Consider the following 143,222-nt stretch of genomic DNA (forward strand, 5'->3'; position numbering starts at 1 on the left):
CTATTCAACCAGTCCCTATACTCCAGGACCTCAACACCCTGCAACATCCTCAAAAATTTTCTCTGTTGGTTTAACAATCCATTACAAAAGCTACTTTACATTTTCCATTTTCCGTTATGATGCAGAAGGCCACTCAGCCCATTGAATCAATGCTATCCCTCAGGGCAATCTCACTGATCTCCCTCTACCCCATTCTCTTTCAGCTCCCCCAGGTTCTCCAATGCTTGCCAGAAAGCCCACCAACATGTTTGGGATGTTTGCAGAAACGACTTTGGTGTATAAAGGTAAAATGCTGGAAATAAACACAAGAGATTATGCAGTTGCTGGAAATCCAGAGCAGCATACAGAAACATGCTGGAGGAACTCAGCAGGTCAGGCAGCATCCACAGAGCGTGAACCTTTCAGGTTCATTGGGTCTCAAAGGGCGCTCACAGAGACACCGTATGTAGCAACAAATAATTTAAGATAAAAAGTACAGTTTTGTTTGGGGTGTTCGTTTTTCTTCTAGAAAGCCCACCTCCATCCCATTCCAAACGCTGAACAGGAAGAATTCTTCCCAACAACTTTGATTTTCTTCTAATGTGAATGCAATCCTTCCCTCCATGGACTCTTTCTACATTTCTTTCTGCCTCAGTAAAGCAGCCAGCATAACCAAATTCTTTCTTTTTAGCCATTTAAAGACTTAATGAATGAATGAATGAATGAAATTTTTATTCCGGCCAGTACAAACGTAACAAAAAGCATAATTTTCAACGATGATTTCATAAGACAAAATTACAACAAAAACTATTCCCTCTTCTCCCCTTTCCCATTAGGCAAAAAATACAAGAAAGTACATAGCACCAGGCTCAAGGAGAGTGTCTATGCCATGGCTATAAAATTATTGAACAAATCTCTTCTACAATAAGATGGACTCTTGACCTCACATCCTACTTTGTCTTATCCTTGTACCTTATTGTCTTCACAGCATGTTCTCTGTAACAGTAACACTTCATTCTGCATTCTCTTATTGTGTTTCCCTTATGCTACCTTGATGTACCGAGGTGGTGAACTGACCTGTATGCACCACGCGCAAACTGCTGGGGGAATTCATAGATCAGGCTCAGGCACTATCCATAGAGAAGAATAAAGAGTTAACATTTCAGGCTGAGGAACCCCCCCCCCCCCAGTCAGGACATTGTACCCTGATACAACAATCAACAATTTACCAAATGGGGCAGATGGAATGTGGAGAGAATGGGGCAGGGGTGTTTTGGGGAGGGTATTCTTGAGCTTAGGGCCTTCACAACTGAAGCCTTGACTACCCATGGTGGAACAATGAAACAGTAGGGGAGGTGTGCGGAGAGGTGCAGGAGGCCAGAAGCTGAGAAGCACAGACATTGGTTGGCAGTAGAGCTGGAAGGGCTTATGGAGTACAGGTAGGGATAGGGTTGGAAGAGACTGGTGATGCATCAGGCAGTGAAGGTCCTAAAATGGGGGGTGGGATGGGTTTCAGCTCCCACTGAACTGCTAGCCTGCTGTGAACATTATTCATCTCTCAGATGGTGAATAGTGAATACCATCCCAAGATGTATGCAACCCAGGGAGGGAATCAGGAAGGAATATAGCCTCTAATAACAGATTGGCATCTGTTGGCAGATACAGCCTCTAATAACAGATTGGCATCCCCTGCCCCTCTGTAACACGAATGTGTACAGTATTTTGTAAATCTTCACCTCACCCAAGATTTTAAAAAGCGCACAATGAAAAATCGACGCTTTTCACTAATATTCACATTCCCAAATGGTTTCAGCCTCCCGTAGGATTCCAGGACCCATTTGAACCCACACCACCCCTTACCCCCGTCACCGCCACCCCATCCCGCTCTGTCACGGTGCCAACTTGTTTACAAACTCTGGAGGGGTGGATTTGCCGGCTGCCTCCTCGCCGCCACGTTAAGAGGCGCGCTCCTCCCTCGGCCACGGTGCATTGCCGTGGTTGCGCGCACAGGCGGCGGAGGTGGGGCAGGTGGAGGGAGATGCTGGCGAGAGAGAGCGACGCAGACTGACCGCCACACACGCAGCTTTCAGACCTCGGCACCAGATACACAGAGTCTTCCTCGCCCAGAAGCAGCGACTCCATCACAGGTATCCTTACCAATATGTTCTAACGGGCGATGGTGGGGGTGGTGGTCACGCAAGTTTAATAGTGAACGGGATCATTAAATACAACATTCCACAAATAAGTGTGCTTCTTGGGAAACGTTCGCATTGGGTGATTCGTAGTTTAAAATCTCAACACATCGCCTGTACGTTTATTTTTTTTTATAGCTGCAGTATTTAATAATGCATCGGTATTCTAGTGCAGAGACTTACCGAATCGCCACAGGAAAACGGTGTGTTTCTCAAGGAGATCAAGAAAGTTTCTGTCCGAGAAACGCGATTTTTAGCTGGGTTTGATTATTGCCCCGTTCGCTTTTATTTGCAATGTAACGGGTTGAGGGGGTTACAGGTAAGAAAGAAGTATCACCTTGCAACGGACGAAGATGTCAGGACATTTAACTTTCACGGCACCAGCCATTAAACAAAATGCCTCTCCGTATTCATTAATGTGTCTTATTTCCCCCTAATAGGGAAACGTGTCCGGGAATGGGGCGCAAGGTTAATTTCTTGAAACTGGTGTCATTTAGAGTAGAAGTCCAGTTGTGCAACAGTTAATCCTCTTTTAAACCGGTATACAGTAAAATAGAAAGGATTTGTTCTGGGTGCGATTTACAGTGACAGAGGACTCGGAACATCCGGGGCAGCCAACCTGAGTTTAACCATTTAGACTCGTTGGGGTATCCCGGGGCAAAACAAAACTGGGTTCAGTATCTCCCCTGATAAATTAGATAATTCTCTCCCAAGCGAAAAGTCTGTTGCTATTTGTTCAGTACATTAAAAATTATTCAATCTGAGCGGAACATGATGAGCAACATTTGGTTACATTGAGGGAAATTTTCTGAATTTGTATTTGAGAGAAATACTCAATTGTTTGTGGAAGATTACCATATTCCATTTGAAGACCTGGAGTTGACTAATTTTTATGAAAAGAGGAAGACATTCAGGCGCTTTGGGAAGGAGGGACACCATAAGGCATAGGAGCAGAGTTGGCCCATTAAGTCTGTTCTGCCATTTCATTACGGCTGATTTACTTTTTTTCTCAACCCTATTCTCTTGCCTTCTCTCTATAACTACTGCCACCCTTACTAATCAAGAACCTATCAACCCCTGCTTTAAATATACCCAATGTCTTGGCCTCCACAGCCATCTTTGGCAATGAATTCCACAGATTCACCACCCTCTGGCTCAGGAAATTCCTCTTCATCTCTGTTCTAAAGGGACGCCCCTCTATTCTGCGGCTGTCCCCTCTGGCCGTAGACTCCCTCACTGTAGGAAACGTGTCCATGACCACTCTGTAAGTCTTCCAATATTTGGTAGGTTTCAATGGGATCCTGAGTTATTCTTCAAAACCCCATTGAGTACAGGTACCGAGAGCCATAAAACACTCCTTATACATTAACCCCTTCATTCCCAGGACCATTCTTGTAAGCCTCATCTAGACCCTCTTCCATGTCAGCCCATCTCTTCGATATGGTGCTGATGACTCTTCACTTGCAGCTCCAGTGGGAATCATCATGTGTTCACGTTTAGGACTCTGCAGCTGAAATCCACAGACACAATCATGGGATCACTGATCATTTTTAAAATGTGTTACTTATTGTAATGTGTGTATTTTATTATGTATTGTAATATACTGCTGCTGGAAGGAACACATTTCAAAACATATGCCAGTGATATTAAACAAAACTGCTCACTATATTCCAAATGTGGTCTGACCAATGTCTTATAAAGTCTCAGCATTACATCTTTGCATTTATATTGCTGTCTTCAGGGAAGGAGGGTTACATATACTGTAAGGGGATACAAAAGGGGAGAAAGACTGTAAACCAATGGATAGATCAGACTTTGGAATCCTGTATTATGGACTTGCTTTCTGAAGGAAAAGTAAGAAATAATCTTTAATCTATTTACTGTATCTGATGAACCATGCTTAAAGATTAACTAAGATGAATGTCCTTTAATAAGATTTACATGACCTAGCCATCAAATTCTGTATTGCTGTAAAAAAAAAGGGGTATAATTCTTCATTCTGGACTATTTTTGGTTTTGCCCTTCTCATTTCAGTCCTGAAGAAGGATCTCGGCCTGAAATGTCGACTGTTTATCCATTCTCATAGATACTGTCTGACCTTCTGAGTTCTTCCAGCATTGTGTGTGTGTGTATTGCTTTGGATTTCCAGTATCTGCAGACTTTCTTGTATTTAGTTTTTGGAGAGTTGTTGTTGGCTTAGCACAAGTGAAATAAGTGGCAGAGTGAAGTTGATGGGATTGAAGAACAGAAGGATGACCCTTTAGAACTGAGATGAGGAGGAATTTAGTTAGCCAGAGGGAGGTGAATCTGTGGAATTCATTGCCAAAGATGGCTATGGAGGCCAAATCAATGGTTATATTTAAAAAAGAGGTTGATAGGTTCTTGATTGGTAAGGGCATCAAACGTTGTGGAAGGAGACAGGAGAATGGGTAAGGAGGAATAATAATTCAGCCATGACAGAATGGCAGAGAAGGCTTGATGGGCCAGAAGATCTAACTCTACTCATGTCTTATGATTGTGAAGGCAGTCAGTGACAGTTTGGGTGCCCTCTTACAGAGATGCTGGTGACCAGCACTCAGAACATAATATTCCACAATTCTAAAAGAGCAGATAAAAATGAAAAGGAGTTTGGGGTAGCTTTGTTAATCAAGAACTATATCAACTCAATCCTGAAAGGGATGTGGAATTGGGTTGGGTGGAAATAATGAACAGAAGGGGAAAGTGTGATTAAACGTGGCACACACTTTTCAAAACATTATTTGTTGCCATTTTCATGTGTATTCATTTCACTCTCAGCAACGAAGCAGTAAAACCTAGCACAATGCATTAATAGTGGAATAAAGTGTAGTATTTCCAAACATTTTAAAGATTATCAATATTTTATGGGAGGAAGACTGTACGTATTATGGAATGGAAAGGAAGAGATGGGGTAAATTTTAAATCACATTTTACATTAAGACAAAGTTCAAAGAAAATTATTATGAAAGTACATACACGTCACCATGTGAAACCCAGAGATTCATTTTCTTATGGGCATACTCAATAAATCCATGATAGAATAATGTTGTGGGAACATTTCAAATATGGTGCAAGTGAAGTTGAGTGAAGTTATCTCCTTTGGTGCAAGAGCCTGATGGCTGAGGGGCAATATCTGTTCCTGAACCTGGTGGTGTGAGTCCTAAGGCTCCTGTACCACCTTCCTGAAGGCAGCATCGAGAAGAGAACATGGCCTGGGTGATGGGAGTCCTTCATAATGGATGCTGCTTTCCTGCGACAACGTTTCATGTAGATGTGCTCAGTGGTGGGGAGAGCTTTACCCGAGATGGATGGTGTGTGCCCACTACCTTTGAATGATTTTCTGTTCAAGAGCACTGGTGCTTCCACACCAGGCTGTGACAGACCATCTATGGAAAAGAATAAACAGTCAGTGTTTTGGGCCAAGACCTGTCATCAGGACTTCTGATTATCTGCCCCCTCCTGCCTCACTTTCTCATTCTGGCTCCTTTCCCCTTCCTTTCCAGTTCTGATAAAGGGTTTTAGTCTGAACCGTCAACTGTTTATTCTTCTCCATAGATGCTGTCAACTTGCTGAGCTCCTCCACCATTTAGTTCGTGTTATTTGCTCCCTTGTCTTTTACAAATATTTCATCCCACTTTTTTTAACATTATAGTAGAAGATGGATGCATTTCTCACAAGTGTTCGTCAATAGTAAAAGTTACATAGTTTAAAGCACCTCCTATTGTTAGATACTGAGAAATCTGGACACAGTGTGGCATCAGTTTGGAGCCTAGCTGATCGGTTGTATGGACTTTGAAGTCATCAACATTCTTTCCTTTCTGCAGAGTAGACTGATCAGCACCCTGTGTCTAATGGCCAAAGCCACGATTGAAATGTGCACAACAGTAGCCCTCAGAATGCCAGCAGCATTGTTTTTTTTTCCGAAAGGGACAATCTGGAAGGCACAAATATTTATTTTATTTATTGAGATGCAGTGTGGAATGGGCCCTTTTGTCCCTTCGAGCCGCGCTGCCCAGCAACTCCTAATTTAATGCTAGCCTAATCTCAGGGCACTTTACAATGACAATGGTGGAAGGAAACCAGAGTACCCAGAGGAAACTCACGTGGTCATGGGGAGAGCATACACACTTCTTGCAGGCAGCTGTGGGAATTGAACCCTGGTCACCAGAACAGTAAAGTGTTGTGCTAACCATAATGAGAGGGTGAGGGGCATAGCATATACCCTTCTACCCCGCCTCTGCATCCTAGCACCTGCTAAAGATGCTGAACTTTTGATATTTATATAACTCTTTATTGACATGAATTTCCAAACTTGGCTTTCAGTACCTCCGGCATTGCAGCCTTTAAAGATACCTGATTCCCTAGTCTGTTAAATGGGTTTAAATATCAGGATCAATTTCAAAATCAGAGTGCCTTGTTACGTCTATCTCCAATTAGTCCTACTTCTCAGTTCTCCCACCAGAACCACAGTCAATTTTTTTTATCCATTTCCTTTTAGAAAGTGACTAGTGAATGTGACTTGTTTAGTTCCATCACAATATTTCAGAGCAATACTGTCCAAGTGCTGGAGGAACTCAGCCGGTGAGGTAGCATCTGTGGAGGGGATTAAACAGGTGACATTTCAGGCCAAGACCTTTCATTGGAACTGAAGAAGAAAGGAAAAGAAATGAGAGTAAGATGGAGAGAGGAGGAGGAGGAGTACAAGGTAATAGGTGAGATCAGGTGGGTGGGGAAGGGGGATAAAGTGAGAAGCCGGGGGGGGGGGAGGGCAGGTGATGAGTGGAAAATGTGAACAGTTGAAGAAGAGGGTATCTAATAGGAGAGTGAGCCATGGGAGGAAGGACACCAGGGAAAGGTGATAGGCAGATGAGGAGAAGAGAAAGGGTAAGAGAAGAGCCAGGATATGAAATGGAAATGGAGAGAAGGGGGAGGAGGGAAAAATTACCAGAAGTTATGGAAATTGATGTTCATATTATCAGGTTGGAGGCTATTCAGATGAAATATGAGAGAAGCAGGGAGATGATGGGTGGGAAAGGTAAAGGGCTGAAGAAATATTTCAGATTACAGTAACAGGCTATGCAAAAATCTTCCCGTTTTCATCAGTTAGCTTGACTATGTCTTCTCTGCTTATCGACCCACTCACAGTAATATGCTGTCTTTGAATCACATGTCTTCTGTAAATACAACCATCTCAAAAATAGTGGCAGTCAAGCTTCTGAAGGAATGAGACTCTGGCAACACAACAAACCAGTTGAATTGTGTAATTGAGTCAGTAGACAATTTGAAAGAAAAACTCTGAAGTTGCTTTGGTTATAAACTCTGGAAGAAGTAGATGTTTTGTTGTATAGGTATCACCAATGCTGTGTTCTTAGTTTGCAAAATATAAAGCAAGCTGTCCAAAAAGTTTGGAAAAGTTGGTGGTAGAAGGCGTTGTAACTATGGTTCCTGTACAGTGCACGTTACACAGTACCCAGCATGATATTTTTATTATTGGCTACTCAGGGTCTTGGAATCTCTGGCAAGGTGAGGGTTTATGGACCTTCCCTAACTGCCTTTGAGAAGGTTATGATGAGTCTCCTTAAACCCCTGTGGTTGTCCTGTTGGAAGTGTTCCCAAAGTTGGGTATGGATTTAGATCCAGCAACAATGAAGGAATGATGACAAATTTCCAAATCCGTATAGTGTGCAACTTGGAGGAGAGCCTGCAGTTGGTGGTTCTCCTATGTGCCTAAGTTCTGTCCTTGTTGGGATTGGCATCAGATGATTCAGAGAGGCTGCCTGTGTGGTTGAGGTTAGTAACTGCCATTAGACATTGTCTATCCATACTGTTCTTTGTCTTAATAGTCACATACTTACAGATTTTACATAACATAAGAACATAAGAAATAGGAGCAGGAGTAGGCCATCCAGCCCATTGAGCCCGCCCTGCCATTCAATAAGATCATGGCTGATCTGTCTGTAAACTCAGCTCCATCTACCTGCCTTTTCCCCCATAACCCTTAATTCCCCTCACTATGTAAAAACCTATCTAACTGTTTCCTAAATATATTTGGTGAAGAAGCCTCAACTGCTTGCAATGCTTCAACATCTTCTCTGACAGGTTTACTGTTAAAATGTTGCAACCAGTACCTGTAAGTATGTGACTGTTAAGGCCAAAGGATAGTATGGATGGATTTGATAACCAGTCACAGAGCTTCCATAGTCAATTAAACATTGCCTCTTGGGGATTTTTTACGCCCATATCTCAATGCAGCAGTTGATGGCTGGGGTAAGCTGGACACTGGTCAGTTTCTGAGAGAGTATAAACACTGGTGTTTACATACAATGAAAGACTGCCTTACTGACTCTGTTTGTATTAGTGGACGGTACAAGGGACATATTTAAAATCTGGGTAGAAATAACAAAAGACTTTTGAGGAAAAATACTTGGACTCAGAGTTGTTAGGATCTAGTACTCATTGCCTGGTGTTGGTGGTTGAAGTAAAATCTACCAGTATCTTCAAAAGGGAATTGAGAAAGAGGAATGATATGGAGAAGGACAGGGGATTACAACAAATTTGTTCAACTGGACTGTGCAGGTTTAATAGACTGGCTTCTTTCTATAATCATATGTGATTTTCTGAAGATCCCAGCCAGAAGCCTGGTCTTTGTTGGCTTAAATCATTGGTAAACCCAGCCACACAGAATATGAGAGCACAGAACATAGTTCAGGCGATTGGCCCCACAATGTCATGACAGCTTTTTAACCTACTTTGAGATCTTTTTAGCACTTACATCCCACGTAATGCTCCATTTTTTTCAATCATCCATGTGTTTATCTAAGAGTTTCTTAAATGTTCCCAATATATCTGCCTCTACCACCACTCCAAGCAGCACATTCCACGCACCCACCACTCTGTGCAAAAAAAGTTACCTCTGGCAAACCCCTATACTTTCCTCCAAATACCTTAAAATTATACCTCCTCATATTAACTATTTTCACCCTAGAGGAAAGAGTCTCTGGCTATCTACTCAACCTACATCTCTTATCGTTTTGTACACCTCTATCAAGTCACCTCTCTTCCTCCTTCCTTACTTTACTCTAAGTCCTAGCTTGCTCAACCTATTCTCATTGTGTTGAATGTTGTATGCTTTAATCTCTAGACTGATCCTAGGGGTGAACCCAGAGGGTGTGAGACTATCAATACCTCTGCCCTTCAGATGTTAAACTGATTGTTCCTCTTTTAAAATGTCCCAATGAGCAATTCTGAATGCAAACAGCAGGCCGCCGCCACTTTAGGAGTCTGTTCACTTGGAACACCAACCATTGCCATAAAATGTCTGGGAAATCTGGAGTTTGAGGAGCTCCCGATATGTTTCAGAAAAAAGATTCCAGGCAGGATTTGTTAAATGTTATTCAGCCACCTGATTCTAAATTGTAAATATTTACCAGTTTTTGATCCTGATAAATGAAATAATTTTATAGCAATATACAAACAACAATTTTGCTGTCGTTAGTGCAATCACTTTACAGTGCCAGCGATTGCCAATCAGGGCTCAATTCCCATCGCTGTCAGTGACAAGTTTATACCATGAGGATTTCCTCCAAATGCTCCTATTTCCTTCCACAGTCCAAAGATGTATGGGTTAGGGTTAGGAAGTTGTGGGCATGCTAATTTAGAGCCAGAAGCAAGGTGACTCTTGAGAGCTGCCCAGCACAATCCTTGCTAATTTGATTTGACACAAAGAATGTATATTTTTTTCACTGTATGTTTTGGTGTACATGTGCCAAATAAAGCTAATTTTTATCATTATATCTTTATAACCCAGATGAATTACAATAACTATTAAAAGTTACGTCAACCTTCTCACAAGAAATGTCAGCAGAGATTTTGTTGTTTTTTTTTTGTGTGGGCAAATACAGGAACAGAGCGCAGCCAATGTGGTGATGAATGACCTATTCAGCCACTGTCTCTGTGGATCAGACAGGATTACAGGGAGAGATTTCCCAGATTTCCTTGAAATAGTGCCAAGACTCTGAATTTTCCAGATGAGCAGAAAGGACCTTGCTCTAGTGTCTTATCTCAAGGATACACTGCAACGTTCCTTCCCTCGCCGAGTTCTTAAGCAACAATTCAAAACATGTTTCTACTTGTGAGCGGGTTGGTGTCTAAAATTAGGAGCAACTGACAAATAGAACAATACTGGAAGGAAGTGTCTGGGGATGGCACTCTTTATTTAGGAAGTAAAAGCAGGGGAAAAATGAGCTAGATAAATCAGCATCGATCATCAAGGACCTGCACCATCCAGGGCTTGCTCACTTCTCACTGCTGCATCAAAAGCGAGGTTGAGAAGCCGTGGGTCCCATACCACAGGTTTAAACAACAGTTGTTACCTTTCAACCAACAGGCTCCTGAACCAGTATAGATAACTTCACTCAACACTGAACTGATTCCACAACCACTTTCAAGGACTCCACAACTCATGCTTTCAGTATTATTTATTTACTTGTGTATTCATTTTTTTTGTACTTGCACAGTTTGTCTTTTGCATGTTGGTTGTTTGTCTTTCTTAGTTTTTGCATGTTGTTCATTAATTCTATTGTGTTTCTTTGTCCTGCTGTAAATGCCCAAAATAAAATTTAAGGCAGTGCTTGATAGGTCCTTGATTGGATGTGGTGCCAAAGGGTATGGGGAGAAGGCCAAGGAATGGGTGTGAGGAGGGGAAAAACTGATCAGCCATGATTGAATGGTGGAGAAGACCCAGTGGGCCATATAGACTAATCCAGCTCCTGTGTCTTCTGGTCTAACTAAATGTGTACTGGTGATGTGTGGACAGAGATCTGAAGACTCAACCACAAAGTGAATGGATTTTCCCAGCCCATCAAAGTTGTCTCTCAGCAGACACCGGTGACAAAATTAACTCTGACTACAGTGTGCATGTAGCCGTTTGTCTCCTAACGAAGGGAGCATTTGGAGACAAAGAAGTTGAACACAGCAGGATGTAAATAGTCAGAACAAGCACCAGCAGCAACCCTTGCCCACCTGTGAAGAGCGTAGGAGCAGAATTAGGCCATTCAGCCCATCGAGTCTAGGAGGAGACAAAAGGTCTCACCACTGCAACACTTCGCAGTGGTATAGTTTCAAAGTAAATTTATCATCAAAGTCACCATATATGTCACCATCTACTACCCTCAGATTCATTTTCTTGTGGGCATTCATAGTAAATAGAGAAAAACAGAATAGAATCAATGAAAAACCACACACGACAGAGACAGACAAACAGTGTGCAAAAGACAAAATAGTGAAAATACAACAAGAAATAAGCAATAAATATAAAGAACATGAGTTGAAGAGCCTGTAAAAGTGAGCCCATAGGTTCTGGAATCAGTTCATGCTGGGGTGGTTGAAGTTGTCCCCTCTAGTCAAGAGCCTGATGGTTGAGGGGTATTAACTGTTCCTGAACCTGGTAGTGAGGGACTTGAGGTTCCTGTACCTCCTTCCTGAAGGCAGCAGCAAGAACAGAACATAGGATGGATGGTGGGGGCCTTTGATCGTGGATGCTGCTTCCCTGTGACAGCACTCCTTGTAAATGTGCTCAGTAGTGGGGAGGGCTTTCCCTGTGAAGCACTGGGCTACATCTTGGAATAAGAGGGTCCAAGCACATTTCACAAGAGGGCCTTTCCTCAGAGTTCACACTATCAATCTGTGCCGGGCCGTAGAATGAAAAATTAACACATTCCGTTGAACGCACGTGGAGAATGGCTGAAATCTATCATACGGGAGATTTTGGAAATACTTGACAAGTCAGGTAGCATATGCGGAGAGGAATGCAGGAGTTAATATTTCTGACATGCTGATACACCTAAACCGCCTACTCTATTTCACTCTACATGGATACCATCTGAGCAGCTGAGTGGTGCTTGCATTTTGTGCTTTAGCTGCTCAAAAAATGTAACCGTGTCTTCTCTTACCTAACGCCCTTTTCCTGGAACTAATGCTGAATTTCAAAGTTCATGCCAGATGAGAGTTATAATAAATAAACGTAGCTGATCCATCCTACTGTGGTGTGGCTTGATCTCCATTGGAAACAAATAAGCTCCAGGACAAGTTAGACGGGGAATGCTTTCTTATCCTTTTGTCATAGCATTGGAATAACATCAACCCTTTCAGTTTATAGCCTCAAGTTTTGAAGTGACCAATATCTGATCCAAAGTTATCACTAATAAAAGTTTTTAAAACTTCCTGATAGAAGATTATAAAACCATGAGAGGTATGGATAGGGTAGACAGAATCTTCCACCCCCCCCCCCACCATTCTCAACCCCCAGGGTGGAAAGGTCAAATACTAGAGGCATGGATAGGGTAGATAGAATCTCCCCCCCACCCCCCAGGGTGGAAATGTCAGATACTAGAGGCATGAATAGGGTAGACAGAATCTCCCCCCCACCCCCCAGGGTGGAAATGTCAGATACTAAAGGACATGCATTTAAGATGCGGAGGGATGTTTCAGGATGTGCAGGGCAAATTTTTAATACAAGAGTGTTGGATGTCTGGAACATGCTTCCAGTGTAGTGGTGGTAGCAGATACCACAGTGGCAATGAAGAGGCTTTTAAATAGAGGGGTCAGGGTTACATCCAAGCAGAAGAAATTTAGTTTAATTTGGTGCAGACATTATGGACCAAAACACCCGTTCCTATACAGTGGCTACTTTATTAGATACAGGAGGTACCTAATTAAGTGGCCATTGAGTGTATTTCTGTATGTTTGTGGTCTTCTGCTGCAGTTCATCCACTTCAAGGTTCAACATGTTGTGCATTCAGAGATGCTCTACTGCACACCACTGTTGTAATGTGCGGTTATTTGAGTTACTGTCACCTTCCTGTCAGCTTGAACCAGTCTGGCCATTTTCCTCGAACACTTCTCATTAACAAGGCATTTTTGCCCTCAGACCTGCTGCTCATTGCATGTTTTTGTGTTTTTTGCATCATTCTCTGTGAACTCTATTTGCGCGTGGAAATCCCAGGAGAACAGCATTTCCTGAGATACTCAAACCTCCCCATCTGGCACCAACAATCATTCCACACTCAGTCACTTAGGTCACATTTCTTCCCTATTCTTATGTTTGGTCTGAACAACTGAACCTCTTGACCATGTCTGAATAATTTTATACATTGATTTGCTGCCACATGATTGGCTGATTAGATATTTGTGTTAACGAGTAAGTGTATCTAATAATGTAGTCACTGAGTGTGTATCCTATACTGTTCCACATTCTACGTTCGCCACCAATTCTGTTCCACCAGTTCATAAAGTGAGAGGCAGCTTTCTCCTTAAATATCTCCAATTTTCTTCTTTTCTCTTCCAGGTTCAAAGGGAGAGGCAAAATGCTGTGGATCGCCATTGTTTTGTTATGCGGGACTGTTAGGCAGCTGGAGGCAACCTGCCTGGCGACTGGGAGCCACAAAGCTTCCCCAAGCCCTGAACCAGATCTTCGCGACTGCCCATTATACTCGAAGAGTAAGTGATTACAGTCTGCATCTAGCATAGAGAGAGACCATGCTTCCTAAATGCTCCATGCCTGTGGTTTAAAGGTGCTTGTTAGCAACCATTCAGGGGGAAAAAAATAGCTCTATTTCATTTCTCCTAGTGAAGTACAATCAAAGCTGAATCATGCTGCAGAGAAAGAGGCCACCAAATCTGTACTGCATCTACTTCCACGAATCTTATTATTATCCCTCTACCATTCCTAGCAACTCCCCTCAAATTCTATCACTCAGGTAAAATAAAGGGGCATTAAACCATCCTACACACATTAGAGTGTTTAGAGCAGGGGTTCCCAAACTGGGGTCCATGGCATAAAAAAGGTTGGGAATTCCTAGTTTAGAGGGATATGGGCCAAACGCAGCTAACGGGACTAGCTCAGGTCGATAACTTAGTTGACATGGTGCTACATAGCTGTGACTTATCCCAAACATGTACTGGTTCGCCCCATAGTGTAGGTAAGTGGCAGAAGTGATGAGCATGGGAGAATTTACAGGATACAATGAAACAGGATTTTTGGAATTGTTCTGCTGAGAACTGGCACACACGCAGTGGGCTAAATAACCTCACCGGGTTATATAAGGAGAGAGCACGGAAACAGGCCCTTTGCCCCACTGAGTCGATGCTGACCATCAAATACCCATTTACACTAATCCCATTTGTTATTCACCTCCCATTCCCAGGAGTTGCATCATACACTAGGGGCAAATTTACAGTGGACACTTAACCAGAAATCTGCACATTTTTAGGTTGTGGAAGGAAGCTAAAGCACCCGGGGATAGGGTGCAAGCACTCACAGGGAGAACTCGCAGTCTTGGCGAAGGTAGCGCTGAGTCCAGTCCTTCCAGCAACTTGGTTCACATTAACATTCTCCTTCATCTCGCTACACTGTGAATAAAGACATCTCTCCTCATTGGTAACTGTGCTATAATTAGTCCTTGAATCTTTTGATCTTTATGTTTGGGTCAGTTCAAGATGTCCTTTTTGGTTTTTAGCAATGATCAGAACATCAGTTATTTCTTGTTATGAAGAAAAACAGTCAAGGCATCAACTTCAGTTGTCTCTCCAAAATTAGTAATAACAATTATGAGCAAGCTTATGATCTATTTTCATTTTTTCCTTCAATAAATGCTTAAGTTCCTTTCATGTGATGGTAAATGAAGCAATAAGCAGGATTTTACAATATAACTGGCCTTTTTATTAACCACAGTAACACGGATTTGCTATTTTGAATGTCCGATGCAGATAAAGCAAAGTGAATAAAAATGTAAATTCTGCAAGGTTGACATTTAACATCATCACTGGGAAATAAATGAACGGACAGCTCTGTAGGGAGGCCTTCAGGGCAACTTAGACCCGACCCAGTATTGGACTGTGACTAAAACTGTCCCTGTCCCTAAAGCCCAAATCTATGCTTCATGATTAGGCAATGCAAGGATGTTACATAAATCAGAGGAATGGATAGAGGTTTTGTTATTTTACAATAATTACATCAGGGTTTTCTATTCGGAAGACCTGCCTACCTTGAGTGCATTAGCCGATCTGTCATTTGCCAGAATTATTGGCTGCCGGCATGGACCTATTCTGTGTCCCTACCCATATTTATCATTGCCATTATTCCTCCTTCCCATACCCAAATTATTCCTCTGCTTTTATTAAAACCATTCATCACAAAAATAAATGCCCATGAAAACAGCACAGGGTAAGATAAAGGTAAATTATATAGGCTATATACTTTACCTAAAGCCTTTGTGTATTGTGTGACGGCTTTGGGAATGGACATGTTCCTGCGATATACGTAAGGAGTTTTTATGTAATGGTGCTCTGGCTTTTCCCCACACTCCAAACTACATACAGGTTAGGGTTAGCAAGTTGTGGGCATGCTGTGTCGGTGCTGGGAGCACTTGCGGGCTGCCCTGGGTCATCCTCGGACTGTGTTGGCCACTCACGCAAACTGTGCATGTCACAAATAAAGATAATCTATTGAGCAAAGTGTCTCTTTAAGACCAAATTTTATTGTTCAAGCATTGAAGTCTGCAAAGTATGAGTTTTCCAGCATAAATGGAGTTGAGACTTTGGTTCTCCTCGGCCAGTTTGTGCTTTGGGTGGGTTGTCAAGCCAAACAACTACTCGGAGGCTCAGTGTGAAAGAATGTAACATGCGTCGGCCGTCAGTGTTTCTGTGCTTCAAGTCTTGTCAAGGATAAATATAAACACTCCTGATGTTTCAAGTTTGTACACAGAACCCGTAAGGTTGCTTCACCAGAACCATGCAGGTCACCACAACCGCTCAGAGTAGCCGACAATTCAGATCATGTTTGCCGTATCCTCATGCTTGCCAAGAAAGATCTAGATAGAGTAGATGTGGAGGGGATATTTCCAACAATGGAAGAGTCGAGGTGCAGGGCACAGTCTCAACTTTGGAATAGAAGGGAGCACCTTCAGAGATGAGGAGAAATTTCTTTAGCCAGAGGGTGATTAACCTGTGGAATTCATGGTCACAAACGACTAAGGGGGCTCACTCATTGGGTATATTTAAAGCAGAGGTTGATAGGTTCTTGATTAGTAAAGGTTAGGGGTAGAAGGCAGGAGAATGGGGTTGAGAGCAAAAATAAATCAGCCACGATCAAATCAACATTAATTCTTTGTATAAAAAAAGAGGGGCATTGCTGAAACCAGTTGCAGTTGATCAAGACAAGTGTGCTTGACCCATGATCAAATGGCGGACAGACTTAATAAGCTGCACATCCTATTTCTGCTCCGATGTCTTGTGGTCAAGGAAACAACCCCGGTGGTCTTGAAGCAACTTAGCATAGCCCACCTCTATGAAAACCCAGCATTAACAGTGACTTTCTTAGTTAAAGCTGGGCAGCACAGTGATACATCAATTCGGGCTACTGCTTCTCTGCTCCAGCAATCCAGGTTCAATCCCGACCTCTGCGCTTGCCCATGTTGGAGTTTGCATATCCTGACTGCGACTGGATGTATTTCCAATGGGTGCTTTGGTTTCCTCCCATATCCTAACGCTAAGCTGGTTAGTAGGTCACTGTAAATTACCCTGGGTATATAAGTGAGTGGTAGAATTGGGGTAAATCGATGGGAGTGAGGGAAGAAAAAAAGATTAGAGTAAACAGGTGCTGGGCGTAGATTGAGTAAATCAAAGGATTTCTTCCCACACTGCATTACTCTAATTAAATAATTCAGATATTTAAATAAATATATCATAGTTTTACATAGATCCAGTGAAAGGGCTAAACAAATGCATTCGAAGCATCTTTATAGGTTAAGTGCACGGAGTCTGGTTCATGTGGTTCTCCTAATGTACAAAGAGATCCTAGTGAAGTTTACATGAGGGATAGAGGCTATGGGGGTAGCACAGTAGCGTGGCAGTTTGCTTAACAGTGGCAGCTGTAAGATCAGGGTTCAATTCCCACTTCTGCCTCAGACCATGTGGGTTTCCACCAGGCGCTTTGGTTTCCTCCCACGTTCCAAAGACGTTCCATTAGGATTAATGGGTTGTGGGCATGCTATGTTGGTGTTGAAAGTACCCAGCACAATCTTCAATGATTTCACTTGATGCAATCAACACATTTCACAAATGAGAAAATCTGCAGATGCTGGAAATCCGAGCAACACACACACACGATGCTGGAGGAACTCAGCAGGCCAGGCAGCGTCTATAGAAAAGAGTACAGTTGACGTTTCAGGCCAAAATCCTCCAGCAGAACACATTCCACCATATGTTTTGATGTACATGTGCAAAATCCTGATGAAGGGTTTCAGCCCGAAACGTCGTCACTACCTCCGCCCATTGATGCTGTCTGGCCTGCTGAGTTCTGCCACCATTTTGTGTTTTTAATCTTTCTCGTTATCTGATGAAGGGTTTTGGCCCAGATAATTGACATTTTATTCCTCTCCATAGACACTGTACGACCAGCTGAGTTTCTCCAGCATTTTGAATGTCTCAATCTGGATCTCCAGCATCTGCAGAATCTCTTGCACTTTCTCTCTTTCTTTCTCACAAAGCAGAAAAAAGGCTGTCATAAATATTGTGCCCTGTCATAGAGTTTCAGGAAGAATTAAAGAGCATTCAGAGACCGCATGATTTGACAGATTTTAGACACATCTGTTTGGAATGCCTTCAAAGTTTTGTTTTTGTGCAGAATTGATTTTTTTTTAGTTCTGAAACAAATTTATCCCGTACATAAAGGAGAAGGACTTTGTTGAAAGCAGCTGCATTTGACTGTATCTGCAACTTGAGAGGCAGCTGCTCCAGACGAGTATGTTTCAGAAGGCTCATGCTTGGGTAACAGGGACAGGCAGTACTCTGGGAATTCTTTTGTCTTCTCTCCTGCATAAGCGTTATCACTTCTTATTATGCGGCCTTAATCTTAATGCTTTGAGAAATGAGGATGTGGGGGGTTAACTCCTGCTCAGAAATGGCTTCATGTCCAAGACTTCAACAACAATCGGACAACTTTCTCTGACTGATGCCTGCAGCCTGAACACGCTTGCACTTTTTACTGCAGAGAACCCTATCACTATGGTAATCTGGTCAGTACACCGAGGATTGTTCAGATCAGATGTTCAGTTGCCAGGGGATAGAATGGACACTGGTGAAGTGCAGGGAGTCTGCCACAACCATCCCTCTCCAACCCCTCTCACCCCCGCCCACACTTTCCCAGCCTTCCCCAATAGATATCTGGCCAAATGTTAGTTCTGTAAAGCAGATTTTGGCACAATTATATTGCCGATGGCTCTTGCCGTGTATGTTACTGCTTTCTATATCACAGCAGTACAATTTAGAAGTACCCCTTGGCCATAAAGTGGCATATCCAGAGGTTGTGAAAGGCTCTACTGAAATGCAAGGCGCAAGATATTGTGCAGATGCTGGAAATCTTGACCAACACACAAAAAAAAAATGCTGGAGGAACTCAGCAGGACAGTCAGCATTTATGGAAAGGAATAAACAGAAGACATTTTGACCCAAGACCGAAACGTTGACTATTTACTCCCCTCCGTAGATGCTGCCTGACTTGCTGAGTTACTCCAGCACTTTGTGTGTGTGTGTTGCACAGAAATGCAAATCATTAATTGAAATCTGCAGTTGCTGCCTTGTGTTGTGAAATGTCAGTTGATAGAACCGTGCAAGGAGGGTCCTTGTCGGACCTGCTCGTTGTGTCCTACCAGCGGTCCAATGCTAGATGGATTGGAGAGGATTCTGCAGGACATTTACTTTGCATTGTTCAGAACACCCCACTTCAAACATTGTATCGGTGGCTGCCCATTACTGACAGATATCCTTCTAAATAGATGCAGTGGGTGAGTTTGATCAGGACGAGAACCAATTTGCAGTTACTGTCCTGATCAGCTGAGAAGAGCAATGGGGGATGCTAAACACGAGATTCGGCAGATGATGAAAATTTTGAGGATACATACAAAATACTGGAGGAAGTCGGGCAGCATCTATGGAATAAATAGTTGACACTTTGGACCAAGACCCTTCATCGGGGCTGGACAAGAAGGGGCAAAGCCAGGATAAGAAGGTGAAGAGAGGGGTAAGAGTACAAACTGGTAGGTGACAGGTGACGGGGAAATTGAGATGAAGTGAGAAGCTGGGAGGTGAAAGAGGAAAAGGGCTGAAGAAGAAGGAATCTGATAGAGAAGGGCAGTGGACCATGGGAGAAAGGGAAGGAGGACAGGTGCGCAGTGAGAAGTGATTGGGCAGGTGAGTAGGTATATCCACCTCTCAAGGACTATGGTGGTACAAGAAGGCAACTCACCACCTTCTCAAGGGCAACTAGGAATGAGAGCCTTTGAAGCCATATCTCTTGAATATTAATCTGAGTTGAATTTATACTGAACATGACCAGACCTTTACAACATGGACAGCTGGGGTACAATTTTCCCATAGTTCATGCTAAGTGGACCTATAACCGAATATAACGGAGCCAGCTATATATGTTGGGTCAGGTGTATCTTTTATTGAAACGTTAGCATTCAGGTCAAGTTGTCCCATGTTTATCTGGAGATACTGGAGCAACACACAAAATGCTGAATTACTAATGACTTGCTAGAACATAATTTTAAGGTGATTAGAGGAAACCATAGAAGATAGAGATTTACCTGACAAATCTGCTGGAATTCTTTGAAGAAATACCAAGCAGGATAGACAAAGGAGAATCAGTAGATGTTGTATACCTGGATTTTCAGAAGGCTTTTGACAAGGTGCCACAAGTGAGGCTGCTTAACACTTTAAGAGCCCATGGTATTACAGGTAAGATACTAGCATGGATAAAGCAGTGGCTGATTGGCAGGAGGCAAAGAGTGGGAATGAAGAAGAGCCTTTTCTGGTTGGCTACCGGTGACTAGTAATGTTCCACAGGGGTATGTATTGGGACCACTTTTTCCATTATCTGCCAATGACTTGGATGACAGAATTCTTGGCTTTGTTGCAAAGTTTGCGGACGATACAAAGGTAAGTGGGGGGGGGGGTACATATAGTTTTGAGGCAGTAGAGAGGCTAAAAAGGAACTTAGATTATGAGAATGGGCAAAGAAATGGCAGATGGAATACAGTGCTGGGAAGTATATGGTCAGGCACTTTGGTAGAAGGAATAAAAGAGAAGACTCTTTTCTAAATGGAGAGAAAATTTAAAAATCTGAACTTGGAGCTTTTATAGGATTCCCTAAAGGTTAATTTGCAGGTTGAGTCAATGGTGAGGAAGGTAAATGTAATGTTAGCATTCATTTCAAGAGGTCTAGAGTATAAAAGCAAGGATGTAGTGTTAAGGCATTATAAAGCACTGGTGAGGCCTCATGGAGTATTGTGCGCAGGTTTGGGCTCCTTATCCAAGAAAAGACATTGGAGAGAGTTCAAAAGAAGTTCACAAAAATTATTCTGGATTGAATGGCTTGTCGTATGAAGAGAATTTTTAAGGCTCTGAGCCTGTATTCATTGGAATACAGAAGAATGAGGGGTGATCTGATTGAAACCTATTGAATGATGAAATGCCTTGATCGAGTGCATGTGGAGAGGATGTTTCCTATGGTGGGAGAGTCTAAGACCAGAGGACACAGCCTCAGAAAAGAGGGCCGTCCTTTTAGAATGGAGATAAGGAGGAATTTCTTTAGCCAGAAAGTGATGAATCTGTGGAATTCATTGCCCCAGATGGCTGTGGAGGCCAAGTATTTAGGTATATTTACTGCAGAGTTTAAGAGATTCTTAATTAATTGGGGCATGAAAGCTTATGGGGAGGAGGCGGGAGAATAGGGCTGAGAGGGAAAATGGATCAACCATAATGAAATGGCAGAGCAAACTCAGTGGTCTAATTATACTCCTCTATCTTATGGTCATACGTTAGAGGGTTTTATTTTAACACTGTGCTAAGTTCATAGAGCACAATATTGGGAATAGTGGTAGAGGCAGATGAATTAGGGGCATTTTAAAAGACTCTTGGATAGGCACATGGATGACAGAAAAAGTGGAAGGCTATGTAGGAGGGAAGAGTTAGGTTGATCTTAAAGCAGATTAAAAAGTCGGTGTAATATTGTGGACCCAAGGGTTTAGACTCTGCTGCAATGCTGTATCTCCTAACCCAGTGGGTCAGACAGCATCTACAGAGGGAAATGTACAGTCAACATTTCAGATGGATCTAACCTATTTCCAGTCTACTGCACACCTGCCTCTTCCAACTTTTGGAAAAGAGACTTGCATTTATAATCACACCTTCAGGATGCAGGGTGATAGAATGGATGCTGCCTCACCATTCCAGTGGCCATGGTTTCATCCTGACTTCTGATGCTATTTGTGTGGAGTTTGCAAGGTTCTTCCTGTGCCTGCATGACTTTTCTCCATGATGTCAGATTTCCTACCACATTTCATATACGCATTACAGAAGAGAAGGTATTTTGCTGGCTTGAGGCACATTAGGGTAGATGAGTCACCAGGTCATGACAAGGTGTCCCATCAGAGCTTATAGGAGACTAGTGCTGGAATTGTAGGGGTTCTGGCAGAGAGAACACCCTTAGCCATGGGTAAGGTGTCGGAGGACTGAAGAATAGTTAATGACGTACAGTTGTTCAAGAAAGCCTCTAAAAATAAGGAAGGATATTATAGGGCCAGTGAGTCTGACATCAGTACAGTAGCTGGTACATTGTTGGATGGTATTCTTAGGGACAGGATGTATAACTGTTTGGCTATACAGAGCTTGATGAGGGATTGTGGTTGTGTCTAATCAATCTTAGAGGTTTTCAAAGAGGTTACAAGGAACGATGATGAAGGAAAGTCAGTGGATGTTGTCTACATGGTCTTCAGCAAGGGCTTTGACAATGGCCCAGTTGGGATGTTGTTCAAAGAGGTTCAGTCACTCGGCATTCAAGATAAGGTAATAAATTGGAGTCAACATTTGCTTCAAGAGAGAAGTCAGAGAATGGCCGTAGATGGTTGCCTCTCTGACTAGAGGCCTGTGACTAGTGGTGTTTCGCAAGGATCGGTGATGGGTCCATTGTTGTTTGCCATCTATAATCAATGATCAGGATGATAATATGGTTAATTGGATCTACGAGTTTGTAGATGACACCAATACTGGGAGCATAGTGAACAGATTATCAAAGTTAGCAGCTGGAAAAATTGCAGATGGAATTTAATGCAGACAAATGTGAGGTGTTGCACTTTGGGAGGACCAACCAGGGTAAGTCTTACACAGTGAGTGGTAGGGCACCGAAGAGTGTAGTAGAACAGATAGATCTGGGAATACAGATAAATAATTTCTTGAAAGTGGCATCACAGGTAGATGAGGTCGAAAGAGAGCTTTAGGCATGTTAGCTTTCATAAATCAAAGTACTGAGTAGAATGTTATGTTGAAGTTGCTTAAGACATTGGTGAGGCCTAATTCAAACTAGGCATGACCTAGCTAAAGAAATGCTTTCCTCTTGCACAGAAGAATAGCTTCTTTTTATACCCTTCAGTACTTTCCCAGATAAATATTGTCAAGGCTGTCGATGCTCTAAGTTTGGCTGTGGACTGGTTCCCTTGTACTTTATCAAAATATTCCCACATCCCAGACTAACGCCATTTTGTCTTACAAACTTCCATTTTGTGTTGCACATTTTACCAAGGAGGAATCAAGTACAACTCTTTACACCCTCAGCCTCTAATCCTAAGTTTATCCACCACAACTATTCTCCCCTCCACCCCCCCCCCCACAGATTCTGCCACTCACACCCGTGCACCAGGGGCAATTAACCATGACTTGTGGATGGTAATGAGAGGACCACTCAAGTTGAATATGCAAACTCCACACAAGTAAAACCCAAGATCAGGATTGAACCTCGTTGTCCAGCACAGTATCAACCATTCTAGTAAACGTAAGGTTTCAGCAAGATAGTATCTGTCAAAAGTGAGTTAAATCAGCATTGTCAGACAAGTAGGAAAGTCATGTCAGTTTAGCCTGAGCCCGGGCATTTTCATGCTTTTAGTTAGAAAAGGAATCTGTTGAAGAGGGGGAGGTTACGGTGTGCAGGTTGACATTAAGTGAGCTAAAACATGGAATAATTGCATGACATGAATGATGGAAGGCTATAATCACAGAATTACCGGGCAGACACGGTGTTAAGTAACTGGAATTAAAGGACTATTTTTATTCAAATCTTTTGCTTCCGTTTGCCCTCCTGGAAGAATTGAACGTTAGGCCACACGCCACTCACTGAGGACTAAACTCATTAACGTGCATAAGCTGCTCTCTTCTGTTCTCGGAGTCATCTGACAGACGCGGAGTTGGAAGGAAAATGTCCTGTTGTTTTATCATTTCAGATATCCAGCATCTGCAGTGTGTTGCTTTTCTGCTTCTGGAACTTTAGTCAGGCATACAAAATTATAAGAGAGACGACACATACAAAATGTTGGAGGAACTCAGCAGGTCAGGCAGCATCTTTCGATGTGAATAAACAGTCGCCATTTCAGGTCGAGACCCTTCATCAGGACTGGGAAGGTTGAGGAGAAAGCAGCCGGAATAAGAAGGTGGAGGGAGGGGAAGGAGAACAATCTAGAAGGTGATAGATAAAGCCAGGTGAGGGGGAGGGAGGGGAGGTTGCAGTGAGAAGCTGGGAGGTGATAGGTGGAAAAGGTAAAGGGTTGAAGAAGAAGGAATCTGATAGGAGAGAAGGAAGAGGGGTGCTAGAGGGCAATGATGGACAGGTGAGGAGAAGGGACAGGGCAAGGAGGGACAGAATGGAAGAGAGAAATGGGGAGGGGGAGAAATTACCGGAAGTTAGTGAAATTAGTCTGGTTAAAGGCTACCTGGGTGGAATATGTGGTGTTACTCCTCCATATTCCTTTTGCAGTGAACAGGAAGAATCTGCAAGGGGTATAACAAGGCAACAAGAAGTTAAAGTTAAGCATTCAACCTCAGTCATGATGCAGTGTTCTAACCTGAACTGTGACAGTTCCTTCCCTCCCACGGGTTGCTGCTCAACCTGCTGTATTCCTCCAGCAGTTTGTTTGTTTCTCCAGGACCTATTAAGATGTTAAGAAAATCTCTCCTCACCCAGAGAGTGGTGAGGGTCTGAAACTCATTGCCTGGAAGGGTGGTGGAGTCAGAAACTTAAGGACAGTTTAATGGGTAGTTGGATGGGCACCGGAAAGGCTGTAACCAATAGAGATACAAGAGATTCTGCAGATGCTGGAAATCTTCAGCAACACATTAAACAAGTTGAGTCGGGAGTCCCGATGAAACGTTGACTGTTTATTTCCCTCCATAGATGCTGCCTGACCTTCTAAGTTTGACTAGATTAGTTTTATTTTTCATATGTCCCTTACATCAAAACATTAAATCATATGTTGTAATGTTGTTTTTGTTGCATTGGTGATCATCACAGTGAGAGATGTGCTGGGACCAGCCCACAAGTCTCACCATGCTTCCAGTGCCAACATAATACACCCACCACTTGCTAACCCTACCTCATACTTCTGTGGAATGTGGGAAGAAACCAGGGAACACGTGCCATCGCAGGCAGAATGTACACACACTCGCAGTCAGGGGCACAGTACACCACCATACTGCAATTTAGTTAAGAAGGAAATCTGTGTGGGGGGGCAGAGTTACAGTATGTGGGTTATATTTAGTAAGCTACAATACCACAGAATAATCACATCAAAAGCTGCAGGGCATCAAAGCTGGTCAGTGGAGGTCATTCAGTCACCTCTGTTATTGGCTGAAAGACACACAGTGAGACCTTGAGCAAGAAGCAAACTGCTGGAGCTCGAGCATCACCTGTGGGAAGGAAAGGAATTGTCAGCATTTTGAGTCGTAACTCAGCGTCTGAGAGGGGAGACGGCCCACATAACGAGGAGTCCAGGTGATTGGTGGACTGAGGAGGGGTGAAGGATGATGGGCTGGTGCAGCCAGCTGTGGGAGGGGAAGGGAGTTGGGAGACAGGCTAAATCAGAATCAGGTTTAATATCGCTGGCATATGTAGTGAAATGTGTTGTTTTACGACAGCAGAACACTGCAATATGTAATTATGAAAAGACTAAATCACAGTAAGACATGTATATGAAATAAGTAGTGCAAAAGGTGAACAAAATTGCAAAGAAAGGGAGGTGGTGTACATGGGTTCATTGTCCATTCAGAACCTGATGGTGGAGGGACAAAACTGCTCCTAAAACACTGAATGTGTATGTTCAGGCTCAAGTAGCAGCTCCTTGATGAAATGAGGACATGTCCTGGGTGATGGGGTGGTTAATGATGTGTGCTGCTTTTTCTGAGGGATTGTCCTTGAAGATATCTTCAGTGCTGGGGAGACTGGTGCCTGTGATGGAGCTGGCTGAGTTTGCAAATTTCTGCCTCTTTTTCTGATCCTGTGCAGAGGCCCCTCCGTACCGAACAGTGATACATTCAGTTAGAATACTCTCCACGGTGCATCTAGAAATTCTCACCGGTCTTTGATGACAGGCCAAGTCTCCTCAGACTCCAAATGAAGTATTGCCTCTGTCATGCTTCTTTGTAATTGCATCAATATGTTGGGCCCAGGATAGATCTTCATAGATGTCGACACCCAGGAATGTGAAACTGCTCACTGTTTTCACTGCTGATGCCTCAATAAGGACTTGTGTAAGGTCCCTTGACCTCCCCTAGCTGAAGTCCGCAATCAATGCTTTGGTCTCTCTGACGTCAAGTGCAACACCGTTCACCATCTGAAACTCTGCTAACAATACCTACATCATCGACAAATTTATAGATTGTGAAGAGTGATAAACAGGAAGGCAAAGTCCACTACCACTGGAATTCTGTAAGGGAGCTAATAATATGTGTAACCAAAATAAGTTCCTAATGAATTTTGAGTCTATGCAGTCTCTTTTAAGCACCACTTTTTGAGTGCATAGAACAAACCCCTCACCTCCATTAAATCAATATCTTCCTAAATCTAGCTCTTCACATGTCAATACAATCATCTTCATTCCCTTGCTTCCCACCTAAATGTTACAAGCTTTACATCAATCATGCACATCTACTTTAAACATATACTCAGTGGCAACATTACTATCTACCTCCTGTACCTAATAAAGTGGCCACTGAGTATATGTTCGCAGTCTTCTGCTGTTGTAGCCCATCCACTTCAAGGTTCAATGTGCGATGCATTCAACGGTGCTCCCTGTACTCCACTGTTGTAACAAGTGGGTATTTGAATTGTGATCACCTTCCTGTCGACATGAACCCGGCTAGCCATTCTCCTTTGACTTCTTTCATTAACAGGACATCTTTGCCCACAGAACTGTCGCTCACCCGGCATGTTATTTTTCACACCATTCTCTGTAAGCTGCCAAGTAAGACTTCCCAATCTGGGGTCACAGACCCCCTTGGTTAATGGTAGGGGTCCATGGCATAAAAAAAGTTGGGAAACCCTGGTCTAGAGACTTGTGTGTGTGAAAATCCCAGGAGATCAGTAGCTTCTGAGATACTCAAATCTCCCTGTCTGGTGCCAACGTGCTCAAAGTCACTTGGATCACATTCCTTCTCCATTCTGATGTTTGGTCTGAACAACAACTGGACTGTTTGACCATGTCTGCATGCCTTTATGCATCGAGTAGCTGCCACATGATTGGCTAATTAGATACTTGCATTAATGAACCGGTGAACAGGTGTATCTAATAAAGTGGCCACTGTGTGCATATGTGGGTCATCAAGGACATTTACTCACTAATTGCTCTTCACCATGTTGCTGAAGCTGTGACCTATTGGGCTGAAAGAAATATTTTATTCTGCGCCTTCGGAGGTACAGAGTTATGAATAAGAAGTAGTTGGCAATACTTCTTATGAATAAGAAGTAGTTTAATGCAGTAAAATCAATACCCATATCCTATTGATGGATGTGAATTGCTCAAGCAATTCCATTAATTTATAACTTCAATGATCCTGTGATCTGTAATCCATTGGTCAGATAGAAATTCTTTATAAACGACCTGCCTTTGTAGGTTATTTTTCAGCATTTGTCCTTTAATGTGCTTGCAAGACTGGTATTCTGCGTAAGAGCTGGAGAGGCAAAGGTCAAAGTAAGTTCATTATCGAGCTACGCATATGTCACCACATACTACCCTGAGATTCATTTCCTTGCAGGAATTTTCAGGAAAATAAAGAAATACTATAGAATTTATGGTTAGCTCTACATAAAAACAAAGGTTCAACATTCAAAGTAAAATTTTCATCAAAGTATGCATACCATATACAACCTTGAAATGGGGGTCAGGTAGCTGTTGGGTGGAATATTTGAATTGCAATACAAGTTAGTGGATAAAATGAGAGAACAACTTGATGCAAATACTCAGTCAATCTCTCTGAATCTCAAGGGGAAGGTCAGCTTGTCACTTAATCTATTTCCTGCCTATTTTGCATGGGCCTCTTCCAATTTCTGGACAAGAGGTCTGTATTTATAATCATAGCTTCAATGATTTCAGGGTATGTGGTGACAGAGGGGCCTCTATCTCACAGATCCAGTGATCCGGCTGGTACATTATTGAAAGGTATTCTTAGGGACAGAATGTATAAGTATTTGGATATACAGGGCCTGATTGGGATTGTTTGTGATCGACCCAATCTTGGAGTTATTTTGAAGAAGTTACAAGGAAAGTTGATGAAAGAAAGGTAGTGGATGTTACCTACATGGCGAAGTCCCACATGGGAGGATGGTCAAGAAGTTTCAGTCACTTCATATTCAGGATGGTTTAGGAAATTGGATTTGCGTTTTGTCACCTAGATTAATGATGACAATGTGGTAAACTGGATCAGCAAATTTGCAGAAGATTAGGGGCACTTCCCGAACATAGGAAACATCCTCTCCACATCCACTCTGTTTAGGCCTTTCAAAATTTAATAGGTTTCAATTAAATCCCTCTCCCACTGTTATTCTAACCTCCAGCGACTATAGGCCTTGAGCAATCAAATTCTTCTTTTTTATTATAACCATTTCATTCTGGGATCATTATGTTCTCTGCTTCCTCAACTACCTGCCCTATCACGAATGTTCCTTCTAATTTTTAAAACAGCTCATTGCTCTGAGAAAGAAATTTTACATGGCCTGAAAACTGCAAGGTATCTTAATTTTTTTTTGGTAATATTCATATCCAACAAGTACAAACCACAACTCACAACTCACAAGTATATTTTTGTCAAGCAGCCAAAACAACTGATAGGCACAATGAAAAAAGTAAAAGTATTTTGACTAGATGTTGTCAGTGTTTATTAACAGTAAGCTACTGACTTCCGTTCTGTGTTTATTGTTTCAATTTGTAGCAGTGTTGCAACTTGAAACTCTGACAATGTAAATACACTGAAGCTCTAAAATGTTTCAAAGTAGAGATTATGTATATCATTTTGAAAATGTTATTGATTATACTGTATTCATTAACATAATTACAGAGTATTTAACAGTTATATTAACATTGATTTCAAAGTTATATTAACACTTATATAAAAGAAAATCCCAGCTATGCATCAAAGGCTGTATGCATGGGAGCAGTTCAGTTACAGAGTGATTGCGTCCCCTGCTCTGCTTAAAAGGAATCGTGCCCCTTCACCTGCCGTTGTATTGTCTGCAAACTTGGCCACTTAGCCATAAGCTCAGTCACATAACGTGAGAAGCGGCAGTCCCAACTAACCCCTTTATTCCCAATCAACAAATCATCTATTCTGAGCTTTGTAATCGAAAGTAATTACCTGAAGGACTGTGATTTTGCAATAGCTCAAATTCTGCTTGAAAAGGAATGCAACCTATTCCCTGGGAATACCCTGCATTGGGACTCTGGGACTCTCGGGAATCTCCAGCCAACAACCAACGTGGAGAAGGAACACATGAGTGGCAAAGGCAGCTGACTCCATTGAACAGGAGCACAGAGAAGCCCTATGTAAACAGTGGGAAGAACAGATCCCCTCACAAACCAGCCCTTCAGGCATGTCCTGCGCCATTGTTGGAACTATCTACATTTATATATTGGCCTTGTTAGCCGCCTTGAAACCCAGTATGCCTCGGCGGGAGAGAGCAGTGATCATATTTCAAAAGTACAAGAATGACACACAGAATTTTGGGATTTTCTGAGTTTCAAAGGATGTTGAGAAATGTCAATTTCACTCCCTTGTATACATATCCCTATGTATACAAATGTATACATATCCCTTGGTGCTTCCACAAATAATCCATACAGTTGGTAATGGATCCTGTACCCAGCACAACCATATAGGATGTACAGTATAGTGCATGCCCTCCGGCCCATGATACTGTGCTGACCTTTTAGCCAACTCCAAGAACAAGCTAATGCTTCCCACTGGCATAACCCTCCATTTTTTCTATCAGCCACGTGTCTATCTAAGAGTCTCCTAAATGTCCCTAATGTGTCTGCTTCTACCACCATCCCTGGCAATGTATTCCACCATCTGTTTAAAAAAAAGACACCTACCTCTGACATCCACGGTATACTTTTCCCCAATCACCTTAAAATTATGCCCCCTCGTATTAGCTCATTTCCAGCCTCGGAAAAAAGTCTCTGGTTCAACTATGCCTCTCAAGTGTGTATGTGTGTATATATATATTTATATACAGCTGTTATGACATGAATAAACAGCCTGTTTTGTGTCTCTCCTGCGGTGTCTCTGTGGTTGCACAGCCTAAGTTGTGAGCGTACTGCTCCAAGAATCATAGGCAAGAGACCAACTCCTGTCAATCAGCCCTGTACTCTTGCTGACCTTCTTGCAGCCAGCTACTGATTGAAGGGCTCGAGAATGGGAAGAGATGAACACAGTAAATCTTCCCTGAAAGGATATTTACTTCTGTTACTGTCCTGCAGCATCTGGCAAATGTGGTGACCCTGTCATCTCTGTCTTAGAGGCCGATGTCAGAACATATTTCATGAGGGGGAACCCTCGCAAGACGTTGGGCCCTGATGGTCTATCTGGGAGAGCACTGAAACCTGTGACAGTATTCATGGACATCTTCAGTCTCTCTCTGTTGTAGACAGAGGTTCCCACCTGCTTCAAGAGGGCAACAATCATAGCAGTGCCCCAGAAGAGCACGGCGAGCTGTCTCAGCTTACGGCCCAGTTGCATTCACATCTACTGTGATGAAGCACTTTAAGAGGCTGATCATAGCCAGAATAAACTCCTGCCTAAGCAAAGACCTGGACCCTCTGCAATTTACCTGTTGCCATGATAGGTCAACAGCGGACGCTATCTCACTGGCTCTCCACTTGGACGTTAGCTATCGTCAGGCTCCTGCTTACGATTTCAGCTCAGCATTCAATACCAGCATACCATCAACAAGCTCCAGAAACCTGGGCCTCTGACCCTCTCGCTGCAATGGAATCCTTGATTTCCTCATCAAGAGATCACAGTCAACGCAGGTTGGAAGTAACATCTCCTCCTCGCTGACAGTCAATTCTGGCACACCTTAAGGATGTGTGTTTTGCCCACGGATCTACTCTTTCTACATCCTTGACTGCCTGGCTAGGCTCAGCTCAAAGATGGTAATCCATGATTAGTGGTCCCCATCACTCAGGACAAGTCTTGTTCTCATTGCTACCATCAAAGAAGAAGCAAAGGAACCTGAAGGTGCCCATTCACCATGTTAGGAACAACTTCTCCCTGAATTGACTATGAACTGTTGTATTTTACCTCACTTTCTTTTTGCTTTCTTTCTGCACTACTTATTTAATTTAGTTTATTGTATATATATTCCTTATTGTATTTTATAGTTCATTATGTATTGCTCCCACAAAACAACATATTTCACAACATGTGATAGTGATATTAAAGCTGCTTTTGATCCTGCCCAACACATGCAGCAGGCTGATAGCATTCTCTGTAACGGCAAGGAGCATCAGGCAAATCCCTCATCTTTAAATGTCTCAATCTAAAAGTTCATCTTTGCTCCTCTCCCTAGATGCTGTCTGACCTGCTGGGGATTCCCAGCATCTGCAGAAACTCATGTATTTTCAATTCTTAATTAAGTGCCCCACCGCTATACTTTGACTTGAATCTCAGATAGGAAGATGCCGTGCCTCTCACAGGACATGCAGCTACCTCCCTGCTAGTGACTATCCCATGTGGAATACAGTTGGGTACCCAGCTACAGAAACAGGACGGGTGGGATTGGTCTGATTTAAGGAGACAGGATTATATGTCATTTGGGTTGCTATCATTTCTATTGATAAACATCTTCTAAGTATGATAAGATTGGGTAGGACAGTGTGTTAGGTGAGGTAGTGATGCTTTACCAAGTCTAAATAATTGGGCATCATTCATGGTCTATAATCACACATGACTTGACCACTGGCGCTCAGTAGCAGAGAATTGACCATCATAGTAATGCCTATCACAGAACAATTCCCTAACTTCATGATGAATGTAGGGGAGAGCAAATGGAAGATAAACTGGTATTTATACCGAGCATATCATAACCTCACAACGTTGCAAAGCACTTCACAGCTATTGAAGTCCAGCCACTATTTAAAACAGGGTGGTCAATTTAAGCACAGTAGGGTCTCTGACGTAAGTGTTCAGGTAATCTCTTTGGTGGTTTGGGTTCTGGAGGAGTTGTGACTACATGTTAGAGGAGCAAGAAAAGGTTACACAAGTCAAAGAAATGCAATAGTTTTTAAAACACAGACAGCACGATAGCACAGATAGGGCACTGAGCTCAATTGCTCTATGACGCCAAGATTTGATTCTCGCTGCTATCAGCAAGGAGTTCTCTCTGTGTCCATTTGGATTTCTTCTGGATCCTCGAGTTACCTCCCACAGTACAAAGACATATGGTTAGAGTTAGTGAGTTGTGGACATGCTTCTGTTGCTGCCAGAAACAGCGGCCCCAGCACAAGTCCTTGGTCTGTGTTGGTTGTTGATGCTAAACGATGAATTTCGCTGTTTCAAATTTGGGTGTACATGTGAAAAATAAAACTAATCTTTAAAGGAAATAACAGGAGCCTATTCTGACATTCAGTACGATTGTGTCTGATCCAGTAGCTCATTTACTTTCCTACTCAAATCTCATGTCATCTCATTATATGAAGGATATGGATGGTGGCTTTAAAGAGAGTGCAGAGGAGATTTGCCAGGGTGCTGCCTGGATTTGAGAGAATGTCTTCCTCAGAAAGGTTGAGCGAGCTACAGCTTTTCTCTTTGGAGCGAAGGAGGATGAGAGGTGACTTGATAGAGGTGTACAAGACAACAGAGGCATAGATGCGATGGATAGCCAGAGACTCCTTCACAAAATGGCAAAGGGTAATACAAGAGGACATACTTCTACAGTGATTGCAGCAAAGTTTGGCGGGGGGGGGCGGGTGGTTTATCTGATGTAGGCTTTTACACAGTGAGTGGCAAGTTGAAGGAATGTATTGACGGAGTGGTGGAAGAGGCAGGTGCATGAGCAACATTTAAGAGTCTTTTAGTTAGGCACATGGAGGGAAGGAAGATACAGGTGTCCCCTGCTTTACAAATGCTCACTTTACACCACTTCACTTTTACAAAAGACCTACATTAGTCATCTGTTTTCACATTACAAAGAGGATTTTCGCTTTTATGAAAATTTTTCCCCATACAAATGAATGGTTCTTCGCTTTATGCCATTTCAGCTTAAGAAAGATTTCATAGGAACACTCTACCTCTGTAAAGGTGGCGGTGGGGGGGAACACCTGTATTGATTTTGTAGGTAAAAACTTTGACAAATCCAAAGGGCTTGTTCTAACTCCCTCAGTTCCCTTAATATTAACAAAAACTTTTGATTTTTGGCCTTGAATATGTAAAATGCCCAACATCCTCAGAGGGGAAAAAGTTCCAAAGATCTGCGATAGTGAAGAAAAACTCTTCTTCAGCCTTAAATGACCAATCCTGATGACCCAGATTCTCAATTCTTGAGCTGAGGAAAGTAGACTCTCTAGTGGCTTTAGGTCAAAGGAAGCACAAAGCACTTGTCACCATATATAAAAACAATTGTAGATGCACGTACGTGTGTGTGTGTGTGTGTGTGTGTGTGTGTGTGTGTGTGTGTGTGTGTGTGTGTGTGTGTGTGTGTGTGTGGAGGGGAGATACAAATAAAATAGAATTGTACAAGAAATACAGTGCAGGGTTCCTGCTATTTAACGTGTAGCCGATATGAATCTAGGAGGCACTCCATCTACTTTTACACTTTGTACTTTGTACGTGTACTTTGAGTTTTAGTTTGAAGGTAAAGAACAAAGACAAGTTTAATCAGCAAAGCAGAGCAAAATTTTTAAATAGTTTTCTCTGTATCCTTTGATTGTCTCATCAGGAAAGGAGTATTTGATGACTCATGCCTTCAGTACCAGCAGCCCACACTCATCAAACCTCTCACCCCCAACCAAAGGGCATTCAGACAACAGCTAAGAGAAACAGCTGAATCTCTTTTCAGAGCATCAATAGTTTATTCCACTTGTTCAGTCCAGTATTTTGTGTGTGTTGCTCTGGATTTCCAGCATCTACACATTCTCTTGTGTTTATGATTTGCTGCCCCAGTGCGAAGCCTCTTCAAGGTATGTCTACCCTGAGGAAGTTTAAATCTTCTTTTTGATGGGAGTTCAGTGAGACTGTCTCTCACTGCTCCCTCTGTGATCTCTGCTGCTCTCCACCTCCTCGACCATGTACTCACCCAGCCTCGCTCCCGTGGCCCACTCTTCGCTTCTGTCAGATTCCTCCTCCTTCAACCCTTCACCTTTTCCATCCATCACCTCCCAGATTCTCACTTCATTTCCCTCCCCACCTGACGTTACCTATCACCTTCCGTTCCCCTGCCCCAACCTTTTCATTCTGGCTCTTTCCTGTCCTGATGAAGAGTCTCGGCCTGAAACATCGATGGTTTATTCCTCACCGTAGATGCTGCCCGACATGCTGAGTTCCTCCAGCATTTTGTGTGTGAGTTACTCTGAATGACGCAGGTTTGTCCAAGGGTTGAGAGTCACTTCATTCTAACTCTGACCAATCCCATTGAGTTTTTCTCTGAATAAATATAGAAATACAGAGCAGAACAGGCCCTTCCAGCCCAACAGGCCAAACCTCCTGTACCTAATAAAGTGACAACTGAGTGTGTTTGTGGTCTTGTGTTGTAGTCCATCCACTTCAAGATGTGACATTCTGTGCATTCAGAGATACTTTTCTGCACACCACTGTGGAACGAGTCAGCTTATAGAGAGGATGTGCAGCAGCTAACGGACCGGTGCAGAGCCAACAACCTGTCTCTGAATGTGAACAAAACAAAAGAGATGGTTGTTGACCAGGCGGGCACGGAGCGACCACTCCCAGCTGAACATCGACGGCTCCTCAGTAGAGATCGTTACGAGTACTAAATTTCTTGGTGTTCACCTGGCGGAGAATCTCACCTGGTCCCTCAACACCAGCTCCATAGCAAAGAAAGCTCAGCAGCGTCTCTACTTTCTGCGAATGCTGAGGAAAGTCCATCTCCCACCCCCCATCCTCATCACATTCTACAGGGGTTGTATTGAGAGCATCCTGAGCAGCTGCATCACTGCCTGGTTCGGAAATTGCACCATCTGGGATCACAAGACCCTACAGCGGATAGTGAGGTCAGCCAAGAAGATCATCGGGGTCTCTCTTCCTGCCATCACGGACATTTACACTACACGCTGCATCCGCAAAGCAAACAGCATTATGAAGGACCCCATGCACCCCTCATACAATCTCTTCTCCCTCCTGCTGTCTGAGAAAAGGCTCAGAAGCATTTGGGCTCTCACGACCAGACTATGTAACAGTCAAACTTCCCCCAAACTATCAGAATCCTCAATACCCAGAGCCTGGACTGACACCTTACTGCCCTATTGTCCCGTTTATTATTTATTGTAATGCCTGCACTGTTTTGTGCACTTTATGCAGTCCTGGGTAGGTCTGTAGTCTAGTGTAGTTGTCTTCTTTTTCTCTGTGTTGTTTTTTACGTAGTTCAGTCTTGTTTTTGTGCTGTGTCATGTAACACCATGGTCCTGAAAAATGTTGTCTCATTTTTACTATGTACTGTACATAGCAGTTAAGGTCAAAATGACAATAAAAGTGACTTGACTAACGTGTGGACGTTTGAGCTACTGTTGCCTTGACTACCGCTCAATCATTCCTACAGCTCTGATCAAAAAGCTCCAAAACCTGGACCTGTACTCTCACTGCAACTGGAACCTCCCTGGAAGAGCACGTACTGTACGGATGGAAATAACATCTCCACCTCGCTGATAATCATCACCGGCGCACCTCAAGGATGTGTGCTTAGCCCACCGCTCTGCTCTCTCTACACCAATGACGGTGTGGCTAGGCACAGCTCAAATACCTGACAACACAACTATTGTTGGCAGAACTTCAGATGGCGACAAAGAGGTGTATAGGAGTGAGATAGATCAGCTGGTTGAGTGGTGTCACAGCAACAACCTTGCACTCAGTGTCGGTAAGACAAAATCGGTTGTATATTTCAGAGAGGGTAAGACGAGGGAACACACAGTAGTCCTCATGGAGGGATCAGAAGTGGAAGGGGTGAGCAACTTCAAGTTACTGGGCATCATCTCTGAGGATCTATCCTGGTCCCAACCTATTGATGCTGCTACAAGCAAGGCGGGACAGCGGCTATATTTCATCAGGAATTGGATGAGATTTGGTATGTCACCATCTCACAAATTTCTACAGATGTGCCCTGGAGAGCAATCTAACTGGCTGCATCGCCAGCAGGTATGGAGGAGACATTGCACAGGATTGAAATGAGCTGCATAAAGTTGTGAACTCAGCCAGCTCCATCGTGGGAACAAGCCTCCCCAGTATGCTGGACATCTTCAACAACGCCTCAAAAATGCAGCATCCATCATTGAGGGCCCCCATCACCCAGGACATGCCCTGTTCTCATCTCTACCATCAGGAAGGAGGTACAGGAGCCTAAAGGCACACACTCAACAATTCTTCCCTTCTGCCATCAGATTTCTGAATGGACACTGAACCCATGAAAATTACCTCTCTACTTTTTGACACTGCTTAATTCAGTTTTAATTATTATGTATTGCAATGCACTGCTGCCACATAACAGCAAATTTCATGACACATGCCAGTGATGTTAATTCTGATTCCGATTCTGTAAGCTTGAAACAGCCTGAACATCATCCTCTAACCTCACTCATTAACAAGACATTTTCGCCCACAAAACTGCTACTCTCTGGATGTTTTTTTTTGTTTTTCTCAGCTTCCTCTGTAAACTCTAGAGACCATTGTTTATGAAAATCCCAGATCAGCAGTTTTTGAGATGCTTAAACCATCCTTTCTAGCACCAGCGATCATTCCATAGTCAAAAGTCTCTTCGATCACATCACCTCCCCTTTCTGTTGCTTAGTCTGAACAATGCCTGAACCACTTGACCACATCGGCATGCTTTTTTGCACTGAGTTGCAGGTACATGATTTGCTAATTAGATATTTGCATTAACGAGCAGGTATACCTAATAAAGTGGCCACTGAGTGTATGCAGAATTAGCTGCCTCGCCAAACCACTTACTGTTGTCGAGCCTAACTGAGAAGTACATATAGTTTTGAATGTGTCCATTAAAGAGTGAATGACAGTGCTCACACGATCTCACCTTTTTTGGCAACTGAAGTAAACACCATTGAAGTACTGCCAGGATTCCATGGAAATTCAGCCTGCCTTCGTTTAGATAAAGACTGACTGATTTTAACTCTTTCAGTTCTGTACGTCTTGATGCACATCCCTTTAAAACAAAAATCTCTTTCATAATTTTCCACTGGACCATACCTTTTTAGCGGCGTGCTGAGTGTGGTGGTTGCAGGGAGCTGAAAACGGAACTTACTCTAAATTTCTGCCGTTTTGTGGATATAGCCCTTCCTCAAACCTGGCACTAAATTCTAATTTTAAGCCATTGTTTTGGGCACTCCCACGAGAGGAAATAAGTTCTCACAATATAAAACGTCTGAGAGCTAATTCATGGAAGGAACTGAATAGTTCCCATCCTTCAGACAATTTTGTGCAATTCAGTTGCTTTTCTAAACTAGTGGGGTCAGACAAGTGTCTGGTTGGGGCCGCTGACGAATATTCAAATGCTGCCATTCCATGCAACCTTCCTGATGAGACCCTCAAAGAAGACAACATAAAAATGACGCCCCTTTTAGCTGATCAGCTTGTCCTTGTTCTTTACCTTCAAACGAGCACCGCCAAATACCAAAATCTGTCAGTAGCTGACTTAAAACAGTTTTGATTTTTCTGCCCGTGGCACAGAAAGATTTCAAGGAAGGAAATGTCAATCTATAAAATTAACTACATGCACCAGCGGTCATAAAAATTCCCTTTGAAAAATCAAGCGGGTACCTGACATGGGTTTGGTCAGAGGCAGAAGCCTCCCTATCCCGAGGACACTGTCTTGGAATGGTGGAAAGTTTTTCTGTCCGATCACAAGAGGATCTAGTCTAGCCAAGAGACCTGGTTTCAACCTAACATTTCAGGGTGTCAGTGTAGAGTTTGGATACATCTCCCTGTGGGTTTCTTCACAGCGCTTCAGTCTCCTCTCTATCTATAGCCCTTATAATTTTGTAAACCTCCAACAAATCTTCCCTCATTTTCCAATGTTCTAGAGAATAAAGTCCTAACCTGATCAATCTGTTTCCCATAGCCCTGGTCCTCAAGTCCTGGCAACATCCTTGTAAATTTTCTCTGTACATTTTCAATCTTACTGATATCTGTACGGTAGATCGGTGACCAGAACCGCACACAATACTCCAAATGCTTGTTGGTGTAATTGGTGCAAATTCAGTGGGCTGAAGAGCCTGTTTCTGTGCTGTATCTCTCCATAAAGTCTCAGCTCTCAAAGCTTGGAAGATTTACCTGATATCCAGGAAGTTTGTCACATGAACCAGCCAGTTATAGAAAAAGACACTAAGCTGAACAGCCAGGCTGCTGTTTGCCTCCTGGGCTCCTCTTGGATTTGTACAGCCTGTCACAACAGATTTAGTCTGCAGCCTCATTAAATCTCAGTGAAACTACACCCCAAGCCAGCCAGGGCCTCGTGAGCAGTGGGCTCTGTGCATCTGACAATCTGAGCCGCTGACAGACCACCTCACCTTCACCCTGAGCAGGAGACATGGGATGGGGGGTACGTCCAATACTCCATTAAACAAACGATGGAGCTGAGCTGGCACCGTTTTTGTATTTCACTGCTGTTCATCTTTGTGTGTATCTTCATCCAATGATAGAGCAGAGAAGGCAGAGCTGATTTTTTTTAAAGATTAGCTTTAATTGGCAAATGTACATCAAAGTAGTGAAATGTGCCATTTGTGTCAGTGACCAACACAATCCTGGGGTGTGCCGGGGCAGTCCACCAGTGTCACCATAGCTTGCTATCCGGAATCCTACTCCGTCAGAATGTATGAGGAAAACGGAGCACCTGGAGGAAACCCATGCAGTCATGGGGAGAATGTACAAATGCCTTACATATAACAGTGTGAACTGAACCCCGAGCAGTGACCTCTGGCACTGTACAGCACTGTGCTAACCAGCTCACTGCTATACGGTTACAAGTAAGGATAAAAGTCTAAACCAATCTAGCTCTGAACTTCAACAAGAGAATAAGCAAAATCAGAATTAGAACCACAATCAAGTTTATTATCACCAGCATATGACGTCAAATTTGTTAACTTCAATCCAATACATAATATAGAAGAGAAAAAAATAATAAAAATAATAATAAGTAAATCAATTACAGTATACATATAATGAATAGATTAAAAATTGTGCAAAAACAGAAATGATATATATTAAAAAAGTGAGGTAGTGTTCATGGGTTCAATGTCCATTTAGGAATCGGATGGCGGAGGGGAAGAAGCTGTTCCTGAATCACTGAGTGTGTGCCTTCTGGCTTCTGTACCTCCTGCCTGATGGTAACAGTGAGAAAAGGACATGCCCTGGGTGCTGGAGGTCCTTAATAATGGACGAGACACCGCTCCTTGAAGATGTCCTGGGTACTTTGTACCCAAGATGGAGCCGACTAAATTTAAGACCTTCTGCAGCTTCTTTCAGTCCTGTGCAGTAGCCCCTCCGTACCAGACAGTGATGCAGCCTGTCAGAATGTTCTCCACAGTATATCTATAGAAGATTTTGAGTGTTTTTGTTGACAAACCAAATCTCTTCAAACTTCTAATGAAGTATAGATGCTGTGTAGCCTTCTTGGTAGCTGTGTCGATGTGTTGGGACCAGGTGAAGTTCTCAGAGGTCATCACATAAAGGTCTTTCAAAAACTCCCAGAGGAGATGCTGACAGGAACCCAGTAGATGCGAATGCTGACCTAGTTTCTTAAAGCAGTGCCAGTATTCCATTTGACACAATCTCTAGGTCCTTCAATACTTCTGTATATTTCCATTGCCATTGAGTTGCATAGCATAGAAACAGACCTTTATGCTGACCATCGTCCAGCCATTTACACTAATCTACATGGATCCCTATTGTTTCCCATTTTCCCCAAGGGAGTGTAGTGGTTAATGCAACGCTATTACAGCTCGGGGGTGTCAGTGTTCAATTCCGGCATCCTCAGTGTGCTAGTTTGTACGTTCCTTCCCGTATGCGCGTGTGGGTTTCCTCTGGTGCTTTGGTGTCCTGCCACAGTCCAAAGATGTAGCGGATTAGTAGGTTAATTGGTCCTAGTAAATTGCCCGGTGATGAGGCGAGTGTTAAATCAGTGGGTTGCTGAGTGGCCCAGCTTGAAGGGCCAGAAGGGCCTCTCCTGGACTGTGTCTCTAAACATTAAAAATAAGTAAATAAATTCTCGTCAGCTCCCGAGATTCTCCTCCTCACCTGCACAATGAGAGGCATTTCACAGTGGTTAATTAATCTAACAACCCACACGTTTTCAAGATGATGGAGGAAAGTGGAGCACCCACAGGTACAGAGAAAGCAATCAGACTCCACGCCCAGAGCACCCAAGGTCAGGATTGAACCTGGCTCTCTGAAACCGTGACGTAGTGGTTCCACTCGCTCGGACACTGGGCTATCCAGTTTCTTTGTCTTTTCTGCCCCATTTCATTGACTTGCCTCTCATTCCACCCAATCCAAATGGAATAACGTACACAAGATGCACAAAGAACTCAACAGGTCAGGCAGCATCTATGGGGAGGAATGCTTCAGGTGGAGATCCTTTATCAGGGCTACCAAATGAACACTTCCTCTTCTATAAAACTAAAGAATATCAACTTACAATTATGTACGTACTTACACCTGTCAACAGCAGCTTGTCCTCTGTCCTGGGCCGGTATTTCAAGTAGTCCCTAGATGTAGCCCAGCTGTGAGGATCCTTCCTGTTTGAGAGATGAAGTCTTTGGAGCTTCTGTAGTTCTGAGTTTCTGTAGGATGGGGATGCTAGCCCCATGCCTTCCCTCCTCCTTTCACAGCCAGGCTCGTGACCATCCATGATGGAGTTATTCGGTTACATGGAGCATCTAAACTGAGTTTTCCGGTGTACCAAACAAATGCTTGACCAAGAAGCTTACGAAGGAAAGGACTGGCTAATTTCTACCCCAGGTTGACAGAACAGTATTCAGCCTCATCTGAGGAAATGAATAAACAGCTGAAGTTTGAGGTCAAGATCCTTCATTTGGACAGGAAAAGGAGGCAGAAGCCAGAGTAGAAAATGGGGGAAGGGAAGGCAGGTGATGGGTGAGACCAGGTGAGGGGAAGGTGGGTGGGATATGTGAGATGCTGAGAGGTGATAGGTAGAAGAGGTAAAGGACTGAAGAAGGGATCAAATAGGAGAGGACTGTTTATTTCCCTCCATAGATGCTGCCTGATCTGCTTACTTTCCCCAGCAGTCTGGGTACGTTGCTCAAGATTTCCAGCATATGTAGAATCTCTTGTGTTTTATAGAGATTCAGAGTATAGAGACACCGACAGAACTGAGCCCTTCACTGCATGGTAATAACATTACTTTAACTGCTACACTATATTGCCACCCCAGCATAGATTTACAGTAGATTTAGACCCATCGACAGCTCCAGGTATGAACCTGACCAGCGGCGGTGGTGGGGGGGTGGGGTGTGTGTGTATGGCGTTTGGGTCCCAAGTTTCCTCCCACCACCCAAAGTAGTTTAATTGACCCCTGTGAATCGTTCCTAGTGTCTAATAAACTCTAGAGGTCCTGCAGATGCTGGAAGAACTCAACGTGTCAGGCAGCATCAATGGAGAGGGATAAAGAGCTGATCCCCAGTATGTAGCTGGATGGTAAAATCTGGGGGGAGGGAGGGAGTTGATGAGGAAGAATAAATGGTTTCCGTGCTGTATCAGTCTATAACTCAATTACAAGTGTATGAACTTCATGCAACCAAGTGTGCAAAAAGAGGATGTTGATGCCTCCCAAGTTCCCTGATAGAGCTCCCACCGATGCCTGCCATAATCTTGTCTGAAGCCCATGTTGGAACAGAGTTCTTCCTTTTGCCTTGCTGCTCTTAAATAGACAGTCATCACACCAGGTGCAAAAAGGGGAAGAAGATTTCTTTTCACTCTAATTGGTGTTAATTTGGGCCCTGAACCTTTGATTGGAACTGATAAAAATGCACATGAGAGGAGGAAGCTTAAAATATTCAGGGTACAAAGCAAACATTCAGAAGAGATTATTTTTAAACACAACTTTCAAAGTCTTGTTTTTAATGCAACTGTGTGGTGACAAGCAGAAATTATAGTTAGCAACGACAGCCAAACAGATTTGGAGGGGACAATGCTGACATTTTGTTATTTGTAACCAGTGATTACTGTAATTAAAAATAATGAGAGAAGACAGTGCACAGGAAACTACTGAAGCAGCATTAACTGCGTTCACGGCAAATGAAGCATGAGTGGATTATTGCCGAAACAAAATGTCCAGGGATCGTAGGTAACACAGGAGATAACGTGATTTCAAGCCTCATAAGATGTGATGATATTTGAACAAGCTATTAGCCTGAGGGCAGTGTTGCTCAAATTCTCAGGGAATTCAAAGGAAAGGATTACGAAACTTTCAATCCAGACAGAAATTTCAAGAGTGTGTGGGCTGCACTAGTATTCATTAGGTAGGTTTGAACTTCCAGGACCAGTGCGATATCACAAAATCTGAATTTGTGTTGTTTCTTCTCTCTACTGTTGGAAATAATGACAAGCAAAAAACCTGGTGGATTGTTACAAAATACCATCCCACAAAAACAGGAGCAGATGCATTGTTCTTGTATTGAGACAGTAGCAGTTCACAGGGCCGAATGCTGTCTTTCTGTGCTGTTACACTGCTCTGATTCAGTTCATGAATTGTGAATGAGATTTTCTTGGTTGCCCTACTTAAATATTTCTCTTCAAAATAATGTCAATTAAAATAGAAATATTATGATCAAATAATGCTGAGACATTGCTGCTGTGGAATCAATGTACAAAATGGCTGCCATATATTCAAACTCTGTATCTCATTTGGAAATGGATATAGAGGATTTAGAGGCAACCTGAGGTTAGGAAAGTTGCTAAAAATTGCAAGCTCTTCTGTAGAAATAGGTGTACTTTCTAGAAACTGAGGAGAAACCCAACATCTGCCCTTGGGACCTGTGCTTGAGCTGGACCTTCCCCTTACTCATGTTTATAAAGATATTGCATGCACTATGCTTAAGCATCCTTACCCCATTCCCTGCTTGCTGTAAAACCTGCGGACAACACAAGGGACTGCAGATGCTGGAGGATCTCAACATGTCAAGCGGCATCTATGGGTGGGGGGTTTGGACAGGGGTTGTCAGAGTTTCAGATTGAAAACATTCATTGGGACCTTCTGCAGGGCTTTGACCCAAAACATTGACGGTTCCTTTCCCCATGCGATTCTGCCCAAACCACTGAGTTCCCCGAGCAGATTGTTTGTTGTGCGCCTTGCCCTTCCTTCGCCTACCAATCACCTTGTGACTCAAAGAAATGACGTTTGGGACCGATCCATTTCCCATGCCATTCTGGCACTAAACAGAGTGGCTTTATTCTGCTGAACTGTGTGGGAGCTTTAGTTGTTGTTCATCCATCTTAAACTGTCTGAGTTTAATCAGGGCAGCCTGACTAGTGAACTGCATCATTATTCCTATGTTCCCAGATGTGTAAAAATGTCCCAGATTTCAGCTTCCTGTTTCTTTTGTTTGAGTTGAAGTTTATTTTCATTCAAAGATATACACCTAAATGAAACGTCAATCCTCTGGGCATAAGGTGTGTATGTATATATAGTCACAGACAACAGATATAGTGACGTTCCAGCACAAAATAATATTAGCACAAGTCCCTGAGTGGCATGGCCTGATGATTGACAGGTTGACGTAAAGTGTGAGGTGCATGATTCTATAAGACATTATAATGATACCGGCGTTTTTATAATAAAACAAGCAGTCGTATGGATATGTGAAACAGCAGCAATGAAAGATGACAAGTGACCAGTGCATGATGAGAGTGTGTCTGTGACGTGGGGAGTGGGTGGGGGTGCAACAGGGCATTCTGTGTGCTGGGTGGCAGCAGGGTGTCAAGAAGTCTACAGCCTAGTGGGGTGGGGTGGGGGGGAGAGAAGCTATTGCCCGACCTGACAGTTCCGGTTCTCATGCTGTGAACCTTCAGCCTGATGGCAGGAGGTCGGGGAAGTTGTGGGAAGGATTGTAGGGGTCTTCCATCCCATTAGGTTTAGGAAGGGAGGAAGTCTTCAATTGGGAAGGACCCAACAGTGACAGTGTGGCTTCTTCTACTGATGTGGCCAACAAATCAGATGTGGTACTCTTGACATCTGATTGCTACTTCACAAACTTTCAGCATGTAACGTGGACCGTTTGTTTGAATTATAGATGCTTGCTGCTCGGCAGATACGTACGACAAGATGAGTACCTCACCAGAGACCCTGTCCTGGAACAGATGTGGACCCTTAAGCACAAAGTGAGTGCACTTAAAAAGAGAAACGGCTTCAAAGGGAACTTGTGAACGAGTTAGCTGAGGTGGATTTAATGAGTTTCTCTTGTGTTGATTAAGGTGAAGAATGTTAACCAGGGGATTGAATCCTTTCCGTCGCACAGAATGCCACTACAAAGTAAAAGCAGGTCGAGAGCAGTAGGATTAATTTCAGAACATTTTCAACTTGGGCTGACAATTCATCAGCTGTCAGATTCTGTGTGGCATGCATTTTTTTAATTAAAAGCTTCTGCCCTTTTATACACAGGACTTTCAAGTAGTAAATCTTACTGCAAAACATTAGGTCATATTTAGAATCATAGAATAATGAAGAACCGGGACCAAGTGACTGAATTTTAGTTCTTTCTTGAAGCGGTGCAACAGTAATTTACGAGCCTAAAAAGGCTAAGCACGGGTTGTACCAAATAAGCTTGTATTCCCTTGAATGTGAAGTAATTTAGGACTCATACTGAAAACGATCAAAGGGTCAAATAAGATAGAAAGTGAAAACTATTTCTTACGAGGTAAACCCAGAGGATGATGGTCTGTTGTAAGATTCAGGGGGCAGTCAGGAAGCACATCTTCATTGGAGCAGCAGCCAAAATCAAGAACTCTGCTCCCAAACACCTGCTGAGGTGGAGTGTAAATTGAAAATTTCAGGGTATTGATGTCCAGTCACGTAAAGGAAAGTAAACGAGGACACGTGAAGGGAGTTAGGGTGGAGATCCAGGCACAATCTCACTGAACGGCGGAAATGTTTGGAACTGGAAATACTCAGCTCCTGTTCTTGTGCTGAAAGCAAGAATGAATTAGTCATGATTCCAGCTTACTAATTTTTTCAACTAATTCTGCTCCTGAAGCCATGAATATCTCATGTTTACAAGTGCCTATGCATTCTGGTACTTTGCCCTAAATTCCAAGTGATACAGTACAGAACCAGGAGGCTCACCCCACTGAGTCTGCACCAACTGCAAGGTGCTCATTTACACTAATCTGACATTAATCCCATTTCTTTTAATTCTCCCCACATTAACCTCAATTTTCAAAGATTCAATCATTCATCTATACACCAGAGGCAATTTACAGTGGCCAATTGATGTATATTATGGCCTCAACTCTTCGGCATCAGTTCCTCAAATTCCGTGATCTTTTGGAGTTTTCTGCCTTTAGATATATCTAATGATCTGGCCTCTACCTCCCTCAGGGCAGAGAATTCCAGGGAACCATTCAATGAGAGAAGAAATTTTATGTACCTCTGCTTTATGACCCCATTATTTTGTAGCTTTGACCCTGTGGTTGTGAGTCTCCCAGCAGTGAAAACATCTCAGCATCTATTGTGTCAATGAGGGGTGATTAGAAGTTCTTGCGTGTTTGAATAAGGTCATCTGAACTCTGATGAATACCAACCCAAACTGTCCAGTGCCTCTTAATAGGACAACCCTCTCATCCCCTGAATTAGCCTGGTGACTCTCCTTTGGACTGCCTCCAGTGCTTCAACATTCCTTTGCAGGTTAATAGAATGAAAATTCAGTATTCCAGACGGGGCTTCACCACCACCCTGTGCAACTTTAATTAAATCCCACTATTCTCACTCTCCAACCTCTGCACAATAAAGGCCAGCGTGCAATTTGTCTTCCTAACTACGTGCTAGACATTTTATGGTTCATGCAAAAGAGCACCTAGATCCAACTTAACTCCACTGATTTGCACTCTCCATTTAGTCAACAATTTCCATTTAGACTGCCTGTACTGAAGTGTATGACCTCGGTTCCACACATTAAGCTCCATTTCCCAGGTTTTTCCAAATCATTCAGACTATCATAAGGATATCTCCACTCCACAATCTGACACTGATCTGCCCCTGCCCCTGCCCCATCTCATATTAAAATGTACGGTACCTCTCATATTCTAATGAGGAATTCTTGTAGGTTATTTATTTATTTACTGCACTGCACTTTCTCTGCAGTTGCTACACAATAATTTGCTTTCAATAGGTTTCAATAGGTACATTTAATGTCATTTAATGTATACAATAATCACCCTGAAATTCTTTTTCTTCATAAATGTTCACAAAAACAGAGGAGTGCCCCAAAGTATGAATGACAGCTAAATATTAGAGCCCCAAAGTACCACCCAGCTCCCCCCTCCCATGCACAAGCAGCAGTGAGGCAACAAACCCTCCCTCCCCCACCAGCAGAAAAGTCTGTACCCTCCACCAAGCATGCAGCAAAGCATCAATAAAGACAGACCCTTGCAGTACCTCAAAGACTACTCCTTCACCCGGTAATATGACATCTCTCTCTCCTCTCTCCTCTCTCCTCTCTCCTCTCTCCTCTCTCCTCTCTCCTCCTCTCTCCTCTCTCCTCTCTCCTCCTCTCTCCTCTCTCCTCTCTCCTCTCTTCTCCTCTCTCTCTCCTCCCTCTCTCCTCCTCTCTCCTCCTCTCTCCTCTCTCCTCCTCCTCTCTCCTCTCTCTCCTCTCTCCTCCTCCTCTCTCCTCCTCTCTCCTCCTCTCTCCTCTCTCTCTCCCCTCCCTCTCTCTCTCTCCTCTCCCCTCCCTCTCCATCTCTCTCCCCCCTCTCTCCCTCTCCCCCTCTCTTTCCCCTCTCTCTCTCCCTCTCCCCTCCCCTCCTCCTCCCCCTCCCTCTCTCTCCCTCTCTCCCTCTCCTCTCTCCCCCTCTCTCCCCCCTCTCTCCCTCTCCCCCTCTCTTTCCCCTCTCTCTCTCCCTCTCCCCTCCCCTCCTCCTCCCCCTCCCTCTCTCTCCCTCTCTCCCTCTCCCTCTCCTCTCTCCCCCTCTCTCTCCCTCTCTCTCTCTCTCTCCCTCTCTCCCCCTCCCCCTCCTCCCCTCCCTCTCTCTCCCTCTCCCCCCCTCCCCTCCTCCTCCTCCTCCCCCTCCCTCCCTCTCTCTCTCCCCCCCCATGAGGAAAAACAAGGTGTCCCCATTTCACAGCGAGAGGGGAGACATAACAAACAACTCGCTGATTTATGATGTTAAAAGTTTGTTGTGTTGCTTTTTCCGAGCTCTGCGCCAGAGAGTCAGCCTCAGAAAGGCTCAGGTCTCTGGACACAGAGCCCACAGCAGCTAACCCTCTGCTCCCAATGTTCCATGTTCTCCTACGACGCCTCAGTCAGGGGTACGAGCCTTGAATCAGCCCGCCTCCAGAGCCACGAAAATCCGGCACCCTGAAGGTGCGCTAGTCTTCCAGGCCCCATCTTTGGGATATCAAAAAGCGGCCGGTCGTGAGGCCCTGAGAGCGGGTCCCGTTCCCGCAAAGAACCACAGTCAGAGCGTAACTCCAGGTCAGGGTTTTCAAAAGGAAAAGGGGAGAAAAAAGATGTATCAAAGATAGAAACAGAGCTGTTTCCAAAGGGGCAAGGAAAGGAGTCACCGTTTAGTGCCATCGTCACTTTGCTGTGTCTATCAATCCACTTTCTTTTACTTCTGAATGATGTACTGAACTTCTAAGTGGCACGGTCTGTCTGGGTGTCTGGAGCAGCTGAATTTAATGTAACCGCTGGCAAAGAATCAATGTTTCCTGATGAGCACTCTGGGACTCTAGATCGATGGTCCATTGTGCCAATGGGAAAGTTTCAGGTGGGATTGCTCTATCAGGGTGAAACCATCTCCGTTAAGTCGGAGCAGAAACTGTTGGGTGGGACACTGTCATTAACGTCAGGGCACATGGAAAACTGCTGTTAGCGTGCCAGGTGGTTACTTCACTATGTTACCGAATCTTCCTTCTCTCTAGATGTGAGCGGTTCTTCAAGCAGCTGTCGTGTTTCTACCACTGCTCCCCGGACACCACAATTTGGGCAAATTCGAATTTTTCCAATCACCTTCTGAACGTACCTCTCTGCCACGGCTTCTGTGGCCAATGGTAAGTAGATCGAGGGTCGTGAAGCTTTTCAGAGACCGAGAAGTTGAGTCCATCATCAATATCTTATGACCAGAATTTCAACACTGTGCTTATGAGAAGTGATCAGAGACTAGGTGTCTTTCACAATGGCCCTCAGCCTGATATCACACTATCCTTGCACAAATTGCAGCGCACACAGAGTCCAGTAAGTCAGCGCTGGCTCTTTGAAAGAATGATTTAATTGTCCATCTCCATCCTGTCCTGTCACTGCAATCCCACCTACTTCCACTGACATGTGTCATGAAATTTGTCCTCTTGCAGCAGCAGTAAAATAAATTACTGTAAGTTACAATAAAAAAATATATAAAAATAAGTTGTGCAAAAAATACCGAGTTAGTCTTCATGGACCATTCAGAAATCTGATGGTAGTAATGAAGATGTGCTTAATTGTGAGGATGATGATGATCATCATTTAATCTACCTAGTTACCTCTTCAAAGTTACTACTGAAGATTCTCTTGCTGCTCCTTCAGGGAACGCATTCCAGATTATTGTAATTTTTGCATTTTCACTTATTTTATTTCTACCAGTTGGCTTAAAATTAACACATGTAGTCACCGATGGGTGAAGTAAAGCCTATCATTAACAATGTGCTCCCAAAAGTCAAGGGGCTTTCCAGCACAAAATCTAAAGGCCACTTGGGAAAGGTTCAGGAGGATAGATAGATCTGAGCCACCCAATTGTGTCAAAGATGTGCAAATAAATTCATTGGTCAGAGAGCATCCACCAGAAAAAGCATTCTTGTAAATTCAGACTCACTAGATCACACCCGAGTCACTGGTCAGTACTTGTGATATTGTTTAACTCATCTTAAAATAACGTTGCTGGAGTGTTGCTTATGGTAAGGCTATAGTGAATGGGCAAGAATGGAATATCGTTGAAAAATGTAAGGTCATCCATTTTGATTGTAAAAGTGAAAATCCAGAGTTTGAAAGGAGTTGGTGTTTAGAGGAACCTGTTTTCTTTGTATACCCCTATCACTGAAACTTAATATGCAGGTAGAGCAAGTCCGGCGTTATGTCGGCCTTTATTACAAGAAGATTTGCGTTCAAGAATAGTGATAACTTTTCTAAATATATAGGGCTTTAGCAAGACCACATGCCATATTTTGTGTACAGTTCAGATCTCCCTACTAAAGCAACTGTCCTCTCCTCCTCCAGGTACAAAGCTTGCAAGAATGATCTGACCTGCACGAGGAACTGGAATTCTGGCTTAAGGTCATCAAATGCCACTGAGACCAACTGTACCTCAGAATGTATTCCTTTTAGTAAGGTAGGAATGATAGAATTCCTGGAAATGCATCAACCATTATCATTAGTACACTTCGTCAGTTTGGCTCCATTAGTGGGATTGAACCCCACTCTATGCCTCACCACATCATCTTGTCATCCTTTACAAAGCTGCATTGCCAGGGCAGGTAGCTCACCTGATGCATCATCCAATATTGCATCTGCAACCAAAGACAACAAACCAAAGGTTGCCTATCTTGTTATGTGATCTGGGTTTTCACAAGATGGCCTCCATAATGGCAAAGACAGACTATGTAATTCATTGAAGAAGCAACAGTTAGCAAAACTTTTCATTGCTTTCTGCACTGGGAAAGGCTTGTCATGTGGGACTTTTGATGCTGCATTAGTTAATGGCTATACTTTCCTATACAGATAAATTTGGAAGTATTTGATGTATTGGGTATTCAAGGATAGCAGGCTATTACCAGACTATTAATTCAGAGACATGAATTCATGCCCCTCCAGATAGATGTTTAATTTAAATTGTGCTAATAAAAAAACTAATAGGTATTTTTGAGGTCATAATTCTGCAAGACCATCATTAAAACCGATTTGATTTTCTACTCTCCTTCAAGGGGTAAATCTGCCCCTTTTCCTCACTCTGGTCTGGGTGTTACTCCACATCCACTGAAGGGGCCAAAATGCCCTACAAGCAACCCTGTTAAACAACAAATTTTAACTACTTTACAAACCATTAGCTAGACTGCACTTGGGAAAATTGAGTGAAGTCCTGGTTTCCACAAAAATGGAAAGAATGAGATTACACTGGAGAGGGTGCAGGGGAGATTCGCCAGGATGATGCCTGGGTTGGAGGACTTCAGTTATGGGAACAAAAGTGGGCTGAGGGGTGACTTGATGGAATCATGTATGATTATGTTTTGCAAAGGCAGGACAGATAGTCAAATAAGTTTTCTTATGGTAAGTGTGTGAAGAACAAGATGGCTTTTAGGTTTAAGGTATCAAGTGGGAGTTTTAAAAGGAGTCTGAGGGTTTTTTTAATAACAGAAAGTGGTTGATATTTAGAAGGCGCAGTGAAGTGAATGGAAATAGTAGAAGTAGATACTTCATTTAAGACTCAAGTTTATTTGTCATGTGTACATCAAAACCTACAGTGGAATGTGTCAGTTGGGTTAACAACCCTTAAGAGCTGTTTAAGTAGACAGAAATAGGCAAGGGATAGAAGACCACTGCCCTAATGTGGGCAGATAGGATTTGTGTATCCGGACAAAAATATTCTTGTGCACATGGTTAGTCCAGAGGCCCCTTTCTGTGCTGCGGAACTTGATGACTTATCAGTGACATGCTGGTGAAAAGAAAAGTAAGCCACTGCAGTAAGCACAAGAGATTCTGCAGATGCTGGAAATCCAGAGTAATGCGTACAAAATGCTGGAGGAACTCAGCAGCTCAAGCAGCACCTATGGAGAGGAATAAATAGTCGACGTTTCAGGCCGAAACCTTTCATCATCTTCATTTTGTGTGTGTCACTCTGAACAAGTTTAATGATTGACCATTGAGGAAATGGTTAACACCAAACCTGTTGAAGGTTCTTTCAGGTCACCGAGGAGCTAAAGGATCACAAGTTGACTCTGCTTTTGCGAGCGTGGAGTTCATGCCATGGAAAGACCAAACAGATAGGGAGAAATGAAAAGAAGTGCCTACATCGTTCATTCACATGCCCTTGAGCTTCAGCATAACGACTTTGAAATTCCAATTCATCTGCAAAGATATGTCAAATCACATTATCTACTAAGAAAGCAACACAAAAGATTTACCCACTGGTAAATTTCACCTTCTAAATATTCATTGCTGCTTTATCTGTACACAGTACAGATAAATGTGGTAGATGTGGGATGTCTGAAATACTCTGCAGGTAAGTGAGTGTCCATGGAGGAATTTAAAGTTTATTATGATCAGGGCTGGTAAAGATTGAGGTAATGGTGCAGAGGAAAGCAGCATCACAGAGAACAAAAGGGAGTATCTGCAATAAGATGAAGAACAGAATAGTGAAAACTGGTAATTTTTCATCATTTCATCTCGCTGCTGTCCACCCTAACACACGTCTTCTCTTTTGTTGTATCCTGCCTTGATTACACAAAGAAATTCTTCCCTGCATTTTTCCTCAGTCATCAGACTGAAATGTTAGCTCCGAGTCTCTGTCCACAAATTTATGCCCATCCTGCTGAGTTTATCCAATATTCCTAGAGACACCAACATGCCAAAATCAAAATTCTCAGAGAAAAATGTTCCCTCATCTCTGCCTTAAATGTGCCCCCTTATTTTTAAACAATAACCTCTTGCATATAAATGTTCATTCCCCATTTTAATAAGACTCTTCAGGAAATTAAATGGTTCCATCCTAACCCCACACTCCCAGTAGATACAAAGCTAGCCTGTTCAACCCTTTTTCATAGGGCAACCTGCCCACTCCATGAATAGTCCAATAAACCTTTCATGAACTGCATCCAAAGCATTTGGAGACCAATACTCTACGCAGTTATTTACATGATGTCCCCACATATTCTGTGTGACCGAATGATACCATTTTCACTTTCGTATTTAATTCCTCAAGAAATTCATGATAACATTTTGCTAGTTTTCTGTTTCTTAATACTATTAATTATGCAAATCATTTATCAGGTTGCTCAGATTCCTCCGCATCTCAGAGCTGCAATCATCTTGTGTGCTTCCTGTCGACTTCCTATTAAGTCTGATCACTCTCTCTCTCTCTCTCTCACTGTATATGTGTGCGTGTGTGTCTCTCTCACTGTCTATGTGTCTCTGTCTCTATCTTTCTGTCTCTCTTGGCTCTGTCTTGCTCTCGCTCTGTCTCTGTCTTCCTCTCTGTGTCTCTGTCTGTCCCACGCTCGCTCTTTGTTTCTGTCTGTCCCGCTCTCTCTCTGTCTCTATCTCTCTCTCTGTGTCTCTGTCTGTCCCGCTCTCTCTCTCTGTGTCTCTGTCTGTCCCGCTCTCTCTCTCTCTCTATCGCTCTCTCTCTGTCTCTCTTGGCTCTGTCCCGCTTTCTCTCTGTGTCTCTGTCTGTCCCGCTCTCTCTCTGTCTCGAATTTTCTTCTGCCCTCATGATTATAACATCTCAAGAATAATGGGATAGCAGAAATAATGTTTTTATGTAGGGTTTTTCACATTCTTTCAGGACGTATTAGGCACTTTATAACCGATAAATTATTCTGAAGTGCAGTGCTCATTTTTGTGATAATGTACTGGCTTTGAAACTACATACAACACACCCAAAACGCTGGAGGAACTCAGCAAGTCAGGCAGCATTGCTGGAGGGGGATAAATGGTTTATTCCCCTCCATTGCTGCAGCTTGAGTTGCTGAGTTCCTCCAGCATCGTGTGTGTGTGTGTGTGTGTGTGTGTGTGTGTGTGTGTGTGTGTGTGTGTGTGTGTCTGTGTGTGTGTGTTGTTCAAGATTTGGAGCATTTGCAGAATATCATGTGTTAATATTTCTAGGACACCTGGCAGAACCCACCTGCATTAGAGTAATAGAACATTATAGCACAGAATTAGGCCCTCTGCTCTGTGCTGAAAACGCAGTGAAATGTGTTATTGGTGCCTTTAACCAGCACAGTCTGAGGATGTGCCAGGAACAGCCTGTTAGTATCGCCATGTTTTCAGCACCCATATAGCTTGCCCACAACTCACCAACCTTAACCCGGATTTGGGATGTGGGAGAAACAGAGAAACTCCACACTCTCAGAGTATTTTCATAAGTATCTTTCTCATCCCATTACAAAGAGGAGAAAGTACCTCGTCTGCAAACTAACGGCACACTGCTCTGACACTGCACTAGGGAGTAGGTCTAGATTAGTAATGCTCAAGTCCTTGGAATGGAATTTGAAGTGCCAAAGACACTTCTGAGCCAGAAAGTTAAGAGGACCAAGATACCTGCAATATCATGGATATGATCATTTTTTTTAACTAATTCAGATCATTTAATAATTTCATTTCACCTTTGCTATTAGATTCCCATTTTGCAGTGTTATTAAGTTCTAATTTTCACTCCAAATAAGGAGCATAGTCAGAACTTTTGGAAGAATTGGATAGATTCTCAAGGGAAAATAATGGACAGAGCTTTGGGGAAAGGGTGGGAGGGAATGGGACTGGACAGATAGTTCAGCTAGGAGCTATCACAGAGTTGATGGGCAAAATGGCCCCCTTCTGTGCCATTACAATTGTACAGTATGATTCCACTATAGTAAAGGATATTGATTTTAAGTTATAGGTAGATTAATCCACCTACTGGAGAACTCAGTAATTCACTGTCCAACATTTGGGGTATCAATGGTTAGGTATAAAATGACATTTCCCTTAGTCCTCTTCTACTCACCATTGCCCTTATATCTGCATTCTCCTTCTTCTTGCTGGGACCCTGGTGCCCGCAATGCCCGCCACCCTCACTGGGACCCCAGCGTCAAATGCCCGCCATCCTCACTGGGACCCCGGCGTCAAATGCCCGCCACCCTCGCTGGGACCCTGGCGTCAGATGCCCGCCACCCTCACTGGGACCCCGGCGTCAAATGCCCGCCATCCTCACTGGGACCCCGGCGTCAAATGCCCGCCACCCTCGCTGGGACCCTGGCGTCAGATGCCCACCACCCTCACTGGGACCCCGGCGTCAGATGCCCGCCATCCTCACTGGGACCCCAGCGTCAAATGCCCGCCACCCTCACTGGGACCCCAGCGTCAAATGCCCACCACCCTCACTGACACCCTGGCATCAGATGCCCGCCACCCTCGCTGGGACCCTGGCGTCAGATGCCCGCCACCCTCACTGGGACCCTGGCATCAAATGTCCGCCACCCTCACTGGGACCCTGGCGTCAGATGCCCGCCACCCTCACTGGGACCCCGGTGTCAAATGTCCGCCACCCTCACTGGGACCCTGGCGTCAGATGCCCGCCACCCTCACTGGGACCCCGGTGTCAAATGTCCGCCACCCTCACTGACACCCTGGCGTCAGATGCCCGCCACCCTCGCTGGGACCCCGGCACCAAATGTCCGCCACCCTCGCTGGGACCCCGGCGTCAGATGCCCACCACCCTCACTGGGACCCCGGTGTCAAATGTCCGCCACCCTCACTGGGACCCTGGCGTCAGATGCCCACCACCCTCACTGGGACCCCGGTGTCAAATGTCCGCCACCCTCACTGGGACCCTGGCGTCAGATGCCCGCCACCCTCAATGGGACCCTGGCGTCAAATGCCCGCCACCCTCACTGGGACCCTGGCGTCAAATGCCCGCCACCCTCAATGGGACCCTGGCGTCAAATGCCCGCCACCCTCACTGGGACCCTGGCGTCAAATGCCCGCCACCCTCACTGGGACCCTGGCGTCAGATGCCCGCCACCCTCACTGGGACCCCGGCATCAAATGTCCGCCACCCTCACTGGGACCCTGGCGTCAGATGCCCGCCACCCTCAATGGGACCCTGGCGTCAGATGCCCGCCACCCTCACTGGGACCCTGGCGTCAAATGCCCGCCACCCTCACTGACACCCTGGCGTCAGATGCCCGCCACCCTCACTGGGACCCTGGCGTCAGATGCCCGCCAGCCTCGCTGGGACCCTGGCGTCAGATGCCCGCCACCCTCACTGACACCCTGGCGTCAGATGCCCGCCACCCCCTCTGGGACCCTGGAGTCAGATGCCCGCCACCCTCACTGACACCCTGGCATCAGATGCCCGCCAGCCTCGCTGGGACCCTGGTGCCCACATTGCCCACCACCCTCACTGGGACCCTGGTGTCAGATGTCCGCCACCCTCACTGACACCCTGGTGTCAGATGTCCGCCACCCTCACTGACACCCTGGCGTCAAATGCCCGCCACCCTCACTGACACCCTGGCATCAGATGCCCGCCAGCCTCGCTGGGACCCTGGTGCCCACATTGCCCACCACCCTCTCTGGGACCCTGGAGTCAGATGCCTGCCACCCTCACTGGGACCCTGGCGTCAAATGCCCGCCACCCTCACTGACACCCTGGCATCAGATGCCCGCCACCCTCAATGGGACCCTGGCGTCAGATGCCCGCCACCCTCAATGGGACCCTGGCGTCAAATGCCCGCCACCCTCACTGACACCCTGGCATCAGATGCCCACCAGCCTCGCTGGGACCCTGGTGCCCACAATGCCCACCACCCTCACTGGGACCCTGGTGTCAGATGTCCGCCACCCTCGCTGGGACCCTGGCGTCAGATGCCCGCCAGCCTTGCCGGGACCCTGGCGTCAGATGCCCGCCAGCCTTGCTGGGACCCTGGCACCCGCAATACCCTCCACCCTTGCTGGGACCCTGGCTCACACATTTCCTTTAATCTCTCTTGGTTACATTGGCTTGTTTTCCTCTAAACCTACTGGATTTTCTGGAGCATTACTGCGGACTACTTAAAAAAGTGATTTGGAATGGTATCGAACAGTCCAGTAAATCTGCAAGTCCAGCATCACCAAGGATCTCCGTGTGCTGTACACAGTTCTGCTGTGCTCTATGCTAGAAAACCCCTCGTTTGTCACCATTACTTGATACAGCAGAAGCAGCCTTTTGTGTACCTTCTATACCTGAGGCTTGAAATGGAACAGCAGCAAAAGGGCGATTTGAGTCACTTACTGGACTAAGGCTCCAGTAAACACATACCCCGTGGGTACACACCATCCCATTTTAGCTAAGTTTTGTCAGAAGTCAGTATACAAGTACCTTCATCTGCCACGTCGTAACGTGTTCCTCTTGATCCCTTTCCATTTGATTTGTTCGGTAGAACCACTCCCCCACCTTTGAGCTGAAAGGGAACCAGAATCAGACTTGTTAATACTGGCATGTTGTGAAATTTATGGTTTGGTGACTAAGACATAAAAATTGCTGCAAGGTAGAAGGAGAGATGGAACGGGTAGAAGAGGAAAAGCAAGGTGGTGACGATGGGCTCAAGAGCCATTCAGACATCTAGCAGAGGGAAAGAAGCATTTGAGTGCAAGTCCTCAGGCTCCTGTAGCTGCCCGCTGTCAAGAAAGAGCTGAGCCCCCTTCCTGGGTGTGAGTGCATGACCTTGTTTGAGTTGTCAACACAGAACAGGCGGTTGCTGCCATTACCATTTCGAGCTTGGTCTATCTCAGGGGCCATACAAGTTCCCATGGAATGATTCACAACAGAATGGGGATATTCTCCCAGTGGCCTGAAAAACATTTTCCCCTTGAATGCTCTTACAAAACAATTTAATTTACCATTCATCTCTCTTCCCTTGCAGCATAAATTGGCCACCGTATTTGCTCACTTGACGACACTGACAACATTCCAAAGTAATTCATTTGCCATGAAGGACATTGGGGGCAGGCTGAGGCCATCCAAGTTCTTTCTTTTAAATAAATAGCAAAGTTGCTGCCAGCAAGCTGAGTTCGGAGAAATGTTTAAATGCTGAACGACAAGCAAACAGATATCATTGGAAACAGGGTTTTTACAAATTACCAGTCTTGAGCAAGTACTGAGACTGATGGGTTTCAAATACCATTGAACTAGAGCATACGATGTTTTCAATGCTTTGGAAAGAATTGCAGTGAGAAGCAACGCATAGAAATGGGCTGTTCACCCCACCAGATCCACGCTACCCCTGGTACCTACTCACAGTAATCCAATTTACTGGTGTCTGTACAAAATTTGCAACATTCTCCCAGTGACTTGCTTAGCTTTCTCCCTGGTGCTCTGGTTCCTTCCCCCATCCCAAAGAGACGTGGCTTTTCTTTATGCTTGATAGAAACTAGGGTAAATTGATTAGGTATGTGAGAGAATAGGTGGATTCAAAATGGGCTCGGAGGTAGGAAGCAAAGGGTAGTGGTTGAAAGGTTTTTCTCGGCAAGGAGACTGATAACTAGTGCTATGTTAGGATCATTCTTATTTTTTATTTATATAAATGATTATGGTTGCCAATGCACAAAAGAAAATCAGTAAGTTTGCAGTAGCCACAAAATTAGGACGTATTGTTGGAAGTGAAGGAGGTTGCTAAAAAGTTACAGAGGGAGCTTTATTAGTTGGGGAAGTGGGCTGAGTGGGCCAGATGGATTTCTATACAGACCAGCGTGAGGCGAATAATTCTGGAAAGTCAATCTAGCATAGGACTTGTATATTTTGCGTGGCACAGTCCGGAGGAGACACCAAAGGGGTAGAGTTTAAAAGAAGCGACTGGGGGCAGTTGGCACTTCTTATGCATCTCAGTTCCTGAGGAGACAGATTAGGCTTTTGGCAAGCACCAATAAAAAGAAGTTAGATTTAAGTGGATCGGCCATAGTTCGAGCGGGCCAGTATTGGAGTGGGGAGTTGGGGCTTTGGCTCATCGAGACTTCAGATTTTTTCTTTTGTTATTTTTTCTTTATTTTTTTCTTATTGCACATTTAAAGCAGTGGGGATGCTAGGCAGGGTACTGGAATGCTCTTGTGGGATGTGGGATTGCAGGGACCAGACCCACAAGGAGTGCATCCTCTTGTGCTGCAGCTTCTAACAGACCATGTTAAGGAGTTGGAGCTGCAACTACATGAACTCTGGATCATTTGGGAGGCTGAGGGAGTGATACGCAGGGAGGCAGTTGCATGCAAGGTGTAGGAAACATCTTGGGTGACCTTCAGGAGGGGGAAAGGGGATAGACAGCCAGTGCAGAGTATCCCTGTGGACGTTCCCTCGATGACAGGTATATCACTCTCGGATACCGTTGGGGTGGATGACCTAGCAGAGAAAAACCATAGCAGTCAGGTCTCTGGCACTGAGTCTGGCTCTGTGCCGCAGAGGGAAGGGGGAGAAGAGGTGAGCTTTATTGATAGGGCATTTGTTGGTTAGGGGAACAGAAAGGAGGTTCTGTGGACGAGAATGAGATTCCTGGATGGTTTGTTGCCCCCCGGGTGCCAGAGTTGGGGACATCTTGGATCGACTCCACAGCATTCTTAATGAGGAGGGAGGGCAGTCAGAGGTCATTATCCACATATTGAGGTGGGGGGGGGGTGGAATTTAAACTAGAGTTGCAGGGGAATGAGAACCAGAGAGCCAGAACAGATAGTGGTGTGACTGGAGAAAGATGTTGTTAGGCCTACCGACAAAGTCATGAATCAAAAGGTCGCGCATGCGGGGGGGGGGGGGGGACTAATGTTCTGAGCCACATATACTTCATTGCAAGGAATATCGTAGGTAAGGAGAGTGAGCTGAGAGCATGGATCAGCAAGTGCAATTATGATGATTTAGCCATCAGTGAGATTTGGTTGCAGGAGGAGGCAGGACTGGAAGCTCGAAGGTCCCAGTGTTTTAGATGTGACAGTGTGACATGACAATGAATAGTAGAGCACTAGGGAGTGTAATGGAACAGAGGGACCAAGGGGTCTAAGTGTATTGTTCACTGAAATCGGTATCCCAGGAAAAAAGGATGATGAAGAATCTGTTTAGCATGCTGGGCTTCATCAGTCAGGGCACTGAATATAGGAACTGGGACATCGTGCTGCAGTTGTACAAGCCATGAGGGGAAAAGTCTTCACTCGGAGTAGTGAGAACGAGGAACAAGCTGCCAGTGCACTTGGAGTACTGTGTACACCTTCCCTGTTATAGGAAAGACAAGGTTAAACTGGAAAGAGTGCAGAAAAGATTTGTCAGGCCTATAGGGCTTGAGAGGTTACCCAGGCTTAGGTATTTAATCCTGAGGGTGTAGGAGATAGTAACAGACTTTTCCCTGGTGTAGGAGAGTACAACACTAGGGAGCATAGATTTAGGGAGAGAGGGGAAAGATTTAAAAGGGACCAGAGGGGCAACATTTTCACACAGAGGTTGAGTATACGAAACAAGCTGCTAGAGGCTATGGCTGATACAATAGTACCATTTAGGAAGCACTTGGGTAAGTACAAGGAGGGGAGGGACCTGAAGCAAATATAGGAAATTGAGACTAGCTTGGTGGACAGTGGGCACTGTGTTGAATGGCCTGTATTTGTGCTGTATTGCACTATGACTCTTAACAAAACAAGAACGTTGTAGGATTAGTACAAGTGAGTGCTTGAAGGTAGTCAAGGGCCTGATGGTGTGTGTTGCTCTGGATCTCTTGTGATTATGAACTAATAAAATTCATCCAGCTGCTTTAGTGGCCCATTGGTAACTTTCTTAAAATTGTGTCCTGTTATTCTATTTTGGAGATGAGAGTCACCACCCACTCAGAGGTGAGTTTCAATAGGGCGACACTGCAGTGGTTTTACAGTGCCAGTGATCACTGATCTTGCCGCTGCCTGCAAGGAGTTTGTATGTTCTCCCCTTGACATTTGGATGCTCCGGGTTCCTCCTACATTGCAAACACCTATGGGTTAGGGTCAGTGGGTTCTGGGCGTGCTGTCATGGCACTAGAAGTGTTGCAACACTTGCGGGATGTCCAGCACAATCCCCACTGATTTGATTTTCACTCTATGGTTCAATGTACAAGTGACAAATAAAGCTAATCTGTATCTTTAATCAAAAGGGTGACATGGAGTGAATCAGGGCGATATCCTCCCATTCGTCAATTCATCGAGTTTTACAGCAATTCGTGAAGTTTTTGTTCATTATGGCCACTACTAGCACAGCATTCACGTCGGTGCGTGGGGAGATCTCATTGCTTTTCTGTATTTGTGGGCCAAGCTCACGTTAAAACAGTGCTCTGCTCCTTCAGCATTAGGGATTCATCTCAGCCCCATTCCTGGCTGACTGAGTGTTGTGCGATCAGCCTGCTGAAGGACTGTGGCATGACACATAGTCACAGATGTCCGTGAATTATGTCACATTAATGAGCTTCAGCTTTTTGAGGACGCTGGGCTTCAGGGAAAAATTCTGCAGCCGGCTGGAAATTTATGGGAACGTGGCTGCAAGTGCAGAGTAGTTGTCAGGAAGATTGAACTCCTCACCGTGATCTGTTGGACAGGTCATCTTGGTAATAAAATCATAAAGGTCAACACATTTTCTTCCCATTTGAACAAATTTGCTATCTTTGTATTTTCTCTGCTGCAGTGATCTTAATATATGTTGGAGTACAAAAATGAAGCCAGCATTGGTTGGAAGTTTATAAATGCAACAGATTCTGGAAATCCAAAGCATACACCACAACATGCGGGAGGAACTCAGGATGAACAATTGACCTTTCAGTCATGGACACTTCCTCAGGAGTCCTCGGAAGGGTCTTGGTCCGACATCTTCATTGCTGTCCGTAGATACTGCCTGATCTGCTGGCTTCTTCTAGCATTTTGTGTGTGTTGCATTAGCCAGAGGTTAATTGACCAGTGAGCCTTATCTGGTCTGTGGTCTTTACACAATTGTCTAACAGGTACTGGATATTGGAGCGTGACCATTGTCGGTAGAGTATCAGCATTGTTGACCAGTTTGAGCTGGCTTGGGGGTTGGCAGTCAATTTTTGTAAAAGAGAAGCCAAAGTAAATTTATTATCAAAGTAGATATATATCACAATAGACAACCCTGAGATTCATTTTCTAGAAGGCTGACAGTAAATACAAGAACCACAATAGAATCATGAAAGACTGCCTCCAACAAGACCCAGAAAAGTAAGCAATGTGAAAAGACAAACTACAAATGCAAAAAAAAAGAAATAATAATGAATAAATAATAAGTATTGAGATGAGATGAAGAATCTTTGAAAGTGAGATCATATAGGTTGCAGGAACAGTTCAGTGATGGAGCAAGGGAAGTTGAGTAAAATCATCCCCTGTGGTTCAAGAGCCTGATGGTCGAGGGATAATAAGTGTTCATCACCCTGGTGATGAGAGTCTGAGGCTCCTGTACATTCTTCCTGAAGGCAGCAACAGAAAGAGAGCATGGCCTGGGTGGTGGGGGTCCCTGATGATGGATGCTGCTTTCCTGCAACAGTGTTACGTGTAGATGTGCTCAATGTTGGAGAGGGCTTTATCTCTGATGGATGGGCCATATCCACAACTTTCTGTTCAAGGGCATTGATGTTTCCATACCAGATCATGATGCAACCAGTCAGTACAGTCTCCACCACACATCTATAGAAGTTTGACGAAGTTTCAGATGACATGCTGATTCTTTGCAAATTTCTAAGCAGAGGTGCTGCTGTGTTTTCCTCCTAATGGCACTTGCGTGCTGGACCAGGACGGATCCTCGGAAATAACAACACTGAGGAATTTAACGTTGCTGGCCGTCTACACCTCTGATTTCCTGATGAGAACTGGCCCATGGACTTCGAGTTCCCTCCTCCTGAGGACAATAATCACCTCCATGGACTTGCTGACATTGAGTGGGAGGTTGTTTTCCTGGCACCACTCGGCCAGATTTTCAATCTCCCTCCTATATACTGATTTGTCAGCACCTTGGATTTAGCCAACACCAGTGGTACCATCAGCAAATTTGAACCGTTTGGTTGAACTGATCCTTTGATCCTTTCTTTATCGGTCAGATCACCTGAAATGTTGGGAAGCCCGTTTGGAGAAGAGGGGTCAGGCATGGGACTTGGCCGGAGCAAATAGTCAAGCTGAAACAGAGGCAACAGAGGCACCAGTGGAGCTCAGTGGATCAGGCCTATCAATGGAGGGACATGTACATTTGACAGTAATGCAGGAGAAGGTGAACTATGATGGGCTTTATTATTGTCACATGCTGAGAAACAAGACAAGCCTTGGTACATGTGACAATAATACGCCGATACCATGGGAAAGCCCAACGTAGTTCACCTTTTCGTGCAATACTCCAATAGTGGATTGAGGGCAAGGGTTTATTTCAATTCGTGGACTGACATCATCTCCTGTGCAGAAGTTTCACTATTGAGGCAGAACTGGAAAGGACCAGTCAAGGTTCCAGGGGGATATGAAGTGAACTGGAAGTGACCATTAACACATTACATCCCAACACAAGACAATAGCTTTCAATTGTTTGATGGCAAAACAGTTCCTTTGTATGATCAAATTTCTAAACACATTTACTTCCGGCCCACTGGAGACTTCTAGTAGATAGCTATAAATAAGGATATGTATGACCTTGCAGGGAAATATTAAGTAGAGTAGGACAAAATATGAGAGTATCAAGCAGGAGCGAGGGAGAGTTAATTGGAAACAACTGGTTTTGGGCAAGACCACATCTGATACATGGAAGGTGTTTGAAGAGCAACTGTATAAGAGTACAGGACAGGTATGTCCCAGTAAGAACAAAGGACAAGGTAAGAGAACCTTGGATGCCAAGAGAGACAGTGAACTTAGTCAAGAAGAAAAAGGAAGCATATGTAGGGGTTAGGAAACTAGTCAAATTGAAGAACAAGTCATATAGGTTAGTACTTAATTCCCTGGAGTGTAGGAGAATGAGAGGAGATTTGATAGAGGTATACAAAATTATGAGGGGAAAATACATGCAGGCATCTACCTGAGGTTGGGTGAGACTAGAACTAAAAGTCATGAGTTAAAGGTGGAAGGTAAAATACTTAGGGGAACATGAGGTGGAATTTCACTCAGAGGTGGTGAGAGTGTGGAATGAGCTGCCTGCAGAACTGGTGGATGTGAATTCGATTTCAATACTTAAGAGAAATTTGGTTAAGTATGTGAATGGGAGGTTTTTTGGAGGGCTGTGGCCCAGGTCCTCAATAATGGTTACAGTTTGGCATGGATTAGTTGGGCTGAAGGATCTGTTTTGTGCTATTGGGCTCTATGACTCTATAGTATGATTATGACTCTAAAGGAACTCAAGAGAATTAGGAAAGCCAGGAGGGGCCATGAAAAGTTGCTCACAAGCAGGATAAAAAAGAATCATAAGACATTGTATATATAAATTGAGAGGACAACTAGGACCACTCAAGGACATGGTGTGTTTGGAGGCAGAGGATGTGGGTGAGGTTGCAAATGAATAATTTGCACCTGCGTATACCAATGAAAAGGGTGTGGATAATAGGGAGATCAGTGTGGCGTGTGTGAATTTGCTAAGGCTTTTCAAGGTAAAGGAGGTGGTGGTACTGGTGGTCACATAAAGAACATCCCCAGGGCCTGAAGGGATATACTACAGGTTACTGAGAGAGACAGGAGAAGATATTGCTTAACCAATTTTTTTTTGTTCTCTCTAGCCACAGTTGAGGTCCTGGAGGACTGGCGAGAAACTAATGTTGTTTCATTCATCAAGAAGTGAAGTAGGGATAATTTTGGAAACTATAGATTGGTATCATGTCAGTGATAATAAATTTGCTGAAGAGGATTTACTAGTAATTGGAAAGGCATGGCCTAATTAGTTAGTGTTAGCATGGCTTTCTGCAGGGCAAGTGATATCTTAATAAATTGAGTTTTCCAAGGAGGTGAAGAAGGTAGAGCTGTGAATGTTGTCTACATGGATTTAAGTAAAGCATTTAACAAGGTCCCTCGTGAGAGGAGGCTCATGGGATCCACGGTGAATTGGTTGGTTGGATTTAGAGTTTCTTCACCCTGGATGTAAACATTGATAGGTAGCTTAGCTGGTGGTGTAGTGGCATCCATACTGAACTCTGTGAGTGGTCCTGGGTTTGATCCTGGCTGAGTCCCGTGCTGGGTTGAGCATCAGGCTAGCAACTTGGCCTCATAAAACAGACAAACGCTAAAGAAACAACAAGGTTGCTGCCCAATACACCAGTGAGGCACGGGGGGGGGGGGGGGGGGATTTTATTATTGTTATAAACATTGATGGGTGGGTTAGTGAGTTGCAGATGACACAAAGAATGGTGGTATTGCAGCAGAAAAGTACAGATGGATATAGATCAGTTGTAGATATGGTTGGAAAATGAAAGATGGAGTTTAACCCAGCCAAATGTGAAGTGTTGTATTATTTTACTTGTATGTTCTTGGAACTCAACGGGTCAGGCAACAATTGTAAGACCATAAGATATAGGAGCAGAAGTAGGCCATTCAGCCCATTGAGTCTGCTCCACCATTCAATCATGGGCTGATCCAGTTCTTCCAGTCATCCCCTCCCCATAGCCTTTGATGCCCTGGCTAATCAAAAACCTATCTATCTCTGCTTAAATGCACTCAATGACTTGGCCTCCACAGCCGTTCATGGCAACTAATTCCACAGATTTACCACCCTCTGACTAAAGTAACTTCTCCACATCTCTGTTCTAAATGGACACCCTTCAATCCTGAAGTCATGCCCTCTTGTCCTAGAATCCTCTACCATGGGAAATAACATTGTCATATCTAATCTGTTCAGGCCTTTTAACATTCAGAATGTTTCTATGAGACTCCCCCTCATACTTCTGAATTCCAGGGAATACAGCCCAAGAGCTGCCAGATATTCCTCAAATGGTAACTCTTTCATTCCTGGAATCATTCTTGTGATTCTTCGCCAAACCATTCTCCAATGTCAGTATATCCTTTCTAAAATAAGGAGCCCAAAACTGCACACAGTACTCCAAGAGTGGTCTCACAAGTGCCTTATAGAGCCGGAACATCACATCCCTGCTCTTATATTCTATAACTCTAGAAACAAATGCTAACATTGCATTCTTCACCACTGACTTAACCTGGAGGTTAACCTTTAGGGTATCCTGCATAAGGACTCCCAAGTCCCTTTGCATCTCTGCATTTTGAATTGTCTCCCCATCTAAATAATAGTCTGCCCGTTTATTTCTTCCACCAAAGTGAATGACCATACACTTTCCAACATTGTATTTCATTTGCCGCTTCTTTGCCCATTCCCTGAAACTATCTAAGTCTCTCTGCAGGCTCTCTGTTTCCTCAACACTACTCACTCCTCTGCCTATCTTTGTATCATTTGCAAATTTAGACACAAATCCATTAATCCCATAGTCTAAATCATTGACATGCATTGTAAAAAGCAGTGGTCCCAACACAGACCCCTGTGGAACTCCTGTGGTAACCAGCAGCCAGCCAGAATAGGATCCCTTTATTCCCACTCTCTGTTTTCTGCCAATCAGCCAATGCTCCACCCATGCTAGTAACTTCCCTGTAATTCCATGGGCTCTTGTCTTGCTAAGCAGCCTCATGTGCGGCACCTTGTCAAAGGCCTTTTGAAAATCCAAGTACACCACATCTACTACATCTCCTTTGTCTATCCTGCTTGTAATTTCCTCAAGGAATTGCAGTAGGTTTGTCAGGCAGGATTTTTCTTTCAGGAAACCATACTGGCTTTGGCCCATCTTGTCATGTGCCTCCAGGTATTCCATAATCTCATCCCTAACAATCGATTCCAACAACTTCCCAACCACTGATGTCAGGCTAACAGGTCTATAGTTTCCTTTCTGCTGCCTCCCACCCTTCTTAAATAGCGGACTAACATTTGTAATTTTCCAGTCATCCAGTACAATGCCAGAATCCATCGATTCTTGAAAAATCATTAATACCTCTGCAATCTCTCCACCTACTTCCTTCAGAACCCAAGGGTGCATTCCATCAGGTCCAGGAGATTTATCCACCCTCAGACCATTAAGCTTCCTGAGCACCTTCTCACTCATAATTTTCACTGCACGTACTTCACTTCCCTGACACTCCTGATCACCGTGGTCGTCCTCTGTCAGATCACCCCCCCCCAACACAAAAGCATCCAAAATGAGATAACAATACTGAGAGGGATGGCCACAGGGGTGCTGTCCACTCTCTGAGCTCTTCCCATCCCTTCCCTGACAGTCACACACTTATGTAACTCCTGCAACCTAGGGCAACTAACTCCTTGTAGCTCCTATTTATCTTCTGCTCACTTTTCCTAATAAACTGTAGGTCACAGCAAAACATACAACAAGCTGGAGGAACTCAGCAGGTCGGACAGCATCTGTGGAAACGGTCATCAAGCTGCAGCTCCAGATCCCTAACACGGTCTCTCAGGAGCTGCATCTTGGTGCACCTGGTACAGATGTGGCCATCTGGGAGACTGGAAGATTCCCAGGATACCCACATCTGACACCCAGAGCAACGTTCTAACCCTACAGACATACTCTTTATTCCTCTAATAGAAAATGGAAAGAAATAAAAAAAACGCAATCCACTCAGCCACTTACCTCGCCGAAGCCTGAATGAGCCAAAGCCCTACCACCCTTCCTCAGATCACTCCACTGATGACCGCTCTGCTCGGCAGTGTCTCCCTTTTATGCCTGAATCTTCCCAGCTGTCTAACTCACGACTGGGTGCAGCGGTTCTAGCTGCTGATGGGCCACAAACAATGGGCGATCTGCGAGAAATTCCTCTTGGCAAAGCTCTGTTGATGCCCCTGATAGGCCATGTTGTAATTTCAGATTTCACCAAATTGTCTGCCCATTTTCCTCCGCAGATGTTGTGTGACTTGCTGAGTTCCTCTAGCAGTTTGTTTTTTGGTTCAAGTGCATTGTTCATAGAATCGTAGGGAAAAACAGCATGGAAACAGGCTCTTCAGCCAAACTTGCCCATGCCACCTATGATGCCCACCAAGCTAGCCCCATTCACCTGCATTTGACCATATCCCCCTCAACAACTTCAATCCTGTCTTATGCCTTATGGACAGCTTGCATGCTAGAGATCACAGTAAAACAAAATGACCTTTAACTAATTACCCTTACATTAAATGTGCCACCACACACACTCACACTTGAACCTTTTTTTCTCACCCTTGTCACTCAGGTTGTAGGGGCTAGGGCTGTTCTCTTTAGAGTGGAGGAGGAAGAGAAGACTTGATAGAAGGGTAGAAAAGGCATAGTTAGAGGGAATAGCAACAAATATTTTCCAAGGGCAGAAGTGACAGAAGAGGAAGTAATTTTAAGGTGATTGGAGGAAAGTATGGGGGAATGTCAGAGGTAGGTTTTTTACACAAAGAATCGTGGGTATGTGGAACACTCTGCCAGGAGCGATGGCACAGTAAGATACATTGGAGGGCATTCAGGAAATTTTTAGGCTACATCCACACTAGGCCGGATAATTTTGAAAACACCAGTTTTGCATAAAAACGATAGGTGTCCACAGCAGGCGTTTTTGAAAATACCATCATCCACATTAAAACGGGTATTTGGGCGAATCTCCTCCTACTGGACATGCACAGAACACACCTACAGAAAACAAGCAAAGAGTGAACAATATACTATTTCTGTTTCCGTGGCGATGTTGTGCTATTTCCATTGGTCAAAAACTAGAGTACCTACAACAAGAGCGAAAGAAAATTTTCAACAATGTCTTCAAGGAATACAAAGAAAGCGGAGTAGTGAAAAACCATATCAAGGTGGGCAGCATTTATGAGCAGTAAAACTGAGTTAACATTTCAAGATGACAACATTGTTTTTATATGAAAATTGTGAAGTCTACTTGTCTAAAATTGTTCAATTCAGTGATGGCTGTAGAATACTCATAGAAAATGCGATGCTGTTCTTTGAGCTTTGCTGGAGCAGGGAAAGGTCAAATGGGACGTAAATAGGTTGGTATCTGCTGCATGTCATGACAGTGGTTTTAAAAAGCTCCGGTTTCCCCATGCACACTACACCGCCCAACCGGCATTTTCAGATTTACACACTCTGGCGAGCGTTTTAGAAAAGCTCCGTTTTCAGGGGAGTAAAACGCCGTTTCAGTGTGGACGGAGGGTCAAAATAAAGAGAAAAATCTTCGGTTATGGATTTATCCGGTCTAGTGTGGGCGTAGCCTTAGATAGGCACATGGATGTTAGAAAAATAGGGGGGCTATGTAGGAGGGAAAAGTTAGATTGATCTTAGAGGAGGTTAAAAGGTGGTCACAACATTGTGGGACGACGGGCCTGTACTGTGCTGAAATGTTTAATGTTCTCTGTTCTATTTCACCAGATGTACAAGAGCGGAAAGGATTTGTGCGAGAGTACTGAAGGAGACTCTTTCAAGGTCAGATCCTGCAACTGCTTGAACATGGACAAGGACGACGAGCAAGTGATTAAAAGTGTGATACAGGGGGACAGCACCAAGGTCGGCGTTACCGCAAAGCCCGAATGCAGAGAGAAGCGTAGCACCATGAACAAGCTGAAGCTCTCCATCCGCAAGCGCTCCCTCTTTGTAGAAGACATTGATGGCAGTGGAAGTGGGTTCCCGACAACTGATTAGTTCAACCACAGTCGCTAACTTTTATTTTGCGTAGTGCTGTTCTTGTTAACAAGATGTCCCCTCCTGTGTTTATGCTGATAAAAAGCTCCAAAGGTATCACTCACTGCTACACTGGCAATTACCCAGCCTTTCCCTAACCCCAGTCATTTTCTTCTGAGCATGTAACCTTGGTCATGGGGAGAAGGCAGGAGAATGGGGTTGAGAGAGTTAATAAATCACATAATGGCATTGTGGACCAGACTTGATGGGCAAAATGTCCTAATTCTGCTCCTAGGTTTTATGTCCATGAGCATATTCAAACATTTTTCTCTTCCAAGCCCAGTGCTATATAGGTATAGCAGCAAGAATGACAGTAGAGCAGAATGATTAAACGTGTTTCCTGAGTCATGTTGGCCACTGTACACGCTGGAGTACAGTGCAGAAGTGATGGACTGGGCCCACCGAAATTAAAACACACACACTCAAAAGCCAGGCTAAAAAGAGAGAGCCCACCCCGGCGTGCAATTCTCAGCTAATTCACTGCATAATCAGCCGGTCACTTGCCACGTTCTTACAATCAGTCTGATACAGTTTACCCACTATTAAGCCAAGAGCCTCAAATGAGAGTTCAGTAGAGGTAAAATATCTCCCAGTCCACGTGAAGCCCGTCCCTGTCCCACGTTTCCTAGGCTATTCTCCCCTCTCTCAGTCTATCCATCTCAGTTACCTAAGCCCATCACCCCTGCTAGGGCATGTGGCAGTCCTCTATCCTGGGCCAGTCCTTCAAGTTGTCCCAGGTGTAGCCCATCTTCTCGGTGACAGCTTCAAGGTCACATTACCAGGTGATCTTCGGCCTGCCTTTCTTGATCACCCCTGTGGTTTCCACAAACTTGCAGCTTTCACCACACAGCTTCATACATAGGTCCTCTCCCAAGGCTAAGGACTTCGGAGCTTCTGTTGGCGTTTCTGTAGTGCAGGGTTTTAATGGAATGGGCTTGGGACCATACATGGAGGAGGTCACTAATTAGTTAAAAAAAATTCAAAGGTAACATTCTGAGGGGTACAATGGGAGGCAACACTCTTTCGGCTGGTTGGTCTATCAAGAGATGGTTAGATATTTATTTATTCTCAGCTGCCTCTAGCTAAAACCATGTTAATCACCATTTACAACATTGCACACAGAAGGGTTGGCCTCTTTGAGGAAACAGCCAAAATAAACTGAAATGTGGGATCATTCCACCCAAAAATTGGTTAAGTGGATCATAAAGCCTTCTCCAGTGCTCAAATCATTAACTACTTTCTGTTTTCACTCCAAAGTCCTTTCAATCCAATCAATGTATCTAATTTTCCTTGGCAAGTTCACAGTTTAATCCACATAGTGATATCCTGTGGATTAAACGAGCAAGCACCTGAAAGTTATATAACTTCTCCCTAAAAAGTACAACTTCCTGACAGTAATAGTCTCACAGCTATGACCTACATTCATACGTGTGGGTTCAAAGCCATTATTTTGGCAGCGTGTTTAAACAACCTCCTTTAATCTTAGGTTTCAATCCTGCAAAAAACAATTGTCAAGTAAACCTACTGAAATGTATCCTATCCCAAATAGGTTCCATTTTTACTTTTAAAAATTCCTATGATTACTGTAGCAAATTCAGATTCAACATTGTACGTCTGTTCTCTAGTTCCTTGCCAACCAAATTAAACAGCCAGTTGACATCCAGGCTTGCCTACATTTTAAAAATATAAATCACATCCTCCCCACAAAACTTAAAACAAAATTTATCCACAGTTAATATCAAAAATTCACCTGTAAACATCATCTTGGCAAAGCCCATCTCTTTTAACTCTAATTAGCAAATTTATTGAACTGGGTGCTTATTTTTGGGTGAAGATCTTCTTAAAACCAACCTACATTATCGCCATGAGCTAGCAGATTTTTGAAAATCCAGCTGAAAACAAGTGCAATTCACTTCTAGCTCCTGTAAAGAGGAAAACAGGGGAATTTACCTTGGGCACCTTCTATCGTCGTAAGACTAAGGTTATAAAAACTTTATACAGTCTGTACTTCCCACTCTTTGAGGACTGTTGGGGAATAGAAGAAAACCAAACTGCAGTCTCTGCTTGGATAAATGCAAAGATGTAGTTTACATGCTGGTTTTAATAAATTAATCATTATTGCTTTCAAAATTTCTCAACTAAAGAGTTATTTTTCGGCCCATGTCTATTTTTCTTTATGTATAGAATTGTAGACAATAATGCTCCTTATGTAATAGAATGACATGCAATAACTAAGGAATATTAGTGTAATCTGGTGACTATTTGAGGAAATAGCGCTGCCACATGGGGGTAAAACGCTATTCATTGTTCAATACTTCGGTTGATGTGAAACACAGTTATTCAACACACTCATGGGATTTCAATGAAACACAGCACTCACAGAAAAGTCATTTAGTTCTTACAATATTTTCACATTGCTCTGTTGCTCTCATAGTTCAGGGCAAAAATTGATGATTCAGTGAGTCTTGGCCCAAGTGAATATTGTTTAGTCAATTCTCAAGTATGAACAATGGCGGTCTACTTAACTGAGCAGAGATAGAAGCTCTCTCAAAGTTCAAAGTAAATTTATTATTGACGTATATTTACGTCACCATATATACTACCCTGAGATCCATTTTCTTGCAGGCATTCACAGTAGAACAAAGAAATACAATAGAATCAATGAAAAGCTACGCACAAAGACTGACAACCAATGAGTGAAGGACACAATGTAAATAAAAATAAATGCACAAATAAATTAAATACTGAGAATGGAAGCCCTTGAAAGTGAGTCCATAGGTTGTGGAATCAGTTCAGTGTTGAGGTAAGTGAGGTTATCCATGTTGGTTCAGAAGTCAGGTGATTGAAAGTTATTGACTGTTCCTGAAAACTGGTGGTGTGGGACCTAAGGCTCCTGTACCTCCTCCCTGATGGCAGCAGTGGGAAGGGTGCAGGGCCTGGATGGTGGGGGGAGATGTGAAGGTATCCTTGATGATGGCTGATGGCTGTGCTCATTGTAGATGTGCTCAGTGGTGCAGGTTTTTTTTCCTGTGGTAGAGTGGATTGGATCCACCACCTTTTGTAGGTTTTGTCTCGGCCCTACAAATCAAACTTTTTTTTAACTGAATCCTTGGATACATTTTGTATGTCACAAATATCCTTTCTGGCATGAGAGTGCTAAAACTGCATTGTAACTATAGCGTTCAGTACAATTGGGTTAACCATAAATAGCACATTATTGATATTACAAACAATGAAGGAACACTGCAATAAACTTTAGATCTCCCTATTGACATCTAAGTGTTTAATTACTTGAAAATTAAGGCTAAAATAGGTGGCAATTTGTTCACTCTCCCTTTTATATACAGTTCCTAATTAGGTATGGGAAATGTGGATGAGAAATGTGCAGGGCACAACAAAAATTATTATCCTCCATTTGATCATCCTCATTCTGTACAGTTAATGTACGAAATACCAATTTTCCCCACAACTTCAACTCCAGACCTAACTCCTGATAGAAGGGGATGGAAGATGAAAGTCATTCTTGTGTTGCAGACATTTCCTTTGGACTAAATTATCAGCATCCTCCTGTTCACACAATATACTAGAATCATGCCCCAATCTAGTACTTTCAAAATTTAAAAAAAAAATGAGTTTCCTGCAGCCTTGTTTTTTTGTATTTTAGACTAAGTAACTGCTGTATTGTCTAGTGATTGTTGGTTATAAAGTCTATCTACTATTCGGGCCACCCATGATGGACTCCGGCCCTATGCAGAGTGTGCTGTAGACAGGAACGTTAAGAAATAGTTGTCCTTGTATAAATGGATAGTGCACTTTGTTTCTGCTTCTATTGTATTTTATTAACCGGGTATCTGTCCCTATACTACAAATGTTGTGCAATTCTACAGAACTGTTGAGATTTACTAATAAAAACAGGAACCATGGTGATAAAAAATATCTGTGCCACTATTTTTTTTGTGAAATAACCTACATTTCACGAAATCTGTCTACCAATGTAAAAATCTACAAATATACTCATTGGTGACTTTATTAGGTACAGGAGATAACTAATATACAGTAATGGCCACTGGGTATATTTCTTTGTCTTTGGTCTTCAGCCCAACCTCTTCAAGACTATAAAGAATAATTCTTTATTTTTTGTAATAGTTTAACATTTTTGATTCATGTCATGCCAACACACCATAGGAAATCCCTAACACATGTAAGTGGTCATAGTGAATAAAGTTGATCCTTGATAGCGTCTATGAGAAGTGAAACCACACACTTAGTGGCCACTTTATTAGGTACCTCCTGCACCTAACAAAGTGGCCATTGAGTGTATCCTCATGATCTTCTGCTACTGTTGTCCATCCATGTTGAGTGTTCAGAGATGCTCTTCTGCGCACCCCATGGTTGTTTGTGTTGCTGTCACCCTCCTGTCAGCTTGAACCAGTCTGCTCATTCTTCTCCAACCTCTTTCGCTAACAAGGAATTTTCACCCGTAACTGCTGCTCAGTGGATGTTCTGTTTGTTTTCTCACACCATTCCTATAAACTCTAGACGGTTGTGCATGAAAATCCCACAAGATCATTTTCTGAGATGCTCAAGCCGCCCTGCCTGACACCATCATTCCATGGTTAAAGTCATTAAGATCAAATCTCTTCCCCATTCTGAGGTTTGGTCTGAACAACTGAACCTCTTGACCATGTCTGCATGCTTTTATGCATTGAGTTGCTGCCACATGATTGGTTGATTAGATACTTGCAACATGTGTACCTAATAAAGTGGCCACCTACTGCATCTGCAGTAAAGCTACTCATCTGCAATTACATATTTGATAATGTTGAGGACAACACATTTTGAATATTTGCTTAACATATTGCCTCTGCCAAACTGAATAGTACAACTGCAAATGCATTGACAGGGAAAAGAATTAATAATCTAGAGTACTTCTTGCAGACTTAGTTTACCCATTTGAATCTTTGTACATGACTGTCCCTAGGATACACTGTGGATGGTTACCTGAGAAATTAAGGAAATCAACACCAAGTCAGTAGGAGGACATCTATCAAAAATCTGTCTCAGCTTTAAACGTGATTAATGACTCAGTATCCACAGCTTTCACAGATTGAAAATGCTAAAGGACACGCAACACACTGAAATAAATTCCTTGGATTATCAATTTAAACAGTAAGCTCAATGAGTTTGGGTAGGCTTAATCTATTACCTCCCAGAAGTGGGTCAACAGCAGTATAGAGTACAAGCCCAGAGGGCACTGTTGTTTCAGAACAGGAAATCAATACTCAGTGAAATTGAAGGTGGTCTCAAGGCTAAGGATTTGGGGAGACTGTCTATCACTGGGAGATTCACTCTGTAAGTAACTGTGGTACTCATAGTCTGTGGTTGGAAAAAAAATTCCGTACTCCACTATCTGGTAAGTAGAATGGCTAAGTTACTGATACATTGTTGTTGTAGAATTTATACACGTGCACCTTTAATTTACTTATTTTTCTTTAGACATACAGCACGGTTAGAGGCCCTTCTGGCCCAATGGGCCCGCGCCACCCAATTACACTCACATGACCATTGACCTACTAACCCATACGTCTTTAGAAAGTGGGAGGAAACCAGAGTACTCGGAGGCATCTCATGCAGTCACAGGGAGAGCGTTACAAACTTCTCACAGACAGCAGCAGAATTGAGCCTGGGTTGCCAGCACTGTAACAGTGCTACGCTAATGGCATATAAAGCAAGTTTTAGTGATGCTAACCATGATATCACACTGACACCAAACCCCCAACTAGCTGACTAATGTCCTCGAGAAAAATAAATTTGGCCTGGCCTGTATGGTTCCAGACCCATCAACATGGTTGATTCGTAATCACCACAGTTTATTCAGGCATAGGCTATACATGTCAGCATTGCTGGTAATGTCTGTACACTCTGAATGAATAAAAGTATCTTCTTTGCCTTTTACACAAAATAAGTAAAGAAGGTATGGTACATTTTGTGACAAGATTCTCAAAGTATCAGCAAGAACATGTTCTGCCATTCTGCTTTGATTCTGTTGCAAATCAAAAATAAAAAGCATGAAAAGCTGGAAATACTGAAAGGTCAGCCAGCATCTGTGGAGAGAAATAAGTTGGTTTATTATTGTCACAAGTATTGAGCTGCAGTGAAAAGCTTTAATTTGCATGCCATCCATCATCGACCACTTCATCACAGCAGCGCATTGAGTACAAGGTAAAATATTAACAGAATGCAAAATAAGATGTTTCAGTTTCAGAGGAAGGGCAGTGCAGACAAACAATGACAAGGTCAAGAATACATCGCATCATTCCAGCTGTCTTCTAACAGCCGGAGAGATGCTGTCCTTCAGCCTGGCTTTTGCATCTTCTGCCTAATGGGACGGGGAGAAGAGAGAATGTCCAGAGAGGGTGGGGCCTTTGAATACGCTGGGTGTTTTTACCAACGCAGCACGAAGTGTAGACAGAGTCCAGGGGAGGGGAGGTTGGTTTCCGTGCTGAGCAATGCTCACAATTCTGCAGTGTCTTGCAGTCTGATTAACTGATGGCCCAGTTAAATGGAATCCACTGTATATGGTGACAAATGCATACTTTAATAATAAGTTCACTTTGACAGCAAAAACACAATGAAAATCAAAGTGCTAAGGGATGGGATGAAAGTGATTGATACAGGTAACTATTACCCAGTTTTCAGTCACGTACACCCACTCATCACCTCAGCAACAGAATGTGCAACTCAGTGCTAGTTTGGTACAAACGGTCCCACCTCTGCAGTTGGTGTGGTTGGAGCTCTATCATCAGACCTAACTGATCAGCCTCACTTCCCTGCGACATTGAAATAATTATCACTTACTTGCTTCATCTCAGTCCTGCTCATTTTTCAAATTTGACAGCGTCCTTCACCCTCAGCCAGTAACACTGACACCCTAGTTATCTTAGTTAGTCCACACCAACTTGTTATTCACGTACAATGCAGAACTTGAATTGTAATGGACTATAATTGACAGAAAGAACAATTTACATGCATCATTAAAGTTTTTAAAAAGAAGCATTTCTACTTGGGACAGGGGGAGTGATGACAAGGCAAAGAGTAGCTGCAATTGAGTGAAAACATGACTTGGTCATGCTGAGAGCTTTACTATGTGACAAGACATTGCTATAGCGACATTCAAGGTGCAAATCCCACTGGCAATACATTTAAAGTAGTACTATAAATCGTCACTTGCAAATTCTCTCTTCACCATTGCAGACCTGTCAGCACCATGACAGGACAACTGTTAATGAACTGAAATTTGCTGGCATCTGCTCTGTTGCAATTAATTAATCAGTTATTGGGAGTTCAAGACAACTGAGTCCACATGTTATAAAAAGACAATATTTTATTGATATAATTTCTAAATTCTCACATACAACAGCTGTAAATTATCTTCAGAAGGTCAGATCTCTAGCATTCTAGCACACTGTGATGCAGAGTGCAGTGACAAGCTTACAATTCCTTAGAAAGGCTATTCATTAAAGGAAGTCAGACAGACATCGCCCACATGGGAGAGAGGAAGCTTGGGGTAGTTGGAAACAAGAGTGAAAATTTATTCCAAGCAACACCTGCCTCTCAGTCAGAGGCACAGAGAGAGAAAGTCCCTGGCCAGATTGTTAGAGCGCATTACCAAAGGTGATTAGGAGACAGACTGAACCTCAAGAGAGGTCTGTCATAATGCAAAACTGTAAATTCAACGATATAATGCAATATAACACTTGGAACAGATAGGTAAAAACTCAGCAGCAGCTTGAGGCAGACAAGGCAAATAACTCATTCTAAACTTACTCATGTCAAATTTCAGATACATATAGATCATACAGGGATTAGGATCTACATGAGGCATTCAGTCCAGTTCATTGTGTCACTGCTTGCTGACTGACCTGCAGTACCCAATAGAGAGCACTTAAGAAAGAAAGGCCCAAAGCTCCCCTTCCTTCCACTTGCTGTTTCTCTCCTGTGCACCAATTGCGTACATGTGCTGTGCATCCGGACCACCCCTCGCCCCCACCACTCAACATAAAGGCAAGTTCACAGGTTCACAAGAGAGACCAGCTTCCTCTCAGTGAAGAAACGATGTGACTGAACTTTTGACTCTTCAGTCTTTTTCTGAAAGTAGGCCAGGACTGAGGGAGTGTCCTTCTTGTTGTCATCCTCCTCCTCATCGTCCCTGCAAAGATAAAACAAGCATCAGGTCAGCAGGCTGGAGAACAGGAAGAAAATGTCAGGAGTTCGTATTCCACTTCCCAACACTGGAGAGTGTCAATAACGAATGAACAGCAGGACTGACCATCACCAACACTCACTTGTAGAATGGGAAGGGTTGGCATGACAGTCTATTAATCAAACATGCTGATAATGCTGACAATGAAACAAAACCTTTCAAGGACTCTACAACTGAGGTACTCAGTAATATTTATTTACTATTTTTTAAAATTTGTATAGATTGTCTTTTGTACATCGGTTGTTTGTCAGTCTTCATTGGTGTAGTTTTTCATTGATTCTATTGTATTTCTTTGTCTCACTGTGAATGTCCACAAGGAAATGAATTGCAGAGTAGTATATGGTGACATATACGCATATTGATAATAAAATTACTTTCAACATGACCTTTGAAAATTTATGAGGTTCGAACAACTGCCTCATCATTCAGAAACAGGAGAAAATCTGCAGATGCTTGAAATCTAAGCAACACGCACAAAATGTTGCAGGAACTTTGCAGGCCCGGTTCTGTGGAAGGGTCTTGGCCCAAAATGTCGAATATTTACTATTTTCCATTGACGCTGCCTGGTTTGCTGAGTTCCTCTGGCATTTTGAGTGTGTTGCCCTCATCATTCAATGGATTTTGAAGACTGAAGAACCTCAATTAGATCAGCTGCATGGGACTGTGCCTACAAGAAGAGATCAGAGACTATATATTCTGTGATGAGCAACTTCACTCCCAAATCCAAGTTCTTCCTCCTGCGCATCAGATGTGTGGTGAAATTCATTCCTCTTTCTTGCTCCAACAACAAGCAAGCTTGACATCATTACAAACAACTCACTCAAATGGCATTCCATTACAAGTCTTAACGAATGACTGCAGTGGTTTACTGCAACAGTTCCCAGTCCCTCAAAACTTGCACTATCTCGGCAGTAGGTGTGCACAGACTTCATTATTAACCAGCTCCACTCCACCACATCATCCAACTTGGACTGATATTGTCATTCCTTCATTGTGGCTGGGTTCCTAAATCCTCGATCACAGCACCTACCAACACTGTAAGAGTACCTTCATCACACAATTCATTCACACCATTTCTCTTTCAAGAGTAACTAGGAACAGAGTAATAATCAATCAATCCTGCCAGCAACACCACAGCCCAAACATTTTTTGACATATAAACAAAATTAAAACAGCACTGCCTGCCAGTATCCTGTGCATACAAAGCTTCATTTTGGCTCAACACAAAGATTGTCCCTTTATCCTCCAGTAATGCAAAATATGACTTGAAGCCTGCAGGACAGAATGGAGAAGGCAAAATAAAAAGCACACTGCAAAAATAGCAACTTGCACTTCACATTGAGCTTGAAAGATATTGTTGAGGAAGATTTATCTTGGCTCCGATCTGGCGATACCTGATCCTAACATGAGTGCCAAAGCTGGGACATTTTCATTCCTGAACACTAACATCTTAACCTTGACTTTGTATTGTAGGAAGTGAAGTCCTCCTAATACAACAAAGGACAAAATGAGCACAAGAGAATAGAATCCAAATATTCTGTGGTATCCATTACAGAAATAAGGAAAGTAGGCAAAAAAAAAGAGCACTGTAAAATCTGAAGAAGAGTAATCGCATGTATCTTATACTAATGTCAATATCTGAATGTTTGAAGTCGAGCAGCACTGGCCAGCAGCAGTGGGTCCTATGCAATCATTTGCAACAGCAAACTGCTCAAATCCCTTGAATCAAAAAGGGGGAATTAAAACTATAAACAAGACATTCTGCAGATGCTGGAGGGAATGAAAAATTTGCAGGGGAGAAAAAACTGCTGACGCATTTAATCAAAACAGACTCTTTAACATACATCTTCAACTAGATTGAAAGAACAGAGCAATCACCAGTGGAGAACTTTAAAATATTGCAAAAGAAAGACAGCAATTTGTGACTGAAATAAGAATAGGCCAATTCCACTAACTGCTACTGCATCACAAGCTGGGCAGTAGGGCAATTCCATTTGGAAGATGGTTAACATCTTAAGACCATTAGACATAGGAGCAGAATTAGGATATTCAAGCTCATCGAGCCTGTTCTGCCATTCAATCAAAGCTGATTTATTATACCTCTCAACCCATTCTTCTGCCTTCTCCCCATAACCTTTGACATGCTTACTAATCAACTTCCGCCTTAAATGTACCTAGTGACTTGGTCTCCAAAGCTGTCAGCGGCAATATCTTCCACAGATTTGTCACCTTGTAGCTAGAGAGATACCTTCTCATCCTTGTATCCATGCTATCTGGTCCAATACTCCCTCACTATTGGAAACATCCTCTCCACACCCCTCTGATTAATCTTCCAATACTCTATAAAATTCCACCTCATTTTTCTAAACTCCAGCGAGTACAGACCCTAAGTTATCAAATTCTCCTCATACATTAATCCTTCGTTCCCAGGATCATTCTCATGAACCTCCTCTGGACCCTCTCCAATGCCTCATCCTCACCCTCATCCTTTCTGAGATAAAGCACCCAAAATTGTTGACAATACTCCAAGTGCAGTCTGACCAATGCCTTATAAAGCACTTTAAGGTAAAGGTGCAAAACACTCGTAACACTTAGGGCTAAAGAAGGTTCAAATGATCTGCTTTGGTAATTCTAACTGCAAATCCGAAGATTCAAATTAAATTCGAATCACGTACAAATCTTTTATGATCTGCCCCAACAATAGCTATTTGGTAAAGAATACAAAACACTGGATATGGTGCAACACCTAAATAGATAAATAGATGACGCCATAAAAATGCAGAAGTCACAAAGCATAAATTTTTCAGGAGATACATTTTTAATGTCACTGCTGGAATCTTGTACTTTTTGGACCAATTAACTCAATTCCTAATGCTCTAGGGAGAACTATTAGTATCTGACAGGAAGAAATAGATTCCTTCATAAAGCACTTTCTAAGAGCTCAAAGTATCCCAAAGAATTTTAGTCAAAGTTATTTGAGTGTACAGCTACCACTGTTATACTGGGAAATGTGCAACTAAATCATGCACAACACAAATGCCATAAACAGTTATGGCACTTACAAAATTAATGAACGACCATCTGTGTTAGGGGAGACAGTGAGATTGACGAGTCCAAGCAGTGAGAGAACTTGTCTTGAAGAGAGCCACAGGATCTTTGGCATCTACTTCAGAAGGCAATTCAATTAATACCTAGCTCAAAAGAGGTTGGCTCTGCACCGAAGAACAACATGATCACATGCTCAACCCTCAACAGAGCGCATTGAACACAACCAGACTGAAATGTGAAAAGTGCTATCACAGCCAAAACATAATGAATACCATCACAGTAAGGTTATTGATGAGCTTTAGTCCTAGTTCCTTTGCCCTCATGATCTACTTTTCTCATCAAGAACAAAACTACAAAAGTAGGTGTTTAAAGCCCTTATATAACTTACAAAATTTACATACAGTAGTGAGGTTATGGGAAAAAATCTCATAAGCAGAGTGTGAATTAACCTTCAGCAGAATTAAGAAAGACAAGGGTAAATAAGCTTCATGAGCTAATACCTTCGACATCTAGTGGAAATGGCACTTGAATATCAATCCTCTGGAAAGATCAGTTAGGATTCAAAGCAACTCAACTAACCTCATAACATTCAAGCCCAAGCTGCATGGAGGAAGATTACTGCTGAATCCCAGGTGCCCCAACAGCTTTATTCCTCTCCATAGATGCTACCTGACCTGCTGAATTCCTCCAACATTTTCTGTTGTTCCTCTGGATTTCTAGCATCTTCAGAATCTCTAATCAACAAAAATGTTTAACATGACTACTAACATAAATTCTGAAAAGCGTGTGGAGTGCAAGTTGAGGCTTCACTAATGGGTGCAGCAGATTTACATGTTGTAAATATAAGTGTGTCAATGATAAAGTCAAGGATATTTTCCTTGCTCCCATTAACAGCAGAGCAGGTAGAGGATGACCAGATTGATTAGAGTCAGCAATAAATTTGTGAATGGAGGGGGTGGAAGGAAAATCAACTCTGGAATTACTCAAGGAGCTTCACATTTACTTTAGGGGTGGGGGCAGTGAGAAGTTTTTAATGTTGTAATGTTGTAAAGAATTTTGTAATGGAGACTTTTTCCCCAGAGTGGAAATGGGTGTAATTTTAAGGTGATTGAAGGAAAGTATGGCGGGGGATGGGAGGGGGGAATGCCAGAAGTGGTGCTTTTCTTTTATACACAGTGCTGGGTGCATGGAACATGCTGCCAGGGGTGATGGTAGAGGGAGATTCATTAGGGACATTTAAGAGAACCTTAAGTAGGCACATTGATGAAAGAAAAATGGAGGGCAATGTAGAAGGGAGGTAACTCTTCACAAGATGCTGAATGAACTCAGCAGGTCAGGCAGCATCTATGGAGAGGAATAAACTGGCAATGTCGCATGCGGAGACCCTTCATAGTGCTCTACCTGAAACATCAACTGTTTATTCCTCCCCATAGATGTTGCCTGACCTGCTGAGTTCCTCCAGCATTTGCGTGTGATACTCTGTGATGTAATGTTCTATGCTATTGCACAGCTTATACTAAACAAAGCTTTGATCTCTTTTCATGTTACAGGAAAGCAGCTGCAAGAGTCACTGCTGTGAAAGTCAAAAACCGAAAGGTTAAAAACAAAGGTGACAGCAGTTGCTTTTTCTCCTGCCACGCTAAAACAAACTGCCTGTTCGGAGCTGGAAAGGGGGACACCAAACATAAGCAAAATCAATGCAAATCACTTAGTAAACCCATCAGCTGGAGGATTTCAGTCAAAGCAGACAAGGTGAAAGCAGGGAGAACAGATCATTCATCAAACAGCTACACCGGCACTCGGAAGACATCCATCAGATCACTGATTCAGACTCCTGCAGTTCACAGCTTCCCAATGAACAAGTTTAATTTCAACATACTACCCACAAATTAAACTCCTACCCTCTACTGATGAACTCACCCTGTAACATCCCTATCCCTCACCAATCAAGTAACAATTAACATTACAGTCAACTGCAATTCAAACAATACCAAAAATTTAACTGTGCTTTTTGGCACTAATGTCACCCTTTACACAAGGCATCAGACAGCAGTACTAACAATAGCAATAACCTGCTTGGGAATTTACAAATGAACTATAGAAATGGGGTCAAAAGCTTTAATTTTATTGTCCATTTACTTCAAAATCAAGTATATAATGTAAGACAGCATTCTAGATAAATGATGAAAGAGAATAACTTGCCTTCCTTTAGCCATGATCAGTTGTGGCCTTATCCAGCTGGTCGAGAAGATATTAAAAGGACTCATAATCACAAACACAAGAGATGCTGCAGATGCTGGAAATTCACAGCAACAAGCACAAAAGGCTGCAGGAACTCAGCAGGTCAGGCAGCATCTATGCAGTGGAATAAACAGCCGATGCTTCAGGCTGAGACCCTTTATCAGGGCTGGAACGGAAGAGGAAGATGCCAGAGAAAGGGTGGGGGCAGGAGGAGGAGGAGTAAGTGATAGGGGAAATCAAGTGAGGTGGAAGGTGGGTGGGTACAGGAGGGGAGAAGTTGGGTGGGAGGTAACAGGTGGAAAAGGTAAAGGGTTGAAAAAGGAATCTTTTAGAAGACGAGAGTGGACCATGCAGAAAGAGATGGAGAAGGGGAACCACCAGTAAAAGGCACGTAATCAGAAGAGAAGGGATAAGAACGGAGCCAGAGTGGGGGACAGAAAACTAGAAATGAGAGGGAGGAGAAATTACTGGAAGTTAAGAGAAATCAATGATCACGCCATCAAGTTGGAGGCTACCCAGACGGAATCGGAGATGCTGCTCCTCCAGTCTAAAAGTGGCATCACGTCAGAATGGGAATGGAAAGTAGAATTAAAATTGGTGATTTTAATCTACAACCACAGGGAATGTCTGCCTTTTGAGGCGGACTGAGCAAAAGTGCTGGACTAATGATAATACTTTATGGTCAAACTTATACTATTGTTATTTGCACTAATTTATTCAAATATAACTAGGTGCTTGAGTGTCACATTGCAGGTGATAACATCATGTTTATGGAAATAGACATTCTTAACAACACAAGATTGACTCAACTGCAAAATACACTCTTTGCATCAAAAGTGGATCATGGGGTTTGAATAAAATTACTAAGACTCTAAGACATAGGAGCAGAATTAGGCCATTCAGCCCATCAAGTCTGCTCTGTCATTCTATCATGGCTGATTAATCCTCCCAACACCTTTCTTTTGATTTGTCCCCGTAACCTTTGATGTCCTACTAATTAAGAACATATCAACCTCCACTTTAAATATACCCAATGGCCTCCACAGTCATCTGTGGCAATGAATTCCACAGGTTCACCACCCTCTAGCTAAAGTTCCATCTTACTTCTGTTCTAAAGGGATGTCCTTCCTTTGTGAAGCTATGAACTTGGGTCCTAGACTCCCTCACTATAAGAAACATACTCTCCACGTCCACTTTATCTAGGCCTTTCAATATCCCATAGATTTCAATGAGATCCTCCCCCAATGACATTCTTCTAAACTCCAGCAAATGCAGGCCCAGAGCCATTAAACATTCCTCATATATTAATCCTTTCACTTTCAGGATCATCCACATGAACCTCCTCAAGACCTTTATTTTTCTTTCTGAAATACTGTACATGATAAAATTAACAATGTGCAAATTCCACCCTCTAGCATGATTATGTATCTGTACCACTTGACCACACTGTTCATGATTTCTCAGGGAAACAGAGCCACCTGCTGAAATTTTGGAAGCTCTGCAATTTAGAATAACCTGGAATAAAAATGTTAAAAACGCCATTAATAATGTAATAGGCAAATGAAATGTTGCACTGAGATATAAAGCTCTGAAGCCTGCCTCCTGGTTTGTTTTCAATTAGTTACAACCACCCAAAGCAAAACTTGGGATAATAAAATCAGAAAAACCCTACAAAATTAGATAATGCTGGAAATAACTCAGCAGGTAAGGTTGTAAATGTGTTAAGAAAAACAGAGTCAACATTTTCAGTTCACTGGTTCTACATTTTAGTTGTTACATAAGCAGTTTGTAAAGTTGCAGGAAAAGCAGTGGAGAATGTGATAGGGGTAACCACAGGGATGAGCTGTAAATGAGGCTACCTGGCCAATGAGGGAATGGGAGCAGTTAGACCAGTTCTGACTGGAACCCTGACTATTTCTCTTCCTACAGATGGGACCTATCAGAGTATGTCAGCATTTTCTGAGATACAAAAACTAGTCATGATTTGTCTGGACTAGAGTGCATGGGTGGCGGTGAAGTCAATCAGCAGGAGCACAGCTCAGTGTCCAAATGGCGAATGGTCTTCTTCTTTTCATGTCCACAGACAGTCTATACGAATGGTCATTTGGACAAAGTACTAAAAAGTTGACAGAGTCTGCTGGACTACAGTCTAGCAGGTCAGGATGTAAAGAACAGGGCAAAATTAAAACTGACATAAGCTTTGTAATTTTCATGTGGCACAGTAGCATAGCGGCTTGCCTAGCTCTATTACAGCACCAGCGACCCAGGTTTAATTCCCACCGCTGTCTGTAAGGTGCTTGTACATTATTCCCGTACACTGCGTGGGTTTCCCCCATGTGTTCTGGTTTCTTCCCACATTCCAAAGACTTGTGTGTTAGTAGATTAATTGGTCAATATGGGTGCAAATGGGCAGCACAGGCCCATTGGGTCAGGACGAATTGTTACTGTGCCGTATCTCTAAATAAAAAAGTAAAAAGTCATTGGCATACAAATTGCTTGAAAAATCAGGATAAGCTATGGTTTTTAGAGGCTGTTGGTGAATTATGGCTTTCATGAATGGGGAACTGTGCACAACAGAAGTATTGACCCTATCCAGTAAAGTGTGCACGTGGGCACTTTTGTTATAGAGCCTGCTGTTGTCTTCAGGTAAGCTACTGATTACTGACTTTAGGGCACATTAGCTGAGAGGGCCATAAAGGAAGGAGAGGGAGCAGGGTGGGTAAAGAGTCACAGATGAGAAAAAATAGAAAATGTGAAAAGGAGGAAGGACACTGGTGGGCTCAAGCAAAGGATGAAGTCTGGGGCAGAGTGACAGATGGAGTAGATTAACTGATGTTTGAAGCTATGATTTAGTTGCTATTCAGTGGCAGGGAGGTACTCAGAGTGTCCATAGGATAAAGACAGGTTGGAAGCACTAGCAAGCAAGGATGACTTGTGAGAAATTTTCAAGGGCTTCACTTGTAAGAAGATCTATGCACATCTCTCATAAACAGCTCTGGTCTTGTAAAGGCCTGATTCCATTATGATTGCACTGCTCACAGGTTGAACACACACAAATTTTGTAGAATTGACATCAAAACATGTTTAGACATGTTCTAGCACAGGTCGCGTGTGTACAAGGAATGTAGTGACTACAAGTACCATAAAAACAGATGAATATTCAATGGATTTTTAAATTAGATTACTTGGTACAGTACTCCAAAATGCACAGAGAAACAAGTGGTATGGATCATTGATGGCTGGGGGATTTAAATATATATGAACTTAAAATCTACTGTTCAAGATTGGTATACAAATCCCACTAGCTCACTTCTCTCAAAGACAGGAATCAGTCTTCCAGTCAGCTTCAACCACAGCAATGCGCTTAACAAATGTCCTGTAACGTTGCCGAGATACACCATAATAACGCAGTCCTCCACCAACCGGCCCCACCCATGCCAATGCCCCTCCCTAAAAGGGATGGCTGATTATGAAAACGCATTCAAGCTTGAGCCACCACATTGTGGGAGAAAACCAATAGAAACGTCCTTTTTTCATTAGCAATAATCAGCAAGATTGATTTTAAAATTTACTCCCAATGTTGTGATTCAGTACGCACGAGGCAATGCTAACAAGGTCTGCTACTTAAACACAAGATATGACCGTGGGCTAAAGAGCATCATTCGTTACATACCAGTGGACAGGTACTGCACGGCTATCCAGGATTGTCTGGGCTGTGCTCCAACTAAAACGCACAAACTGAGGATAACCAAAAACAGGGTCTACATGGCTCTCCATCCACTCCTTTGTTTTAGGATCTGTAGAAAACAAAGACAATTCAATTTTCAAAAACAGTAAAACAAAATGTAGGAAGTCCTCAATGGCTGTCAAGTCAAAGTCAAAGTAAATTTACTATGAAAATATGTATATGTCACTCAAGGTGAATTTTCTTGCAGGCATTTACAGGAAAATAAAGAAATATAATAGAACTTTGAAAACTATACACAAAGAATGCAGACAATCAATGTGCAATAGAAGGCAAATTGTGCAAACTGATTCGTAGAGTCCTTGAAAGTAGGTCTGTAGGTTGTCGAATCAGTTTACAGATGTGGTGAGTGAAGTCATCCACACTGGTACAGGAGCCTGAGAGTCGGAGTGTTACAACTGTTCCTGAAATGGTGTGGGACCTAAGGCTTCTGTACCTGCTGCTCATAGATAGTAGCAACAAAAAGAGTTCTTGATGATGGATTCTGCTTTTTTTGTGGTAGTACTCCTTACTAATGTGATGAAAGGTGGGGAGGTCTCCAATATAAATCTCTATTACGCAATGTATGATTGATTCAGCATTAATTTGTAACACTGCCCCACGTCCCTTTGCCCCTCATTTAATGTTTAAATGTGTCAGATGACTTATAAATTACTTGGAAAGCAAAAATCTTAAGGAGTGACCAGAAGGACACTACACAAAATTACTAAAGTTATCACAAATAATTAAACATGACAAAAGCTCTGAATAACTTACACAAGGAAAATCTGAGAATTAAATTAAGCCCAACTGTTACTGAACAAATGAACTATATAACCTATCACATGGATAAAGCTGAAACAGAAGTGCAGACATAAGAAAGGGAAAGATTGTTAATATGGGATATGTTACTTTCCATATACAGCATATATAGAACACCCATTGTACTTCATTATTACAAAGATCCAAATTCCCCCGTCAGTGAGAAACCATAATTTTCAGCACACACAACAATCAGAGCATTCAGTCTTCTGGCCTGGACAGAAAATGCTGTTTATACCTCCAGTGAGAAACCTACACTTGCAGATTAATTCATGTCACACTCAATTTTGTTCTACTGCTCATCACTGAAAGCAACAGATAAAGCTAATCAAGTATTTAATAATGCATTCTACCCAGTTGTGAAGAATATGCTTGTCCTGTGTTAGCTTTCCTGTATCACATGAAAAATAAAAAATTCCACTGTGAGACTTAAATCAACTAAATAGGCAAAGTAGCAAATCAATATTGTAGATTTTGCCATTCATACTACATCAATAGCAAACAACAATATAATGTGTAGCATCAGGCAGCAATTACTAAGACAGGACCATTGCCCAGAACATAAATATGTACTGCAAATTTATTTTAACAATGGAGGCTCCAAAGAGCCACCTGCATAGAAGCATTTGCTGAGCACTGTCAGTTTGACTCGATTGCCAACATTTGTATTTTTGTCAGGAAACTGTAGGCTTAAGTCCCACCACGTGTATGTACATTCTTGGCCAGCACTTCAGGGTAACACCAAGGGAAGACTGCAGTGTTGTGAGAGGCGTCTTTTGATTTAATAAAAGGTCCACTTGGCTGGTCACATGCCATTTGTAGAAAAGAAACAAATCCTATTAGCCACCTCTTTAAGAAACAGATTAGAGCATAGAATGTTACAGAACAGTACAGGCCTCTTCGGCCCACAATGCTGTGCCAAGATCTTCCTCAGCCTTCCCTACCACATAGCCCTCTATTTTTCTTTCATCTATGTGCCTACCTAAAAAGTTTCTTAAAAGTCCCTGAGATATCTGCCTCTACTACCACCCCTGGCACAGTATTCTACACACCCACCACGCTGAATAAAAATAACTTAAATAAAATGCCCCCCCCATACTTTCCCCCAACCGCCTGAAAATTATGCCTCCTGGTATTAGCCATTTCCACCCTGAGAAAAAGGCTCTGAATGTTCACTCCATCTATGCCTGAACACCTCTATCAAGTCACATCTCATCTTCCTCCGCTCCAAAGAGAAAAGCCCCAGCTCACTCAACCTATCCTGATAAGACATGCTCTCGAATTCAGGCAACATCCTCATCGATCTCTCCTACATCCTTCCGAAAATGAGGGGACCAGAAACACAATATTCAGTGATCTAACCAGGGTTTTACAGACTACTACATTACCTCAAGGCTCACCAGTTATAAACTTGGTGTCTGTGGAACCTGCTGTGATTTGTTATTTTTATCCACATTGACAATGTTAAAAGCAATTAATTATGATGTTCTTTGGGGCTTCCTGAAGAAGTGACACCACATCATGTAATGAATTCATGATACTAGATATCAGCTAATTTGTAAATATTTGTCCAAAAATCTACTTTCAGAGCAAAGTTAGTAGAGTGCGAGTGGATTAAATTTGGTTGCACAGCAACAAGATTTCTTTTTTACAAACATGAGAAATTCTGCCAATGCTGGAAATCCAAAGCAACACACATGAAGTGCTGGAGAAACTCAACAGGCCAGGCAGCCTCTCTGAAAAAGAGTAAACAGTCGACATTACAGGCCAAGACCTTTCATCTTTCTTTCTAATCGCTTTTCCATTCCTGACACCAATGTGCTTGCTCCATTCAAATACACCGACAAGAAATTTTCTGGGTGACAATTTCCTGGTCAACATCTGACAATCAATGTTAATGCTAATCAATGCTAATAAAGTGACTAAACATATTAAAAATAAAGATATCATTTAAAACATTTATCATTCTATAAACTTCATGGAATACTCTACATTTTTCAAGACATCAAAGGCAGCATGGTAGCTGAGTGGCTAGTAATACACTTTACAACACTATCGTAATCAAGGTTCAATTCACACCACTGTATATAGTTTGTACATTCTCCCAATGGCCATGTGGGATTCCTTCTGTTTCCTCCCACATTCTAAAGATATACAGGTTATGGCAACATTTACGGGATGCCCACAGCACATTCACGGACAGTGTTGGCCATCGAAAAACACGACATATTTCACTATATGTTTTCATGCGCATGTGACATGAAAAGGTAATCTTTCTTTCTAAAGCAACGCACACAAAATGCTGGAGGAACTCAGCAGGCCAAGCAGCATCCATGGAAAGGAGTAAATAGTCAATGTCTTGGGCTGAGACTCTTCTTCAGCCCTGGTGAAGTTTGAGTCCTGATGAAGGGTCTCGGCCCAAACCATCAGCTGTTTACTCTTTACAGCTGCCGAGTTCCTTCGACGTTTGTGTGTGCAGCTTTGGATTTCCAGCATCTGCAGATTTTCTCGAGTTCGTAATTTTGGACAACTCCAAGAGCACAAGCTCACTACCATCTAGGACAAAGGAATACTTAATGGGAAGTTGCTCATTGGCCTAAATGCTCTTTCCGCTGTGTTGTAGCAAAGTGCATTTTCAAAGTGCACTGCAGTTAATGCTTGAGCTACACACTGACAACACTGCCCACAACATTATCGTCAAGAGCAAGATCAAGAGGCAAATGACAACATTAGTGTCTGTACATTCTTTTCCCAAATAACATATCATTTTGACTTAGAACATATCATTCTTTCCCTCTGGCATCATTGGGTGTAAATCCTACAATTTCGTACTCAACAACACCTCAAAACTACTTCCAGAGGAATTACTGTGGTTCCAAACAGAAAAATGGGTTGCTGAAACCTTTTTAGGGGCAATTAGAAAAAGGCACAGATTTTGGCCTTACTAACAGACTATAACAAATGTAAAATTTGATTAGTTATTACACATGCTAATACAGACAAATGCATAGCAACAGATTGTGTTTTTTTATCATCCATCTGTCAAAATTATCACAAACTCCCACAGCCCCCGATGACCTCATGATTTCAGTCTCTGAGGTCGACATGTGAGGACACTTAAAGCATCCGGCCCAGACGGGGTACCTGTCTAAGTACTAAAGACCTGTGCTGATCAACTGGCTGGAGTGTTCGCTGAGATCTTTAACATCTTGCTTTGGCAGTCTGAGGCACCTGCCTGCTTCAAGCAGACTTCAATTATACCACTGCCTAAAAAACATGGTAACCTGCCTCAATGACTATTGTCCAGTAGCACTTACATCCACAGTGAAGAGTGTTATGAGAGGCTGGTGATGAAACATGCCAACGCCTCCCTGAAAAACAACTTGGATCCACTCCAAATTTGCATACCGAAGAACAGGTCCGCAGCACATGTCATCTCATTGGCTCTTCACTCAACCCTGGAACACCTGGACAGCAAAAATGCATACATCAGGATGCTCTTTATTGACTGCAGCTCACTATTCAATACCATCATCTTCTCAAACTAAGCCCTTAGCCTCAATACCTCCTTATGCAATTGGATTTCCTCACTTGCAGGCCCCAGTCAGTTTGGATTGGCAACATCTCTTCCAGAATCTTCATCAGCACAGGCATACTACAAGTCTATGTGCTTAGCCCCTTGCTGTACTTGATGACTGTGTGGCTAAGCGCAGCTAAAATGCCATATTCAACTTTGCTGGCGACGCCACAGTGGTAGGCAGAATCAAAGGTGGTGATGAATCTCTCACTCAATGTCAGCAAGACTAGGGAACTGATTTTTGACGTCATGAGCAGGAAACAAGAGTTCCATGAGCCAGCCCTCAGAGGATCAGAGGTGGAGAGGGTCAGCAAATTCCTCAGTGTTATTATCTCGGAGGACCTTTCCTGGGCTCAGCATTTAAGTGCAATTACGAAGAAAGCACAGTACCTCTACAACCTTAGGAGCTTGTGGAGATTCGGCATGATTTGAAAAACTCTGACAAACTTCTATAGATGTGTAATGAAGAGGATATTGACTGGTTGCATCACAGCCTGGTATGGAAACACCAATGTCCTAGAATGCGAAGTCCTACAAAAAGTAGTGGACATGGCCCAGTCCATCACAGGTAAGGCCCTCCCCACCATAGAACACATCTACACTGAACACTGTTGCAGGAAAACATCATCAGCAACTCCTACTGCCCAGGATATGCTCTCTTTACTTTATTGTCACCAAACAATTGACACTAGAGCGTACAATCATCACAGTGATATTTGACTCTGCACTTCGTGCTCCCTGGAGTACAAATCAAAGTAAACATAAAAAGTTTAAATTATAAATCATAATTAGAAAATAGAAAAGGGAAAGTAAGGTAGTGCAAGTCAGGTCCGGATATTTGGAAGGGACGGCCCAGATCCGGGTCAGGATCCATTCAGCTTCTCACTGCTGCCATCTGAAAGAAGGTTCAGGAGTCTCAGGATTCATAGCACAAAGTTCAGGAACTGTTACTGCCCTTCAACCATCAGCCTCTTGAACCACAGGTACTAAAGTGGTCCAAGCCAAAAGGAGAGGTGTACTTTGAGAGAGAGAAAGTCACATGACAGAAAAGCAAGCAATCTTTCACTACCTCTTAAATCTCAAAAACATCCTAAATAATTAATTGCACAGCCAGATAAAATTATCATTCTACTCAAAAGGCAATCAATAAATATATCAACAACAAAACCAACTCAGATCGAGAAGTAAAATGTTTGTTAAATGCGACATGATCAGCTGCTCTCTATCCTTACCATGCCTTGGAAGATCCAGTATGAACTTCCCAAATCAGCCTGGTAATAAGAAACAAACCACTATCCACTCTACTGTACCGCCACCTACTTCTGATTCTCACCATTAGGGTAACCCGAGCCATAATCTGGGCTTATGTCTTCTAGATCTTCAACAAACTTCCATGACTGAATGGCATGGTCCCTTGCAACCTGAAGAGGACATGCAAATTAAAAGGTCAGAATCGACATACAATCTCTTGATGTATAAATTTAAACCCAATCCTACTTTAAAATACATTTCAAATGTCATCATGCATTGAAATGTTTTAAGATATATACAGCAACCTTTAACCATTTGTTTGGCATTAAAATACATAAGAAATGTTACTGTATTTCCTAAACGTAAAAATTAAATGGTGACTTGAACATTATTTTTTCACTTCGAAGAAAACAACCCAATACTGACACCCACTGGTCATACTTTGCCATGCAAAAAGAAAATGCATTATTTTAGACCACAACACCATATGACATAGGAGCAGAATTAGGTCATTCAGCCCATCGAATCTGCTCTTCCATTCCATCATGTTTAAATTATTTTCTCTCTCAACCTCTTTCTCCTGCCTTCTCCCTGCACCCTTTGATACCCTGACTAATAAAGAACCTATCAAACTCAGCTTTAAATATTACCCGATGACTTGGCCTCCATAGCTTAGATGTCATGAGTTCCACTCCCTTTGGCTAAAGAAATTTCTCATCTCTGTTCTAAAGGGACATCCTTATATTTTGAGGCTGCACCCTCTGGGCCTACACTCTCCCAATATACAAAACATCCTCTCCAAGTCAACTTTATCTAGGACTTTCAATACTCAGTAACTTTCAATGAGATCCCTCCTAATTCTTTGAAATTCAAGCTTTCTCAGTTCCCCTATAATCCTTCCATGAACTGGCTAAATCTATGCTCCATACTTACTTCAAATGGAAATGAGCCATCCTATTCACACTGAGTCTTTTATCATTTTATATAAGTTACACCATAAGCGCATTAGACATGGTAGCAGAATTAGGTCATTTGGTCCATCGAGTGTGCTCCGCCATTCCATCACGTCTGATTATACCACTCGACCCCATTCTCCTGCCTTCTCCCTGTAACCTTGGACAACCTTACTAATCAAAAACCTAATAACCTTGGTTTTACTTATACCCAATGAACTGGCCTCCACAGCCACCTGAGGCAATGAATTCTAAAGATTCACCACCAACTGGCTAAAGAAATTCCTCCTCATCTCTGTTCTAAAGGGACTCCTTTGTCCTTCTAAGCTGTGCCCTCTGGTTCTAGATTCCCCCACTGATGAAGGAATTGGGGTGGAGCTTAGGAGGAGTGATAGCACTGAACGGCAACTCCTTTGCTTGCATCTTCAGAAACAGCTCTATTTCTATCTTTAATGTCTTTATCTTTTCCTTTCAGGGTTCAAGACCCTGACCTGGAGTTACACGCAGGCTTCGGTTCTTTGTGGGAATGCGACCCAGTCTCGGGGTTCCACGACTGGCTGCTATTCGACATGCCAAGGGTTTGGCCTGAGAAGCTCCATCGTGTTCGGAAGCCAAAGATCTCGGGGCTCTGGAGACGGGTGGATCGAGGGTCGGTGTCACGGCAGGAGACTCGTGTGTCGTCGGGGAGGCCAGAAAATCTTTCGTTGTAGGCCTGAAGACCCGAGGTCTTTGCGATCTTTGTCCATAGAGCTCAAAAAAAGTGACAAAACTGACTTTCAAGATCGTAACCTAGCGGGTTGTTATGTCTCCCGCTCGCTGTGAAAATGGGGACATCTCCCTCTCCCCTGCCAGGGAGAGAGAGAACCTGTGGGTGTCGAATTCGGATGAAATGCAAAGCTTTTGGGGTAACTTTGGTCTGTGTCTTTGCTATTGCTTAGCACACGCTTGGGCTTGGTGATTGTACCGATGCGCGTTTATTTTTGCTGGTGGGGCGAGGGGGGGATCATTGCTCTCTGCCACTTACGCGTAGGGGGGGAGCTGGTGGGGACTTTGGGGCTCCCGTGTTTAACTGTCGTTCATTCTTTGGGGCACTTCTCTGTTTTTCTGGATGTTTTGCGAAGAAAAAGCATTTCAGGATGAATATTGTATACATTTCTGTGACATTAAACTTGACCTTTGAACATCTCCACATCTACTCTATCTGGGTCTTTCAATATCCAGTAGCTTTTAATAAGATCCATCTCTTCCCCCACCCCCCACCATCTTTTAAATTCCAGCAAGATCAAGGCCACAGCCATCAAACACTCCTCATATATTAACCCTTTTCATAATTCTTGTACATCTCCTCTGGATCTGGACTCTCTCCAATGCCAGCATATTGTTTCTTAGAAAAAGCGCCCAAAACTGCTCAAAATTTTCCAAATGTTGTCTGGCCAATGCCTAATAAAGTCTCAGTGTAACATCCTTGCTGTATAATTTTAGTTCCCTGGAAAAGAATGCTAACATTGCCCACTGACTTACCCTGCAAGTTAACTTTTAGGAAATCCTACACTAGGACTACCAAGTCCCTATGCAACTCCGACTCGATTGGATGGGATCTGAAAGAAATTGCCACTCCCCAACCAAATGAATTCTTACAGGTTAGTAAAATTTAAGTTTATACAGTATTGTACAGTAATTTTATGTGGATCATACAAACGATGTGTCCGGTCAGTGACTTCTGGCCAATGGTTTTCAAATGTCTCAACAATGCTGAGTCACCACTGAATCTCCCAGTATTTGTTAGCCTGATAAAATCCAAATGGCAGTTAGATTAAAAAATACTCTTGAAATTTTTGGGCACGATTTTTCATGATTAATGTAAATTTAAAAGGAATAAAAGCTGGAATTCATTTTAAAAGCACAGTAAGAAACAAAAAGAAATTTACTTGGGGGAGGTTTTTTTAAAATATCTTAATCTGGAGCAATGATTAGAGCACACTCAGAAAATTAAAATATTGTAATACTAATATACCAAGCATTTACCAGACATGTTATCTTGCACAAATTGAAACTCAATTTTAACTGTTTCAAATGTTCTTATCATTGCACTGGATGTGTGGAGGCAGGGACAAATTGCTTGTCTCCATCTGACTTGGAGAAGGTTGTGATAAGACCTTGAGACACAATATTCAATGTTGCCCAGATTCAAAGGTAAAACACATCTTCAGCACTCACCTTAGCACAAATACTGGCCGCACTGACAATTGGAAACAAGGAATCAGCCTTGGCTCTGACGGTAACCTCAATCTCAGGGAAACGCTCCTTCAGCTTGGCTTCATATTTCTCAGCTGGTCCTACTGTGTCTACATAAACCTAAGGATAAATAAGCAAAAATATATGGGAGCACAGTTAGGTATAATCTATTACATGTGGCACAAGGACACCACTTTTGAAAAAGTCTAGTAGTTTCTTAAGGAGTTACAGTCAACATTAAAAAATGACAGCACAAGAGAGGGTGCAGATGAAATGTGTAAAGATACTCTCAGAATTGGTGAATTTTAGGAGATGAGATTATTTTCCTTCGAATTGGAGGATGTTCATAAGAATGATTCCAGGTACGAAAGGGTTAATATATGAAGAGCATTTGAAGGCTCTGGGTCTGTATTCGCTGGAGTTTAGAAGAATGAAGGGGATCTCATTGAAAAACCAATCGAATACTGAAAGGCCTAAGTAGAGTTAGCATGGAGAGCATGTTTCCTATAGCGGGAGAGCTTAGGACCAGAGGGCACAGCCTCAGAACAGAAAGACATCCCTTTAGAACAGAGATAAGGAGGGTTTATACTTTTTAGACTGAGGAGAATCTGAGGAATTCATTGCCACAGAAAGCTGTAGAGGTCTTGTCATTGGGTATACTTAAAGCGAAGGCTGGTTTGTCAGGGTTTTAAAAGTTATGGGGAAAAGGCAGGATAATGGGGTGGAGAATAATAATAAATCAGCCATGATGGAACGGTGGAGATTCAATGGGTCAAATAACCTAATTCTGCAACCACAAAGTACACTGCAGATCCTGGGGTCAAAGCAACACGTAGAATAAGTTGGAGGAACTCAGCAGGTCAGGCAGCATCCATGGAAATGAGCAGTCAACGTTTTGGGCCGAGACCCTTCGTCAGGACTGAAGAGGGAGGGGGCAGGGGCCCTGTAAAGAAGGTGGGGGGGGGGAGGGTGGAAGAAGGCTGGTAGTTGCCAGGTGAAAAACCAGTAAGGGGAAAGATCAAGGGGTGGGGGAGGGGAAGCAGGGAGGGGATAGGCAGGAAAGGTGAAGAAGGAATGTAAGGGGAAAGCACTGTGTGTAGTAGAAGAAGGCGGAATCATGAGAGAGGTGATAGGCAGCTGGAGGAGGAGGCAGAGTGAAACTGGGATGGGGGAAGGGAGAAGGGAGGGAATTACCGGAAGTTGGAGAATTCAATGGCTGGAGACTACCTAGACAGTATATGAGGTGTTGCTCCTCCAACCTGAGTTTGGCCTCATCATGGCAGTAGAGGAGGCCATGTATGGACATATCCCAATGGGATATTCTGCTTTTTGTCTAACTTGCATAAAAATGATAAAAGACTCAGTGTGAAAAGGAAGGACTCAATTCAATAGATATATTTAATATTATAGAAATGTATACAATATACATCCTGAAATTCTTTCTCTTCTCAAACATCTACAAAAAGGTGCCCCAAAGAATGAGTTAAAGCGTTAGAACCCCAAAGCACCCCCCAAATCCCCCCTCCCGCACACAAGCAGCAGCAAGGCAACGATCCTCCCCCACCCACCACCAAAAAGCATCAGAGCCCCCCCCCCCCCCCCCCACCAAGCACTCAAGTGTGCAGCAAAGCATCGATAAAGACACAGGCTTGAGTGCTCAGTGGAGGGCACCAATGTCCATGTGAGATAAGTAGGGGACACAGATTCAGCAAGTTGTCGAAAGGATTATAGGGGAGCCGAGAAAGCTTGGATTTTACTCATCCAAAGAATAGCAAGGACTTTGGGACTTCACCACCCGAACAAGGCTGAAAGCATCATCTTTAGATATAGCTAAAGAAGGGAAGTGCCAATAACCCAGACTGATCCTTTTCCTGTAGCATGGACGTGAGATTAATTTTGTGTACAAATTATTTTCATCATTAAAAGCATGGATTCTAGTCAAACCTGAGTTTGTCTCATGCAAAAAACATAGAAAACCATATTCTGTTATTATACGTACACTCAGTGGCCACTTTATTAGGTATAACTGCTCTAATATATCTATTCAGCCAATCGTGTGACAGAAACTCAATGCATAAAAGCATGCAGACATGGTCAAGAGGTTCAATTGTTGTTCAGATCAAGCATCAGAATGGAGAAAAATGTGAGCTAAGTAATTTTGACTGTGGATAATTGCTGGTGCCAGATGGGGTGATTTGAGTATCTATGAAACCGCTGATTTCCTGGGATTTGCACACACAACAGTCTCTTGTTGGCTCTCAATTGCAGAGAATGGTGCAAAAAAACAAAAAAAAATCCAGCGAGCAGCAGAATGAAAGTGAATTTTAAACATAATTTTATAGCAAGAAATGAGTGCTGTATCATGGATTTCCAGTAAAATCACGCATGTCAATTCATTTTAATATTTAGTCTAATTGAAGTAATGAATGAGAGTGCTCCAAGGTAATCAATTGCATTGATTCAGAGCCAAATGAACCATCACCTTGTTTGGACAAGAAGCAAAATCTCACCCAGGTTCCAAAATGTAAATGGCAGATTGCTAATGATTTGTACTGCTCATGGACACTGAGCTGGTCAAACTGCAAGCACAAATGAACCATCAGGCCAGTACAGAAATTCATCAAAAGTGCATTACATAGCATTGGTAATGGAAAGGCCTTAAACAAAAAGATTAAAATAAATCCTTAGCTGCTCTCTTTAAAACTGGCACTGTTGCCATAGTAATTTTTCCACAGTTCTGCAGAGATAAGCGATTATCCCAGTGAAGAATTTGGAGACAAATTTTGTCTAGACACTATAAACTTAGCTTTGTAATAATTTAAGATAAAAAGGAAATTAAGCCTGCTGAATCTGTACAATATGTTTTTGTGAAGACCATCAGAACAGGATATTGCAAAAAATGAGTCACAGTATGTAGCAACACTAAACAGAGAGCTTTGGAACCACGTTGACAGTAACAATAAAAATCATGTTGCCACTATCTAAGGCATCAACTGTAGTTAGTTATTGAAAGAAAGGATGATTTCCTCTGTTAGAGATTTCTTGTGGATAGTTGTGAAGTTGTACTGTTTTCTCAATCCCATTTCTTTAAACTCTTACAGTATTTACTTTAGAAAAAGGAATGATGTAAAAGTAAAAATAGTAAAATTGCAAGCCAGAAATCTGATAGAAAACAAACAGAAAATGCTTTAAATATTCAGCAGGCTAGACATAAGTGAGGGGATGCCAGAGAGGTAGAGAGGTAATATTTCAGGTTGAAGACCTTTCACAAGATTGTTTCAACCTGGTATTCTAATGTTTTCTTTCTGTTCTTGAAGTGATTAGCAAGAGCAGAAAATAATCACACCAGTAAATAACTTCAAAAATCCCCCCCAAAATCTACTCAATTATATTTGTCACCCTACCGCGAACATCATAAAATTAATAATTATTCAAATTACTAGTTAAAAACAATTTTTCTATTTTGGCAGACACTGCATTACACCTTTCAGGTTACTTAATACCCTTGACTGAATGTACTTGAGCACAAAAAAAGCTCAACCTCCATTTTTTAAATAGTCATTTAAGTATATTTTTAAAAAGTCCAGCATCAGGATCCCAAGCAGATTACAGGAACCGGCAAAGGTTATTAAATGAACAGATGATGATCAAACCAATGCTTTGACAGGCAGTTAAAAGACCACATTTCTAGAGCTGGAGTCACTAAAACACAATTAGTTAACAGATAACATTTTTACAACAATTCGTAAGTTTTATGGTTTCCATTATAAGGCTTAAACCCACTCCCCGCTCCCCCCATCCCCGCACAAGACTGTAAAACTAGACTCGAATTCCCTTTTTGGAATATGAACTCAGATCTCCAGCTTTGCTAATCTACTATTTTTGATTACTGCACCATTGATTCCCCACGTAAATTAAAATTGCTTCAGGTAGAAAGTTAACATTTAAAGGTAAGTAAATTGTAAGATTAGTATGGTCACAACTAGGCTACCAACTCTTTTTGCTACATGCTTGCCAGCTGGGTACTTCCAGAGACACAAAAGAATGCTGATGCTAGAATCTAGAGCAAACAGTCTGCTGGAGGAACTCAGCAGGTCAAGCAGCATATGTAGGAGGAACATCATTGTCGATGTTTCCTTTCCTCCCCCAAGTAATGCTCAACCCACTGAGTTCTTCCGGCAGATTCTTTATTGCTCCAGGGAATTTCCATCAATTTCTGCTTTCTTTGCAATTTTTCATTAATAGTATGACTTGATTTTTTACCACAGAATTACTCAGTTGTCTGCAGTAATCTTCTCCTTCTCACCTCTTTGACTTGGACACCACTATCCAATGCATACTGGATGAGGCCAATGGCAGCATCATGAGACAAGGTATTCAGGTTGCATTTGGTCCTGTTTTGGAAACAAGAATCATGGTCAGCAAATGACTTTGAAAATGTTATCTCTATATAAATATATCACACACGCACAGTATATATATATATATAAATAAAATACAATATATATATGTATTTTCCCCTGAACAAGTAAGTTAAACAAGCTTTTTAAAAACTAAAATTATAATCCAGCTCTCTTCAGTTTTCATATTTATATTTGTTGTGTTTTTTAATACTTATTGTGATTTTTTTTTCATGCTGCATCAGATCCGGAGTAACAATCATTTTGTTCTCCTTTCTGCTCATGTACTGAAAAATGACAAAAAACCTTGAATCTTGAAATGACTTTAAGCAACTATGTTCTGAGAAACAACCATTTATGGAAAATTCAGTTATTGGGATTAAAGCTGATGTCTTTTTTTTAAAGTAAGGTAGTGGACCTTCAAAGCTGCAAGGTTTTAGCACACTGAATGGATGTGTTGCTTTTTGAAACCATTAAGTCAATAAATTCCATATATTCTAAATTTACCGCTGCTTTTGACTTAAAAACTTTAAATTCACAAAACAGTATACAGATTTACAAGTTCAAAAGTAAAGAGTCCTTGAAAGGGAGTCGAGGTATTGCAGAATCAGTTTAAAGTTGAAGCGAGTGGAGTTATCCATGCTATTTCAGGAACCTGATGGTCGTAGGGTAATAACTGTTTCTGAGCCTGCTGGTGTGGAACCTAAGGCTTCTGTACCTCCCGCCCGAAGGTAGAAGTGAGAAGAGAAGATGGCCTGGATGGTGAAGGTCCTTGATGATGGATCCTGCTTTTTTGTGGCAGCACTTTCTTTCTTTTCACGTTTCTAATAAGAAGTTGTCATAGGAAAATGGGATAGCATAGTGGTGCGGCAGTTAGCACAGTTACTCCTTTGCTGGGATCTGAGACTGATTACTATTCTGAGTTTTTATGTGTTCTCTCTAGCTCTGTGCGTTTCCTCCAGATGCCCTAAGTTCTTCTAATATCTCAAAGACATGTTGGTTAACTTCTGAACTAGTATTGCAAGAGTAGGTGGGTGGAAAGAGAGTCAGGGAAAAGGCAGTATTGATAATGTCCAAGAGAGACTCGATTACAAGCAAATGTGGAGGAGTGAGCCTGGATAGGCTTAATAGATAAAAGATTGGTCAATGTCTTAAGAAGAATGACCAAAAAATGACAAAGAAAGCAAAGGCACAACATCATATAGGACACAAAATCACATCTGCTGATGCATTTAAAAGTATACACCCAGACACTTATAGGAAGTTGCTTTAAAAAAATACAGAATTCAGTCACTGATCATACACAGGCAGTTGACTCATGGTTCTGCTGTTTCTGACCAAATTAGATTTATTGCAGTAATTCCAAAGCAATTTTAAAAGAACTGCCTTTAGACATGACTTAGCAGGAGCGTCAAAAGCAGTTGGGCAGAGATCTAAGGAATTGGTACATAAACATTTTCATCAGAGTTGTGGCTTGAGAACAAAGGAGGAAAGGCAGGGAACCTCATCGCATCTAAAATTACCTGGACATTCACTTGAAGATGTGACCTGCAGGTCTACAGACACAGAACTGAAGGATGGAATATTCAAACAAGATCTATTTATTTCAATCAACGCAGACATATTAGGCTGAATGGCTACTTTCTGCATAATTAACTTTCCACGATTTCTACAGCCAAGTCAAGGACCCTAACCCCGAGAGTTCCTACAGCAATGCCAAAGGGCATGGACACCTAAAACACAAACCACAAGCCTCAGCTACAACATATCACAAACGCAAGACATTCAGCAGATGCTGAAAGTCCAGAGCAACACACAAAAAATGCTGGAGTAACTCAGCAGGTCAGCTGGCATCTATGGCGGGAAATAAGCAGTCAATGTTTCAGGCCCAGACCTTTCATCGGGACTGTAAAGGAAGGGATAAGAAGTCAGAACAAGAAGGTGTGTGTGTGGGGAGGGCGGGGTCCAGAAGGCAGAGGAAAGCGTACAAGCTAAGTGATAGGTGAAGCCCACTGAGTAGGGGAAGGGTTTGAATTGATAAGGTGGGAGGTGAAAAAGAAGGAATCTAATAGGAGAGGAGAACGGACCATTCTGTCTTTGTACTTTACGTATTTCTTTCAAATGGGCTTTAACATTGCTGATGAAGCAGCATTAACCCAGGGGAAGGGAATAAGCAGTTATAAATAGATTTTAAGGGTTTCAAATTGATAAGATGTTGAGAAAATTAACAGGTCTCATTTTCCCCTTACTGCATACTACTGTGTCACTATCTCCAGCGCATCTGTTGGTGGAACGAGTACAGCCAAGGATTGTCCTGGATCACATTAACTTTGATAAACGTTTCTTGACCAGACTGTGATGAGACTCTCCTAATTTAGACACAATCCAAAAATTGAACTCGGGAGGTTACAAGGTTATAAGACTTTGTCACGTACAGATTCAGTGCCTAATTCAGTAATAAGTAATCAAGCCAGGTATTTATTTTGAGTTTTGTATGAAAGTTAACATAACTGAGTGGTTAGATATTCAGATAAGCAAGTGTGGAGAGGTTTTTGGCCAGACCAATCAAGGAAACGTTTAATTTTCTTTAGCAGAGGGTGGAGAATCTGTGAAATTCATTGCCATAGATGACTGTGGAGAATAAGTCATTGGGTTTACTTAAAACTGAGGTTGTTAGATTCTTGATTAGTAAGGGTGTCAAAAGTTACAGGGAGAAGGCAGGAGAATGGGGTTCAAAGGGGACAGGAGAATGGGGTTCAGAGGGATAATAAATCAGCCATGATCAAATGGCAGGGCAGACTAGTTGGGCCTAATTGTGCTCCTAAGTCTTATGGTCCAAACAACATAGAAAATCAAATGTTATTTTAATGACAATTCAATTGATTCATAGGCTGTTTACGATACTATAAGAATTTCCCCACCCCTAGGAGCCACAGAGTTCCTCACTGTAGGATTTGAAAACTCTTTACTCCTTATCATGCATCAAGTAAATAACAGCTATGCTGTTGTTTCCTGGTGCATTAATATATACTTCCTTTTCAGTCAGTATGCTGAGAAGTACCTTTGTTGCATACTTGTTGAAATTACATTGGGCGAAAGGATCTCAATAGCCCAGCCAATAAAATCCTTCGTTTCATCTAGTTTGGCAAACAATTTCTCTCTCTCCTTCTCTGTCAATGTCTTGGAGTCTGCAAAAAGCAAATCAAAAGAGAAATATTACTGATGTCAGCATTATGTTTAACAAAGGGAACTGGCATATGAGGCACAAATAGCTAATAACCAGATACATAACCTAGTGGAAAAATGCAATAAATACTGATATTTCTCACACATAACGGTGTTGTCTCCAATGCCAGTGTTTCTCTCAAGACCAGTGAATTATTATCAAACATGTTGCTGCCTGTTGGCAACCGCTACTACATTAGAGTTCCACAAAAAATAAATGGGAAGCCTCGTTTTGCCTTGACAGGGGCATTTATACTTCCCAAGACAGTAAGGATCCCCACTTCACCCTTTTTTAAACTAACAACTGCAAAAGCAATATTCATTCATTGCCAGGATATTCCTAACTCTGACAAGATCAGCATTTATCTATCATTAACAATTTATATTCAACTCAATTGTCAAGCTGGGCCATTTGTGAAGGCAAATAAATCAATCACATTGCTGTGGGCTCGGAATCATGTACAGAGCACATGGTACTATAATCCTTTCCAAAGGATAAGATTTACATAAAACTACATTCTTTCTTTCTAAATCTTTTTATTAATATTAGTAATATGGACAGATGATATATTGATAAAGAAATTACCAACATACACATTCCATTACATATGAAAAAAAACATACATAATAGTTACAATATAAATGAGTTTACCAAGACATAAGCCATAAGATATATGTATGGACATAGTAAATCTAAATATTTCATAATGTATAATATATAAAAAACAGAAAAAAGAAAGAAAAAACAAAAAAAAAATTTGTATAATGCAAAACTAACTAATCTAATCTAATAACTATAACTAATAAGTAATATAAAAGAAAAAAAAACAAACAAAAGAGAAGGAAAAAAAAAGTGGGCTGTTTATAATATCTCACAAAAATAAGTATTCATCAATGCCGTCACTTCCGGTCCTCTCAAAATACATAAGCTAAAAGCTGGGAAATCAAATGTACTTGGCACAGGGTCATATTACATCATATGAAAATGTTGAATAAATGGTCTCCATAACTTTTCAAATTTAATAGAAGTCTCAAAAGTACCACTTCTAATTTTTTCTAAATTTAAACATAACATAGTTTGAGAGAACCAATTAAATACAGTGGGAGGATCAATTTCTTTCCAATTCAACAATATAGATCTTCTAGCCATCAGAGTTAGAAATGCAATCATTCGACGGGCTGAAGAAGATAAATGCTGTGAATCTAACATTGGTAAACCAAAAATTGCGGTAATAGGATGAGGTTATAAATCAATATTCAAAACCGCAGAAATAATATCAAAAATATCTTTCCAATATTTCTCCAAAAATGAACACGACCAAAACATGTGAGTTAAAGACGCAATTTCAGAATGACATCTATCACAAATAGGACTTATATGAGAGTAAAAATGAGCTAATTTATCCTTGTACAACCTTAAATTGTATTAGTGAATGTTTGGCACATAACAATGATGTATTAACTAATTGAAGAATTCTATCCCAATTCTCACTAGAAATACTAAAACTAAGCTCTCTTTCCCAATCCTGTTTAGTCTTATAAAGAGGCTCTAAACGTATCTTCATAATTATATTATAAAGTTTTGAAATAAGCCCTTTTTGAAAAGGGTCTAATTCAAATAAACTCTCCAAAGTATCTGAAGGCACAATAAAACTACATTCATGACTAACATTTCTGCTTCTAAGTGAAAGTAAATAAAAAATAATCAAGTTATTGATCAGACCGCACCTATGCTAGGACTTTAAAAGGCTGAGATTTCAACAAGACAAAGTAGCTATTTTACTGAAAGTATCACTGTACCTTCCTTGCTGATGTGCCAAAAATTTGGTTGAGGGTTCAAGCCTAAATGGCGCTCAACAGTTCAAATAATCTCCAAGTGGCACAGCAGAGTCTAGACTGGAATAAGCCATGGAGGTAACAGGCAAAGTGCGTATAGAGGGCTAGTGCTGACAGGCTGCAGCAATCAGTGTAGCTGCTCAGCACTCACAATCATAGAGTACAACAGCTCAGAAACAGGCTCTTCAGCCCATCTAGTTTGTGCCAAACTGTTACCCTGCCTAGATGTAGGGCTCAGGGCAGCAAGCAGCAACCTGGCTGGGATGCCACTACTAAGCTACTCTGGCTGTTGACAGACTACCGAGATCCATCACTCCATTTGTACATGATGGTAGTTCCTGTATCTCACACTGTTTGGCTACAATGCCCGCCCCAAGCTGGAGTTTGCTGTCCCAAACTGGTGGCTGCTAGGCACTAAGTCCTTCACTAAAGAGAAATCTCAGGACTGAGAAGAGTTGTGCAGCAAAACAAAGAGGGAAGACGGTAACCTCTCTCACATCCAAAATGAAGTGACCAGTGACCTGGCCAACCTGATGACACGTGCAGCTGCAATGCCTCACGCCCACTGAGCGAGAGTCCATGTCTCAGCATAGTGGCCACCCAAGCAACATTCCCACACTATGTCATGGGCAACATATTGCTACAGGAATGCCAGTATAGAGCAGCAAACTACAACAAGTTCCCGGCAGTGAGGTCTGGGCTTAGTGGCAGGTTTGTTGCATGGATCTCAGCCTGAGTGTACTGTTTGTCTTTACTTTCAAAGAAAGAAAAACATATTGGGGAGTACTCATCCATAAGAATTCAGACTGGAGGACAGTAATCGTCACTCTGTTCCCTTTGAGCACTTCAGTTTCCTCGCACTAAGCTCAGTTTTGAGTCGGTAGGTTAATTGGTCTTTAGTGTAGGTGAGCAATTGAATTTGCAGGGAGTTGATGGGAACATGAAGGGAATAAAAAGGGGTTAGTGCAAACAGTACATGTCTAGCATAACAGTACAGAGGGATTTTAGCAAAGTGCTTGACAAAGCTCACAAGAGTCCAAGGCATGGACCCAAAACCAACTCAGCACAAGGTGCAACTTGGAAGATTTCAGATTGCACAGATCTGCATGGATACTAGATTGTGGACTCCTTGTGTACTGTACACTTTTGCAATTGGATGCTATGATAACATCTCCATTCCCAGTCTGAACCACCCTTGCCAAGGAGATAGCAAGATTGCAATCTGTTGAAGTGAAAGAAAATAGAAAAAAGAATCATTTGCAGAACCCTCTTAAGGCTGATTTATACTTGTGTGTACAGGTTACACCGCAGCCTATGCCATTGTCCTGATTTTCTCTTTTGCATCGCTCTATACCACAATGAGCATGCGTTGGTGTGCACCAAAATGCTAGTTGGTGGTGGGGTTTCTATGCCACTGTGTTGAGTTACTTCATGACAGACATGAACGAGGAAATGCATTTCAAACATTTTCGCATGTCGGCAGGTAGATTTGACGATTTGGTTCATCTATTTCGTATCGGTGTACACACAGCCTACAAACATGGAGGAGAAAAAGCAACTGGAAATTCGTAGGAGGAAATGCAATGCTACCAAGCGAACCAATCACAGTTGTTGCCGTCTGCGTCGCCACGACACGTGAGTAACTTTTCTGGAGAGGTGCACGTAGGGTACAGCATGGGGTACGCGACACCTACGGCGTAGATGCGACGCACAAGTATAAATCAGCCTTTAGAAATAAACAATTCTTTGTGAAAATTATAATAAATATAACAACAGCAATAATGGAACTGAAGTCCATACGGTGAATGGCTCCCATTCCTGACAAGTTTTAATCTTGCTCATTCAGAATGCTACAGATCTCTGCCCTTTGTATATGTCTGCAATAAGCAGCACTCAAATACATTCACTTGGTCTGAAATTCACACTCAAGAATTCTGGCTCAAATTCAGAACTTCTCTGAAAAACCAGCAACAGCACTGAAACAAAGAGCAGCACCCCAAAGACGGGGTGAATACTGAATTCTCCACCATCAATTCCATAAAACATGAGCAATGATTTTTAGCTGCTCATCTGGTGTTTGTTTGGCATCTCTATTTAGGTTTTGCACTGTCATACTTCGACTGCATTATCAGTAGTGGCTGATATTTAGACTTCCATACCAGCAACCTTGAGCTCTTCGAGTTGTTGTTGCTTGGAAAGAGGACAAAAGCAGATTCCATAGACCATTGGCCCTGAAAAACAGGAAAACAGGGGGCATTAAGTACAACAGTTGCTGACACCAAACACTAGTGAAGAAGATCTATGCACACAGATCAGTACAGCCTTGAAAACAATTAAACTTGAGTGCATTCATTTCACATAACAGTAATGAACTTTGAAAATTTAATTCCATTAAACCAAGATTCTAATTTATTCCTTCCTGTAAAGTGCTAGACGGCTAATAAAACAAAAACTTTGCGCCATCTTAAAAGTTTCCTCCCACAGTTAATTTGATCAATCATTCCAGTTAGAGCTTCCCCCCCCCCACCATTCCCCTCGATCTTTAACCTCAGTCACTGCACTACACTGTAGACACATTAAACCACTTTTTATAACACTGTTTACATCGAAAATATGCTGGCATTTATGCACTTTTTATTCATTATCTGTATTTTAACCTCTAATTTTATATTAACTCTGTATTCTTATAATTGTTAGTTTTTAGAACCGCATATCACGCCGACACATCACAGCAAATTCCTAATTCATGTCAATGTTTGTAGAGAATAATGTTGTTGCTTGATCTTTAATTCAGAAACATGAGACTGAACCCAAAAAATAGTTTTGTTAGTCTGTTGTTTCAAAAGCCGCATGCAAGGAAATGTGTGAAATTATTCAAAACTCTTAAACTGACCCCCTGTTCATAATTACATAAGACCAAAAGAAAGTAGCTTATAGTAAAAAAATAGAAAGGTTTTATTTATAAAACTATAATGTAGGAGTAGAATTAAGCCATTCAGCCCATCAACTCTGCTCCACCAATCAGAACTGATTTATTTTCCCTCTCAACTCATTTTCCTTCTTTCTCCCCATAACCTGATACCCTCACTAATCAAGATCCTCCATCAAACTCCGTTTTAAATTTACTCAATGACTTGGCTCCACAGTTATATGTGGCAACGAATTCCACAGATTCACCACCCTCCTCATCTGTTCTAAAAGGACATCCTTGTATTCTGAAGCCATACCTCAGCGTTTAGCTCTAGTTCACCCCAAGATATAAGTTAAAACGCATTGTCATTGTGCTTCTATAGTGTTACACACCATGCAATGAGTAACGGTAGTTATTTGATGCCACATAACATTACAACTGGACTGTTTTCCCAAGTTATCAATAATGACACCACTGGTTTCCACCAATCATGATCTGCCAAATATTTCTCAGTGGATCAATGCACCTTTTTCCAGCTCTATAATTAGCTACTTCAACACTAATGAGCATTGTAGAGTATGCTACGCCATCTGCTGCCAAACCATTGGGGTAAAACATGGTACGTAATGGCTCAATATTCCACAACCCGCTGGTGACATTCCTTCCTTTCACCACTCCCAGAACACACCAGAAAGCAATTAATTCAATCATCTCCATGTTAGTTTTTTGAAAGATCCACCCACTTAGTTTGAAGTAGAGGTTCTTCTACACAAACTTAATATTTTGCACGATGTAATAATTATCCAAACCCTTCCTGCAAATTATTCCTCCTCCCCCACCCTTTCAAGACATTTCACACTATATAGATTTTGTAAAAATACATCTCTTTTGGCCTTTTTGCCACTTTAACTTAAATTTCAATCCAATCCTTCTGACAGTCCGTATTTACTTACATCTATTTTCAAGTATAAATGGTTAATGTGGGTATTGAAACTGCACCATAGAAACACTAGTAATTGCTTCCCCACAGCAAGACAACTAGTGTCAGCTGTAATTTAAAGCACATTGTCTGACAGGATTAATGTTTCCACCTTTAAAAGGGGGAATTGTCAAAAGGCAAACTAGCAGTGCGTGCCACTGCAATTATTCTAAAACCATGCCCCTGAGGCTGTAAGTACACTGTATGGAAAAGGAATAAATGTAGATGAGGGAAAAATAAACATCACTGAGTGATTGTGTCCAGAGATTATTTTTTTTAAACCAAGTTTTTGTTTCTAGTACAAAAATAAAGTGGGAATAAAGGGGGCCTTTTCTGGTTGGTTGCTGGTGACCAGTGTTCCACAGGAACTGCATCTTCTTACGTTATGTGTCAATAAATTAGGTTACAGAATTGATGGCTTTGTTGCTAAGTTTGTGGACGATACGAGGAGGAGCAGGTAGTTTTGAGGAAGTAGAGAGGCCACAGGAAGACTAGGAGAAAAATGGCAGATGGAATACTGTTGGTAAGTGTATGGCCAAGGACTTCAGTAAAAGAAATAAAAGGGTAGACTATTTTCTAAATGGAGAGAAAATTCACAAATCTGAAGTGCAAAGTTAATTTGCAGAATGAGTTGATGAGGAAGGCAAATGTCACTTTAGCATTCATTTCAAAAGAACCAGAATATAAACGCAAGGGTGTAATGATGAGGCTTTATAAAGCTCTGGTGAGGTCTCACTTGAAGCATTGGGAGCAGTTTTGGGTCCCTTATCTTAGAAAGGACATGTGGACATTAATAAGGATTCAAAGGTGGTTTACAAAAATGATTGAACAGCTTGTCATATGAAGGCTGTTTGATGGCTCTGGGCCTGTATTCACTGGAATTCAGAAGAATGAGGGGGTGACCTAATTGAACCCTATTGAATGTTCAAAGGCCTTGATAGAGTGGACATGGAGATGTTTCTATGGTGGGGGAGTCTAGGACCAGAGGACACAGCCTAAGAGTAGAGGGGCATCCTTTTAGAACTGAGATGAGGAATTTCTTTTGCCAGTGGTGAATCTGTTGCCAAAGGCATAGCCCTAAAGGCCAAATCTTAACATATATTTAAGGCAAAGGTTGATACACTGTTGTGTAACACACTGTAGGGCTTCACTGCTAATGTCAAGGCCTCTGTAATGTTTCACTGCTAAGGCTATTTGGTCAGGACATGAAGGGATACAGGGAGAAGACAGAAGATTGGGACTGTGGGAAAATGGAGCAGCATGATGAAATGGCAGAACAGACTCGATGGGCCAGATGTCCTAATTCTGCTCCTCTACCTCATGGTCTTACATTCTGGAAAGGCCTAACAAAGCTCTTCTGTTGTATGGCACTATTATGTACTAACCAGTACACTATCAGTCAGCCCCTAGTCTGCAAAGAGACCGGGATCACAACAAATGGAAGGAAGCAAGAGAAAGTGATGTAAAGTGAGTGAAAACTATGGACAAAAGAAAACAATTCAGCTTGATCACAGATGAGTCCCCCATCTTAACAGACGCCACATTCATCAGGATGCTTCATGTTTTATCTGGAGAAGGTGAGGGCACGAGTGGGCACTCCTTCTAACCCCCTCTATCCTCGTTCAAGATCTTAAAAGCAGCCCAGTGGCACAGCAACAGTGACCAGGGTCAAATCTTGATCTCCAGTGCTGTGTGTGGAGTTACCGCATTCTCACCATGACCGTACAAGTTTCAGCCACTGGGATTGAAGTTCCTCCAATGTGGAGGCTGGCAGGTTAATTGGCTGCTGTAAATGGTGCTGTTGCTTGGAGGAGGGTTAGAATCTGGAAGGAAGTGAGAATGCAAGGAAAATGTAACGGGTTTAACGTAGGATTCTTGTAAATGGTGATCATGGTGAAGGCTTGGAACACAGAACAGGATCAGGCCTTTTGTCCAACCGTGATGTAAAATAAAATTAATCCCATCCACCAGCACATGCTCCATATCCCTCCGTTCCCCATACATTCATGAGTCTATCCAAAAGCCTCAATTGCCACTATCATATACACTTCCACCACTGTCCATGGCAATCTGTTCCACCCATCCGTATAAAACACTTTCCCACACAATTCCTAGTGTTTAACATTTCTACCTCGCGAAAAATATGATGATCAATCTACATCTCTCACAACTTTATAATTTTCTATCAGATCTTCCCTCAGCCTCCAATCTACATCTCTCATAACTTTATAATTTTCTATCAGATCTCCCCTCAGCCTCCAATCTACATCTCTCATAACTTTACAGTTTTCTATCAGATCTCCCCTCAGCCTCCAATCTACATCTCTCATAACTTTATAATTTTCTATCAGATCTCCCCTCAGCCTCCAATCTACATCTCTCATAACTTTATAATTTTCTATCAGATCTCCCCTCAGCCTCCAATCTACATCTCATAACTTTATAATTTTCTATCAGATCTCCCCTCAGCCTCCAATCTACATCTCTCATAACTTTATAATTTTCTATCAGATCTCCCCTCGGCCTCCAATCTACATCTCTCATAACTTTATAATTTTCTATCAGATCTCCCCTCGGCCTCCAATCTACATCTCTCATAACTTTATAATTTTCTATCAGATCTCCCCTCAGCCTCCAATCTACATCTCATAACTTTATAATTTTCTATCAGATCTCCCCTCGGCCTCCAATCTACATCTCTCATAACTTTATAATTTTCTATCAGATCTCCCCTCGGCCTCCAACACGCCAGGAAACAAAACTGATGAGACAAATGGGCTGATTTCCTGATGTCTGGCCACACCTCCAGGTCGACCCCCACCCCACCTTCCAAACTCTTCACCCACCCATCGCGCACCACCATCACCCCCCAGGCTCAGGCACTCACTCCCACCCTTCCACACCTGACCCTAGGCATACCCCTTCTCCCCGGAGGGGCACCCACCCCCCGCTACGCTCCGCCCCACGCCGGGCACTCACCCAGCACTGGCCCCCTTCCCGCCTCGTCCACCCCCAAGCTACAGGGCTCATCGCGACAGGCGGCCGCCACAGCCGAGCTGATGCGGCAGCTGCTACCCGGGTCCCGCCGCCACTCGCTGAGATCCATCGGCCGGCCGCCCGCTGAAACCTTCCCGCCCTTCGCCGCGACCTCTGACCCGTGACGCTCCGAGACCGTCTCAGTTCCGGGGGCGAGGAAAATTGAAAATGAGACAAAGAAATTTCACGGCGCCTCATATTTACTTTAATGAGTGACTTGTCTTCGTCTCTAAAAGTAAATAAGATGCGCTATTGGTCGGCTTGTAAAAAAAGTCAGACGTTTACGCACGCGTACGACCTGCAATCGTTTCTGGGAGTTGTAGTCTTCCTGAGGACGACCGAGACAAGTTGGTGATCTTTGTTTTGTTAGATATTGGGAGTAGATTTGTTCTTTTGTATACTTAAGAGAGTTTTTCTAATGTTAAAAATGTACTTTATTCAAAATACATGGTGGATGTAATTAGGATGCCCCTATAAATTTATTGCACTATCAACTAAATGCATTCTGGACCCTATATTATGTTTTGTAACTCCTGAAATTAATTGAAAGATTTATGTACTTCTTACATGAAGTAAGAATTCATTCTAATTCATGAATTCATTCTAATGAATTATGTAAACAAAGAATGCTTAATCACACGATATATTTACAAATTTCTGAAATATTACTTAAGTATTAAATACACTATACACCTTCCTGCTTGGCTATAAACTCCAACAGAATACATCTAAACTCAAATATGTAACACATCGTTCTCTCTCTATGTAAAACAATTACTATATAGACATCCACAGCTTAGTAAATTTTGAATTGTCCCATTCAGGCCTAAATACGTAATCACTGTGGAGGCTTCCTTACTCTTGTGGGATAATGTCTTTCCTGGCAAGAGGGTTCACTCTGCTTGACATGTGAGACTTGTGGCTATGAAACTTTCTCAGGTTCTGAGGCCTCCTCCGTCATGGTTGTTGGAGTTGACTCAAACTGCAGGAAATGGTTCTGACAAATCTGGTCACTTCTCTGTTGACTCTGCCCTCCTCAACTGATCGGTGTCATCTCAAAGTTCAAAGTGCATTTGTTATCAAAGTATGTATACATTACGCAACCTTGAAATTCATCTCCTTACAGCAGCCATAAAACAAAGAAACCTAGAAAAGACACACTTTAAAAAAAAGACCTTTGCCCGATGCACAGAAAGAAAACAAAATCATACAAACAATAAAAGTAAGCAAATAGCTTCAGAACTGAAGTTTTACGAAAGACACAAAGCCAGGCATCTCTGCAGCTGGAACAGGCCACAGTCTCAGATCAGTGCGGAGCCGAGTTAATGTCACGGAGCAGTGAGCAGAACTGGCACTCATCTCGCCTTCCGTCAAGATATCCTGATCTGTTCAATCTAGCTTGGTGCTTAAATCACCCAAACATCGGATTGTTCCTCGCTCTCAGACCGCTCTGGGACATGAACCCACAGTCAAAATTCAGCCCGTACCTGACCTTTCTGATTCAGACCGGTCCTTAAATCGACCAGACATCAGGACGTTCCTCGCTCTTGGCGACACCATGATGCTGCCTTCATTCTGGTTCGACCCCACCTCTGCTTCTGCCTGCCTCGACCATGCCTCCTGTGCCTCTGCCACCTCTCACCTCTGTTTTCCCTCAACCGTTTCTCATGTGTGCCTCCACCTCTGCCACCATCACTGCTCTCTTTCATTCCTAACTGTGACCCAATTGCGTCTGTCTCCTGTTTCCATTTATACAGCCAATTAACTGTTTTTTAAAATGTAAGTTGTGCTTCAGTTAGTATCTGTTTTTGAATGCTTTCTTCCATGATTCCACAAACTTATCTATCTCTCAGTGCATTCACCACTGTTTGAATTTTCTCAGCACACTTGTGTAAACATTTTGCATCAATGTTGTGACCACAGCAAATGATGCTTAGTTTAAAGAATTTACACTATTGTGGTGTGCTTTGAGCCCATAATCTTCTCATCTTTTTAACACCCTCGTGAGATTTTGGATATGTTTCTTGCCATCTTTACCAGTAACAATGATGTCATCCAAGTGACACTGAGTATCTGGGCAGCCTTCCAGTAGCCTGCCCACAGCTTTCTGCCAGAGTGCTGGTGCAGATGCTACTCCAGAGTTAAGCTAATTATAGCATTCAGGCCCTTTCTGAGCATTTATGGTGCAAAACACTCAGGACTTCTTCCAGCTCCATCTGTAGGTAGGCCTCAGCTAAGTCCACTTCACTGCAGTGTTTTCTGCCAGAAACATTTGCAAAAATATCCATTATCTTGGGCAGAGGGTATTGATCTACTTTTGGTACTGGGTTGATGGTTATGCTAAGATCACCACAGATCCTGACAGACCCATTCTTCTTGGCTACTGGAACCACTGGCAATGTTCATTATCTCCACTCAACCTTGGAAAGAATTCATTCAGCCTCCATGTGATCCAGCTCACTGGTTACTTTATCACGGATAGTTTAAGGAACCAGACAGGCTTTGCAAAACTTAGGTGTGGCATTTTCATTTAACTCTATTGATATGTTTGTGTTTTCCAGTGCCATCCTTGAATACTGCTGTGGCATTATCCAGTACCTTTCTTCATTCACTTTCAGTTGACTCTCTTGCAGGGGATGTGCATGCAACTGGTGGATGGATCTCCAATCAAGTTGTAGTTGGCTCAGCCACTCATGACCTCACAATTCTGGCCCTCTTCTGCTTACCATATACAAACTCAATGTGGTTTGTTGATCATTGTATTTCACTGTTGTGGATGTCATTCCCACAGGAGATATCTTTTCTCCATTATAAGTTCTTAGTTGGATATCTGCAGGCTTCAGTTCAGTATCTTTGAAATGTCATTCAAACTAATTTCATGTAATGACTGAAACAGCTGAGCCAGTGATTTGGTGTAAGCAATATTCTGAAACAATATTTTACTTCTTGAGTAAGCAATATTGCTTGTCTCTTGTTAGTTTTCGCATTGTAAATCTCAACGCTGCACAGTCCGGTGTCATTCTCATCATTATCGGATTTTCATCAACGTCATGCAGATTAATGCTCTCTTTGAAACTACAACTTGACTTTTTATTGTTATCTCTTCTCTGTGTTGTCCCTGTACTTTTTTCTGCCAAACATGCTCTTTGTATGTGTCCTAGATTTTTATATTTTCTTTACATTTTACATTTTGCCTTTAACAGTAATGTAATTTGTTTGGCCAGGCAGGTTTCTGTTCAGGTGTTGAAATTTTGTTCATGCTTACTTCATTCTTGACTGCAACTCAATTACATCTCTGGCTGCTGTTTCCATTGATACAGTGATTTCTACTGCTCTTCTAAATGCGAGCTGCGATTCAGTCAGGAGCGATTTTTTGAATGTTTTCTTGTAAGATTCTACAATCTAAATGATCTCTCAGTGCATCATTAAACTCATCACTGAAGTGACAATTCTCAGAGAATTTCTTCAATTCGGCCACTAATTAAGCTGAAATGCTCCCCTACCTTTTGGTTGCACTTGTTAATCCTGAAGAGTTCTGCAATTAACACTTAATATTTAATAACAATTAATATTTTGGATCTAAATATTCCTGTAATGCATTCACAATATCAGCAAAGCTCATTTCAGCTGGTTTGGTTGGAACAGTTAAACTTCGAAGCAAACTATGCATTTCCATCTATTTCACTCAGCAAAATTGGCACTTGTTTCTTATCAGCTATTCCATTTGCTTTAAAATACTGCTCTATTTGTTCAGTGTACATCATCCAGTTAGCTGTTGTGCAATTGAACGTGTCTATGTTTCTGATGTAGATAACCATTTCTGCTACTTATTTATTATTATCACTTCGCAAACCCATGAATTTCATTTGTTTTCTGCCTTGTTTTTAATTTAAACATCTCTTTCCCCTTTCAAAGGAAAAAATGTGCTGAGCTTTTTTTTTTAACTCAAACGTCTCTCTCCCCCTTCTGAAGAAAAACATGCTGCACTTCAACAGGTAGGTAGTCATTTTGGGTTCAGTTCAGAACTACCTTGTCACCATTGGTATGTTTTGTAACTCCAGAAATTAATGAAAAGGAAAACAGAGGAGCTGGGATAACTTTCTATGTTTATTGAGACTCAAGTATAACATGGTGGTGAAATGACGTAAGCCATTCACATACTTCACACATATAACCCATAATGAATTGTGTAAACAAAGAATGCTTACTGAAACAATATATTACAATATTTAATATTACTGAAATATTAAATACTCTACACCTTGCACCACTGCCTTTCACGTTTTCTCTTTCTGCAAGTCAAAGCCATGTTTGTTGTCACATGCACAGGTGCAATGAAACGTGCTTGCAGCAGCATCACAGGCTCATAGAGTCATATAAGCAAGCTTCATATGTAAGTTTATAGTTAAGTTAAACACGAGGCAGTCGCGAGGTTTCGGAAGGTTGTTCCGCAGAGGCATTTCCTCGCTGTCCAGTGAGAGTGGGACTGGATGTTGTTCTTCCTCCACACTGAGCTGTTGAAGCAGCTGCTTTGAGGTTCAGCATTTATTGTACTCCAGCGCCTCCGAATGTGCCAGTTGGCAGCATTAGATTCAGATTCATTTGTCACACGTACAGTGAAATGCGTCATTTGTGCTAACAACCAACGTGTGGATGTGATGGGAGCACCCTGCAGGTGTCATCACACATTCCAGTGCTAAATTGGCATGCCCACAGTGTTCAGAATAAGCAGGAACAACAGCAAAAGATGCCCTTTTCCCAACCACCCACTCACATACACAGGACAAGGCGTCCAGCCCCAGTACAAGTCACCATTGTGTCTCCAGTACTTTGCCCCAGACTCTCAGACTCACAGATGTTAGACCTCCAATCTCCAGCCCCTGGCCCAGACTCACAGACTCATAGACAAGAGGCCTTTGCCTACTCCAGGACTTGAAGATCACTGAACTTATACCTTTGGGTTTCAACTTCTGAGCTCACTGATCATGGGACGTTGACATTTGGCCCTTAATCCCAGGACTTGCCGATCACAGGACATTGACATTTGGCCCTTAATCCCAGGACTTGCCGATCACAGGACGTTGGCATTTGGCCCTTAATCCCAGGACTTGCTGATCACAGGACGTTGGCATTTGGCCCTTAATCCCAGGACTTGCCGATCACAGGACGTTGGCATTTGGCCCTTAATCCCAGGACTTGCCGATCACAGGACATTGACATTTGGCCCTTAATCCCAGGACTTGCCGATCACAGGACGTTGACATTTGGTCCTTAATCCCAGGACTTGCCGATCGCAGGACGTTGACATTTGACCCTTAATCCCAGGACTTGCCGATCACAGGACGTTGACATTTGATCCTTACACCCAGGGCTTGCCGATCACAGGACGTTGGCATTTGGCCCTTAATCCCAGGACTTGCCGATCACAGGACGTTGACATTTGGTCCTTAATCCCAGGACTTGCCGATCACAGGACATTGACATTTGGTCCTTAATCCCAGGACTTGCCGATCACAGGACGTTGACATTTGGTCCTTAATCCCAGGACTTGCCGATCACAGGACATTGACATTTGGTCCTTAATCCCAGGATTTGCCGATCACAGGACGTTGACATTTGGTCCTTAATCCCAGGACTTGCCGATCACAGGACGTTGACATTTGGCCCTTAATCCCAGGACTTGCCGATCACAGGACGTTGGCATTTGACCCTTAATCCCAGGACTTGCCGATCACAGGACGTTGACATTTGATCCTTACACCCAGGGCTTGCCGATCACAGGACGTTGGCATTTGGCCCTTAATCCCAGGACTTGCCGATCACAGGACATTGGCATTTGGCCCTTAATCCCAGGACTTGCCGATCACAGGACGTTGACATTTGGTCCTTAATCCCAGGACTTGCCGATCACAGGACATTGACATTTGGTCCTTAATCCCAGGACTTGCCGATCACAGGACGTTGACATTTGGTCCTTAATCCCAGGACTTGCCGATCACAGGACGTTGACATTTGGTCCTTAATCCCAGGACTTGCCGATCACAGGACATTGACATTTGGTCCTTAATCCCAGGACTTGCCGATCACAGGACGTTGACATTTGGTCCTTAATCCCAGGGCTTGCCGATCACAGGACATTGACATTTGGTCCTTAATCCCAGGACTTGCCGATCACAGGACGTTGACATTTGGTCCTTAATCCCAGGACTTGCCGATCACAGGACGTTGACATTTGGACTTAGACTTCCAGATTCACCGATTATGGAACTTTGATTTTCGGGCTTCCAGCTAATCCAGGACTTGCCAATCACAGGACTTTGACCCTCAAGCATCAGTTCCAGCTGGCCAGTCACCTCTTCCCTAGTGATTTCCATTCTTACCTCCTTTACTTATCAACGTCCAATACGAATAACCTTTGGTATTCCTGCTGATCTCCCTACATTAGCTGTCTCCAATCTTCACATTTTCCTTCCATCACTTTGCTGCAGCCTTCCTTATTGTTTTTTCTCTACTTATTCATCCTTTCTATTAGTTTGACTCCATCTGTCATTCATCTGGCACTGTCTCTCAACTCTATCCTTACTCCCCACCGCTACCTGGCACAACCTGTCTGCCAACCCACACCCTATCCTCAGTCCACTATTAACATTCACGGATGGAATATGGTAGTGGTCACCAACCTTTTTAAGCCCAAGATCCCCTACCTCGGCCTTAGTGAAAGGCAAGATCGACCTACTAAGTCGGTTAGTCACACACATGCGCACCGGGCAGAAAAGGCCTGAAGTAAAACCCCACAACCCGGAAGTAGAAATAACGAATGTACACCAGGGGTCACCACCCTTTTTTGCACCGCGGACTGGTTTAATATTGACAATATTCTTGCAGACTGGCTGACGGGGGTGGGGGGGGGGGGATGTTAAACACGACCGGAATACAGCGATACTTGAAGCAGGTTCCATATGTCCGGTCTATTCCGCAATTTAGTTTACATGGCTCTCAGCACTTAGCTTCTGTCCCGCGTGCTCATGTTTTTACTGCTGAAAAATCTCAACAGGTTTGTCTTTAAGTGCAAGGTGCTTGGACTCAAGGTGCTGAAGCAGTTTTGAGGGCTTCATTGCCTCATTAGACAGCCTCCGGGCCCAAACTCCATACTCCCACCTGCCCGCGGCCGGATGCCTTGGCCAGGTGCGGCTGGTCATGGGTGGGGTGAGAGGACAAGGTAAGGGCCGGAGGTCCCCGTGCCGGGGCTGCGGGGGTCGCAGTCCAGAGAGAGTGAGGAGTGCGACAGGGCCCGCGCCCGCCCCCCTTGTAGGATCTATCGGCCAACAAAAGTTTGGCTCGAGGGATGACTTTTGGTAAATCGCAGCGAGGTAGCTGCTCTGTTACTTACAAAACCCTGAGCCCAAATTAGGTCGTCTGCGAATATTTTAGCACTGGATTCCCCACAAACATTTGGTGTGCTAAACAGGTTTAGAGGCACTGCCCATCTGTCCACGCTCCAGGCCAGTATCAACGGCATCTCTCACCGGCCGCGTGAGGCGGCCGGTTACCCGAGACCAACCAGTGATCCCTGGCGCGAGGGTATCACTGCAACTGTTGACCTCGCATGGGTTCAAGTTCAACAGTGGGCATGACAGGGAATGAGGAAAGGTGCAGCTGACTCATATCATTTCATATCGCCAAATCATATCGTTTCCTCGCGGCCCGGTGGTTGGGGACCACTGAAGTACACTGTGCAGTGTGTGGCGGGGGAGCTACACGCATACACACTGGGCAGAAAGAATGGAACTAAAATGCCGCAACCCAGAAACAATCTCTCAACAGTATTTGTGTATTTATTTTTCTTTTTTTTTTGGGATCTACTGGGAAAGTCTCAAAGATTGACCAGTCGATCACGATCGATGGATTGGCGACCACTAGAATATGGGGATAAAACATCAGAGAGTCCAGGACCCATTAGGCAGAAGCATTGGGAAGGACAGGCAAGATGTTCCTCTGCGAATAAGTAGCATATGCTGCACGTTCAAGAGCAGAGACAGGAAAAGACTGTCAAAGAATGTGAGACTAAAAGACCATAGGACATAGGAGTAAAATGAGGCCATTCAGCCCATTGAGTCTGCTCCACTATTCGAAAATGACTGATTTATTATCCCACTCAAACCCATTCTCCTGCCTTCCTCCCTGTAGCCTTTAATGCCCTTACTAATCAAGAATTTATCAACCTCCACTTTAAACATACCCTATGACTTGGCATTCATAGCCATCTGTGGTAATGAATTCCACAGATTCACCACCCACTGGCTAAAGAAATTCCTCCTCATCTCTGTTCTGAACAGATACCCTTGTATTCTGAGGCTGTGTGCTCTGATCCTGGGCTCACTCACTATAGGAAACATCCTCACCAGGTCCACTCTATTTAGGCCTTTTAACTTCGAGAGGTTTCAGTGAGATCCCCCCTCTCATTCCTGTGAACTCCTTTTGTGTGAGGAAGTGAGGCTGAGTCTGGGGGCCTGCTCTGGCTGCTCCAGGCTCCCTCTCTATGGACTCACCTTTGTTCTGAAAGCTTTTTACTTAATTTTTGCTCCAGTGAGTACAGAACCAGAGCCACTAAACCCTCCTCATACGTTAACCCTTTCATTATCAGGATCATTCTCATGAATGTCCTCTTTCTTTCTCCAAAGCCAGCACATCCTTTCTTAGATAAGGGGCCCAAAAGTGCTCACAATACTCCAAGTGCAGCCAGACCAATGCCTTATCAAGCCTCAGACAGAACAGGAAAGGACAGCAGATTCTTACTTCAGAGCATTAATAAACTAAATGGGTTTTAATTATTAGCCAGTAGTTTTGCAATCATCCACTGCTATTTTCTATTGCTTTTAAGTTCCAAATGATTAAAACTTTAAATTGCACAGCTGTTATGCCTTGAGTCCAGTCTCTGGATTAAACCCTGTGTTATGTGGTTTGGTTTTGTGGATAGACTGGAGGAGATGGTTTACTCTTCTTGAAACAAAAACCTTTCCCATTGATAGATAGGTCAAAATCGGAAGGCACACTGAATGAAGGTGATTGTCAGAAGAAACTAAAGTGATACAAGGAAAAGATCATGTTTTGCAAATGCACTGCTGAATTGATTCAATTGTAGTGTTCAGAAGGGAGCTATCCGTTTTCTTAGAATTAATTTTTCAGGATGCGTGCCAGCATTTTTTGCCAATCCTAATTGCCTTGGAGCTTTACCTTGTTATTTTGTGCTCTTGTTATTTATTGCTATTTATTTATATTTGCATTTGCAGTTTGTTGTTTTCTACACATCTTGATCTTTCATTGATCCTGTTATAGTTACTATTTTATAGAATTGCTGAGTATGCTCGCAGGAAAAAGAATCTCAGAGTTGTATATGATGACATATATGTATTCTCATAATAAAACTTACTTTACATTAAATGACCGCCTTCTTTCTTAAAGGGCTGTAGACAGGGAGTGGGCTAATGTGATTAGTTGGATTGCAATTGGTCTCAAGGCTCTTTTTTTTAGATATTGTCATCATTCTGTAATGTCACTGCAATTAATTACCTTGATGTTGAGCTCCGTGTCCTTTTGAATTAATCTTCCTCAAATATCAGACCTGCTTTTACTTTCAAATGCTAATCGCCAGCTCTGTATTTCAGTTCTTCTTTCAGACGCTCAGAACTTGTTTTTCTTTTATCTTGACAATGTGATCAGTTACCTCACGAGTTGCCATGGGAGCACCACGTCTCCTTATTCCAGCAGCTATGAAGGGTTTATGACAAAGTGCAAAGAAGAGCAAGAATTTCATCTGTGAGTGACAGAGCTAATATCACTGGATAATAAATATAAGTCAGTGATAACAAATCTGATTCAGATTTCTGTGGAACTCATTGTTGCTGAATATGATGGAGGTCATTGGCTGTACTTAAGGCAGAGATTGATAGGTTCTTGGTTGGTAAGGGAGTTAAGGATCCAGAGGATGTTTATGAGAATGATCCTGGGGATGAAAGGGTGAATGTGTGAGGAGTGTTCGATGGCTCTGGACCTGCATTCATTGCAGTTCAGAAGAATGATGGGGTAATCTCCTTGAAACCTAATGAATATTGAAAGGCCTAGATAGTGTGGACATGGAGAGGACGTTTCCTGTAGCAGAGGGGTCTAGCACCAGACTAAAAGAGCAGCAGTGACTGACGATTAACATATAATTCATGTTTGTAACCCATACTTCACAGCTACAGACTCTGTGGGTGACTTCCAATCTTCTTTCCCTGCCAGTTTAGAGTAAGATGTAGCCTCTGTCAAATTCATCCCGGATTTATATTTTGATTCCTAAAATTTAGAGGACTGTGAGTGTGTGTGGGTGAGTGGGGGGGGGGGGGGGGAGGGAGGGCAGAACGGGGCTGGTTTCACTGTTGTTGCTTGGTGGGTTCGATTCTGTGTTGTTCTGCCAAGCATTGTGGGCATGCTGTGTTGGCGCCGGAATTTGTGGCAACAGTTGAGGCCCACTAACCCCCGCCCGCGCACCTTTAGGTGTGTTGGTTACAGCAAATGACACATTTCACTTTTGTTTCGATAAATAAATCAGAATTTGAATCTGAGATTTGCTGACCGGCACTTGCTCCTGTCTCGCCTTGTCTCACCCATTCCTTGTGTATTTCCATTAACTTGATCTAATCCTGGTTCCCTCCTCCCTATTCACCAACCATCTTCTTCAGCACACTACCATTTCCAGTAAGCCCACCATAATACCAAGGCATCATGCTGTACAATACTTTTCTATTACTTTTTTTAGATATACAGCACTGGTAACAAGCCTTTAGAGCTCCATCCAATTACATCATGAGACCAATTAACCCTCTAACCCATACGTCTTTAGAGTATGGGAGGTGAACAGGCAAAATCAAATTTATCTTCAAAGTCTGTACACTTGATTCTGGTTAGTTGGGACACATCAGGACCAGTACATTTTGGCCCAATTAATTGACTGCCCCATTTAACCGAAGTTTCATGGAAATAGTTTAAAAGTATAAAAATGACAAAATAAATGAAATATAGAACAAATTAGACACTACCAATGATACTACAGTACTATAAAACTGAGTTTAGTTCCTAATATTTATCGACAGAGGGATTTATCCAGTGTACATATCCGTGCTCTTTCGAGTGACTGTAAGTGAATAAAATTAGCACAGACATCTAGTGCAGATAATAAACTGCCTAATGCTTTCAATAACTGCATTCTTCAACTCTTAGTTTTTATTGTAACATTCAAGATGGTTGTCAATACCTTCAAATTCTTCATAGTTCCTAACTTGATGAAGTAGTTAAATCAGTTCATTTTCACTCCCAGCAATCTCTGGCGTCTCAAAGCTTGAATGCTTGAAACCGCAGGGAGCAAAACAGCTCTGAATTGTCTTGCTGTTTATTTCTTGCCAACTATACTGACAAATTTCACTACTTTTGTACCCACACACATGCAACCAATGCTATTTAAAAACTGTTCACTCTAAGTAAGGTGTTGTGTCCAATGACTACACAAGTGCACCTGAATGACGCAAGTTAGAAACTACTTGGTAACAGTCTCCTGTCCCAAGTAAGCAACTTAGTGTCCTGAACAAATGAAGAGAATCCTGGCTATCTTCTCCATTAGGTTTTATTCTTTAAGAGGTGTCCCAAATAAATGGCTGCCCCAATTTACTGATGGCCCAACTAACTGCGATTCATTGTATATATCACCATGCACTATCTTAATATTCTTTTTCTTATAGGCTTTTACAGAAAAACAAAGACATACAATATCATTTACGAAAAACTATACCAAAATAAAGACTGGCAAACAAGCAATGCTGTCCCAGAGGAAATTCAGGTGGTCACAGGGAGAAACTATAAACTCCTTACAGACAAGGAGGAACTGAATCGAGATCACTGGCACTGTAATAATGTTACACTAATCACTATGCTATTCCTCCTCTTTAAGGCAAACCTAATCCTTCAAAAGACCTGAAGTCTGATACTGTTCTAATGATGACTTTTTTCCATCTTCAGGATGTTATGTAAATTAGGGATATATTGTGGATTAAATGTTGGCCTTCCCAGTGACAGCTCACTCCATCCTGAAGGTCAAACTTATTGTTGTCATATGTGTTGACCCAATTACTTTGGTAAGTTATTAACTGAGGTGTTAATTAAAAGACTCTAAACTAAGGTTCAGTATGACTTAATCTTTACTAGAGCTTGAATTAATTAAGATATCCAGAGCAAGAAAGCTTTAAAATCCTCCAGCCTATGTGTTACAGGCTTTAAGACATAGAAATCTACAGCACATTACAGGCTCTTCCACCCACAATGTTGTGTCGACCATATAACCGACACAAGAAACTGCCTAGAATTACACTACCGCATAGCTCTCTATTTTACAAAGCTCCATGTACCTATCTAAGAGTCTCTTAAAAGACCCTATTGTATCCGCCTCCATCACCATTGCCAGCAGTGCATTCCACACACTCACCACTCTGTGTGAAAAATTTATCTCTGACATCCCCTCTGTACCTGCTTCCAAGCACCTTAAATCTATGCCCCCTCATGTTAGCCATTTTGGCCCTGGGAAATAGCCTCTGGCTAGCCACATGATCAATGCCTCCCATCATCTTGTACACCTCTATCAGGTCACCTCTCATCTTCCATTGCTCCAAGGAGAAAAGGCCAAGTTCACTCAACCTATTCTCATAAGGCATGCTCCCCAATCCAGACAACATCCTTGTAAAACTCCTCTGCACATCCTTCCTGTAGTGAGGTGGCCAGACTCCAAGTGGGGATAGACCGAGGTCTTGTATAGCTATAACATTACCTCACAAACTCAGTCCCATGGTTAATGAAATACCATCACACCATATGCCTTCTTAGCTGCTGTCCACCTACGCAGCAGCTTTGAGTGTCCTATGGACTCAGACCCCAAGATCCCTCTGATCCTCCACACTGCCAAGAGTCTTGCCATTAATATGTTGGGCATTAGAGGATGGGATGCTATGCCTGGGTATAGCCCAGACGTCTCTCTGAAGAATCTGCAACCTTTCAGATATCATGGATTTTACTGATGCAAAATGGTCGGTCGCCCAATCCAATCTCATTTTGGAATGAAATATTTTGTTCAAACTTCTTTGAACTTCCCAAGGTGGCACCAGCAGCTGTCTTTTGATTGTCCAAATTAAAGAAATTAAACTGCTTTTCAGAACTTTTACCACGATGACAGATAAAGGAAAGACGATTGCTAGTTTGTGACACCTGTCATAATTAGACGTTATGAATCTCTTCAGTTGAACTCAGCTGGTAGAAACACTGCCTCACACTGGTTCAGCACTGACCTCAGGTGCTGTTTGTGTGGAATTTGGTCAGATGCGTTTCACGGAGACTCCAGTTTTCTCCTGCATCCTGAAGACTTGTGGTTGGTGGGTTAATCGATTGCTGTAAATTACTCTCTGTAATAAAATGGAACAATGTGGGATTATAAAATGGAATGGGGCTATAAACAAGAATGGGACTATAAAATGGAACAACGTGGGATTAGTGTAAATGTGTGGTTGGTGCTTGGTGCAGACTTGATGGGCTAAAGGACTTCACACTTTTCTCTCTGACACTAGATTGCTTGTAATGAATAAACTGCATGACAAACCAGGACACAATGGGGTTATGCTGGGGAAACTTTCCGTGCCATTTCTTTTGTAATGATTTTCCAGTGTGACTCAATTGGCAAAACATTCACCTAAGATGATACCATATAATCTAGGACAATGTTCCACTGTAATGTTGAGGGAGTGGCTGAGCTGACTGATTTCTTAACCTGCCCCCAATGAGTAAACAGTAACATGTGTAATACTGGCCAGTGATACAAGAGATTCTGCAGGTACTGGAGACCTTGAACAACACAAACAGAATGCAGGAGGAATGTTCAGGCACAGTCCTGAGAAAGAATCTCAGCCCAAAATATCGACTGTTCTTTTCCCTCCATGGATGCTGCCTGACCTGCTGAATTTGTCCAGCATTTTATATCCTCATGTTGGCTGGTATTACTTTCAGAATCCAAGCATGTGACTAACTGCTGGAGGATACAATGTGGATGATTCCAGAGGAATCCCTTTGCTTAAAGATCCCTTGTTACAACCATCAGGCGCCTGAACCAGCATGGATAATAACTTCACTCACCTCAACGCTGAACTGATTCCACAACCTATGGACTCAGCCTCCACAACTCAGTTAATTTATCACTCATTTACTCATTCATTCTTTATTTACAGTACTGTTCAAAAGTCTGAGGCACATTTTGTACATATAGCTACAGTGTCTAAGACTTTTGCACACTACTGTAGTATTTTATGTATTGCACTGTACAAACTAAATTTCCATGACGTGTGAGTGATGATAAACCTGATACTGATGTGGGTTTCTATTGTGGCCTGAGAGTGGGAAGTGGGCAGGGAGAGGGGAATCATGCTTGGTAAAAGGGGAAGGGAGAGGGGAAGGAGTGGGAAGCATCAGAGAGACATTCTGTAATCATCAATAAACCGATAGTTTGCAATCAAACAACCTTGCTTGGTGACTCAGGGCTGGGTGAGTCTATACCCATGCCACCCTCCTCCCTCACCATTCCCAACATCCTTTGCTCCTGCCAGATTCACAAGCTTGATCTCCACTCCATATTGACATGACAAATACAGTACTATGCTAAGATCTTAGGCAGCAAATATATGTATGTATGTGTGTATATATATTTAAGTGGTTCAATTTAGTATCAGAAAATGTATGTACTATATAGCCTGAAATTCTTACTCTTCACAGACATCCACAAAACCGAAGAACACCAAAGAAAGAGTGACAGGAACATTACAACCCCAAGGCCCCCCTTCCTCCCATGCATAAGCAGCAGCAAAAGCATCAACCCTCTCCCCTCCCTCTTGCTCCAGGAAAAGCACCAGCCCCACCTTCCCTGCCCTGCAAACAATAGCAAAACTCCCAAAGAGACTATGATCTTCTCCATCAAAAAAAAACTACAGTGCATCCTAGCATTTCAACTTCTCAAACAGGCTCTTTCTCACTAGTGAGGGGGAGGGAGGGAGGGAGGGAGGGAGGGAGAGAGAGAGAGAGAGAGAGAGAGAGAGAGAGAGAGAGAGAGAGATCGCTCCTGCAACAAACGAGAGCAGGAGACCAACGGCTCGCTGTTTCAATGTTACAATCTGCACTATTGCTTGTTCAAACCCCCTGACACATGAAGACCGACAGGAGAGGGAGATGGAGAGAGAGAGAGAAAGGGGTGGGGATGGAGGGAGGGAGGGGGAGAGAGAGAGAGAAGAGAGAGAGAAAGAGGGGGGAGAAAGAGGAGAGAGAGAGGGGAGAGAGAGAGGGGAGAGAGAGAGGGGAGAGAGAAGGGGGAGAGAGAGAGAGGAGAGGGGGGAGAGAGAGAGGGGGAGAGAGAAAGAGGGGAGAGAGAGAGAGGGGAGAGAGAGGGGGGAGAGAGAAGGGGGAGAGAGAGAGAGGAGAGAGGGGGGAGAGAGAGAGAGAGAGAGGAGAGAGAGAGAGGGGAGAGAGAGAAAGAGGTTCTACCATTTAACTGTCATTCATTCTTTGGGGCACTCCTCTGTTTTTGCAGATGGTTGTGAAGAAAAAGAATTTCAGTCTGTATATCGTATACATTTCTCTGACATTTAATGTACCTTTGAAACATCTCCAAAGGGCAGAAAAGACCCTATGCCATCTCAGGTCTACATTGCAACCAAAAATGGCTGGAGGGTTCTGCAGAAATTCCAGTTCCCCTTTTTTTTTTACCACTGCTGAGATGAACGCGCTTTACAGGGGTTGCCTTATGTGGGGATTGTGAATCCTTGACTTTCTAACCAGAAGGCCACAATCTATGCAGATTGGAAAAGAACATCTTCACCTCGTTGACGATGGACACTAGTGCACATCACAGATGTGCTGAGCCCACTGCTCTGCGCTCTCTCTACACCCATGACCGTGTGGCCAGGCACAGCTCAAATGCCACCTATAAATGTGCCGATGTTTCCACCATTGTTGGCAGAATCTCAGGGTGTACAAGAGTGAGATACGGCAGTGGTGCTGCAGTAAGACCGAAGAGCTAATTGGGGATTTCAGAAAGGGAAAGACAAACGAACACAAACCAATCCTCACAGATGGATCAGAAGTGAAGAGAGTGAGCAATTTCACATTAGTGGGTGTCAATATCTCTGAGGACCTAAGCTGGTTGCAACATATTGATATAAAGAAGGCAAGGCAGTGGCTATATTTCATTAGGAGTTTGAGGAGATTAGGTTTGTCACCTGAAACATGAAACACTCAAAATCTTTTACAGATGTGCCATGGACAGCATTCCAACTGGCTGCATCACCATCTGATATGGGGGGATGGGGGCTATAGCACAGTTTCAAAGTTAGTTGCAGAAAATTGTAAAATTAGTCAGTTCCATCATAGGTGCTAGCCTCCATAGTATCCAAAACGTCTTCAAAGACAGTGCCGTCCATCATTAAAGACACCCACCACCCAGGACATGCCCTCTTCTCATTGTTACCATCAAAAAGGAGGTACAGAAGCCTGAAGGCACACACTCAGCGACTCAGGAACAGCTTCTTCCCATCTGCCATCTGGTTTCTAAATGGACATTGTTGAACCTATGATTACTACCTCATGATTTTTTTTAAATTTCTGTTTTTACAGAACGTAATTTAATTATTTAATGTACATATATTGTATATACTTACTGTAATTAAGTTTTTTCCATATTTATCATGTATTGCATTGTACTACTGCTGCAAATTTAGCAAATTTCACAACTTACGCCAACGATATTAAACCTGATTCTGGATTGAGAGTTTTCGTACTGTCCAAGCTGAGAGCTAAAGTGCTGGAGGAACTCCATGCTGGTCATTTAGACGTGGTCAAGATGAAAGTGTTGGCTTGAAGCTTTGTTTGGTGGCGTGAGATAGATCAACAGATCGAGCAGCTTGCCATGCACTCTTCAGGGTGCTAACACGTCTAGAAGTTGCCAGGAGCACTGCCTCTCCATCCTTGGAATGGCCTGTAATGCCTTGGCAGAGGATTCTCATGTGGATTTTGCCAGTCTATTCATGGGCACACATTTCTTGGTAGTAGATGATGCAGCTACAAAGTGGCAAGAGGTGTTCCGATAGCCTCCAGTACAGACTTGCACGCTGCTGATATGTTGAGAAGCCTCTTCTCAATAATGACGCTTAATCAGTGACAATGGACCAGTTTGTTGCGGAACAATTTCAGTCAGGTGAATGGAATAAGATATATTACATCTGTATTGTACCACCCAGCGACAAATGGTCTGACAGAAAGGTTTGTCGGGAGTCTAAAGAACGCATTGCGAGGAACGTCAGCAGAACACACTACAGTGACACTGATTCAGAAGCCCATCAATCTGCTCCTTGCGTATCGTAATGCTGCACGCTCCACAACGAAGAACTCACCAACTGTGCTGGGTTATCCCTTAAGTTCACGTTTGGATCCCCTGAAACCAGATCTCAGAAGGAGAAGGCGGGACAAACGGCTGAGTCAGATTGAGGCCTCCTCAAGCAAAGAGGTTCCATGTTTCGCTTCTGGACAAGCAGTCCTGGCAAGGGACTAGAGAGATGATCAAAACTGGGTGCTTGGAAATTAATCCCAAGGTAGTGTATGATGACATTGTGGTGAACTATGTGCCTGTCGGGACATGCCCCTGCTGACTGCTCCTGTGGCTCCTCCCACAGGCCCCTGTATAAAGGAGGTCTGAGGCCTGACGCTCGGCCTCAGACTCCAGGACATTGTATGATAGACACTCACTCCTGGTTCCTTCTTCCAGTCAATAAAAGCCGATATCTCGCCTTCCATCTCAGTGTGAGTTATTGATGGTGCATCAGACATATATGTACTTTGATAATAAATTCACTTTGAAATTTGAACTTGAGATAAGAAGCAGTCCGTATGCTGAAGAAATTCCGCAATATTTTTGTTACTTTTACAGCTATCCTCAAAAAACTCGGAGAGGCACAGAAATCTACAACATCTAAAACAAAAGGGCAGGGAGAGTGATATCCTTGCCAAGAACAACAGTAAATTATTTAGCCAGTAACCCATTCCTCTTTAAAGGTGATCATTAGCACATATTAGCTATGTTTTTGCCACGTATTGAAAGTGATTGCATATTTTTGCTGTGGCTTTGTTCCTGTTTGTTGAGTGGCATACTACACTGTTTTATTCTTCCCACGCTGCCAACAGCTCCTTCCAGATTCTGCCACCCACACACACTAGGAGGCCAATGGGAGTGTCAGGTCAGTAGAAATGTTCATTGGCTGTAGTCTTCCGTCACTCTAGAGCTATTCTGTGTCCAGAACAAAACAGCAGACAGGAATAATCATTGCAAACACTCTCCAACACTATAACTGCCTTATGACATAAAGATGCTGGCATGCCTTTGTCATGATTAAATCAATATGTTGGGCCAAAATAGCTCCTGTGAGATATTGTGGCCCAGAAACTTGAGGTGGCTCACTGTTTCTATTGCTGACTAATGAGGACTGATGTGTGTTCTCCTATCCTCCACCTCCTGAAGTCCACAATCAGTTCCTTGGTCTTTCTGATGTTGAGTGCAAGGTTGCTGTTACAACACCACTCACCCAGCTGATCTATCTCACTCCTGTAAATCTCCTCACTCCCATCGGAGATTTTACCAACAACAGTGGTGTCATCGGCAAACTTATAAATGAGACTTGAGCTGTGTTTAGTCGCACAGTCCTGAGAATAGAGCAGTAGTGTCAGCACATATTGTTAATGTGCATCTGTGTTGATAGTCAGCAAAGAGGAAATGTTATTACTAATTCACTCAAACTATGGCCTCCTAATAAGGAAGTTGAGGATCCAGTTGCAGAAGAAGGTACAGAGGGGCAGGTTTTGAGGTTAGTTCAAATCACCTTCTGACTGATGAACCTCCTTCTCATTGCAGTATCAAAGGGATCTCCCTTTATTGTCAGGGGTTGCCTTTGCACCCTAGACCCGTCTACTTGTGGAAACATCCTCTCCTTGCCCACACTATCTCAGCCTTTCATTAATTTATTCAATTACTTTCACTTAAATTCCTCTGCCAGCAGAATAAGATTTGAATTCTTGTCTCCGGATCAATGATCCAGGGCATTGCATGCCAATATCTTAACCACAATGCCACTGTACTCAGAGGTATTACAAATTCAATAACCGCAAAGAGCTATCTTTGTTAAATATCAAGGGAAATCTGTTCTCTTTATGATAATTATCTTAAAAGTAGGACTGTCAAATGTTGGGAAGGGGTTCACCTCTTTAAATCCATTATTGGCAATGAAATGACAGAAAGTTTTCATTTACTTTTTAAACTGTTGGCAAGTCTCTGGGCAAAGTCAAAGTCAATGTCAAGTTTATTGTCATCTGCACCAGTACGTTTATATACAGGTGCGATGAAAACATGGCAGCATATAAGTAGCAATCACAAGAAAAACAAACTAGACATAAATTATACACAATTTTTTTTCAAGAAAACACAATTAGAACAAAAAAGTATCAATTTTAGTGCAAATTTATCAAAGTAGTCATGGTGTTGCTGGACTGTAGCGATTAGGGTTGTGCTGGCTGGTTGAAGAAATGAATGATGGAAGGGAAGTAGGTGTTCTTGAAGCTGCTAGCAAGCGGCTTTGCAAAGTCAAAGGTGAATTTATTATAACTTGTATGCACAGTTACAATTAAAACTTACTTCCAGCAGCATCACAAGCACAAAGCATTACATAAGCAGATTTCACAAGGAAAAACATGAATTAACCATAATTTTTACAAGCAAGGACACAACTAGAACCAAAAGACAAAGGCCATTTTAGTGATCAAAGTGATCATAGTGTTACTAAACTGTTCCTTTCAACTATTCAATTAAGAACCCAATAGTTGAAGGAAAATACCTTTCTTGAAAATAGTGAGGTGTAACCTCAGACTTCTATACCTCCTGCTGATTGATGGTTGTGAAAAGATCATATGGCCCAAATGTTAGGGATCTTTGATAATGCTGTAGGTACTACCAGTGATGGAGAGGTGTGAACCCATGATGTGTTGGGCAGGATCCACTATTCTCTGCAGCTTCTTACATCCTCATGCATTTAAATTAAGCAATTTGATTTTTTTTTACCTCTTAAATTTGTCATATATAACCTTCTCCAGCAGCGGCTCAGATTCTCATTTCTATCTAGGCATTAAGTCATTCAGCAAGCCCACCAATGTCTCTAAAGCCACTTTCAAGTTTTTTGATAATACCACTGGTGTTGGCCAAAGCAAGCATAGTGACAATAGGGAGAATGAAAATCTGGTGTAATGGTGCCACAACAATAACCTTTCACTCAACGTCAGCAAAACTAAAAAGCTGATTATTGATGACAGGAGGAGGAAATGGGAGGTCCGTGAGCCATTCCTCAACGGGGATTGGAGGAGGAGAGGATCAGTAACTTTAAATTCTTGGCATTATCATTTCATAGGATCTGCCCTGGGACAAGCATGTAAGTGCCATTACAAAAACAGCACAACAGAACCTCTACCTTCTTATAAATTTGTGCAGATTTGGCATATCATCTGAAACTTTGACAAACTTCTATAGAGGCACAGTGGAGAGAATCCTGACTGGTGCATCACAGCCTGGTATGGAAACACTAATGCCTATGAATGGAAAAGCCTACGCTAAGTATGAATATAGCCCAATCCATCAGAGGACAAGGACACTCCCTCGTTGAGCACATCTACAAGGAGTGCTGCCATAGGAAAGCAGTGTCCATCATCAAGGACCCCCACCATCCAGACCACACTCTCTTCTCACTGCTGCTATTCGATAGGAAATTCAGAAGCCTTAGGTCCCACACCACCAGATTCAGGAACAGTTATTACCCTTCAACCATCAGACCCCTGAACTAGCTTGGATAACTTCATTCACCTCAGCAAGAACTGATTCCACAACCTATGGACTCACTTTCAACGACACTACAACTCATGGTCTCAATATTATTTATTTAATATTATTATCATTTCTATTGCCTTTTTTGCACATTGGTTGTTTGTCCATTTTTGTTTGTGTATAGTTTTTCATTGACTCTATTACACTTCTTTGTATCCACTGTGAATCCCTATAAGTAAATGTATATGGCGACATATATGTACTTTGATAATAAATTTACTTTGAACTTTGAAGAAGTCTCATAGTTACAAATAGTAACAGGGAACATGGGATTTGAATTCAGGCTTTGCAAAGCATCCACTATTTGACCCTGTCTGGCTGGGAAGCCAATGTTCTCAATAGAACAGCTTTAAGCTGGGTAGGACACGTTACAAGTCAGGTGTCAGCAAATAAGATTAGCTTTTGAAATCTGGGTTACTGTCAGAATCAGCTGCCTGATTAATGAGTTCCAAGTGCTTTTTATAGCTCTCGTTGTGCCATAAAACCCAGTGTATAACCTACATTTTCAGATCAGCTTTATTGTCTTTGAAATTAAGAAAAGTCTTGTTGTCAGGCTCTCTGTTTGAACCTATCAGCATTTTTGTGGCCTAAGCCATTTCTTCCCAATGTGTCCCCTATATAAGGGCTGGAAGGGGCTTCCTGTTATGCATGTTCTCACAAGTATCAGTCAACAGCCTTTGAAGCCAGGCCAAAAGTATGATAGCAGAGCTGGAACTAATGCCACTATTAATAACAAGCATTGTATTCAGTTTCCATGAGCTAAGCTGAACCAGCATGGATGACTTCATTCTCCTGACTCTAAACGGATCCACAACCGATGGACTCACTCTCAAGGACTCTATAACTCATGGTCTCAGTGTTATTTATTTACTTTATTATTATTATTTTTGTATATTTGCACGATTTGTCTTGCTTTTCACATTGATTGCTTGCAAGTCTTTGTGTGTAGTTTTTCATTGATTCTATTGTATTTCTTCGTTCTTGCAGGAAAATGAATCTCAGGGTAGTATATGTTGATGTACGTTGTACGTACTTTGATAATAAATTTACATCTACATTTTGAAGTTTTGAATTCTGATAAAGGCTGGCTTGCAGACTATCTGCATTCAAATACTGCATGGTCAGGTCCTGCTGAAGAACACAGGATGAAAGTTTAGAGCAGGGGTGGGCAAACTTTTTGACTTGTGGGCCACAAAGGGTTCTAAAATTTGACAGGGGGGCCAGACCAGGAGCAGATGGACGGAGTGTTTTGGTAATACACCTCATAAGAGAAAATAAAATATCATGGGATATGTAGAAAACATGTGCTTTAATTTCAATTGAAAATGAACAAATGCATTACAACAAAATATTTGTCTTTGAAATCCCATGGTATTTAGCTATTTATTGAAATGACTTTTAAAACACTGAAAATTAAATGAATAAAATACAGCTTTTTTAATAGTAACAGTTATTATTTTAAAGCACTGAAAATTCTGTTAACCTTCAAGATATTATCATCATCACTCTCCTCCTGACTGTCTTTTTTTCAAAAACAGTGGGAGATGCAGGTCTACTTGTCCTGCTCCTTCTTATTCAATTGTCCCCTGTGCCAAAACTCAACAACGACCAGCACAAGGACACAACAGTGACAGCGCGCCAGTATGCGGAGCGCGTTATTTGATCTGGAGTGCATTTTTTATTTTGAGAACGTACGTGCACCTGCGCACTACTCATGTCCATCACTTAACAGAAATGACATGTAACATGTAAGGCTTATTGAAAAAAATATTTTCAAATGCATTTTTTACATAACACAACGAAGAAACTTATTTTTAATTTCAGTGGGAACAGTGTTGTTGGTCTCCCTTTTTAGTCAGCGCATTAAAGTCTGGATTTAGTTTTGTTGTGGCGACTCTCAGGATGGATCTGAGGTGTTGGTCAGTTAACTTGGATCTGTGGCTGGCTTTGTTGATGTTCATGACGCTGAATGCCTGTTCACACAAATAGGTCGAGCCGAACAAAGAGTAAAGCGCAAATGTGGAGTAATACGCTGCACCTCAACAAAGGTCAATGTATATAGAGTGCGTCATCTATTGGGAAAATGCCAGAATTGTGGGGAAAAAATGTTAACAAAGTTTACTAATATAATTTCATCAAGTTCTGCGGGCCGGACTAAAAAGCTTAACGGGCCGCGTATGGCCCGCGGGCCGTAGTTTGCCCATGCCTGGTTTAGAGCCATCTAGGCCACAACAGTACATCTACCTCATTGAAATTAATCCCTACATCTTTTCATCCAGTCTATCAACTTTGGTCCTAGGCACTGCCGCTATAGGAACCATTCTCTTCATGTCCACTCTATTGAGCCTTCAATATTCAAAAGGTTTCACTGAGATCCCTGCCCCACTTCTTCTAAACTCCAGAAGTAAAGGCCCAGAGCCATCAAATGCTCCTAATATACTAACCCTTCCATTCCGGGAGCATTCTCTGAAAGGCCAGCACATCCTTTCCTAGATCTAAAATGCAGTAAGGTAGAGATAGAGAGCCACGTTGATAAGATTGGATGAAAAGACATAGGAATTAGCTAAAATGAGGTAGATGTACTGGCATGAACTAGTTGGGTCTACACTGTTACTGTGTTCCACAATCTATATAAATTGGTGAAACTTTTCATGTCATTCTTCCTAAAGGTCTGAGTCAACTCTAACAATCCTTTGAAACTACGATCTACATTGGTTTCTGATCTCTTCAACAGGCACACCTTCTGGCCATTTACCAAAACCATTGCTCAATCTTTGGTTGAGCTGTTTCCACATACCTTCCATCCAGCCATTTTAGCTATTAAAGAAGGGTGGCACAGTCAGTGTAACTCTGTTACAGTGCCAGAAACCTCAGTTCAACTCACGCTGCTCTCTGTAAGGAGTTTGAATCTTCTTCCCATGACCGTGTGGGTTTCCTCCAGGTGTTCTGGTTTCCTCCCACATTCCAAGACGTATGAATTAGTAGGATAATTGGTCACACGAGTGGAACTGGTGGTCCGGGCTCATTGGGATGGAAGGGCCTCTTGCGGTGCAGTATCTCTAAATTAAAAAAATAATAAAAGGGAAATTCAGAGCAAATGAAGACATCACATTTCTTTCCTTATTTTATCGATCAGATTTACTTTCACAAGCCATATTTAGTTTTATTTCTGGAAAGTTATTAGGCTTCCACACTTCAGCAAGACACCTGCATCCTAAAGACGTGTGCCTTTGCATATACAACAACAATGTATTTGTTTAGCAGTGGCAACAGAGAGAAACAACAATGTCATTTTCCTGAACAGTTGTCTTTTTAGTATTTCATTCAATTTCCTTCTCCTTAGAAGACTCTGTGCTACCTAGCTTTCTTACTCTTTAGTTTCTAGTGCTGTTCCATAAATTTTAACCCATCTTTTTTTTAACTAAAGACATGGCTAGCAAGACCACGTTTACCATATCAGAGGATTTGTCCTGGTACCAGCACAGAAATGCCATCACAAGACAAGGCACAACAGCACCTCAACTTTGCATACATTCAACGTGTCATCTAACACTTTGACAAACTACTATAAACACACAGTGGTGAGTGTTCTGACTGGTCTGGTACGGAAACACCAGTGTCCTGGAGCAGAAAAGCCTATAGAAAGTGGTGGATATAGCCCAGGCCATGACATGCAGAAGCCCTCCCCATCATTGAGCATATTTACAGTAAACCCTGCCACAAGAAGGCTGCATCTATCATCAAGAACCCCTATCATCCAGGTCACACTTGATCCTCACAACTACCATTGGGCAGAAGGGTTAGGAAACTTAGGTCCCATACTGCCAGGTTCAGGATCAATTATTACCCTTCAACCATCAGGCTTCTGAACCAGAGTGGATAACTTCAATGCAGTACTGACTTCAAAACAAATCGACTCACTTTCAAGGACTTGACAACAGAAGAAACATATATCTTACTTCTATATTTGGACTATTTTTAATCTATTTAATATACATATATACTTCCTGTTATTTATTTATTATTTGCTTGTTTTTTTTCCTTTCTTGCTATATTTGTCCTGAATTGCATTGCACTTCTGCTGCTAAGTTAACAAGTTGTATGACACATGTGTCACGTACACACAACCCTGGGGAAAGTACCTCTTATGTGCACACAACACTAAGAAGTTTCAGCAGCAATAGAACACACCTGGAGTCTAGTTTTGATGTTAAACTCTATTTATTAGTAACTACTTAATATAGTAACTTAAAACAGGTAAATCAAAAATTAACAATGTTGTACGTATATATGTGTGTAAATATAGTTCCCAAACTCACTCAAGCTCAGGTGGCAAGAGTTACAGTCTTACAATGGTATACAAGAAAGTTCAGTTCAAACACACAGATTTGTTACTGTTGTTATGAGGGTGATATCTATAATCCAAGGTGAAATCCACGACAGGAGAAAAACAAACAAACAGGTGTCATCAATCTTCTTGTTGTCCTCCGAATCCTCGCACGAATTGATTATCACCAACAGTAGCTCATCACAAAGGGGACCATCTTCAAGGGAACCACCGCCCAGGCAAGAGTCGATACACCGGTAGATTCCACAAGTTTACCCCAATCACATGCAACGTGATAGACACTTACCCAGTCCCACGACATATGAAATAACTCCAACAGCGATTTGCCACAGAGGTGTCCTTCTTCAGTGAAATACCACACCCAAACAAAGGGTAAACACACACGTGGTGTTCACAAAGGTTTCCCCTCACCAGAGAACCCACTCCTGTGGATTAATTCTGTGACAAACACGCTTTTGTATCTGAAAGGAATCCCCTTACGGGCTACTTGGAGAAAAAGCCCAAACAGTGATCTCTTTGTCACTAGGTTTCTTCTGATTCAAACCTTCCTCTCCTCTCCTCTCCGTAAACTTCTAGTTGCAGTGCTTGTGAGAGTCATTTATCAATACTCTGGATTGATCTCAACTCACCCCTTTTGGGCTACTGAAACAGTGTTTACCTTGTAAGAAGTTCCAAACAAGTCCTTTGTTTCATTTTCAAGACCTTTGGTTCTACATGTTTCCATAGTAACACCTGCAGATGATCCCTTCTGGTCAAAACAACACTTCAAGCTCTGTGGGTTCTCTGGAGAGGGGAAAATCTGTGTGAATACCACGTGTGTGTTTACCCTTTTGTCTGGGTGTGGGAATTTACTGAAGAAGGGCACCCCTGTGGCAAATCACTGTTGGAGTTATTTCGTATGTCGTGGAACTGGGTAAGTGGCTATCACGTTGTGTGTGATTGGGGAAACCTTGTGGAATCTACCGATGTGTCAACCCTTGCCTGGGGGGTGGTTCCCTTGAAGATCGTTCCCTTTGTGATAAGCTACTGTTGGTGATATTTTGTGTGAAGATTCGGAGGACAACGGGAACATCGACGACACCTGTTTATTTGTTTTTCTCCTATCGTGGATTTCACCTTGGATTACAGATATCTCCATAGAACCATAGAACATTACAGCACAGAAACAGGCCTTTTGGCCCTTCTTGGCTGTGCTGAACCACTTTTCTGCCTAGTCCCACTGACCTGCACCGAGACCATACCCTCCATACACCTCTCATCCACGTACCTGTCCAAGTTTTTCTTAAATGTCAAAAGTGAGCCCACATTCACCACTTCATCTGGCAGCTCATTCCACACTCCCAACACCCTCTGCGTGAAGTAGCCCCCCCCCCAATGTTCCTTTAAACTTTTCCCCCTTCACCCTTAACCCATGCCCTCTGGTTTTTTTTCTCCGCTAGCTTCAGTGGAAAAAGCCTGCTTGCATTCACTCTATCTATACCCATCATAATTTTATACACCTCTATCAAATCACCCTTCATTCTCCTACGCTCCAGGGAATAAAGTCCTAACCTATTCAACCTTTCTCTGTAACTCAGTTTCTCGTTCCGGCAACATCCTTGTAAACCTTCTCTGCACTCTTTCAAACTTATTAATATCCTTCCTGTAATTAGGTGACCAAAACTGCACACAATACTCCAAATTAGGTCTCACCAATGTCTCATACAACCTCAGCATTACGTTCCAACTCTTATACTCAATACTTTGATTTATAAAGGCCAATGTACCAAGAGCTCTCTTTACAACCCTATCTACTTGTGACGCCACTTTTAGGGAATTATGTATCTGTACTCCCAGATCCCTCTGTTCCTACCTCTGCACTCCTCAGTGTCCTACCATTTACCTTGTCTGTTCTACCTTGGTTTGACCTTCCGAAGTGCAATACTAGTCTGCATTAAACTCCATCTGCCATTTTTCTGCCCATTCCTCCAACTGGTCCAAATCCTTCTGCAAGCTTTGAAAACCTTCCTCACTGTCCACTACACCTCCAATCTTTGTATCATCAGCAAATTTGCTGATCCAATTTGCCACATTATCATCCAGATCATTGATATAGATGACAAATAACAATGGGCCCAGCACTGATCCCTATGGCACATCACTAGTCACAGGCCTCCACTCAGAGTAGCAATTCTCCACTACCGCTCTCTGGCTTCTTCCATTGAGCCAATGTCTAATCCAATTTACTACCTCACCATGTATATCTAGCGACTGAATCTTCCTAACTAACCTCCCATACGGGACCTTGTCAAAGGCCTTACTGAAGTCCATGTAGACAACATCCACCGCCTTCCCTTCATCCGCTTTCCTGTTAACTTCCTCGAAAAACTCTAACAGATTGGTCAAACATGACCTACCACGCACAAAACCATGCTGACTGTTTCTATTAAGTCCCTGTTTATCCAAATACTTGTAGATCTTATCCCTTGGTATTCCTTCCAATAATTTACTTACTACCGATGTCAAACTCACCGACCTATAATTTCCCGGCTTACTTTTTGAGCCTTTTTTAAACAACGGAACTACATGAGCTATCCTTTAATCCTCCGGCACCTGATCCGTGGATATCGACATTTTAAATATTTCTGCCAGGGCCCCTGCAATTTCAACATTAGTCTCCTTCAAGGTCCTAGGGAATACCCTGTCAGGTCCTGGGGATTTATCTACTCTGATTTGCCTCAAGACAGCAAGCACCTCCTCCTCTTTAATCTGTATAAGTTCCATGACCTCCCTACTTGTTTGCCTTGTTTCCATAGACTCCATTCCAGTTTCCTTAGTAAATACAGATGCAAAGAAACCATTTAAGATCTCTCCCATTTCTTTTGGTTCTGTACATAGCCGACCACTCTGATCTTCAAGAGGACCAATTTTATCCCTTACTATCTTTTTGCTCTTAACATACCTGTAGAAGCTCTTAGGATTATCCTTCACCCTGACTGCCAAAGCAACCTCATGTCTTCTTTTAGCCCTCCTGATTTCTTTCTTAAGTATTTTCTTACTCTTTTTATACTCTTCAAGCATCTTATTTCCTCCCTGTTTTCTATACCTGTTATACATCTCTCCTTCTTTATCAGAGTTCCAATATCCCTCGAGAACCAAGGTTCCTTATTCTTATTCGTTTCGCCTTTAACCCTGACAGGAACATACAAACTCTGCACTCTCAAAATTTCTCCTTTGAAGGCCTCCCACTTACCAATCACATCCTTGCCAGAGAACAACCTGTCCCAATCTACGCTTTTTAGATCCTTTCTCATTTCTTCAAATGTGGCCTTTTTCCAGCTTAGAACTTCAACTCGAGGACCAAATCTATCTTTATCCATGATCAAGTTGAAACTAATGACGTTATGATCACCGGAACCAAAGTGCTCCCCTACACACACTTCCGTCACCTGCCCTAACATCATTTCCTAATAGGAGATCTAATATTGCATCCTCCCTAGTTGGTACATCAAATATTGATTTAGAAAACTTTCCTGAACACATTTCACAAACTCTAGCCCATCTAGACCTTTAACAGTATGGGAGTCCCAATCAATCTCCCCTCATAACAACAATAACAACCTTGTACATTTGAGCTGAAATTACTTGTATACCATCGTAAGACTGTAACTCTTTCCACTCAAGCTTGAGTGAGTTTGGGAACTATATTTACACACATATATACATATAACGTTGTTAACTTTTGATTTACCTGGTTTAAGTTACTATATTAATTAGTTACTAATAAATAGAGTTTAACATCAAAACCAGACTCCAGGTGTGTTCAGTTGCTGCTGAAACATTTTAGTGTTGCGTCCACGCAAGAGGTTCTTTCCCCAGGGTAGCGTGTACGTGACATAATTCCAAAAGTCAGTCTCATTCCCTCGGCATTTTAAAGTGACAGTCCACAGAAAAGATGAACCCTAGAGGTATATAAACACATGCTTGTGATAATAAACCTGATTCTGATTTATGTTCTCAGTATTATTTATTTACTTTGTTTTGATTATTTTCATGCTTTGTTCATTTTGCACATTGGCACTTTGTCAGTCTTTGCTAATTATTGTTTTCCATAAATTTTATTATCATATATCTTTCCTGAAAATGCCTGCATACAAATAAATCTCAAGGTAGCATATGGTGATAAATTTACTTTGAACTTTGAATTTATTGCCCATGCCTAATTGCCCTTGAGAAAATGGTGGTGAGCTGCCTTCATAAACTGCTGCTATCCTTGTTCTTGAAGTATTATTTTGGATAGGGAGGTCCAAGACTTTGATCTGTGGGGATAAACGTATTTCCAAGTCAGGAAGGTAAGTGACTTGGATGGTGAGTGACCGAGTGTAAGTGGTATCCCCAAGCATCTGTTCCTTTGTACTTTCCAATAGCAGAACTTCACAGGTTTGGGAGGTTTAGTTGGGGCATCCACATTACTACAGTGTATTTTGCAGGTAGTATTTCTAGCCATCAGATTCAGATTAAGGTTCATTTATTTATCATATGTACACTGAAATATGCAATGAAATGCTTTGTTTGCATTAACAACCAACACAACCCAAGGATGTTTCTCGTGATGAGAGACCTAGGTGAGGATGGTTGGAGTACCTGACACTGGAATGGAGACAGGATATGAAACTCAAATGAGAACAGTGTTAAGTGTTGAAATCCTGGTGCCAAAACATGGCTGCCAATTAGCTAGGCATCTAAGGATTCATTCCAAATCTTGGTTCACTTGCTCCATCAGGCCATAGGACGGTGTGTGAAACCCAGAGGAAAGACTCGCTGTTGCCCGAGTCAGCTTGCAGAATGCCCTTCAGAAATGTGATGTGAATTGAGGACTATCCAATATGAAGTTCATTGGAAATCCGTAGATCCTGAAGAGCTGCTGTAGGACAATTCTGGCCATCTCTGCTACAGATGGTAGCTTATCCAAGGCAATGAATTTGCAGGCCTTTGAAAAGTAATTGACAATTACTATGATGATGGTCTTACCCTTGGAAGGCAGGAGACCTGTGACAAGGTCCATGGAGATGTGGGCCCATGATCTGTCTGGAACAGGTAGGGATTGAAGGATCTCTTGTGATTGAGTGCGGGGCACTTTGTTCTGGGTGCACACCTCGCGTGCCTGAACGTATTATTGAACCTCCCTCGCATTTCCAGGCCATCAGTATCTTCTTTTGATGAACTCGAGGATCTTGGCAATCCCTGGGTGAGGGGCCATTCTACACGTACCTGTGACCTGATGCAACTTTGGAGGAACAGGCGACCCGGATATGCTACTTGCAAACAAGTGCATCGATTCCCCAACAAATTGGTGCTATCATCCTGGCCTGGGGCAAAATGGTGGCAGGCTGCTCCTCTCTTCCAGGTGTTGTTGAAGTAGTGAGACAAGGCATCTGGTTTCTGGCTTTTTGACCCCAGTGAGAAGGTCAGGATGAAATTAAAGCGGTTAAAGGAAAGAGAACACCTGGCCTGCCTGGAGTTCAGTCTCTTGACCTCCTGTTTATACGCCAGGTTCTTGCGGTCTGTCCATACAATAAAAGGGTTCTTGGACCCTCAATATTCCTCCAGAGCCAACCTGACTGCAAGCAGTTCTCTGTATTGATGTTATAGTTCATCTCGGCTGGGGATAGCTGCCTGGAGAAGAATGCACATGGGTCTGAAGGCGCTTGTTGAGACAAAACTGCACCCACTCCAACGTCCGAGGCGTCCACCTCCACGATGAAGGGAAGGTCCGTGTTAGGTGAAACCAAAACAGAGGCTGTTGTGAACCATTGTTTGAGCTCTGTGAAAGTGGCCTCTGCCTTAGCTGTCCAAAGAAAAGGGCCTGTAGATTTCTTAGTTAGAGCTGTCAGCTCTAGTAAAAGTTGGTCAACCCCAGGGAATTGTTTCCCGTTGGGTGGTTGTGGCCAATCTCTGACTGCCTAAGCCTTGGTGGTGATCTAGAAGCCTCTTTAAAATGTCCCTGATGTGAGCAATGTGTTCCCCCGTGGACTTCAAGCAGATTAGGATATCATACAGGTAGACGAAGGCATGCTTACGAAGAACATCCTCAAACATGTCATTCATAAAAACCTGGAAAGCTGCTGGTTCATTCACAAAGCTAAAGGGCATTACCAAGGTACCCATAGTGCCCTGTCAGTGTGTTGAATGCCGTCTTCCACTCACCACCCTCCTTTATGTGAACCAGGTTGTAGGCACTCCGCAAGTCTAGTTTTGTGAATACTATTAATCCTTGGGGAACCTCAGAGACAGTATTCATGTGTGGAAGAGGGTAACAATTTTTGGCCATTATACAATTCAGCCCTTTATAATCAATGCATGGCCACAGCCTCCCAACCATTTTCCGTACAAAGAAAAAGTCTACACAAGCTGCTGAGGTGGAGGGCCGAATGAATCCCATGGCAGGAGCCTCTTTTATATGTTCCTCCATTGCACTTCTCTCTAGGTTAGAGCTTGCGTATAAACAACTTCATAGAGGACAAGTGCCAAGCAGTAGATCTATAGCACAGTAGTAAGGTTGGTGCAGTTGAAGAGCCGAGGCCTTTCCCTTGCTGAAGGCCTCTTCCAATTCCTTGTAGACAGAAGGGATTTTGACTGGTTTGGGTGTTGCAATAACCTACAAACCCACCACTGGGATGACTCATGTTAGCACGGAAGATTTGACAGACCTTGGAGTCTACCCCATAGGTTCACAAGACTCTTGCTTTGAAACAGTGGCCAAATCAAACTCCAAATCCTTATCCGTGTCCTCAGCTGACGGCAATGAAACAGTACAAATGGCCCTTGTGCTCCCAGGACTAAGTTCCAAGGGTCTGCGTTTCCTTAGTTGGGACCTGGTAGCTGGATCCCCTTGGCTTAGCTGCTAGAGTTCCAGACTCCTTGGGTTGCTCTTGAACAAGAGATTCCTTCCCTCTAGTTCCAGCT

The 143,222-nt window shown here is 42.6% G+C and overlaps 2 protein-coding genes and 2 long non-coding RNA genes across 4 annotated transcripts; 1 reads left to right on the plus strand and 3 right to left on the minus strand.

Moving 5' to 3' along the window:
- The first annotated feature begins 1,956 nt into the window (after nt 1–1,956).
- rtbdn (retbindin) lies at nt 1,957–72,334 on the plus strand. Its single transcript, XM_059992054.1, has 6 exons — nt 1,957–2,126; nt 13,534–13,685; nt 44,051–44,138; nt 47,899–48,027; nt 49,226–49,337; nt 68,092–72,334. The coding sequence occupies exons 2-6, from the start codon at nt 13,553–13,555 to the stop codon at nt 68,359–68,361; spliced, it is 732 nt and encodes a 243-aa protein (XP_059848037.1). The 5' UTR covers nt 1,957–2,126; nt 13,534–13,552; the 3' UTR covers nt 68,362–72,334.
- On the minus strand, nt 49,348–58,369 carry LOC132406416 (uncharacterized). Its single transcript, XR_009516161.1, has 3 exons — nt 56,447–58,369; nt 56,058–56,139; nt 49,348–51,070 (listed from the first exon to the last, which is right to left on the minus strand). It is a non-coding gene; the product is annotated as an uncharacterized LOC132406416 (long non-coding RNA).
- Nucleotides 72,335–75,766: 3,432 nt separating the features above from the next.
- Nucleotides 75,767–111,032, minus strand: rnaseh2a (ribonuclease H2, subunit A). Its single transcript, XM_059992055.1, has 8 exons — nt 110,845–111,032; nt 106,135–106,206; nt 101,976–102,102; nt 98,821–98,908; nt 94,497–94,634; nt 91,409–91,496; nt 85,626–85,749; nt 75,767–76,609 (listed from the first exon to the last, which is right to left on the minus strand). Exons 1-8 carry the CDS (start codon nt 110,969–110,971, stop codon nt 76,471–76,473), a joined length of 903 nt encoding a protein of 300 aa, XP_059848038.1. The 5' UTR covers nt 110,972–111,032; the 3' UTR covers nt 75,767–76,470.
- A 9,450-nt stretch (nt 111,033–120,482) lies between these two features.
- Nucleotides 120,483–128,715, minus strand: LOC132405861 (uncharacterized). Its single transcript, XR_009515983.1, has 3 exons — nt 127,751–128,715; nt 124,269–124,382; nt 120,483–120,669 (listed from the first exon to the last, which is right to left on the minus strand). It is a non-coding gene; the product is annotated as an uncharacterized LOC132405861 (long non-coding RNA).
- Between the last annotated feature and the right edge of the window lie 14,507 nt (nt 128,716–143,222).

The sequence above is a fragment of the Hypanus sabinus genome, chromosome 16 (assembly GCF_030144855.1).
Source record: "Hypanus sabinus isolate sHypSab1 chromosome 16, sHypSab1.hap1, whole genome shotgun sequence".
Taxonomy (NCBI): domain Eukaryota; kingdom Metazoa; phylum Chordata; class Chondrichthyes; order Myliobatiformes; family Dasyatidae; genus Hypanus; species Hypanus sabinus.

Excerpts from the sequence above, each read along its gene's own strand:
- rnaseh2a (XM_059992055.1), bottom strand. The coding sequence starts at position 110,971 with ATGGATCTCAGCGAGTGGCGGCGGGACCCGGGTAGCAGCTGCCGCATC. Across the intron at positions 98,909-101,975 it reads TCAACAAGTATGCAACAAAG|GACCAAATGCAACCTGAATA; the intron begins GTACTTCTCAGC and ends TTTCCAAAACAG. Across the intron at positions 85,750-91,408 it reads TGGCTCGGGTTACCCTAATG|ATCCTAAAACAAAGGAGTGG; the intron begins GTGAGAATCAGA and ends TGTTTTCTACAG.
- rtbdn (XM_059992054.1), top strand. The coding sequence starts at position 13,553 with ATGCTGTGGATCGCCATTGTTTTGTTATGCGGGACTGTTAGGCAGCTG. Across the intron at positions 13,686-44,050 it reads CTGCCCATTATACTCGAAGA|ATGCTTGCTGCTCGGCAGAT; the intron begins GTAAGTGATTAC and ends TTTGAATTATAG. Across the intron at positions 44,139-47,898 it reads TGTGGACCCTTAAGCACAAA|ATGTGAGCGGTTCTTCAAGC; the intron begins GTGAGTGCACTT and ends CCTTCTCTCTAG.